Consider the following 108,804-nt stretch of genomic DNA (forward strand, 5'->3'; position numbering starts at 1 on the left):
TTTTCAAAGGCTTTACAGAAATATCTAAAATTGGGAACAAAGAGGAGGGGTGCTATTTAGAATTCTTCATCTGCTTTTGCATATGTTCAATCTCTGCTGGTAACCAACTTCATTAGGACAGAAGCAGTGCTGAACATAGAAATGTGGCAGGTGCAATTCATGATCACATAAATTGCGATCACTATGGCCATGGGCTGATAACCAGACACAGGCTGAGGTTGATCCTGGGCAAGGATTGAGTGTATATTGCTGGGGTTCAGGATCACTGGTTGAACTCCTGTTTGTCTGATCCCATTTCTGTAGGGTTATGACAAGGGTGAACATTTAGTGCAGACATTTGAATGACTAAAGTAAACTAATGGTCTGATCATCCAACAAAGTTATCAGAAAGATAAAGAATACTTGCTGTTCAATGTTGAGATTCCTTGAGATGTTCTTTCTTGCCTGAAACTATTCAGATCCATGGAAGTAGTTTTTTCAACTTTCTACTGACACTTTTTGTTTATTCTAGTGATAAAAACACATCTTTGTTTATTTACTCTAGTAAGAACTGGAAATACAACTCTGTTCCAATGAGGCAGGGAACTTACAAAGTAGAGAGAAAATACACAGCAATACATAGGACACTTGCTTCATATCTGTTGAAGAAATGATCCCATTATTCTGTATGGGAAGAAAGGATTTGAAAGCAAGAAGCGAGACATCTAAATGTATTTTCAGTGGAACCTTTAAGAACATAAGCAGCCCTTGTATTTAAATAAACTAGGAATTTTAGCTGTTTTGAACTGTGAAGTCACTATTTCTATGGGAAAATAGAGACTGAATTTAGGGGCACCTGGGTTTAAATCCCAGTTTAGGTTGAGTTAACGTCAACAAATTACTTAACTTCTCTGAGTATTAGGTTCCTTATTCTTAAATTGTAGATTATAATTGCTACCTGGAATCACTTTTGTCAAAATTCAGTTAGTGTATGTAAGTGCCTTTTAAAGAGTAGGTGTTCAGTAAAATGAAGTTAATGTCACTATATAAACATTCCTTTTCATCCCTGGAGATCATTTTTTATTTTTTCAATTACAGTTGACATACAATATATTCATTTCAGGTGTACACCCCAGTGAATAGACATTATATAACTTACTAAGTGATCATCCTGATAAATCTCATACCCATCTGACACTATACATATTTATTAGAATATTATTGGCTATATTCCCTATATTGTACTTTATATCCCCAATGACTATTCTGTAACAACCAATTTGTACTTCTTAATCCCTTCACCTTTTTCACCCAGTCCCCTACCTTGCTCCCATCTGGCAACTGTCAAAATGTTCTCTGTATCTATGAGTCTGTTTTTGTTCTGCTTGTTCATTTTTAGGTTCAATTGTTGATAGATATGTATTTATTGCCATTTTATTGCTCATATTTATTTATGTTTTTTTCTTAAAGAAGACCCTTTAACATTTCATGTAATATTGTTTTGGTGGTGATGAACTCCTTTAGCTTTTTCTTGTCTGAGAAGCTCTGTATATGTCCTTCAATTCTAAATGATAGCGTTTTGCTGGGTAGAGTAACCTTGGTTTTCATCGCTTTTTAAAAAATATACTTTATTGATTTCGGAGAGGAAGAGAGAAGGAGAGAGAGAGAAATAGAAACTTCAATGATAGCAAGAACCATTGATTGGCTGCCTCCTGCACACCCTATACTGGGGATGGAGCCTACAACTTGGGCATGTGCCCTGACCGGAATCCAACCATGATCTCCTGGTTCATAGGCCCACGCTCAACCACTGAGCCATACTGGCTGGGCGATTCTCACCACTTTTAATATTTCTTGCCTATCCCTTCTGGCCTGCAAAGTTTCTGTTGAGAAATCAGCTGATAGTCTTAGGGAAGCTCCCTTTTCGATAACTAACTGCTTTTCTTTTGCTGTTTTTAAGATCCTCTCTTTGTCTTTGCATTACAACTGCAATACTCCTGTAGTGTATTTCTCAAGTATCAGTGCTAAGGCAAATTTGACAGAACTAACTAGCCCACTATTTTGACGGGAAAGGAGTGAAGGTGAAACTATCCCAACAACTCAAGTATAACATGTAAAGGGAGGGAAAAGCATGTACCAAGTCCCTTCAAATAATCTACAGCATACTCCAGTTCTTCAAGGTAAAGTCCTTTACTGGCGAAATGGAAAATTACAATCAAAGGAGTTCAAAAAATTCTCCAGTAAAGGGTTGTACCCAGAATAATGAGGTACATGTGTCAGGGATTGTGGTTGGTGACCATCAGTCCAGGTTTTTCCCAGACGGTCCTGATGTTATCCCCGAAATTCCCTCATGCAGGCATACAGAGATGGTTGGTCACCTTAAACTTAGGGCACAGGACAAGTCCACAGTCATAGAACAGCAGCACCAGAAGGGACCACAGAAACCACCCCGTCCAACCTCTTTGTTTAACAGATGGAAAGTCGGATCGCAGGCATGGATAATGGCATCTGCTCAGGGTCAGAGCTAACCCCAAGGAGTGTTTCAATGACAAGTGAACTCCACTATTCTCATTCCAGATTTGCGAATGTCACTACAGGAGAAAAAAATCTGCAGTGGTGAAGGGCTAGACTTTGATCCCAGACTTCTTGGGCTTCTATCCTGCATCTGACCTCTTTAAGCTCCAGTACTCTTGACTGAAAATTGATATTTTTAGCATTAAACCAGACAGTGCAAATAAAGTATTGGGCTGAGTGCCTGGCATATAAAAAACACTAAATGGCTTTTATTATTTGGGGGAGTTTTCATCTATTTCTCTTCTATTATTATTATTATTATTATTATTATTATTATTATTGCTACTTACAGCAGGAGAGACACCACCAAGGATAATAAGAACCTTTCTTGGATTGTCACTAAAATCATGTGGACTTTAAGTACACCAAAGGTCAGTGTTTCACATTTGGAAATTTCTTAAAATAAGTTATTGTGAACTGTGTCATGCTGATCTGAACAATTTACAGACACTTTTTGAAAACATGCTTCTTTGACTACGACAGGTACACTCAAATTGCTTTAGTGATTTAGCTTCAAGTTATTCCATCTGGTTCTTCTAAAAGGCTCCTTTCAAAATGCTGGATCTTTATCACCGTTCTATGGGTCCTGAGCCACTTTCTATAGAAGCCAATTTATTAACAATTTCTATAGAAGCACTCACCAAAAGATGGGCATCTTAAAATGAATATATTTGAAAGGACTTCAAATCCAGTAACACAACAACAGGGTTTACAGAAGAGAATTTTGATTCCGAAGTAATGCTTCATGTATTTAGCATTCAGAAAGTTTGGCCTACTTTGGGATACAAGAAAATGAAATGCACATTTTCTCTTTCTTTGATTCTTTTTTTATTGTTCAGTATTGTAATCTGTTAAAATGCCAGCCCATACCCAGGAATGTAGAAAATGATGGATTCAACAGAATTTGAGAAAACCAGGACAGGTGCCTCTGAGGGCTACCAGTATCCTTTCTTGAATGAGCATTAGATGGGGTGTGCTTTGAGAGGAACAAAGGATAGCATTTCACCCTAATTTCATGGACTCTTGAAGATACTGCACAAATTTCCTGGTTTCACTGGTACCCTGGATTGCTTCATATTTTCCCTTTCTAAATTTTTCAATAAAACAGCTCCCCAAATAGAAAAATTTACAACAGGCCTAGGAGAAAATATTTATAACTATAGCATGGATAGGCTAGAATGAGAAACAATTTGGTGCTAAACAGGGTAATTCTTTTAGGAAAAACAACAACAACATTATCCCAGGAACATCACAAGTTTAAGAACAAGACTCCAGCTGTAGGAAGGGGGGTGGGGGAGGGTCAATTGGGGAAAAAGGAGACATATGTAAAACTTTAGACAATAAAAAAATTATTAAAAAAAAGAACAAGACTCCAGGACAAAAAAATACATTAATTCAATGAAACTTAATATTCATCCTAAACATGAAATAAACATATATATTTTAAAATATCTCCTTAGGCAATTAAAATTATAATTTTATCAGATGTATTCTCCATTGTCAGAGCACAAGTTCATGCCATTCCCTTCACTCTGGGTCATATATAAGGTCAACGCATTGCAAAGACATACATATAAAAGAAAAACACTAAGAGAAAGGAAGGAGAGGGGAAATGGTAGATGAGCACTTAATAGTTTGCTATGCTATTCAGGTAAGTATCTTCAGGTAAGTATCAAGTCTACTGCCTGATCCCTGTACATGATCCTGGATATGCTAATCTATCTATCTATATCTATATCTATATCTATATCTATATCTATATCTATATCTATATCTATATCTATATCTGCACACGCAAGTTAAATTGTTTATAGGGGATTAAGATCACGCCTTCCCCATTCGAGCTCTCATAAGAGTGAAGTATAAACTAATGGCATACAGAATAACCCAGGTGTGAGTATGTGATTTCTTTCTTTATAATATGCAGAACATGTTTAAGAAATTAAATTGTGTATTTTGAGCTGTCATTCATAGATCATTTCATCGAATAATATGAGGAGCTGACATCAGATAAGCCAGGTTTAAATCGGGCTTTAAAACAACTTTGTGGGAATGCTTTCTTTTTAAGGTTGTCTTTTAAATCATTATATTCATGATACAGAAGAAGGGATTAAAATCGAATCACACACACACACACACACACACACACACACACACACACACACACCCCCCATAAGAGGAGAAGCCTATAGTATAATGAAAAGGATATTGACTTTGTAGTAAACCAGAGCTGGGAGTTTGGGGAATTTACCTACACCATATGAGTTTCCATTTTCTGTTCTGAAAATGGAAGACAGCACCACATAATTTATGGGTTTATTGTGCAGATTAGATGAAGGGACATGAGTACCCATTGCCTCTGCCACATCCAGGATATTACACTTGCTGTTTTCCCTGTGTATAGTGCCTCCCTCCTCCACACCCTGGCCACACGAAAGCTCCATGGCGCCCTTGAACTCAACCTGCTCTCTTTTGACTACACACCTTTGCACATGCTGTTCCCTTGGCCTGGAACACTCTCTCCCCTTCCCTTTTCACAACCAACTTCTACTCTACCTTCAGGAGGAAGCTTGGATACTATTCTTCTGTGACACTTTTGCTGACACCCCTAGATCAGTCTGTGGACTTCCTGTATGTACTCACTAAACACCCTAACTTCCAGTATCAGGGCTCAGTCACCTTGTGTTGAAATTGCCAGCTAACTTGCCTGAATTTTCAGCAGCTAAAGAGCTCCTTAATATAGTCTCTGTCTCATTCAGTGTCATACCCGTGTCTCCTAGCAATGATCTTTGAGTCAATGCTGTTGAGGTTGCAGTGTGATGGGGATGCTCTCACACTTTTTGTTCAAAAGAGAGACATTTGGAATAATAATAATAATAATAATAATAATAATAATGCGATGATTAGGTACCCCTCTGCACCAGGCATTGCACTAAGTGCTTTCATGCATTATCTCATTTAATTCTCACAACACTCCTTCGTACTAGGTACTACCAGTATCCATACTGTACAGATCAAGAAATAAAGACTCAGAGTCGAAACGATGTGCACAAGACCATGAACTTCAGGTGGTGGGGTCAGGAAACAAACCCGGTCTGCCTGATGCTAACAATATTTTTTCTCAACAATAGTGCTCTAATGTGCAAGTTTTTTTTGAACCAAGATTACTCTCCCCGGAAACCTATCATTTAGAATTGGAGGTCAGCTAAAGAGCTTCACAGCTAAGAAAAAGCAAAAGGAGTTCATCACCACCAAAACCAGTATTATATGAAATGCTGAAGGGTATTCTTTAAGAAGAGGAAGAAGAAAAAGATAAAAAATATGAACAACGAAATGGCAACAAATACAAACCTATCAACAACTGAATATAAAAATCAAAATAAATGAATAGAAATCTAATGAACAGAATAAACTGGTGAATAAAATAGAATCAGAAACATGGAAATGGAACAGACTGATAATTGTCAGAGGGAAGAGGGGTAGGGGGATGGGAAGAGATTAAACAAAGATCTTATATGTATATACTAGTACCTATGGACACAGGCAATAGCACAGCGAAGGTCTGGGGCGGGGTGGGAACTGGGTGGAGGGCAGTCATGGGGAGAAAAAAGAGGGACATCTGTAATAACCTCAATAAAGATTGAAAAAAAAGAAATGAAAAGAATGATGGAAGTGGCAAATATTTAGTTATCTAATTAAGTATTGTCTATGTTCCAAACACTGGTTAAGCACTGGATATATAGAGGTGTCATTCCTGCCCTCCTGAGGTCTGCATTCAATGGTAGAAAACAGCAAAGAAGTGACATAAGCCAATTAATGATAGTTTATGATGAGTGGGAAGATGGGAGATGAGGGAGTGTTAATTGAGAATGGAGGAAGTGTTGGGGAAGTAACTTCAGATAAGGAGTTGAGGGAAGGTCTCTTAGAGCTGGAGAAATGTGAGCTGACAGCTGAGTGATGAAGACTCCAGAACTGGGTCCATCCATAAAGAAGAGACATTCAAATGTCCTGGGGGTGGGGACAAGGCCAGCATGATCTGCAAGGAGCAGAGAGCCAGTGTGGCTAGAGGGGAGTGAGCCCAGAAACATGATTGTCGATGGAGTTGGACACACTGGCCGGGAATAGATGGAAGAAGGCCTTGTCTGCCGGAGTGGAGAGTCACTTAGATCTAAACCCATTGGAACAGTGAACATCTTCAAGCCACGAGTGGGCATGGTTGGATTGGTGTGGCATTTATGTTTATGTTTTAAGACATGATTCTTTTCTAGTTAAGCTTTTATATGTTGCACTGGAAACAATGTTTCCTGGCAAATATTTCTTCCCATATTTATTAGTCCTGGACTTAACATAGAATTATTTACTCTTTGCGAAACAATTTACTTTTCATAATATTTATTTTTTAATTGAATTTATTGTGGTGGACATTGGTTAATAAAATTATATAGGTTTCAGGTATATAATTCTACAATACATCATCTGTATACTGTCCTGTGTGTTCACCACCCCAAGCCAAGTCTCCTTCCATCACCATTTATCCCTCTTTACCCTCTTCTACCTCTCCCTATGCCTCCTTCCTCTGGTAATCACCATATAAACAAAGTGGAGACAGATTCATGGATACAGAGAACAGACTGACAGCTGTCGGGGGGCGGGGGGGTTAGGGGCTTGGTGAGAAGGGTGAAAGGATTAAGAAAAAAAAGAGTCATAGAAACAGGCAACAATATGATTTTTTTTTTTTTAATTTTGGCTATCTGGGCAGGACTTTCTCACTGCTTTACTTTTCACTTCCCTCTCTTTTCCACTGGGGGGCACCAGAGATTGTCATAAGTGTCTAGCCTGGTTAGTCTCCCGAGCAATTTCTCTGTGATGGTCTCCTTAGAGTTCCTCCAAAAGCTATGTTTAAGATAGGGAATACTGACAAGACAGTATGAGCAACAGAATAGATAAAAGATTAAAACACAATCAGCTCTTTGAAACAGGTCTGCCTTTGATAGAGTGCATAAGATAGAGTAATAAGAATCACTATTTCTCCATAAAACTTATGGGATGCCAAGCCTTTACAAGGCTAAATTCACTAGGATTGATTAATAGTTTTTATTTTAAGTGAAAGTGATTGTACAAACAGCAGAAAGATTTATAGAACAAATCTGAAAATTACTAGGGCAGACCCTGGAAATCTGCTAATTAGTGACAACCTTAACCGTTGACAGTTTCTGAGTGTTTACCCTGTGCTGCCTAACACCACGCTACGTGCATTATTATTTACATCATCTCGTTCAGTCCTCCATCAATCACAGCTGGTAGGAATGACCATGGTCCCCTCTACCGAAGCTGGAAAGCTGAGGCTGCTCAGGGCCTCACAGTGACTTGGCCAACATCTCAGAGGTATTCAGTGGTGGACTGGCATTTGCACAAAGACGTCTGACTCCAAAGCCCTTCGTGCTAACCAGGACACTAAAACAAAGGGAATTCCAGAGACTTCCATTCTGGTCTCAGCCCGCTTTCTTGCCATTTCAGTTTTCTCAGTGATAACATGGATATCACTGTTTCCTGAGGGGAGCTGGGAGATAACACAGGTACAGCAGATTTGTAGAGCATCCCCAGTGCCAAAAAGGTAATCAAAATGTTTTATGAGCTGCCAGATGTTACACAAAAACAAAGTATTTTCAGCTAAGTGGCTGATGTTTGCCTTAAAAAGGACACCCCGTCCCCAATATGAATTCCTTAAAAATTATTTTTGTTTTCTGAACCTGGTTGCCCTCTCTTGCAACCTGACCCAAACCCCACATTAAATGTTCATTTCTATCATCTGCTCCTCCCTCAGACAAAAGTTGGCAACATAAGGTAAGTTTCTACTGAGCTCTGCCACGAACTCACTGGTGGCTTTGGGCAAATGCCTCTCTCTGAACCCCAAATGCAAAATGAAAGAGTGGGTTCATTGAAGTTCAAGGTTACTCCTGTTGTGAAGTACTGAGGCGGAATGTTGCCCATGCTGAGGAAAAGGGCCAGGTCATAACATCACAAGAGGATTACTCTGCAATATTTAACGAGTAAAGTGCGGGGCTCTTGACCCTCAGGTGGTCACTGATATTTGGGCGGCAGCAGACACCATTCTAGGAGCTGGTCCTGAGCATGTGGACAAAGCCCGCCTGGCTCCCGCCCCCTGTGCAACTAGACGGAAAAAGACTCCCAACCACAGACGCATCGTGTCCGACACACAGTTTCCAGCATTTGTTCAACTTGCCAATGTTTCAATATAATGGGAGATTTCGCACAGACCGTCCCGTTTCCAGCTACTCTTTTAAAATAGGAAGATTTGGCAACGCTGAGCTGGCAGGGAAATGCTGGAGTTGAATAGAAGCCGTCCCCACCCCACCCTCGCCACTGCCCACCCCACCCTTCAGCCGTCTCAGTAAGCAACCCAGGGCTAGTTCTCCGGTGGCTAAGCTGTGTGACTCGGGATAGAGAGAAACTGGAAGAAGTTACTTCAATTGTGTTGGTTTGTACAAAGGGGATGCGCAGGGTGCTCCATGGGACAGAACAGACACAGGTCCAGGGAGCTGCCCTCACCTCTGAGCCTCTGTCCCTGCCCTCGCCTCCACCCCCCCCGCCCCCCCGCAGAGGACGTGCGTGCCTCAGACGCACGGGGAAAACGGGGGCCAGGAGACCTGGGTCCACAAAAGATCCTCCCCATTAATTGTCAGGCTGCACCGGGCAAGTAGTTTCCTTCTCTGTGCCTCAGTTTCCCCAGCAGCAAACCGAGGAAGTCTGCTAGATCAGAACTGTTTAGAGACCCTTCTTGCCGGGACCTATACAATTTCTCAGTCCTGTCTCGAGCCTCCCCCCCCCCCACTCCGTCCCCCCCCCCCCCCCCCAGGAAGTCTGAAAGGGAAGCTTGCCTTTCTTCATCTCGGATCTGCAGGCTCCTACCTGCCACCCCCTGTATCCACCCAACCGCTGGGGCATCGCCCAGGTATCTTGGAGGGGAAGGGGGTCACTTCAGGGGAACTGGGCCTCGGTCCGGGAAGTTGGGGCGCGCTCTGCATCCCGGCAGCTGGGGACGTCGCCAGGGCGCCATGGGCTCCCCGCCGCCAGCTCCCAGCCCCGCCCGCAGGGACCCCAGGCGACTGCTCTCCGTTTCTGGGTGGGGCTCTGGTACGGGGCGTCCACTGGCTAGCTGCTCCCTGCTCCCCTCCGCACCCCACTCTCCAACCCGCCCCCTGGGCCAGCCCGGAGCCACCCTCCCCGGGGAACTGCGCACTGGGCAGCACTCGGACCCCTCGGCAGCCAGCAGGTGCCGCGCTCCCGCCCAGCCCAGCCCAGCCCAGCCCTCGCGGCAGCCCCGGCGGGCGCCCTGCTCTCTGCACGTTTCTGGGAGTTCCCCTGTTACCCCTGCTCCCCGGGCGGAAGCACCAGTCCGGGCTTCTTGGGAGGCGAGGAGGGAGAAGCCAGATCTAGGTGAGTGGTGACCTCGATTTTCCTTTTCTTTTTACTGAACTTGCATACTAAGGGCGCTGGTGGGAAGCTAGGAAGTTAAAAGGGAAGAGAGAAGACAAAGGCAGGCGGTCCAGACAACCCACCACCACCAGATAGGGCTGGGACCAATCCTAGCTCCCCGGCTATTCTGTACCCCACCTGGTCCCCCAGCCTCCCACTGACTCGGGTCCAGGCACACACAGACTTTAGCGAGTATTTGTTGGGTGGAGACAAGTGCTGGAAAGTATTTCTGCTTGTTTCTCTCACTCAGCTTCCAAACAAGCAGAAACTGCCTTTGATGGTTGGCTTCATCTCCACAAGGATTCCTCCCCCCAGAGCAGAAGGATTTGAACACAGACAATTAAAAATGTGGTGTGCTCACGCCATGGCCTGCTATGCAGCACGTAACAAGCAGCAGTCAGGGCTGTGGGGATCAGCATGCCTAGATGGCAGAGGTATAAAAGTAAATGAGCATCAGATGCAAAAATATACCTACTTTAGGATGTCATTTAGGTGACTTACTTTAAAACACACGTCACATTGTAAAATCGTAGAAAGTGGACTGTAAAATGTGTCCCAGATTCATGATTGTGGCTGTCTGGGCAGTATGAATGGGGACTGAATTTGGCATGAGGATGAAGGTAGAGATAATGTTTTACCTAGAATTCTGAATACATACAAATGACGAAGCAAAGATGATGAAATAGAAACAATATAACGGAGGGCAACGTTAACTTGAGTGGTTTTTTTAAAATGACACTTTCTTTCTTCCCTCTGGTTCCACATAATTCCCAGTTTAAGAAGTTCTGTTTTTCAAATGCAAAACACAATACGTTCTGCCTATGCGATGCCTTTGCAATGAGGCGTACAGTTTTGTCAGGCGTTGCAACTTTCTTGCATTACAACTTAGGTTCTTCAATTCCTGAAGATGACACCTCTGCACCTAGGGAGCCCTTACAAAAGCTCACCTATTGACAGCCCCCCCCAATATAGGCCCTAGGTCAAATGTTGGCATCAGAGAAGGAGTCTGCAGTTAATAGTCTGATGATAGGTCAAGGTAGAAGCTGCAAGTTTTCTGTGTTCTTATAAACCACATTGTTCTCTCTCTTGTATCTCCTATGTGGAGGAGGTTCATTTCCATGGGTGGTGACTGCCCTCTTGACATCTTGAAATGAAACTTATCTGACACTGCAGACTTAGTACCAGGAGGTGAGGAGGGTGTTAGGTTTGCAGAAGGGAGTCCTATAGCTCTTCTGGGCCCTACTTCAGCAGAATGGGGGGGAAAATGCGTCCCTATTTTCCTAGCAGAGAAAGGTTGATTTCTTTCTGGATGTGAGGGAAAGTTGCCTAATTTGATTATCCACATGGGGCGAAGAAGAGAAAGACAATTCTAAATTGGATTGGGTATGTGAAGTGCAATGGAGAAGCCACCACCTAATCATGCCATCCGCCTTTCCCTTCCCTGTTTACGTAGTTTCTTCCTGCTAAAAATCACTGCATCTTTGGTGAACAAAATTGTCTGCACATCAAAATGAACTTCTGAAATGTGGCAAGTTGCAGTAATATTCCTCTCTCCTTTGCTTTCTGATTTGACAACTTGCAAGGTCAATGCTTGGTTGCAAAAGATAGGCTACTTGAGAGAGGCCCGGGGTGTGAAGAAAGTATGTAAGAATGACAGGGGGGGGTTGTGGTGGGAAAACTTGAGGCTTCACATAAAAATATAAAAAGAGAGTGTAGCCGCCCCCCCCCAACCCCCGCTGTGTTAATAATCGAAATTCCTTAAAATCAATGTTCTCTTTAGGATTAATCTTCTCAAATGTCATCTATGTTTCAGCCCTGACACTAGTCCCCACTTATTCTGGACTCAAAATGCAGTAATAGAATGCACAGGGAACCCCCATCGCTTCTTCCTAGCTCACAAGGAAACACTAAGGCTTCTTCCTACTCCCTTTTCCAAGGGAATTAAAAGCCCGTTGTGTTTTCAGCCTGGAGAGACAGTTTAGTTCTTTCTATCTTCCTGAGCTCAATATCCCCCGGGCTTCCTCCAGCCACCTGTTACCACCTGCCCCTCCAGCCCCTCTCCCATGCCATTGAATGGGTTGCTTCCTAATTGCTGACTCTTTCTTTGCTCTTTGTTTACAGATTCTTTTTAAAGTTCAGAAGGCACTTTGCCAGCAGTTGGCTTTTAGTATGAAAAGTAGAATTTCTTTTATGAGTCTGCCTCCCAAATGAGGGCTTTGCTTACATTTTCCTAACAGGAAAATAAGCCTTTCTTCTAGGCTTGTTTAGGGGCTTCTCGAGTTCTTTTTCAATAATGTCCTTAGGGCAGGTTCCCTTGGGACACCTTCCTCAATGATGTCTCTAATTTGTATCTCCTTCATCTCAGAAAACCTCCAAGAGGAAATCAGTCCGCAGTAGTCAAATTAAATGAATGCATAAATATGTGGAACAACACACCCATGATTCTCTCTCTCTCTTTCCCTTTCCCTCTCTAAAAATCAATTTAAAAGATCATAGATGGAAAGGAAATACTGCTACGATTAAAACTATCTGTAGCTAACAATTGTTCTTTCCATGGGCCATTTGTGTCCCAGGCTTGTGAGTAGCTCAGGCCATATAGCTGAAAATGAATATTTAAATAATTTGTATAAAATCACTAGCGTCCCCCATTTATGGTGGCTCTGAAGGGCTAGCTCCTGGACCCATGTTTCCACGTGGCAGCACTCTCTTAGATTTGAGGGCAGTAACCTCTTTTCGGTGGAGCCTGGACTCTCCAGGTTGCCAGTGTTCCCACCAGTCACTGTGTCCTCTGCCTGGTCTGGTTAGCTCCTTTGCGTTTCTGCCTGGCTCTGGTAGGCATCTGAGCCTGTGATTCCTGAGGAAGGCGCTGTCCTTTCCCCCATTTTACAGGTGAGGTGTGACGTCACCGGCCCAGAGCCATTCTCAGTGTCAGTTTTAGAACCTGAACTCTGGATGCTGCCTCTTTTTACCAATTTCAGGGAAAGTAAAATTCTTTCTTTCCTCACCTGAGGATATGTTTATTGATTTGAGAGAGAGAGAGGAAGACACAGAGAGAAACATCTATATGAGATAAAAACATCCATCGGTTGCTTTCTGTACACACCCCGACCGGGGATGGAACCCGCAACCTAGGTACATTGCCCTAATCAGGAATCGAGCCCATGAACTTGGTGTACAGGACAGTGCTCCAACCGAGTCACCTGGTCAGGGCAGGAAAATGAAATTCTTTGCGATTGGGTTTAGTAATGAAACAAAGAAAGCCATAAGTGTATATGTTTTCCAGGGCTTTTTAGCTCTCACATACATTACTTAATTTGAGCTTTAGAATAGCTAATAATTACTGAGCACTTATGCAGTGAAAACACTTTACATATTATCTCATTAAACATTTAATCTCCCTTGGCAGTAAGGACCATGATCAAGTTCAGGGAAGGGAAAAAAGAAACATGTTTAGCAAAATTTAGCAACCTCCTGGTGTGGTAAAGCCCAAACTCAGCCCTTGTTCCTTTTATATTGTAGTACCTCCCAGGGTCAGAGAAAAGAGAGAGGGAATGTATTATTTACAATTAAAAAAGAAATTAAAGTTGTTGATCACACATCAAAAAAATGTTTAAATCAACATATTTTCTCAAACATATGGAGAGTCATAATAAAATACTATTTTTATTTTATAGTTGTTAAAGTACTGCTGACCTCATTTTAAACTTGTCTTCATACTTCAAACGTATTTCGCTTTGCTCCTTCTTTGTAAGTCTAGGTCCACTACTAATGAGGCTGTGAAGTGGCTTCTCCCAGATGCTTAATGTTCTCTGTTATTGCTGAAATTATTTTCAAGTACAAAAAATTTCACCAGAGTGGTACAAATGAACATTTTGGCCACCGTCTGCACTCAGGGTACTAGAATGTGCCATTTGTACGGTATTACAAGGCCATCATTTCTTGTTCTCTCCTTGATATCTAGCTAAGGCATCCAGACCCCATTTGAGCGAGGATGAATGTTTCTGCCGGAATTATGTAACTGGAGGATCCAGGTCTGAGCAGACAACCATGGGAGCCAATACGTCAAGCAAACCCCCAGTTTTTGATGAAAATGAGGACGGTAAGCAATGTGTGCTACTTGTGCATCATGGGTAGAATCTTGCACAATTCAAAATAAGCGCTTAGTTTCTTAGGTATATTTTAATGTACTGCAAGGGTAAGCCCAAGAACCTTGTATGCTCACAGTTAGATTTTACCGCCCACTTTCCATGGGACTTCAGGCAGCTGTCTTAATCGTGACTGTACCAATGCCCTATGTCCAAAGGGGGCTGTTGGGCACTTGGTCAGTAGAAGACCTTGAAGTGAAATGATTTGTTTGTTCTCTGTGCTGTTCCTTTGACAGTTGAAGTTACTACTACCCACTGCTAGTTATTATAGAACATTTCTTATATTATCAAATTACATGTGAACAATAATGCATACTCAGAGTATAGAATGAAGTCATTAAGTAGGTGTTCTCTGAGCCTCTAACTGCCAAAATCCAGGGTCCTAGACAAATTCCACAAGGCTAGGTCACAGGAAAAAGAATCGCTGGAAAACTTTCAAGGCCAGACTCAGCAAGAAAAGAAGTAAAAGCATGGAACCTGATTCTCCCATCATCCCACCATGAGGGGTGCCGAAACCAGGCTTGGGCCTGGTAATTCTTCCTTCCCTTAGTGGGAGTCAGAGCAGCCTCTCAGTGCATGCAGGGTAGCGCTGTTTATGTGTTGTCTGGGAAAAATAAGTCCCCAGCTCGTAAGTTGTCCGGGCTTCCCAGAGGGAGCCCCCAGAGTCATTTCCAGGGAGTTCTGCTAATGGACCTTAAAGGAAAAGAACAATGAACTGAAATTCAGGAGATCTGAGCACCAGGCCTATTACAAGCTACCTGTGAGGCTCGAGAATTATTCCCTTTTCAATTTCCTCATCAATTAAGTGAAAGATAGGCTGATCTTGAAGGTCTTTTTTAAGGTCTTTTTTAACTCAAAAAGTTTACCATTTTGAGATCTTCAAACCAATTTGAAAACATGATGATGCAGTGTCACAATCAAAAAGGAAAGTTGTGTTAAAATGGACATTTGATTGCTAGAACGGAAACTGAATGCCAGTGGCTTAGACAAGACGGACATATTTTCTTTATTATGTAACAATCTAGGCATAAGTAATGGGTGATATGCGGCTCTAGAAGGTTAAGAATGGTGACTCTGAAAAGCTGATTTCTCTTTCCACACCTAGAGTCTTACTCTCCCCCTGGTGCCTCTGGATGGCTCACCACCACCTCCAAATGCCAGCAATGGAAGGGGGAGAGGGGGCTGTGCCCACTGTTTTGAAGCACATGATCTGGCTTAGCTGGTCACTTTCATTCACATGCACATATCTAGTTACAAGGGACATGGAAATTTATTTATCTTGTATGGCCATGAACCTTCTCAAAATAAGGTGTTCTGTTTAGTTCCCCAGGAAGAATTAGCAGTTTGCCATGGTTGTAGGGCATACCATAAGCCTGCTACTATCTTAGTTTTTGAGACTTTGGATTGACCCTCTTAAAAACAAAATATCTGACTGATCAGTTTTCTTTGATCCCAGCTATTCACTATTAATTTAGAGGCACAAAATATTGTATAGGAACCCTGAAATTATAGAGTTAGAAATGGTCTTAAGACATTTTTTTCCACTCTTAATTTCTATTGCCTTGCTTTGCTTTATCAGGTGGTAAAGGCAAAGATCTAGAGACCAGTGATGGTACTTGATTTTTCCATCTCTAAAATGGGAAGACAAGTTAGCTTGGATTTTATTCATTTGGTTCACTATCCTCCCTATGGATTCAGAGCTAATGTTGTTCATGGGGCTGGTCCTCAGAGAACCAAGTAGGAAAGAGAGGCGAGCTTCATACTTGTAAGTTGCTAAGGATATGTGTCATATCAAGGTATTAGAATAGCATTAGAAAGAGCAAACACAGAAATGACTAAATACTCTTTAACTCAGCTAGCCCTTCTTCTCATGGGGTGCCCAAGAAAGTTACAGAGCCAAGGAAGTGTGGCCAATGGGAAATGAGGCACCACTTCATAAACTCTGCAAAAAACTCTGGAAGAGTTAGGCTTAGGGTAGAGTCAGGTTTAAGGAGCAAGCAATTCTTTCTCAAAACCCTCTAGGTTGTCATTTTTTGTTGTCCAACCTCCCCAGCCAATGAGATGATCCCACTGTAGCACCCATAAAGAGAAGAGCTGAGCAGAGCAGACATCTGTGCTTCCCAGGGGACAAGGCTCTGAGCCCACTTATATACATGGCTGCAAGGCAGAACCGGAAGGGCAACTCCACCTACTATGAGCCTGTCACTCGGTTAGGATGAGGAATAGAATAGAAAACAAGATGGCCATGCCCTGCCCTTGTGGAACTCATGTTCTACTGGTGGAAGGCAAACAATAGACAGGTAAAAAAAATCCAGATAACTTCAGAGAATGGTAAAGTGACTCCAAGGAAATAAGTCAGAGTGATCTTATGAAGAGTGACAGGGTGATGGTGGAGACCATGATAGATAGAGTATGGTCGGGTGTGGCCTCTCTGAGAAGGTGACATTTGAGTTGGAAAAGGTGAAAAGGAACCACTCATGCAATGGCACAAGAAGAATAGTTCAAGCACAGGAAAAAAGCAAATCCAAAGTCCAATCAATGAAAAAGTTGGGATTGAATAGTTGGCCATCTGATGACCATGAGTTTGCATATATAAAACTAATTTTTAAATCAGTACATCTTATAGAGTTGATTTGGCTCCTTTTATAGCTCTGGATTGAGCACAAGGTAAATTTTATTTGATTACTTTGAAGCTTCTGACCAAGAAAAACAATAAATAAAAAAGTACTAATCAATTAACATTAATGCTTATATTATTTTGATGTCCATTTTTTTAATGTAAATAATCAAATTGGGCCAGAATCTAGAGCACCAAATGAGCCAATTTAATTATTTTAAAAATATTGCTGAAGAGAATACTAATATGTGATGATGAAAAATTATGTAATATTTCCTTCAAAGTGTTTACTATTCCCAACATTGGTTTGAAGAAAATTCAAACCGATTTTCCCTGGTAATATTTCAAGATTTCTTTCTCATGGAAAATGTTTTGGTTCACATGGAAGGTAATTAAGGAATAAGATAAGATGTTATTGGATGTCCCTTGAGATAAGCTGTTCTTGCTAGAATTCATCCAGACACTTTGTATTTCGTGTTGTTCCATCTGATAGTGATACTGAAAGAATTTTTCTCTTTGCTACTTATGTAGATCTTTATTTAATGAAAATAAAGTGTAAGCTTTACAGTACTGTTGGACATAATAAGGTTTGCTTATTTGGTTAATGTTAAGTCAACTTTTACAAAGTAGATCTCAAATTATACTATTGTTTTGTTCTGTGGCTCTTACTTTTCTATTTTAGCACAAACCTAAGTCCTAATTACTTTTTTTATTATGATAAAATATATATCACACAATGTACCATCTTAACCATTTTTAAGTGCACAGTTGAGTGGCATTGAGTATATTCCCATTTGGGGGCAACCATCACCACCATCTAGAACTTTTTCACCTTTCCAAACTAAAACTGTCCCCACTAAACAATAACACCCCATTCCCTCTTTTCCCCAAACCCTGGCAACCACCATTCAACTTTCTGTCCCTATGAATTTGACTATTCTAGGTCCCTCATAATATTTGTCTGGCTTATTTCACTTATCCAATGTTTTCAAGGTTTATTCATGTTGTACCATGTATCAGAATTTAATTCCTTTTTAAGGCTGAATAATATTCCATTGTGTGTATATACAACATTTTGTTTATTCTTTCATCCATTCGTGGACATTTGATGGTTCCCATCTTTTGACTACTGTGAATTTGACTGCTATGAACATTGGTGAACAAATACTTGTTTGAGTCCCTATTCTCAATTATTTTAGTTATATGTACTTAGAAGTGGAATTTTTAGATCCTATGGTAATTCTTTAATTTTTTGAGGAACTACCTGACAGTGTTCCACCTAATTATGTTTAGTGTTTTAGTAATGGGAAACCACCTGGCATAATGGGCTAAAAGCATGGGCTTTGATATTGGACAGATATGCACAGGTTCAAATCTCAGCTGTGCCACAGACTAGCAATGTGGAAAATAAAGGGGACATAGCTTGATCAAGCATCATGAAACATTGAAGTCAATTTGACTCATTATAAGTGTTCTAGAGAGACTTGCAATATCATGAAAAAGTCCCCAGCCTAAACAATTACTAGTGAATTTATTTGGAAAAAACAAACAACAACTTATATACGTAAGCAATGGGTATACTTCATTGGGTCATTGTGAGAATTAAATAAAATAATGCAAGTAAAACACTTAGCAAGCTGTCTTACATAAAGTGGTCATCCAATTAATGCCAATGATAGTATTATTTATTAGCATCAGAGTCTCTTAGCATGAACTCTTTAAACTACTTCAACTTTGGAAAGAAACAAAATTGATTCACTGCAACTCTGTTGATGCCATAGTCAATATGACCTATTCACAGTTCTATCAATGGAATTGGATCAATGGAAGGGCAGAAAACCTATATAAAAGCCCTCTAAATAGAGGCCAAGTTATTGACTGTGCAAAACAGTCTCATCTGGTTTCCCTTTATACCCCCGAGTTCATTGTGATTTAATTTAAGGCAAAATTGAGAACTCATTGAGTTGCAAATCAATTAACTTTTTCTTTTCTTTATATATATATGTGTGTGTGTGTGTGTGTGTGTGTGTGTGTATATATATATATATATATATATATAATTTCAGAGAGGAAGGAAGAGGGAGAGAGAGACAGAAACATCAATGATGAGAGAGAACCTTAGATCCGCTGCCTCCTTCATGCCCCTCACTGGAGATTGTGCCGCAACCCAGGCATGTGCCCTTGACCAGAATCCAACTCAGGACCCTTCAGTCCTCAGGCCAATGCTCTATCCACTGAGCAAAACTGGCTAGGCCTCAATAAACTTCTTCTGACTTCAACCTAAAGCTGCCTATTTAAGTAATCCATTGGATCAACAGACACAGTGACAATTGCATTCCCTCCCCATCCCCCATACCCAACTACCATCTGGATACTCTGAGAAATGAATGAATGAATGATACAGAGAGACATTTTAAGTTTTCTGAAAGAAAAGGAGTGCAAGTGATACTTGTTATTAATGTTTATAATTCTTTTCCTTTAATCTGTTTTATTTCCTCTTTCTGAATGCAGTGGTTTTGTTTGTTCTGTGTAGTTTGAGCTTCTTCTTCTCCTCCTCCTCCTCCTCCTCCACCTCCTCCTCCTCCTCCTCCTCCTCTTCCTCCTCCTCCTCCTCCTCTTCCTCCTCCTCCTCCTCCTCCTCCTTCTTCTGGCTTGTTTTATTATTTTTTAAACCAACATTTAACAAGTCCAATAATTGAGGTCTTTGTGCTAATTTAGAATTATTTAATAACAGGAGAAAGTAGACCTGTTGATAATTCAGGATCTAGGTAACAGAAGAGGGTCTTGCAATCATTATAAGCTGCATGTGTTTCCAACTATATACAAAAAATATAGAGGTGAGTGGGTTTGGTTCAACCAAGAGACAACTTTCTTCTGGAGCGCTGTAGCTAAGAAAAGTTGGCCTTAGGTTAAAAAGCTGCTACAAAGAGTTCATCCATGTCCTGAGTTTGCAGAGAGAACTCAATTACTGCATTATTCTTTGGACTTGCTGAAAACTCAATGTTCTTCTTTCATTTGGCAACACTGGTCTCCTAGGATATGTGACTGTTTCCAGTTTTCCTCCATCTTCAGTGACAGAGGCAATGGGACCTTCAAAATGTTGGGCCAATAAAATTGGTCACAGATTTGCAATCCAAAAGAAACAGGAGGTTACTGAATTGATTCCAGCAAGGAAGGACTTTGAGAACCTCCTTTGTTAGTTTAATGTCTATGCATTGCATATTTGTACCCACTTTCCCCTCTCAAACTTGAGCAATGCTGTCTTATGTTATTCACTATCTTGCATTAAAATGGTTAAGAAAGTAAAAGCAAAACGTGTCTAGCAAAAATTAGCTTCATAAAAAATTAAGTCATCTTGAAACGTCTAACCTTTAGGTATGACGTTTGTCATAAATAACTTCAGATCCAACAATTTATTACAACACTTTGTGAGGGCTTTATTTGCCCCAGCCCTAGGGATTGCAAGATTCAGAGAGACAAAGTAAGAAACAACCCACGAGACTGAGCTAGTACTTCTGAACTGCACGTTCCCTGAGCAGTGAGTTATGAGCACGTGTGTAGGAGAATCTACTCAAGTATATTAAGAATTTACATCCTGCCTTTGGAGATTCACAGTGCTCCTGAACATATTAAAGGCTCTGAAATGTTCTACAGTATTAAAATCTCAGATTTCTGATGTTTTCCAAACTTATTTCAAAATGAAACCATTTTTTATGGAAAACATTTTAATACCTGGTGTCATATAATATTCTGTGGATCTCAATTTGGGAAAATACTCTAGATTAAGAAACTAAATCTGTAAGCCAGTTTCAACTTCAGACAATGTGATTGGTACTCCAAGTCTACTGTCTTTTATTGTTTTTTTAATCCCTACCTGAGGGTATATTTTTCCATTGATTTTTAGAAAGAGTGAAAGGGAGTGACATGTGACCTGTCCAGGGCGGGGATCGAACCTGCAACTGAGGTACATGCCCTTGACAGGTACATGCCCATGCCCCAAACCCTTAGATCTGCTCTAACCACTGAGTAAAACTGGCCAGGGCTGCCTTTTTTGTTTTTAATCCTCATCTGAGAATATGTTTGTTTTGTCTGTTTATTGATTTGAGAGAGAGAGAAAGAAAGAGGGAGAGAGAAAGAAAAAGAGAAACAGATGTGAGAGAGAAACATCCTTTGGTTGCCTCCTCTACAGCCCCAACCGAGGATCAATCCCACAACCTAGATATGTGCCCTGATCTGGAATGGAACCTGCCACCTGAGTGTACAGGACATGCTCCAACTATATGAGTCACTGGCTAGGGCCAAGCCTACTGATTTAAATGAGATTGGGGGCCCTAACCGTTTGGCTCAGTGGATAGAGGGTTGGCCTGCGGACTCAAGGGTCCCAGGTTCAATTCTGATCAAGGGCATGTACCTTGGTTATGGGCACATCCCCAGTAAGGGGTGTGCAGGAGGCAGCTGATCGATGTTTCTAACTCTCTATTCCTCTCCCTACCCCTCTGTAAAAAATCAATAAAATATATTTTAAAAAATAAAATAAAATAAATGAGAATGGGGATGAAGGCCTTCAGGAGATCCAACTTCTCTTGTATGGCCTTTCCCTGGCAAACTTAATTACAGTAACTCCTGTTCACCATCATTTCTGCAATTCAAGTCTTATGAAATATAAATACACAGTGATTTCAACTATGCCTTGCTATGTGACAACCAATGGCAATTTCACTTGGAAACACACACAGAAAGCCAGTCATGCAATAATATTCTTGTCAAACTAGGACACTGAGCCAGTTTACGTGGTAAAAAAAAAAATGCACAACTGATGGTTATAGATTTTTGAAAATTAAATAGTGTCACAGGCTATATTTTTTCCTCCTGAATGATTTCTTCTTTCATTTCTGGAGGCATTTTTTAGTAAAATAAGTAATATTAACCTTGTTTTATACTTGAGTAGCCTATATTTTTTGTTGTTTCTGAGAATGATTTAAAGTGGGGTTGGAACACTTTTTCTATACTGGCACAAATAGTAAATATTTTATGCCTAGCAGTTCATACAATTTCTGTCACAACTAGTCAACTCTGCCATTGTAACCTGAAAGCAGTCAGATAATGAAGAAACAGAGAGATGAATGTGGCTATGTGCCAATATCATTTTATTTGTAGACACTGAAATTGGAATTTCACATCATTTTCACTTGTCACAAAATATTCTTTTTATTTCTCTCCAAGCATTTAAAATATATAAAAGCCATTCTTCGCTTATGAGCCCCATGTAAAAGTAGATGGAGGTTGGACTTGGCCTATGGGCTGTATTGTGCTGACTCCTGCTGTAAGCATCCTGCTGACATTTATATCCATGGGTTGGGGCTGTCTCGTACCCATCCCATTCATAACCCTCTAGCCTTAACTCAGAGACTAGGCAAGGAGACTGACTCTGCTGTAGATTCTTAACAAATTCACTCTTTTCTCTTTTTTTGGTATTCAAATCTTTTTCTAATCTGATCTTCTTTAAAATTTTTCAAGCGACATTCAACACCATTCTACATCAGTTTCAGGTGTGCAGCATAGTGGCCAGACATCTATACAATCTAGGAAGTGATTCTCCAACCCCACCCCGAGCATTCCAGCACCCACCCCGCGCCATACACAGCTATGACAATACTACAAATTCACTCCTCACTGACCATCATTTGGTTGATCATTGTGAGCCAGTGGAAATACTTGGACCAATAAATCTAATGTATTAGAGGACAAAATATATTATTTGATAGCCCTACAGACTGGGTTTGATTAAGCGGGTACAACCTGTAATTCATTTGCAATATAACTAGGTAGAATTCATTTCCTACTAGGAGCATGGATTCAACTGAGGGGCATCACCAATTGGGGGTGTTGATCCCCGCACCCTGCCCTACTGTTCTACTTTGCAACTTGTTCTAAAGAAATAGCCAGTGTATTTCTGACTTCTGGGCAAATTCACGAATTGGGGTCCAGGCAGCAGGAAGAGAAGTTGTTGGTGCCCATTGCTTGGTCTTGGCACCGGTAATGGGTGTCAATAAACCCCAGACTCCCTGGGGCACCGTGTTTCATAAAAGGGAAGCGCTGGCTATGCAAACTGATGCCACCAACTGGCTCTGGAAGCTGCTTTTCTGGAGAAATTCCAAATATATTCTTAAAAGACCTGCCAAGCCCACATGCATTACGGGCAACCATTTGCTGCCAACCACTGGGATAATAAAGGGCTTGTGAGCCAGCTAAATAATTTTTCACCAGTAGATCATAAGTGATATAGCTGACCTCCAACCTTAACTAGTACCATAGTATCACAGAGGTTAAATCAATGGTACCCTCAGTAGACAAATACCAAACAATGGCTATTTCACTTAGTCTGTGGTGAAAAGAGAAAAAGGCAGACAATGTACCAGGTAATAAGCTTCTCATAAAGCTAAAGATTATGTCCTTTCTTGGTATGAGTGTTTCATATTTAAGGATTATGGAAATAAAATTGTTTTTCATAGTGAGAACGTAGACATGTGATTTGTTTCTCTGATTCCCAGTTTTCTCATCTGTAACAAGGGGGCTCATAATAGTATCTGTCTCAAATATTTTTTGTGGGAATAAAAGAGATTATCCATGAAAAAAAGTTTGGCATACACTTGGCACATAGGAATTGCTCAATAAACGTTAGCTGTTATTACTACCATTATCATAATTATAGATTTTAATGTCCTTACATGGCAAATAAAAAAAATAAAAGCTATCCAATGTTGGTTTTCCTTTTCTCTCCCTGTTTTATTTTTTGGGGGAGTGGGATTTTCTGATTGGTGAAATTTAGGTCAATAATTATAATTTTCAATACGTGCTATGTAGATCACTTAAATAGCTGAAATTGGGGAGGGCGGGACCCAAAGGTGACCTGTTTTAATGAGGACAGTCATTCATTTATGTGAATGATGCTTGGGCCAATCGAATAGCAATGTGGATGGAGAGTTTATTCAACATTTATTTTTAATATACAATAATTGGAAGTTACTAATGGTTTGATTATGGGGTAAGAGGAAAAAAACAAAATCAGGAGTGAATCAGATTTTTGCTTGAGTAGTCAGGTAGATGGATGGCTGTGATATTTTCTGAGATGGAGAAAAGAGGGTGCTGAAGGGCTGGGACATGTTTGGGTTTAGTCAAGAGTCCTAGTTTGGATGCATAAAATGATTGTGCAGCATCTAAATGGTGATGTCAAGTCAGAATCTGGAGTTGAATGGCCAGAGATGACAGGAAGAGTATGATATTAAGGCATGGGGATTGGTGAGTCTTCCTTGGGAGAGAATGTGGAAACAAAAGAGGAGAGGAACCCTAGTATTTAGAAGTCAAGCAGAGGAGAGCAATTCATCTAAGGAAATTGAGAAGGAACAGCCAGTGAGGAAGGAAGAACATCTGTCCTGAAATTTAAAAGTGAGGGGTGTTTTAAGAATGAGGGAGCAGTCCCTTACATTGAATGCTCCTGTGTGGTTGCATAAGGTGAGACCTATCTATGGGTTTAGGCAACCTACAGGATGTTGGTAACATTGACAAAAACAGCTCAGGGGGGTTGTGAAAGCATGAGCCAGATGTTGGGGATTTAGGAATGTTTGGGAGCTGAGGACATAGACACAGCAGATGTAGTCAACTCTTTCAAAACATTTAATCTAAAGAGAAGCAGAGAAATGAGCCAATAGCTAAAGCTGAAAATGATGTTAAGGGAGGAATTTTTCTATTAAAGAGCAGATACTAGAGAAAGTGGAATTAATCAATATAAAGGAAAGAAACTAATAATTCATGTAGCCAGGAACCAGGACTGGCTTCCTCCCTGTAGGGCCAATGTAGTCAGGCAGGACAGTGCGTTCAGAAGGGCCTTACATTTTGCTTTATGACCTGCAGGTACTGTCTCTAAATTCTTACCAATTTTATCTTTGAATTAGTTTGTGAGGTCTGATGGGACAATGGCTCATGGCCCAGAGGCTGGAGCCGGGCTCACACACTGCTGCCTCTCCAGGAAGGGGTCTAAGTTGGTTGTTCCTGCTGCCACCCTGGCCCATCCCACCCTCTGTCTATGGCATGAGCCTGGGTGTCAATGGAGGGATGGTTGGGGATGAGCACCCCCATGACATCCTCAGATGGTCACCCACCAGGCTGGAGTTTGTCTGTTGGGTGGCCAGATAGAGACTATCTTTTGAATTAGGAAAAAAGATATAGAAAAATAAGCTCATGTATAAACAAGACAATTATTGACTCCAGGGAAACTAAAACATTGTGCAAGAAGAGGAATCTAATCATGCTGAGCGACTTAGCTGCACATACCATTTCCATACTCATAATAATTAGAATATTGATCTAATTGAAACTATTATATCAGATACCGATATTTTGGAAAGATAGGAGCATGTTGGGATAAGCCCAAACGACCAGGAAAGTGAGCTAAATCCTTGCCTGCTATCATGGAAATTCAATAAGTAATAACTAAAGCTGAAAAGAAACAACAGTAAAATTATATTATTTAGAAGATATGGTGGAAACTACCGAATTTATTACCAAAAGAAGTAAAGGTGTTCATTTCTTGGAGAGATTGGAAAGCGAGACAAATGATTCATAGAACTAATATCAGTGTTTTATAATAGACTTTTAAAAACTATTTGATTCCAAGCTGTATATAAACATTGATAGATATATAGAACTTTGGTAAAAATAAGAACATTAAAAAGACAGAAAATTTAATCAAAATATTAACTATTGTTATCTTTCAATAATTTTGTTTTTCTTCTTATTTTTCTGTATTTTTTGTCTACCAAAAGTATATTAGTTTTATATAAAAATAATCTTCATTGAGAACAAGAAATTGAAGCTAAGAAAGGTCAGGTAAAGTTCTAATTTTATTTATCTTGTAAACAGCAGAGCTAGGATTCTAATGCAATTCTCTCTGACCCAAATAATATTTATCTTTCATCAAAGCTTTCAATCTCCATCAAAAACCAAGAAGCAAAATGTTCATGGCGCAATATTCTTTCCCATCTCTGAAGGTCCAGAGAGCCTCTTTCTATACCAAATAGTAATAGTCTGTGGCTGTTATTTGTCTGCTTTATTTGCCCATGTACCTATTTACTTATACTTATCTAATTCTCTACTTCCAGAAAAAGGAAAGATTGATTCCAAAGATACATACACTACACACTATAGCAAAATAAAATAAGTTAAAATGAGGTATGGTGTATTTGATTAGCTAGTTCTCACAAATACTGCTGAATGAGTCACACTCAGTTTTCTGAGGATGTGACTTAGTCCCAAGCTCCTTTTGTTTTCTTTTTTTAAAAATATATTTTATTGATTTTTTACAGAGAGGAAGGAAGAGGGATAGAGAGTTAAAAACATCGATGAGAGAGAAACATCGATCAGCTGCCTCCTGTACACCCCCTACTGGGGATGTGCCCGCAACCAAGGTACATGCCCTTGATCAAAATCGAACCTGGGACCCTTGAGTCCGCAGGCCAACCCTCTATCCACTGAGCCAAACTGGTTAGGGCTCCTTTTGTTTTCTTATTTATTTTTTATTTATTTACTTAATTTTGAGAGAGAAAGATAGAGAGATAGAGAGAGAGAGAGAGAGAGAGAGAGAGAGAGAGAGAGAGAGAGAGAGATATGTGAGAGCAAAGCATCAATTGGTTGCTTCCTGCATGCCCCCTTCCAGGGATCAAGCCCACAGCCTGAGCATGTGCCCTGACTGGGAATGGAACAGGCAATCTTTCAGTGCACGGGATGACGCCCAACCAACTGAGCCACACCAGCCAGGGCTCCTTTTGTTTTATCATCAGTGCCTAGCAGAGTCCTGGGCACACAGATGCTCAATGAATATTTGTTGATTTGACTCACTAGCAAAGCTGTGGCTTCTGGAGAAGTGACTAGCTTCTTCCCCCTCTTACTGTGACTGTCTTAAAAGGGCATAAGCGGGCCTTTCCTTGTAAAGGCCTCCATTGGGAATGCAGCATGATGACCAAACATTCATTCATTCATCTAATTAATGGAAAACTATAAAATTCACCGGAAGGATTATATTTGTAAGGAAAGCCTTACTTTATTTCTGTCCTTTTCCTTAAAAATGGGCAAAATGACGGGACATAGCAGAGTCACTGATTCCCTCTTCATTTGGACAAGGTGTAGGGAAGACTGTCATTTAATGTCGGTTCCTTTGTGTTGCTTAGGATGATACAGTGATTTTTGTTCAAAGACGATGCAGTGCTGACAAAGCAAATGCCCTCTGACTCCTGCTGTTAATTACCTGCAGTTCCTGGGGTTTTTCATCCATGTCCTCCCTTAGGACCGTTGGTCACTGTGAAGTTGGTGGGGTGGAGAATGGCAGCCCTCCATGCTTCTGAGCTCAGAAAGTCAGTCAGTCCTTGAGGTTTATAAGGTATAAATCCATTTTCTCCAGATGAATCTGAAGTTGTAGTATCATAATAACATTCCAATGGAAGCCCACTTTATTGCGTAGCACATTAAGAAGCCCTTTGATAGTAAGTTGTTGGTACGAGCTTTCTTAGGAAGTACCTGTTATAAATGATGATATGCTAGGAAGTCAACGTGGAAAAAACTTTCTTTAAATTTTTTCTCCAAAGCTTTATATTCTGTGAAACTTTGCTGATGGTACTTTATTGCCTCCTTCTTCCACGTAACAAGGGTTTACCACCTGCTACTTGCCCAAGGGGTTCCAGGAAATGTAGATATAGAGATAAACATGGCCGGCCAGTGAATGTCTTCAGGGAAGTGACATTCTTGGCAATCTGTCCTGTGTGAAGTCCCAACATCATTTAGCCTAATGTTTTGGCAAATGATATTCTGGGCTGATATTACGATGACTCACATAGTAACGATTACAAAAAATTCCAGCAATAATAGTGGCACATTTATTGAGTTCTTATTCTCTCCCAAAAATACCTAATTAAGAACCTTTGATATGTCTTATTTCACCTAGTCCTCATAATAACCTTAGGAGGGATACTATATATGACCAACATTTTTCATAGGAAGAAACTGAAACTCAGAAAGCTTAAATAATTTACTTCAAGTTCATAGCTAGTAGGTAGTCTGGCCAGAACCCAAACCCAGAGTTTCATGCTCTTAACCACCATATTGTATCTGCTTTATCTTCTAGAATGCTCTTCTTCCAAATTTCAAGTGTCTGAGTGTTACAATAAACTGTAAGGAGGGTTTCCCCTTTTCTTTCCTTCAACCCTGTTTATTGTGCAGAATGTTGAGACTGGGGAGATGGTATGAGAAGTAAAGCAAAGGAAATCAAAACATCAGCCCTGGATTCCACAATCAGCATGTTTGTGTTAGAGAAAGACTCAGAAAAACCTGACCTGGCTCATCTGATTCTAAAAGGAGAGGTGAAGAAATTCCACCTTGTTCCCCCTGATTCCGTCTCTGGGATAGGTAGATGTGCGATGATAATAACATTAAAACAACTATAAAAATAGTGGTTAAGAGCCTGGGTCCAGCATCAAAAAGGTGTATATTGAATTTATATGAATGCTACTGAGCAGACTCAGGTGGGTTGATTCTGCCCACTTTTCCACTGAAGTGTTGAGTGTGGCTTTGCGACAGGGAGGGATGGAGGGAGGATGAGAGGGATAGAGAGGAGGGGGAAACATCGATGTGAGAGAGAAACGTTGATCAGTTGCCTCCCATACAAACCCTGACTGGGGATCGAACCCCCAACCTAGGTATGTGCCCTGACCAAGAGTTGAACCCATAACCTTTAGGTGCACAGGATGATGCTCCAACCAACTGAGCCACATTATCCAGATCAAGTCACTTCACTATTTTGAGTCTAAAACCAGAATTATTTGCAATGTACATGCTGCCTCACATGATTAAATGGCTTTAGTGGTAGAAATGAATTCATTTGGGAGTTTAGAGGAGAAAGTGATGATCAAGTCTATTGATGTAAGGAATGTTCAAACCTGTAGTGAAATTTTATGAGTTTACTTAAGCCAAACTGATGACAGTTGCTGGGAAGCAAAATCTCAATGGACTGACAAAATGCTCCAGAAAAATGGCAGTTTTACCAGTTATTTTGTACATCAGAATCAAAGGGGAAGATGTAAGGAGGTTACATGAAATCCATTGGTGGTAGATTAGGGAGAAAGCAAAGTGGGGAAATCTCTGAGATTGGATAAAAAGTAAAACAGATAGACACATACTTCTTTTACATTGGTGGTTATAGGATAATTAACAACATTTACAGCATATAGAGAGAGTATGCAGGAGAAGATAACAATGAGGGATACTGGGGTCTATACTCTGGTGTGAGGCTGTACCCTGAGTGACCTGGAAAAATGGGGATTACTCTGACATTACAAAGTTACGTTATTACAGATGCAAAAATGACAATAGACAGGCTCATATAAGGTAAAGATCGACTTTTGTCAAAGAAAATACCTGCCTAGGATATTATTTCCCACAATGACTCCTTTTAGTTAGGAAGTTTTTTGTTTGTTTGAATATATTGTTATTGATTTCAGAAAGGAAGGGAGAGGAGGAGAGAGAAACATCAATGATGAGAGAGAATCATCAATCAGCTGCCTCCCGAATTCCCCCTACCTGGGATTGGGAGATTGAGCCTGAAACCCAGGCATGTGCCCTAACCAGGAATCAAATCATGACCTCCTGGTTTACAAGTCGACATTCAACCATTGAGCTACATGAGCTGGGCTAGAAAGTCTTACTTTCAGACCATCCTATGTGGTTACTTTAGGTCTGTGAGTTTGTAAGACCCGCCATACAGCCCCCGCCCCCCCCCCCCCCAGCTTGTCAGTTCTAGTATGTGGCCCCTTTTTCACCCATAAGTTATATTATAGAAATGTTTTGACCCTCAGAAAGCTTGGAAAAACCTTTAGAGGTCCCCTTACTTATTTCTCTTTCTTTAAGAGATAATGTAATTATTTTTAAAAAGAGAGAGAGAGAAATACATCTTTTAAAAAGAAGAGTGGTACCTTTTAGTGTTTCCCAACCCTTTCCAAATAAGCTCTTATAATTCCTCATTTGGAATTTTACTCATCTAAATCCTTATTTCAAAAATCAGGAAACAAGTGGAATGTTTCCTCAAAATCATCAAGGCAAGAAACCAAAAATTGTCACCTAAGAGAATCTATACTTGGCTTTTCTCATCACCAAGCATTTCATGAGCACTGCCCCAAGAGACCACACCACCTATACAATAGCTACTGCTTTTAACTTCTCGGCGCTGAAGTGTTAAAATGGCAGGTGTAAAAGATCATCTGCACTTCATAGCACCATTCAGTAGACTGTCCACATGTTCATGCTAATCTCTTAGATATGTCCTTTGGGGATCGGCTCATTCTATGAACTTAAGAGTGTAATAGTTTTCTACTTGGGAAAACAAAAATTATTAAGATACAAAAGAGTGGTTGGTTGTGGGGGTAATAGGCAGGGAGAAGAAGATATTTGAAGTGCTGATCCTTAGCAGGGCCAGATCCACAGGGGACCAGATCTCCCCATAAACGTCTGTGGGCAGAGATGCTCCCCCTGACCTTGTCGCCTGTGTGAAATCCCAGTACATGCTCTTAGAGCCCCACAACTTTATCCTGCTTAACATTAAGCAGCAGTTTTAATTGTCCACTTAATTTTATGACTGTTTAATCATTAAGGGTTTCTTTCTGTGTGGAGCCTTTACAGGACCACAAGCTCCATATGGGTAGAGATTAGATTTCTACTCTATTATTACTGTATCCTCCAGTACTAAGCACTGTGATTACAGCATAATATAACTAGAGGCATGTGTATGAAATTCATGCATGGGTAAAGTCCCTAGGCCTGGCCAGTGATCAGGGCCAATGGGGGCCTTCCGGCTGCAGGCCAGGGCCTTCCTTCTGGCTGCTGCCTGGGGCCTTCCTTGGTTCCGTGCTGCCCCCTGGTGATCAGCGCATGTCATAGCGAGCAATTAAACTCCCAGTCTCCTGGTCGAATTCCTGAGGGGACACTTTGCATATTAGGCTTTTATATATATAGATGTTCAAGAGATATTTATTGAATAAATGAATGGGCATTTTAAGCTAGCCTGGAATCTTGTTTTAAACAAGGTACTTTGGTTTAGCCCAATCTTTATTTATTAGCTACTAAAAGACAACTGATAATCACTTACAACGTTCTTCTGTTTGTCTTGCAGTCAACTTTGACCACTTTGAAATTCTGCGAGCCATTGGGAAAGGCAGTTTTGGGAAGGTGAGAATCCAAATGATTAATAGGGTTATGCAGCTCAGGGAACAGAATCCAAGAATGTTCAGATTACCGAGTTACTGGGACCACCAGGAATAATTCAGAGATGTCAATGTAAGCTTTAAATCTTTTCATGTGGGAAAGATGCCACCTGATTTCTTTTTTTTCCCAAGTTGTACCATGTTTTTTATTTTTTAAAAATCCTATCATGAAAAATATACATATACCGTTTAATTTTTTGGAAGAAACTTCTAGATTCAAACCCTGATTATTAACTTCTTAGTGGAGATGTATCTTGAGAATATTTCATATTGAACTTGTATTTTAAAAGTATTTATGTCTACATTATCAGGCATTATATGAACCTCTAAAAATACGTCAAAAATATGGACATTGTGTTTAGTGTTAGCCCTTTTTGAAAAGTCTTTTTTGGTTAGTTATACCACTTATGGGTACAAACAGAAATTCTTTGCACAATGTCATTTAGCTTGACAGCTTTGCCCATTCATTTAAGTCACTCAAGCAGAATGAGTATGTCATTTGCTATGGGAAGTTTCCTGACAAGGAGGCAGCTATTTTCTCCAAAATGCTGTTTTTTAAAAAAAAGTCCCCAAAGCAAAAACAGGCAAATTCATTTGAGAAAGCAAAGATTTAGGAATTGATCTTGTACATGGGAAGAAAATGAAGATTTTTTACTCTGAAATCAGAACTAAGTAGCAACTTTAGCAACAGAGAATTTGCAAGTGATAAGGCCTCCAAGCCATGCTGAAGAACGCATCTTGTTCTGTCGCTCATCACTATGATCCGTCATCTCCCTGATCACTTTCTCACTCTGGTTTGCCCCCAAATAGGTCTGCATCGTTCAGAAGAACGATACCAAGAAGATGTATGCAATGAAATACATGAACAAACAGAAGTGTGTTGAGCGCAATGAAGTGAGAAATGTCTTCAAGGAACTGCAGATCATGCAGGGTCTGGAGCACCCTTTCCTGGTTAATTTGTGGTAAGTGGTTTTTTTAAAATATACATTTTAATTGATTTTTAAAGAGAGAGAATGGAAGAGGGAGGGAGAGAGAGAAACATTGATGTGAGAGTGAAGCATCGATCTCCTGCCTCCTGCACACCTCCCACCCCGGCAAAGGGGATAGAGCCTGAAACTCAGGCATATGCCCTGACAGAGAATCCAGCTAGCAACCTTTGGGTGAACAGGATGATGCCAACCAACTGAGCCACATGAGCCAGGACTGTGGTGAGTGGTTTTATTGCACCTCTGAATGGAGATACTCCTGTCTTCATCCCCAATACTGTGGTATGAGAGTACCTTGATTTCTAGGTGTGCTATTGCAAAGTCCTTATTAGGATCTTCCTCAAGGACTTTTGTTCTCCTGGGTGTCTTTGACTTGATAATGAAACAAAATAATTGTTTTTATTATCTCTTGCCCTTGAGATCAAGTTTTATTTTTTAAAAGCATTGTAATTAAATAGGTTGAAGGAATGAATACTAAGAGCTTTCCCCTTAAAATGATTGGCAATAACAGAGAGGTCGCTGTTTGATCCCCAGTCAAGGCACATGCCCAGTTGCAGGCTCAATCCCCAGGAGAGGGGCATGCAGGAGGCAGCTGATTGATGTTTCTCTCTCATAGATAGATGTTTCTATCTCCCTCTCCCTCACCCTTCTGCTCTCTCTAAAATCAATAAAAACATATTTTCAAAGGATTGGCAATAAAGCTGGTTTCCTTGAAGCAAGGATAGGTGCCGTGTTTCTCACCATATAGGTTTTAACAGAGTTGGAGCTACCTTAAGTGATCTGTTTTCAAAGCCATTATTACAACCCCACGCTTAGAAAATGGCGAGGCTTCCTGCTCTTTTCTTATGTGCGGAGGTCTCTCTGTGGCCATCTCATCTTGCTCTACATTTGAAGGCAGCCATTATGTTCAGAGCCAATTCTTAAAGCTAATTCCGTAGGACTGTCATTTAAATATGCATGCCAAGCAGTGCTTACTTGCCGGCAAAGGCAAGAAAAAGGTCTTTATTCAGCAAATACTAATGGAAAAGTAATTGACATGTCACTGTGTATTTAGGGGCATTCCTCTGGAGGAACCAGTGCATAAAACCTATCTCTCTCCATCTTTAATTAACATACTTCACTTAATATGCACTTTGCTCAAATGCTATCCGCTGCCATTGAATAGAAGATGGTTCCGGGTGGCTTGGAAACAGGTCTATTATAGCTTCTGCACGACTGAGACATGGGAGAGTCTAATTTTGGCTCAGGCTCATGCATTCAGGCAGTATTTTAGAGTGGCCCATGGAAAACGCTGCCGTGGAAAGAGTTAAACGGAGGCTGCTCTTTCTTCCCCATCCACAGCAATCATCAAATTGCCTTTTTTCCGTCTCTCTCCACCCCGAGAATAAGGAAGTGCGCTCACTTCACAGGCTCTTTTTGTCCAAAGTCACATTTTCCTTCTTCAAAAGTTCACTCAACTAATTTTCTCTTTTTAAGACCAGGAGCCCTTCATAAAGACAGACTTAGCCTTTTCCCCTTTCCTGCTTGTCTCTCATCACTGAGTAGGTAAGGCTGATTTCATTCTAATCCTGTTTTTTTTCCTACCACATGGGTGGGTGTTATGAGACTTGAAGCTAGCCAAAGTTTGCAGAATTGCTATCTGCTGACATGGTGTCATTCCAGATGACTTTCTGTTCTCCGTGGGTGCTGACTTGGTGATGACATGACATCTACCCTGTCCTTCCGTCTTCTCACACTGAATCTCACAGTGGAACATTGGGCACCATTAACATTGAGAGGAGAGAGAAGAGACACCCCACCTCTCATCCCATGATTCTAGCCCCACGTTCAGAACTGAAAACTGGGAGGGGTACCATTCCTCAAGGTACAGCAGAAAACCATTGTCTCTCAAACCCTGAACTAAAGATCTTCTAATAAATGCTGTCTGGCCCTAGCCTGTTTGTCTCAGTGGGCAGAGTGTCAGCCTGCTGACTGAAGGGTCCCAGGTTCGATATCGGTCAAGGGCACATGCCTGGATTGTGGGCTCGATCCCCAGTGTGGGGCATGCAGGAGGCAGCCAATCAATGATTCCCTCTCATCATTGATATTTCTATCTCTCTCTTCATCTCCCTTCCTCTCTTAAATCAATAAAAATGTATTTTTTTAAAAAAATGCTATCTGCCTTAGTAAGTACAGCATAGTAAATGTAACTCACTCATTCCACAACTATTAAGGGCCTTGCAATACTTCTGGAGGTGTGATTGTGAGCAATCTTTATCATTAAGTCACGTTGTTCTAAGGCAGGGTTAATGGGTATGACTTGGGTTGTTTTTATGAATGAAACGAGACAAAGTGCTATGCTCAGTGCCCAGCACATAGTAAGCATCTTACAAATCCTAGTTCCTTTCCTTGCCCCGTTAAGGTGACGCATTCTGAACATGCCCATCATTAAACACCCAAAGTATATTTGAATGATGCTTGGAACAAGGCATCATGGGAAGTTGGGGGGGGGGAGCGGAGGGGTTTTCAACTCATTCTCTATGAGAGCTTATGTTTGTCTTACTTGGTTTTCCACCCTCATTCTGCAAATCAAACAAAAATAATTAAAGCACCCCCAGTATATTATGTCAAGATTTGTGTCTTGGGTTTAACTGGACTTACTTTTACATTTCCAAAGCTTCAGGAGCCAATTTTCTTAAGAAGTACTGTACGGTTAATAAAATAGCAGCAACATTTTTGAACTCCTTATACCCCTTTGTGTGTTCTGGTTTACTGATAAGCAGAATATGCTTCTCAATATTGCTTTCAATAATCTCATGTAGTCCCAAAATGTCCCTTACCACAGGGACATGTTCAGAAAATTCTGGGTTTCAGGCTGAGGGAAACACAAATTGTTTCTCTTATAAGCAGGTTTATTTTGTTTAAGATAGTGCGTGCTTATATAGGTATAAATACATACATATATGGTATTTGAAACCTTTTCTGCTCATGTCAGTCAAATTGAAAAGTACACAAATCACATCGAAAAACAGAAATTTTGCAATAATCCTATCACCTTGAAATAATCACCCCTAAGGTGTTCCTGTGTACTTCCCAGTAAAATATCTGCATTCAGTTTTCTGTTTTTGATCATGCATTAGCTCTGTTCACTTCTTCATTCATGTATGTATTTACTGAGCATCACAGACAAGCTGTAATTAGGGTTGCCAGGTAAAATATAGGATGTACGGTTATATCTGAACTTCAGATAAATAACCAATAATTCATAGTATATGTCCCAAGGATTGCACGGAACATATTTTAACTGGAGATCATTCATTATTCATATTTCTAATTTAAGTGGGCATCTTGTGGTTTTATTTGCTAAATCCAACAACCTAATTGTAAGAGGGACCCACACCATGGGGAAGCCATGTCAGCAGGAGTGAACAGAGTGCCTGACCTGATTGACATCGCCAATACCCAGGAGAGGCTGACATGGTCAAATGGCACATGGCCCAGTCCAGTGTGGCTCAGTTGGTTGAGTGTCCTTCCATGCAATGAGAGGTCACAGATTCGATTCCCAGTCAGGGCACATGCCCAGGTTGCCCACAACCTGGGCATGTGCCCTGACTGGGAATCGGGGTGTGTGCAGGAGTCAGCTGACTAATGTTTCTCTCTCACATCAATGTTTCTCTCTCTCTCTCTCTCCCTCTCTCTTCCTCTCTCATATTTATAAAACCATATTTCAAGCAAATGTCACATAAATACATGAACTTTGAAAAGGGCATGAAAAGTATAAAAAGGAGTGTGTGTGTATGTGTGGGTTGAAGAGTTTTAGGGAAGGAAATTCACTAGCCTAGGAGCAGCAGTGTTAAGGGTGAAAGAGCATTCTGATTAAAATTCAAATCTTCCCAGCCTCCACGAACCTGGCCCCACTCTGAACACAGTGGTCAGATGTAGGCCAGGTTATACATTGAGGGCTGCCCGACAGGGCTGGCATACAGGAAAAGCAAATAAAATCTTCCTGCGAGGCCCTCGCTGAGGGCTGCTAACAAAGCCCTGGCAACCCACAGCCTGCAAACAAACGGGCCCCAGTCATGCCCGGCACAGCCGGTTCCCCAGGTGGCTTTTGCTAATTGTGATTGAATCTGCAGCTGCACACAGCTCCTTGGGCTCCACTTTCTCCTAAACCCAGCTCCCTCCTTACCCGCTTCTCTTGCTCCTGTGAGCGGAAAGGGTCCATGTGTCATTTCAGGAAATTGGGAGATGAGATGGCCTGTTTTCAATGGAAGGGACCACTTGTCCTGGGATTGTGAAAAGGGGGTCCTGCCAGATGGCTGAACAGAGCTGAGTAAAAGGGTTCCCGGGAAAACACCTCCATCATCTGTGACTCAGAAACCAGTGTTTCTTCAGGGAATCACAGACTATGAGAACTCGGTAGCCTCAGGGCACCAGCATCAATAATAATAATAATAATAATAATAATAATAATAATGGCAATAGTAATAGTGTTCCTATCCATGGCATTCTACTACTTTTTGGGTTTTACATAGATTATCTCATGTATTCATCCTAACAATCTAGGTTGATAGGGATCATTATTCCTGTTTTACACTTGAAGAAATGGAAGCTCAGAGAGGCTGAGTAATTTCCCCAGAGTCGCACAGCTAGGAAGTGGCAGAGCCAGGACTTAAACCTAGGAATCCTGACATCAAAGCCTATGCTCTTCTGGCTACACTATACCATCCTCTATAGACATCTTGTGACTCCTTTACATAATCTTGTGGAAAGAAACCGAGTTTATTTTGTTTATTGTCTTTCACACCCCATAAGAATACAAACTCCATGAAGCAGGTATGTTTGCATGATTTGTTCACTGCCTCATTCCCCAGCTCTCATAATAGTGCTTAGCACACAGTAGTGTTCAATACATATGTTGAATGAATGACGTGATTTAGTGGTGGGACCAGGTTTCTGGCTCCTGCTTGTTTGCTCTTTTCCCATCATACCACTGCCACCTCTGGCACACTCACAAACATCCCTTCCTTTAATCACACCCATTCCAGGATCTTTGCAGGCCCTGACGTCAGAGAGACCCACATTTGAATCCCTGTGTCATCACTTGGTTTCTACTAGTATGTGAATTGAACAAGATACCTTATGTCTTCTGCTTGGTTTCCTCATTTATCATTTGGAATAAAAGCAATACCCGTGGCAGAAGGTACTGCTATGAATATGTATATAAAGCAGCCCACACATAGTAGGTGCTTAATAAATGGCTTTAAACAAACAACTCAGTGAAGCCCCTTCCAGAATGGAATGTCCCCTCAGTTGCCATAGCCAGAGAAGATTCTTAAGTGAGAAAGTTCACTTGAGCTGGAGCTGGCCTGGGCATTAGAAAGTCTTTTGTTTTGTTCTCAACTATTAAAAATATAAATCATTCTTTTGAACGTAAATAATACATATATAAATATGCAAATGCATGGAGTTCTAATGAAAATAGAAATTTTATCACTCAGAAGTAACTATATTACTTTTCTATTGCTGCTGTAATAAATGATCACAAACTCAGTGACTTAACACAAACTGGAGTACTTGAGGTTAAAGCTATTTTCTTTCTTTCTTTTCTTTTTTTTTTTTTTTGTTAATCTTCACCTAAGGATTCTTTTCCATTGATTTTTAGAAAGAGTGGAAGAGAAGGGGAGAGATAGTGAGAGAGAAACATTGATGTGAGAGAGCCACATCAATTGGTTGGCTCCTGCATGCACCCTGACCAGGACCAAGGATTGAGCCTGCAACCAAGGCCGAGGACTGAGCCTGCCTTGACTGGAACCGAACCCGGGGCCCTTCAGTCTGCGGGTCCAGGCTCCATCCACTGAGCCAAACCAGCTAGGGCAAAGCTATTTTCATAATATGCTTAAGACTATTTTCCCTTCTGCCCTGCATTGTTATTTGCACTAATGTTCACAAACAGACATCATGCAATCAACCAATCCTATCTAATAATAGACAAATATGCAAACTGACCATACCTCCAACACACCACAAGCCATGCCCAAAAGCCACGCCCACCATCCAATCAGAGCGAGTATGCAAATTAACCCAAACCAAGATGGCTACAGCCACAGAGAGCAAGGTTTCCTAGGTAACAGAGGAAGCCAAGCTTTCCGCCTGCCCTTGCCAGGCCTAAGCCTCCACTCAAGCTACAAAGTTTCAAATATAGAAGGTAAACAAATTCAAACAGAATGGCAGCAGAATGGAGCTTGAGAGAGCAGGCCAGGGTTGCCGCCGGCAATAGGGGAAGCAAAGCTTTCTGCACACCCTGGCCGGGCCCACCCGCTTAAGGCAACAAAGTTTCAATTATAACCCCAGCACAAATGGCTGCGGGCCTCGGACTGAGCCCCAGGCTTGGCTCTGCTCCAGGCTACAAAGTTTCAATTGTAGAATGTAAATAAATTCCAGATACCAGGGCCTCTGCTTGCGTGGCCAGGGGGCGTGGCCCGCCTGCAAACCACCACAGGCCCCTCGCTCAGGCCGCCCCACACCCCAAGGGAACCGCCACCTGATCCAGGACGCCCTTCAGGGCAAACCAGTTGGCCCCCACCCCTGTACCAGGCCTCTATCCTATCTAATAAAAGAGTAATATGCAGATTGATCATCACTGCAACACACAATATAGCTGCCCCCATGTGGTCAAAGATCCTGCCCCCATGTGGACACAAGATGGCCATCACAAGATGGCCAGCAGGAGAGGGCAGTTGGGAGGCACCCTGCCTGCAAGGGAGGGCAGTTGAGAGAGACCAGGCCTGCAAGGGAGGGCAGTTGGAGGTGATCAACCCTGCAGGAGAGGGCAGTTAGGGGTAACCAGGATGGCAGAGGAGGGAAGTTGGGGGCAAACAGGCTGGCAGCAGAGTGGTTAGGGGGTGATCAGGCTGGCAGGCAGAAGCGGTTAGGGGCAATCAGGAAGGCAGGCAGGCAAGCAGTTGGGAGCCAGCAGTCCTGGATTGTGAGAGGGATGTCCGACTGCCCGTTTAAACGGGCAGTCGGACATCCCTCGAGGGGTCCCAGATTGGAGAGGGTACTGGCTGGGCTGAGGGACAACCCCCCTCCATGCACGAATTTCATGCACAGGGCCTCTAGTGAATACATAACTAATCAGAACAATGATTACCTATGGGTTGTAGAGCTTAACTAAAAGGTATGTGGCAAACTTTTGGAGTGGCTGAAATACTCTGCTACCTTTACTGTAATGCCAATTACATGAAGGTATATATTTGTAAAAATCCAGTATGTTGTACACTTAATACCTGTGCACTTTACTGTAAATGAATTGTACCTCATTAAAAGAATATGAAAAAAAATTAAACCCATAAATTTATTATCATACAGTTCTGAAGGTCAGAAGTGTAAAATCACACGGGGCTGAAATCACGCTGTCAGCAGGACTGTGTTCCTCTGGAGGTCCTAAGGAGAGTCTATTTCTTTACCTTTTCCAGCTTCCTGAGGCTGCCTGCATTTCTTGGCTCACAGTGCCTCTCTCCGTCTTGAAAGCCAGCAGCAAAGCATAGTCAAAATCCTCCTGCCTCTGACTTTGGGTCCACCTGGTGACCAAACTGTAGCCAGGTTCCTCTGAGCCAGGGGTCCTCAAACGTTTTTTTTTTTTTTTTAGAACATAGGTGAAGTTTCTTTTCTTTTTTTAAAAAAATATATTTCTTTATTGATTTCAGAGAGGAAGGGAGAAGGAGAGAGATAGAAACATCAATGATGAGAAAGAATCATCGATCAGCTGCCTCCTGCACGCCCCCTACTGGGGACCGAGCCCGCAACCCAGGCATGTGCCCTTGGCCGGAATCGAACCTAGGACCCCTCAGTCCGCAGGCTGACGCTCTATCCACTGAGCCAAGCCGGCTAGGGCAGTCCTCAAACTTTTTAAACAGGGGGCCAGTTCACTGTCCCTCAGACCATTGGAGGGCCTGACTATAGTTAAAAAAAACTAGGAACAAATTCCTATGCACACTGCACATATCTTATTTTGAAGTAAAAAAACAAAACGGCAAAAACACCTGCATGTGGCCCGCGGACTGTAGTTTGAGGACGCCTGCTATGAGCCCTCTTCTGTAAAGAACTGAACAAAACAGTTTCTAAAAGCTCAAGGCTGCATCCCTAGGATGACCTTAGCTCCCCCTTAAAGTGCTTGCCTGAGAAAACTCAGTGCTGCCCAAAGAACGTACTGTCTGTTCCAGCCAACACCAGCCAAAACCTACTTTTGCCCCATGATTTATTGCCTCTGTGTCCAGTGACCTTGCTAAAATTATATTCTTAATTCTACTAGTTTGCCTGTAGGTTCTTTGGGTTTTCAGTAGTTACAGTTATGCCATTAACTAATAATGCCAGTTTTAGCTCTTCCTATTCGATCGTCTTATTTGTTATTTTCATGCCTCTTGCACTTGCATTGAGAACAATATTGAGTACATGTATGGTGGACATCTTGTCTATTTGTCCAGATTTCATAAGGAAGGTCTTCAGTATTTTAAGAGTTCATCTGTACATTGGCTGAAGAATTAGATTGTTAGGGGGAATTATACATATGTAAAATCACTCTTTAAGACAGCTAATATTTTTGAGGATTTATACCTTTGAGGTACTATGCTAAGATATTACATGCATTATCTCATAGATTGTCATATCTTTGTTTCATATATCTTCAGATATCGTATGTCCCCTTACAAAGATGAGTAAGCCAACGATGAGAGGTTTGATTCCATGCCCAAATCACAAACCCAGAAAGTGATAGCAAATCTGGATTCCAAATCCCACCCTCCGAATTCCCTAAGATCCTCAGTGTTAACTTATGTTTTAATTTCAATATGTATCATTACTTCCAAATCTCTAAAACCAAATTTTTAAAAATTAAATTCAACTGCAAAGTCAATAAGAAAAAGTTTAAAGAGCCATTTAAAATAAATGGATAGTGTTTCAGTGAAACAAAATCAACACGTGTAACTTACTACACTCCAATTTGAGAAAAATTATACCTATTCTTGCTTCCCTGGTAAGAGTTCCAACCACTGGACATCAGAAATAGAGATGGATAGAAGGACCACATGAGATGAGAGAAAAGGCAGGAAAGATCCCAACCTTTCTGAAGATGCACTTGGTCTGGTTTGACTATAAACACTAGGCAGGTGAAGGGAAGTGGGGTGCATTACAAATGGAGAGGCTAGGAGGAGGGCATGAAGGGCAAAATAAGAATTTCTGTTGCCCTGACTGGGTAGCTCAGTTGGTTAGAGTGTCATCCCAATACACCAAGGTTGCAGGTTTGATCCCCAGTCAGGGCACACAAGAATCAACCAATGAGTGCATAAATAACTGGAACAACAAATTGGTGTGTATGTCTCTCTTTAGCTCTCTCTCAAATCAATAAAAAAAAAAGGAAAGAAAAAAAAGAAAGCACTGTTGCCCTCTCCCCATCCCTGGGAAGACATTATTAATCAATCTTGGCAAGCTTTTCATTGAGCCCGGACCCAACCTCAGAATCTTGGCCCTTACTGTCATGCCTGAACTAGTAGCTCAGTGAAGATATGTGTGTGTGTGTGTGTGTGTGTGTGTGTGTGTGTGTGTGTGTGTGTGTAGGTGTGTGTGTGGAGGGGGGGCAGTCTGTAATTGGTAGCAGTGCTGGGAAATCCTCTCTCTGCCCTAAAATTCTGAGACTGGGCTGGCAACTTCATCAGTCAGGAAGTAAATTGCCTCCCTGGCTACAGAGATAGAGGCTAGACAACACCCTGAGCCAGATGAACATTTTGTCTCTCCACTTCATCTACACTGGAGAAAGAGCCTATCAAAGTGTGACTCAGCCCGGCCGGTGTGGTGCAGTGGTTGAGCATCGACCTATGAACCAGGAGGTCACCCGTTCAATTCCTAGTCAGGGCACATGCCTGGGTTGTGGGCTCGATCCCCAATAGGGGGTGTGCAGGAGGCAGCCAATCATTGTTTCTCTCTCATCATTGATGTTTCTATCTCTCTATCCCTTTCCCTTCCTCTCTGAAATCAATAAAAACATTTTTTTAAATTGTGACTCAGCACGTCCTGGACCTCTCTACTCTCAGAATCACCAGTGGCCATTTGCCAACCAATCAATGACCCCCCTTAGATCGTCTCTCTCCAATCAGCCTATGAGTCTCATGAAGCACAAAAAATGTCAACATCAAAATGTACTTTTCCAAATCCCTGATAAACACCATGGGTAAGAGTCTGATTTAATTGTTCCTTGTTATCATCTGAGCTTGTGTCTTGGGTTTTCATTTTATATGGTTAGCAACATCTTTTATTCCCCTTGGCCTGTTGACTGACTGTCCTAGTCTCTGAAGTAATGGTCTCCAGAGATTCTGTAGAAAATAATCAGTCAAATTTTCCCCAGACAGGCTTCATAAATAACATCTCCGGAGCCAGTGTCGATGAGCCCACAGATCACAAAATATCACTCAGAGCTCTGCCCAGAGAAAGGTCAGGGCTGAAGGAAAGCCAACTACTACATCAGAACATCAGGAAAATAATTGGCAACCTGTTATGTGTGATTTTTAAAAAATCACCCACAAATTTTTTCATTGTATAAATCATGGATGTTTGCTCATTTTATTTGAGGCTATAGTTTATGGTTTGAATCAGGTAAGTATGTGTATTACTTTCTCTGAGGATTTCATGAGCCCCTATAATCAAACTTAGGTCCTTCTGAAAAATAAAAATGAGCAAAAAAATTATTAGGTTCTTCTGTTGGTCTTTTTAAAAATGTTTTTATTGACTTCAGAGAGGAAGGGAGAGGGAGAGAGAGATAGAAACATAAATGATGAGAGAGAATCATTGATCAGCTGCCTCCTGCACACCTCCTACTGGGGATTGAGCCTGCAACCTGGGCATGTGCCCTGACTGAGAATATAACCACGACCTCCTGGTTCATGGGTCAATGTTCAACCACTGAGCTACACCGGCCAGGCTTTTCTGTTAGTCTTCAACATGGTTTTCTGCACTTCTCTCTCACAGCCCTTAGCACACACTATAACCACATATTTGCTCATGTAAATATTTCTTTATCTGTTATAAATGACTAGAGGCCCAGTGCATGATTGAATCATGCATGTGTAGGGTCCCCTACACACTTTCGCTTTTGATCCCGGTGGAGCTGGGTGCCTGTCCGCTGGTGCACCAGGCCTTTCAGAAGCCTCTGGCTTGGCGGAGGCTTCTGAAAGGCCTGGTGCCGGAGCAGATAGGTACCCAGCTCCCCCGCCTTTGTTGGTCCGCAGTGGGACGTAAGCTCACTGCCCCTGAGGCCCCTTCTGTGCTGCAGCACAGCCATGGCGCAGATGCTGAGCTCGCGCCGCCGCTGGCGACGTGAGCTCAGCATCCCGCTGGCCCAATCGGCTACCCCGGCCATCCTGAGTCCCGCCCCCTGCGCCTCCCACTGGCCCAATTGTGGGCGTAGCGGAGTGATGGTAATTTACATATTACCCTTTTATTAGGTAGGATTAGCTTCAAGAAGGGGAAACCATGTTCCTTGGTTTACTCCTTTATCTCCAATAACTGTACAAGTAAATAAATATACAATAAATATTTGTAAAATAGCCATTGAATAAACAAGTGCTCATCATAGACCAAGCTGTTGGGGGGCACGGGGGTGGCTGCTGATGGATGCGAGGTGAGCAAAGCACAAATTCATCACATTGCTCGGTCAAATGAGGAATTTAGGTAAAAAATATTAATTTTCCTGATACAATATAATATAATGTAACCATCTATATAGATAGGTTTCTGGAGTGTTCTATACCAGAGAAATGGCTGGGTGCTAGGGGAGTGCACAGAGAGAGGTAACATGTAATTTGTGTTTGGCAAGAATAGGTTAGGAAAGACTAAAGTAGAGGAAAGATGAACTTTGATCAAGGGTGTTAATGCACAAAACGTTTCTTTTGCTTGAAATGTACCCAAAAGTTTATTTTGCCAAAAAATGTATTTTTAATGTATTTTAATTTTTCCATCACCATTTATCCCTTCTATGCCCTATTCCACCTCCCCACCCTCTCCCTGCTGCAATCACCGCACTGTTGTCCATGTCCATGAGTTCTCTCTTTTTAGCTCAATCCTCCCACCCCTCAACACCCTCCCCACCAGAGCTGTCTGCCTGCTTTCTATCTATGAGTAGGTCTCTATTTTACTTGACATTTCTTATAACTCTTACATGGTAGTACCCTCACATCCATTCTACTCACTGTCCAAAGGATCTATGTAAACCCTAAATGATCTGTGTTTATGAATTTTAGCTATATGGGTGTTTAACCTATACATACACGTGATACACAAGAGTGAGTGAGGTCATTAGTGTGTTTTCATGGGGGCATTTAAGGTGTGCTTTTTTTCCTCGGAGAACTTTATAAGGCTACTTATGAGACAGAGAAAAAGTACTATATACATTTCAAATGTTCTTGCTCCACTGGGTGGGTTTTTCTGAAGTTAAAAACTTCTGGAAATTTGACAACATACTCTAGAGAGAGGATGTGGGGATATGGGAACTCCCAGATGTTGCTGTTGGGAATACAAAATCATACACCCTCTATGGAGATTAATTTGGCAATAATGGGCAAGAATTGCATGTGCCTTTACCTTTTGTTTTAACAAGTCTTTATCTTAGGGAACCCACTTCTAGAAATCTACACCAAAGTCAGACTGGCCAGAATACAAAAAGACATATGCATAAAGATTTTCACTGTTACAGTGTCAGTAACAGCAGAAGACTAGAAACGACCTGAATGCCCTTCATAGGGATCAGGCTGAATGTCATTATGAACTTAGGATGTATTTATCTTAGCTTACATTTGTATATGCATATGTACACTATATCTTCACCCATATCAAATATCTTCATTTATTTCTATCTCTGTCCACTGAGAAAACCTAGTAACAGTAACAACCAGATTACAGCAAACATGTCTACCTCCCAGATAATCTGGAAGAGGACATGTGCAAGATAGCCAGGAATATCTTCACATCAGAAAGTTATAAAGTTATCAAAACCTCCTAAGGTCATTTCAAAATAACACATGATTAAACTTAAATATTTTCCTATTGGTCAAAGAACAGTCATGAACTGAGCATCAATAAGGATGATAGCATCAAACCCATGAATTCATTAGTTTAAATAAACTTACTGATTTTTTTGGGAGGATTCTAGGAAACCAACACATCATATTGAAAGTGACAAATAAAGCCTTAAGCTGTTCCATGCTTCTGTTCCTATTTTGTTTGTCAGTTCATTTTGCTCATTAGATTCAACATATTAGTAAGATCATATTGTATTTGTCTTTCCCTGTCTGGTTTATATCACTCAGCATAATAATCTCCAGGTCCATCCATGATGCCACAAAAGGTAAGATCCCCTTCTTTTTTATAGCTGCATAGTATTCCATTGTGTAAATGTACCACAGCTCTTTTATCCACTCATCTATGGATGGACACTTGGGCTGTTTCCAGATCTTGGCTATTGTAAACAATGCTGCTATGAACATAGGGGTGCATATAATCTTTCAAATTAGTGTTTTGAGATTCTTAGGATATATTCCCAGAAGTAGGATCACTAGGTCACAAGGCAGTTCCACTTTTAATTTTTTGAGGACACTCCATATTGTTTTCCACAGTGGCTGTACTAGTCTGCATTCCTACCAACAGTGTACTAGGGTTCCCTTTTCTCCACATCCTGGCCAGCACTTGTTGTTTGCTGGTTTATTGATGATAGCCATTTTGGCAGGTGTGAAGTGATGTTTCATTGTGTGTGTTCTTTAAATTTTTATCGTTGAAAGTATTACAGATGTCCCCCTTTTTCCCCCATTGGCCCCCTCCACCCTGCTCCCACTCCCCTCCCAAGCCTTCACCACACTGTTGTCTGTGTCCATGAGTTATGCATAAGTGCATATAAGTTCTTTGGTTAATTTCTCCCCACCCCCAACCCCCTGCCTTCCCTCTGAGATTCCTTAGCCTGTTCCATGCTTCTATGTTTTTGGATCTATTATGCTCATGTTTATTTTTTGTTCATTAGATTCCATATATGAGTGAGTCATGTGATACTTGTTTTCTCTGACTGGCTTATTTCACTTAGCATAATACTCTCCAGGTCCCTCCAATGCTATCTCAAAGGGTAAGAGACCCTTCTTTTTATAGCTGCATAGTATTCCACTATGTAAATATATCACACATCTTTTTTTATCCACTCATCTACTGATGGGCACTTGGGCTATATTTATAATAGCTAAGATCTGGAAACAGCCCAAGTGCTCATTGTGGTTTTAATTTGCATCTCTCTGATGATTAGTGACTTTGAGCATTTTTTCATATGTTTATTGGCCATCTGTATATCCTCTTTAGAGAAGTGTCTATTCAGGCCCTTTACCCATTTTTTCATTGGATTGTTTGTCTTCCTGGTGTTGAGTTGTATAAGTTCTTTATGTATTTTTGAGATTAGCTCCTTATCAGATGTATCATTAGCAAATATGTTCTCCATTCAATAGGTTCCCTTTTCATTTTGTTGATAGTTACTGTGCAAAAGCTTTTTAGTGTGATGTTGATAGACACAGACAACCATGTGGTGATAGCCACAGGGAAAAGGGTGGTGGGAGGTAGGTAGAGGTGGGCAAAGGGAGAAAAATGGGGATGGAAAGAGACTTTGCTTGGGGTGATGGGTGCATGATGCAGGTGTAGATGATGTTTTATTGAGTTGTACACTTGAAATCTGTATGGTTTTTCAAACCAATGTCACCCCAATAAATTCAATTAAAAATTTTAAGCAATTGTTTTACCTACTTTACTTTTCCTAATAGGAACTGTACCTAAGAGTAAGCAAAGAATTGATGAAAGCCAATTTTTCTTTATAAAAGTCCTCCAGCTAAAATATAAAGGAGAAATGAGAGAATTGAAATATCACATCCCCAAGGAATTTTTGGATCTAGACATTCAGATGATTAATGGCTGATAACACCATGAAAAGATACTCTTATTAATTATATGCCTCCTGATCAAAGATTACACGCTATCTGTGAACTAGTCTTTCCACCAAAAAATCAAATCTGAATCCGAGCAAGCCTCCAGATCTAACCAATTTTCACAAAATACAGAGCTGTGGAACACTTAGAAAGATGTGATGTGAACGCAATCAGTAAAATTCAGATTGCGGAAATGCTACTGAAAAAGTAATTTGGTTTCTTCAACAAAAGATTACTAGGAATAAAAGAAGAGTTGTCAGGTAAGCTATAGAATTAAAAAAAAAAAAGATTTTAAAGGCGCATAAACCAAATGTAATATGTGAATCTTATTTGACTTCATTTAGAAGACCCAAATAGTCTATAATTTTTTAAAGGAACATTTAAAGAACAATCATAGAAATGTGAACATTCGGTATTTGATGAAAAGTACTAAATAATTCTTATAGATTAGAAGCTGACTTATCTGTGTTAATTCCTTTCCTGATGAGACAACATATATTACGTTATTCCTTTTTTAATGAAATACATTTGACACATAACATTGGGCAAATGTAAGGTGTACAACATGTTAATTTGACATATTTACATATTGTAATATGATTGAATTATAGTGATAATGAGCACCTCTATCATGTTACATAATGATCCTTTCTTTTTAGTGCTTAGAATCATTAAACTCTAGTCTCTTAGCAAGTTTGATTATTATAACACAATATGGTTGTCTACATTCACTGTACTGTGTATGACTCATGGCAAGGAGATAACATAGATATATCAGAGTAGAAAAAATATTTTTGTTATATTTTTGGGGTCTTTAAAAAATAAAAATATGAATAAAAATATAATCTTACCATTTAGATAACTGGTTATCTTATTTTCAAGAAAAAATTATGTCTATATTGACATATACACAGGGTGTTCCAAAAATATATATATATATATATATATACACACTTTAATAGCTGGGAGCTCAATTTTGAAAATGAAATGTAATTTCATAAACACTGCCTTTATAATTATTCAAAGTACGTGTATACATTTTTGGGACATCCTATATGTAATATATTTATTTTTCTTTCATGGTTGTGTGTATATCCTTTTAAAAATATATTCTAAGCATCAATATACTCTTATGCTAGTTATGGTATAAACATTGCATCTATATATTATACTGTAAATTATATACGCTAATGCATATTGTAGTATGAACATTGTTCTTTCCCTCACTTTGTCTTTATAATATAATATTATTAAATCTTTTCATATCAGAATATAGATCTGCCTCATTTTTCCTAAATGTGGTACAATCTGTAACATGAATTTACTATAATTTATTTGCAAGTTCTCCTATTGATGGACATGCAAATTGTTTTTTATTTTGTATGATGTAATGAATTGCCTTATAAGTACATCTTGGTATAATTTTTCAAGTGTGTCAATAGTGAACGTTCCTAGCAGTGAAATTACAGGCTCAAAATCCTGCATTTTAAAGAAATATTTCCAAATTTTATTCAAAAAAGGTTTCTCCAGATTAGCCTCTGTCCAGAGCATAGGAGAGGCCCACATCTCCACATCCTCACCCACAGTGTCTCATCAAGCCTCGCTGGAAATGTGCAACTTTATTGAGAAGTCATGACATGCTTGTTTAGATTGTAATTCCCCTCCCTCTAACTTTACAGTAGAGTTGTTGTCTCAGCTTGGTTCCAATGTTATCCAAGTCATTAACCCTTCTTTTACTTCAGCTGGTAATGGACGCCGTGGCATATCAGTTTCACACACACACACACACACACACACACACACACACACACACACACAACAATTGGATATAGTTTTGATAAACTGTTGCAATCTGACTTTTACAAACCTTGGTTTTTAAATGTTGTCATGGTAAATTAACTGGGTGAAGTAATACTAGTTTGGTTTTGCTTCTTTATTAATTTCATACTAGATACACTTAGAAAAATTATTCCAGAGACACAAGAGGAGAAATATGATGGGCCATTGCGCCAAAGACAGGTTTTTAAATTCAAATTTGTAATGAAAGAATGGAACGTTGTACCCTAACCTCGTCTTTGCCCATTCCTCAGGGATCTCTTCCTACAAGGCTAGTGCTTCTCCTAAACTGAAAAGCCTGCTGTGAGCACCCCTGTTCAGAGTCTGAAAATCACAGATAATTGTTCTATTGCTTTAGTGCACAGGACAATATTGGTTCTTAAAAACTTCTAGGAGGGTCCCTGGCTGAAGATACAAGTGTCCCAGCATTGGAATGAGACGTTCCAGGAAGCATCCAAATTGAATTTTGAGAGTTGACTTGAAAGGGCATTTTAATAATTATCCTGGCAGGATTTTATTATAAGTTTCAGATGTTTTTTCTCCCATGAACTTGATTGGTCATTGTGTGCAGAGCATGTGTGTTAACTGCTTAGGGTTAGATGCAGCCCTGCCTCCACAATTTCCTAACGTTGTGATTCTAGAGCAAATACTATTAAACCTCTCTCTACACACTATTTTTTTTTCCTACTCAACATCCTCTTTTTTATAACAACTTTATTGAGGTATATGTACATGTCATGAAATTTACCCATTCCCAATGATCTTTAGTAATTTTCTGAGTGGTGCAACCGTCACCATAAACCAATCTTAGAACCTTTTGTTCCTTCATCGAAGATCCCTTGTGCCCATTTAGAGTTAATCCCCATTCCCAACCTGAGCCCCAGGCAACTGCTAATCTATTTTCTGTATCTATAAATGTGCCTTTTCTGGCAATGAAATTTTATGTCAATGAAATAAACATATAAACATATACTTATAAGTTATAACTTTCAAACTTATAAACATACACTCTTGTGCTGCCTTCTTTTACTTTTAACATGTTTATGGGGTTCATCAATGTTGTAGTATGTGTTGCTAGCTTGTTCCTTTGTAGTGCCGCATAGTATTCCATGAATAGGGAATACTGTATAGATACCACATCTTGTCTGTCAGTTCACCACTTGACAGACATTTATCTTATCTCCAATTCTTTTGCCATTAGGCACATGTGCACAAATCTTTGCATGGAAATATATTTGTATTTCTTTGTTTCTTAATCCTCACCTGAGGATATGTTTATTGATTTTAGAGAGAGGAAAAGAGAGAAACGTTGACGTGAGGGAGAAACATCAAGTGGTTGCCTCTCTATGTTGCAACCTAGGTATGTGCTCTGACCGGGAATTGAACCCTCTACCTTTTTGTGTCAGGACAAGACTTCAACAAACTGAGCCACACTGGCCAGGGCTATACTTGTATTTCTTTTGAGAAGATGCTTAGGAGTGGAATTGAAGGGTAATGTGTTAGTTTATGTTTAACTTTTTGAAAGACTGACAAACTATTTTCCAAAGTGACTGTACCATTTACATTCCTACCAGTAATACATGAGTGTTCCCCTTTCTCTATATTTTGGGGGCAGTATTTGTTATTATCAGTCTTATTTCTTATAGTCATTCTGATGGGTGTGAAATTTGTGGTTTAATTTTTATTTCTCTACTGACTAATGATATTGAGCATCTTTTCATGTATATCTCCTTTAGTGAAATCTATGTTTGTCTCTACACATTTTTTATTGGGTTGAGTTTTGGGGTGTAATAGTCCTGTGTATAATTCTTTTACATAAAAAGAATTATACACAGGACTATTATTTTTTAGCTTATACATGTTATAAACATGTTTTCCTAGTATATTGCTTGCTTTTTCATTTTCTTTAATTGTGTCTTTTGAAGTGCAAAAGTTTTGAATTTTGATGAAGTCTAATTTATCAAATTTTTAATGGACCTTAATTTTGGTATTATATCTAGATGCTTTTGCCTATTCTGAGCAAAAGATTTTTATCTTACATTTTATTCTGAACGTTTTATTATTTTTGTACTTACATTTACATCTGGGATCTACTTGAGTTAACTGTTGTGTATGATGTGGAAATCTAAGTTCGTTGTTTTTGAATGTGGGTATCTCATTGTTCCAGCACCATTTGTTAAACTGATTGTCCTTTCCTGCATATTTGTCAAAAATCAATTGACTGTAAATGCAAAGATTTGTTTCTAAAGTCTTAATTCTATTCCATTGACATATAAGTCTATTCTTATGTCAATGCCACACTTCTTGGTTTCCCCAATTTTTTTTTCTTCAAAATTATTTTGGCTATTCTAGGTATTTGTAATTTTCTTATAAATTTTAGGAACTTCTTGTCAATTTATACAAAAGGGAAAAAAAGCCTGCTGGGATTTGATAGGGATTGCACTGACACTATAGATCAATTTGGACAGAAATGACATCTTAACAATATTTGAGTCTTCCAATCCATGACCATGGCATGTTTCTCCCATTATTTCAATCTTCTCTAACCAAGATTTATAATTTTTTGTGTACAAATCTTGCAATTCTTTCTTAAATTTACTCCTAAGTATTGTATTCTTTTTGAAACTTTTGTGAATGTAATTGCATTCTTAATTTCATTGTTGTATTGCTCACTGTTTGTATAGATAAAGACAATTGACTTTTGCATATTGACCTTATATGCTGCAAACTTGCTATCTTTTGTGTTAGTTCTAATAGGGTTGTTGCTTTTTGTTGTTGTTGTTTTGTGGTTCCCTTATGATTTTTTGTATACGGAATTATGTTGTCTGTGATTAAAGGCATTTTCACTTCTTTCTTTTCCCTGCCTTCCTCCCTCCCTCCCTCCTTCCTTCCTTCCTCACTAATTATACTGGCTAGAACCTCCAGTACTATATTGAATGGAGGTGAGAACGGATATTTTTGCTTTGTTTCAGATTTTAGGGGTAAAGCATTCAACCTTTCCCCATTAAGTGTGATGTTCACTATAGGTGTTATTGTGGATGCCTTTTATCAGATTCAGAAAGCTTCATTTTATTCCACATTTGTTAAGAGTGTTGTTGTTGTTTTTTATCACAAATGAGTGCTTTTCCTGTCCTAATGAGATGATCATATGTTTTGTCCTTCACTATTAATACACGATGTATTATATTGATTGATTTCAGATCCCTTTTGGTCATGGTATATAATTTTTTAATATGTTGATGTATTTGATTTGCTAATTTTTTGAGGATTAAACCTGAATTCTTATCCTGAATCCGGAAAAAGTGGGGATAATGATATTCCTTACCTCATAGGTTTGTAGTAACAATCAAATGCAATAAATACAAATAAAGTACCTAATATCATGTCTGAGACATAGTAAGCTCAATTAATGGGAACCGTGCTGATTATACCACTGACAATAACTATCTACATATAATTACCTCATATGCAAGAATAAGATACACTGGCATAAAACAAATTTATCTGCTTACTAGCAGAGCTATATTACATTTATGGGTGGAAAAAGGAAGGTAATTATAATAATAGCTAACATCTGTTACTTGCTATCTTCCAGACACTGTTGTAAGCCATTTATATGTTTGAACTCACTTAATCTTCCCAACAGTCATATGAGGTATGTACTATTATAAATGGGGAGGCTTAGGGCTTATTTCAATTATTACAAAGATGTTAAAGGGCAGACCTGAGATTTGAACGAAAATAGTCTGGCTTCAGGGCCAAGATTGTTACCATTATGCTATGTGCCATGCTTTGTGCTAATAACTTTACAAACATTCTATCTAATTTACTCTTTGCCATGTGATACATAAAACCATTCTCAATGTACAGGTATCCTTTCTGAGTTTCCTTTAAGAGACTTTCTCTAAATTCACGTGATATTTAACCCAGGCCTGCCTAAAGCCTGTGCATTTCTCATGTTTATTTTCCTTCAGTGTGATATATTGAAATCAATCAATGTCTTTTCTCCAAAATTGAATAGCTTTTAGAAGCAATAACTAATACCAGTCATGTGTCTCCCTTGCTTTGTTAGATGGATATATAAGAACTGACCCTTGCTTAGGTAGAGTCTAAATGAAGATTTGTTGCAATAGTTCTGCAGTAGGCAGTAGCTTCCCCCTGTGTCATCATTTTTCTTTTTATTTTTTAAATATATTTTTATTGATTTCAGAGAAACATTAATGTTGAGAGGCAATCGTTGATTGGCTGACTATTGCATGCCCCCTACTGGAGACCGAGCCCACAAAACGGCATGTGCCCTTGACCAGAATCGAACCCGGGACCCCCAGTCTGCAGGCTGACGCTCTATCCACTGAGCCAAACGGGCCAGGGCTCATCATTTTTCTTGACTGCCACCATAGAAAGATATTTTTCATCACAAGCCGGTAGCTACACACACAGTGACAAACAGTATTCGCAAGAACCAAAGTTTCATAAATAATATGTAGCCTTACATGTTAATAGCATTTATTCTATGTTATTCAACCTATTTTATTTCTTCAAAAAAACAGCCAAACTGATTTCACAACCCATTAATGGGTGGTGAGCATCAGTTCGAAAAACACTGCATTGGAGAATATTCTAGGTCTCTTTCAGTGCTTAGACTGAGGTTCACCTCAAGATGTGATTTGTCTGAACTTATTTGGTAACCATGCTAATTTCTAAAAATAGAGCCTAGGGAATGTGTCACAGACCCACCTGACACTTTTCTGTTAACCTTGCTTTTCCTTTCCCTTCTGTGTTTATTCGTTTATTATTTTTCTACATCTATTTGTAGAGCGTACACTTCAGACAGTGGACAAGTACTGAGAAGTCGAGGATGAGTAAAAGCAGGCATGCATTCTGATAGCACAGTGAGAGTGAAAACAGTTCGCCCAATTGCATACAGGAAAACATTTTCAAATCACCATAAGTTCTGTGAACAAGAATCCGGCATCACATAAAACAGGACGCCAGGATTTAACATGGACCGTGGGAAATGGCTCTGTGGGAAGTGGCACTGGGGCTGAGACTGGAGAGCAAATAGAAAACAAGCAGGCAGTGGACAGCACAGATCACACCATGTCACAAGCTTCTAGGACTGGAGGAAGGCATGGACTCCTAGTGGAGGAATGAAAGGAAAAGATCTTAAAGATAAGTCTAGAAAAGGAAACAGGGCCAGATTGTACAGCAAGCATGTCAAACTCAAAGGTTAACAGGGGCCAAATAAACAAGGCATGCGGCCCACAGGCCGCGAGTTTGACATGCTTGTCGTACAGGGTCCTGTCGACCATGGAAAAAGATGAAAGGGTTTTACAAGCCTGGAGAACATAAGACTCACATTTTTAACATGTAACTGTGCTGTGTGGAATGGATTGGAGATGTCTGAGGTTTTGCAGAGAGAGATCCAAATAGCCTAGACTCTCGATTCCAATAATTTCAGGCTATTGCTGTTCCTTGTGATTAAGCCCCTACCCCAGTGGTCGGCAAACTCATTAGTCAACAGAGCGGCAAACCGCAGTTTGCCGACCACTGGCCTAGTACAATGGTCTGAGTCAAACATGGTAGACTAGGGTGCGTTAGGGTGGTGGCCTTTTATTACTTATTTCCTCTTACTGAGCACGTTTTGCAATGTCTTTCACATGCACTGGGACCAGACTTGTTAATTTTGGAGCTGTCAACTAAGAAATAAATAAGCCGTGATGTAGCATTCCAAAAAAACAAAAGGTGTGGAAATGCAACAGTGAGTCCAGGTGCTAAATGGCCAAGATACAAAAAAAACTCTTACTCTTTTCTTAAAAAAAAAAAAAAAAAAAGATAATGATCTGAACTTGCATATTCCAGTTATCACCAAACTGTACTGTTTTACTAGGTACAGTTCTAGAAAATGAAATACTTAAACTCCCTCTGAGAGTTTAAAATCTGAGATAGAGAGTTTCAGATCTTACGTGCTGAAGGAAAAAGATGATTTTTAACAGCCAAACCTGGCTCCAGGATTAAATAAATTTAGATTCAGACTGGGCAAAAGAAGCATGTTGCCTCTTGCCTTGACTTCTTTTTTCTTTGATTAATAATTCCCTGCATGGTCGAACATTGTTATCTTGCCATGATGGGCACCTTTTCCAGTGTGTTCTTAGAATAAAAATAGCTCAACCCAAGTCCCTATAAAAAAAGTTCGCTCCTGCAGGGTGAGTTTAATAAAACCACTGTCCCCCATTCCAGTTGAGGGGAGTCATGAGAGAGAGTCCTCTGGTCTGTCACTAATTTCTCCACCTGCCTGCCTCCAGTGGCGAGCTGAAGGCATTCACAGCTGCTCTGAATCCCACCCCTGTCTGCGTCGATTGTTTCCACTGGCATCTAGATCTGTTTGTAGTTGACACTCAGTTCTCATCCACCTCACCCTCTCTACCTCATTCATTGGCCATCTCAAAAGACTTGGCTCACCTCCTGAGCAACCATTGTTTCTGTTATGTTAGCTGAGAGGACCCTAAGGTACAACAGGCCCCAGGCATGGTTGCATATTAATTACTGTTGGTTACTGAAAGAACTGTAAAGCACAACAAACATAATTTTAGTGGTGCAGTTGGAAAGATTGTGAACCAAACAGCTCAGGTACAGGCACCTTTCCTGGTGCCCACAAAACCTATGGCAAAGACTACCAGCCAGTCATTGCACGGAGGTGAAGAATGTCATTTCCTAACAGGCAATACCGAAGTTGTGTTTCTCAGATTTTTACAAAGCACTTCCTGTGTTTCTGTCTAAATTGCCCCCATGAGCTTAATTTCCGACATCTTCTGTGTGACTCAGTCTTCCGTGGTAAACACGATTTTATCTATTGAACAAGTAAACATCAGGACAGTTACTCCTCGTTAGAATCTTAATGCCTCAGATTAATGCTTCATGGAATTTCTCCTTTTTCTTTTGTTTTCAAGTCCCTTCCTTATCCTTCAGCACAATGATCATTATAAAGAACAAAATGTACTAAGTACAGTTCACCCATCATGGATATTCTACATTTGTTTCCTAAGCAGGGAATTGGTCACAAGGAATTGGTTTGCATCCCCGGACTCTGCTTGCAGGCACTTAATTCTTGGATTCAAGTAAAACTTGAACATGTGATTTCAGTGACATCATGTCAAAAGAAACATGTCAAAACAGCGTTGATACAAAGAGCTCTATGGTGATGCCAAGTCTTTGAGGGAAACAATACCCATCAAAGCAATAGGAAAGCATTTTAGCATTTTTTTTTAAACAGGGAGTTCTTTGCAAACAGCAGAGGCCAGATCTGCTCTCCTGTGGCTCATTTCCTCTTCCCATCCCTCTATCCCATCCTGCTCCATCAAGTGTGAAGCCTGCACCTGATCATTCATCCTGCCTAAAACCCTTCGGTGTCTCCCCAGCATCTATAGATTCTGAATGAGCTTCCATCCTGGGATCTACCCTCTGCCTTCCTCTCCAGGCTCAAGCTTCCCCATCCTCCCTGTGATTCCAGAAAACCCAAACTGTTTCCTTTCCCCATGCACACTCTGTTTTCTCCCATGTCTGTGCTTAGTATGTGCTACTTTTCTCTTTCGAATGTGACTTTTGGACCTGGAGAACTCTTCAAATCAGCCATTTATTGGGTGCTTGATTTTTGTGCATTACTTGAACTTCAGTGAGCCTTGATTTCCTCATTTGTAAAATGGGAGCATAGAAGCAGCATTCTGGGACTGATAGGTGTATTAATGTTGGATGTTTCTGAGTCTACCCCAGTGAAGAAGTTGCTCAGTAGAAATGTCAGCGATATTAGCTTTATTTTTTAGTTATTTTTCTTGTCACCATCCTTTAGAATATAGCTCAGGTTTTACCTCTGGTGAGAAGCTTTCCCTCACGTCCTCTTCTCAAACCCTAGGTAAATCATTTCCTTGTACTGTGCACTTTCTTCTTTATTGCACCTTTTAAATTCTTTTCCTGTCATTAGTGTTGGTACATGCTTTTTCATAGTGTTGCTGGGCAATGAAGTGTGGCATGGAAAATGGGCACCAGAATGCTTCAAAGAGGTTTTGTAATCCACATTTTATGGGCCTCTTAAACAGTGTGGTTAGGATATGATCGTTAATGATAAGTGAATAAGTGAGGTTTTCTTTATTTCCTTGGCTTTATAACTTTGTAAGCTAACAGTTAATGAATGCCTACTATATTCCAGCGCATGGCTTAGCTATTATACTTCATTTTTTACTATGTTCAAATGTGGTAGATATTCTTATTATTCCCATCTTATGCGAGTGGAAACTGGGGGCCCAGAGCCATAGAGCAAGTGATAAATCATCTACTCCCAAAGCCTGACCTCTTAGCTCAAACACACTCTGCTCGGATCTGTAGAGTGTCTGTGTGTAACTGTTTCATACACATTTTCCTTTCTGACTCTACCCCAGGTACTCCTTCCAAGATGAGGAAGACATGTTCATGGTGGTGGACCTGCTGCTGGGCGGGGACCTACGGTATCACCTACAGCAGAACGTCCATTTCCAGGAAGACACCGTGAAGCTCTTCATCTGTGAGCTGGCCATGGCCCTGGACTACCTGCAGAGCCAGCGCATCATTCACAGGTCAGTCAAGTCCAAGAGGACAGCCTTGGACTGAGCGCACAGGAGAGAATTCAGTACCTGCTGCGTTCAACTGGTCCTTGTTGAACATGACATTTAACCCTCACCTGATTCTTACATCTATTCCTTGAGGTAGGTTTTTGGCCTTATTTTGAAGATTAAAAAACAAGACAACTAAGCACATTGTGCCCCAAGACCAGAACCAATGAATATTGGTGCTATATTCTATCTAAGCTTAGAAGAAGAGGAGAAAGGTGACACACAGGAACTTAATAAATATTAAATGAATTAATTGAAATACTAATAAAGAAGTTCATAGGAAGGAAAGTGTCTGGGGAGAATATTTGAGTCCTAACTATCTGCCAGCAGTGAAACGACCTGTTTCACTCACTTGGAACATTTATGTTAAATAAAGACAAATACAGTTGATCCTTGAACAAGAGGGGAAGGGGTTAGAGATGCTGAGTCCCCTATCAATGAAAACCTGCATATCACTTTGACTCCCCCAAAAGTTAACAAAAGTGGTCCTTCAGTATCCTCAGTATCTTGGGGGTGGGGGTAGAGGGTAGGGGGGGGGGGCGTTGCTTCCAAGACCGTCCTGAGATACCAAAATTCACAGATGCTCAAGTCCCTTAAATAAAATGGCCTACAGTCTGCTCTCTGCATCTGAGGATTCCCAACTGTAGATAGAAAATACTGTTTTCGATCCATGGTTGGTTGAACGTGCAGGTGCAGACCCTGGGATGAGAACAGCCGACTGTGTATTTATGGGGGGAATCGACATGTAAATGGACCCGTACAGTTCAAACCTGTGTTGTTTAAGGGTGAACTATAACAAGGCAGCTATAAACCCAAAGAGACAATAGAGGGGAAAGATAATACTTTACATTTATAAAGAAATTGGTAGTTTTAATGATGATTTCCTATGTGACATATCACTTGATCGCTGTAATAATTTGTGGTAAGTGAACAGAGCAGACACAGTTAGATCAGTCTAAATATGAGAAAACCATGATTAGGAGACATTACATTTTTACCTAGGTTACTGGTGAGAATTTTGAACCCAATCACCATCAAAGCAGCTACTATTTCCTGATGATATGCCAGGCACTGCTAAGTACTTTCACGTGGTATCTTATTAAATTCTCAAAACTAAAGATGGAATCCTCATGTCATTATAATATCCCCATTACACAGATGAGGAAACCATGGCTCAAAGATTTGCCAAGGACAGACAGGTGACAAATGGCATTGCCAGGATTTAAACTTAGGCTTATTGATCCCAGAGGGAGAGTTGTGTCTGCTACCTCAACTTGCATTCATTACACACCATTAAATGAAAAATCAACACATGTGACCGCCAGTGTCATCTCTAATCCTTGAAGAATTTGCTAAGTTTTTAATTATAATCATGTCTCATTTAGTAAACATTTGGCTAGATAAAACATTTGCCCAACAATAGTTAACATTTATGTGGAACTTATCTGGATTAGTGAAGAAGCAGCATAATAATTTACAGATTCTCTGTGCAGGCACCATGAACCAATTTTTTTTTCTTTTTCTTTTGGCCTTGGCCCGGTACACTTACATAGTTATTATTTAATTTCCTGTCTTTGGAAGGGCCTATTTGTACTGTAAATGTGCTCTTCGGAAAAACAGATAAGTGGGAAGCAGACCAGTGAGTCATGATGTGGGAAGTAAATTTACACACCTGGCGCTTTGTCAATAACTAGAATCCTGTTCCCAGCGGTCTTTCTCACACAGGCTCCCACATTGTTTTCTGCTCTCCCACAGAACGTTGCTTATTCGTAGCCTATGGAGTCCCTCCCAGAGCCTCCATGCTCACTCATCCTCCCCGCCAATAGCCAACCACTGTCTGTTTTGGTTGCTGACATTATAGATCTCAGAAAGGAGACAGGAACTGTGGGAAACCAAGCCTTTTAACCTTCTCCTTTCTCTGTTTGAATGTGGGTTCCATGCCTTCTTTCTCTGAGCTTCATTTTCCCTGTCATCATGAGTCAAGATGCTCTGGGCCCTTTTGCTGTATGCTTAGAACTGGGCTCCTAAAGGAACGCCGGAGCGGAAAACCCAACCCAAAACAAAACAGAAAACTTGATACCATTGGTACCCAAATCCCAAATATCAAATATCATTGTTCTGCCCTCTCTCTGTTTATTGCTCCCACATCATTTTGCCACTTTAGTAAGAAACCAAGATTAACTTTCTGTTCACTGCCCTTTACACACCCATGATTATGACTTTGTGCGTGACTTCAGAAAGGCCTCTTTGTACTGAAATGTCTCTACATCGTAGCAAATGAATGGAAGGCAAACTCAGTGACATTTTGAACACTGTGTTAAGATAAAATGACATGCTCCTGGATGAAGCAAACAATGCAGGGGCATTTCTATTGCCTCCAAGGCCCACCCACCTCCTCATGTCACAGTCAGAGCATCTTGCACCTCTCCCGAGGAGTTGTGACATTTATGATGTATAATTAATTAATAATGTCTGTTTGCTCTTCTAAGTTGTAAACTCCAGGTGTTAGGGCCATGTATGTTTTGCTTTTCATTGTATAATCAGTGTGCAGTAAAATATGAAGGAATGAAGACTGCCTGAACCACACAAATGACTAGTTGACTAGAAGCACAAGGTTACAAATAACAAAGACAAAATTAAAACATAGCACATGAAAACTAGAAATTTTGGCCCTACCTTGGTTTTCACGTTGGGTAATCTTATTATCCATCGTCCAAACAAGAGTACGCCTGAGGATGAAAGGAATTGCTGTTAGTAATTATGCTGGGACAATAGGCAAAATTAAAAAAATATTCTGGGAAAATCAGGACATATATTAATATCATGAAGACTTTCCAAGACAGGCATTTTAATTGTGAGAGAGCTCTAATAACAATTACTTTCTGTGCTCAGAGTACCAGGGATCAGTTTGAAGTGGTATCAATTTGAAATGCTGTCAAATGGCTTAGAAAACATGGCCATGGTAAAAATGAGCAGTGTCTCTTTGTCTATGACAAGGATGGTGGCACTCTAAGAGTGGGGCTTATGGGGCAGAGTTAAAAGCATGAAGAGCAACATAGAAGGAGAGATAGAAGCTTCAGAATATAATTTTCCAAACTCTCTTTCAAAAGAATCAATAATTTTGTGCTGGATTTGATTGACTCTAAGAAAACAAAACATCTCTCAGCTAGTTGGAAGACTGGATTGTAAGACACTTCCTGAGTTCCAAGACACTGAAGTGTGTGTGTGTGTGTGTGTGTGTGTGTGTGTGTGTGTGGCGGGGGGGGGGGGGGGGGTGGAGAATCGCCAAAATACAGTAAGATTCCCCAGACAAGGAAAGACCATCTGCGTAAACCTGCAGCTGTACAATATGTGACTTCCTAATTTCAGCTGAGAAACGTTTTGTCTCTGGACATGGTAGAAGATTCAGGATTATCCATAAGAGTCAGCAAATATGTGTGGAGCAGAAGACTGCCATTTTCTGGGGGCTTCCTGGGTACCAGGCACTCTGCTAAGCAATAGTGAGTTATTTCACCCAATCTGCCCACAGCCCAGGAGGTTGGTGGTGTGACTGTCCCTATTTTATAGTTGACGAAACTCTGGTTCAGAAAATAACTTAGCTAACAAGTAGGTGAGGCATCACTTGATGGAAATGCAGAGGTCTTGGCTACTCTCCACCCTGCAGATGTTGAGCAGAGTCAAGGATATAGTTTGTAAGGTTCATGACCAACCGCCTGGGGATCCCAAGGTCTGGCTGTACAGTGAAGATGATACGTGTGGAACCAACAGATGACAGAACAGCCTAAAACTGGAAGCTGAATTGTGCAAGAAAGACCAAAGTATTTCAGAGAAGAAAATGGTTGGGGTAACAAAACCAAGTTTCTTGAGAGCTCAGAGGTTTTAAAAAGGATTTTAATAGCCAAAGCGGGAAGAAGAATCTAGTCCTTGTAAAGGAAGCTGAGTGAGTAAAAATACTTATTCGCCTCTGGGTGGTAACCTTGGATGGGCTGTTTTAATTTTTTGTCCGTATTCACTTTCTTGCCAGCAATGTCTAGCCTAGTTTATTTTTTAAAAATACAATAGGTCCTGCTTCTGACATAATTTCCAAGTGAGACATGGAGTTTTATTTTGTTTGTGGATTTTCTAAAAATCCACAGACTTGAATTTTTTTCTGTACTTTCCTAAGTTTGTAGAACATTTAGCTAATGTCCCTTAATTTTAGAATTGTTCTTTTCTGTGCTTGTTATGAAAGACACGGATTGCATAGTAACCATGAATTTGCAAATGTACAATTAGGCAGTTTTCTTTTTTAGTCAAGAAGTCAAATGTTTATCTATGAGGACAGCTTTAAAAATCAACTTTAGTTTCCAAATTATGGGCAGTTTCTAATTCAGTATTCCTCTTTACTTACATTAAATTGGTAAGTGAAGATTTTAAAATATGGACAAAGTGATTATTTGCTTTTGTTTATTAAAAAAAGGCAGGAAAATAAAAGTCATTACAATCCTTCCTATGGGATAATACTATTTAATTCGTTGGTTGTCACAGTCTCTTGGATATAGAATAATGGGATGAAAAGTAATTATTACAGCCCAGAGATAAATGTGTACTCACTCCCCTGTCAGGTGTCAAAGAAGACCCAAGTATGAATTTAAGCTAATGAGATTAATTGTATGGGACACTTAAACAGTAAATCATCTTGGATCAAAATACCAGTTGAGTGGATGTGTGATTGCCTCTTCCTCTTTCTAGGAATTACCCCTACTCTAATGAAGATATAACTCACTGATTTCTAAATTCCTATAGGAATGGGATAAAACTATAATTAGGAAATATGTATAAATAATTATGGTACAGCAGAGAGAGTTGCAAAAATTTCATTTCTAATTGATTACAGATATGCTGAAGTAGGAATAAGAAAATTGATGATTGTCAAAAAACAGACAGATGAAATTTTTATTCATCACCTTTGTCTTCTTTGCTGTAATCACAGGAACCAATAACTGACACCCGGGTTCATCTCAGAGCTTCTGTTAGATGCACAACCCCTCTTGGATTGCAGTAGCTACTTGTGAGAAGTTTCTATCATTTTTCTAGAAATCATCATCTTGATTGTGAAAGAAAGAGCTTAGGAATAATGCTTCGGTCATAAATATTCATTCAAAAACTGATTCTTGAGCTCCTTCGCCAGGCAGTGTTCTCAGTGCTGACCTCCAATGGTGAAAGGACAGACAGCTCCCCTGTCGTCCAGAATTGACAATATTACAGTGAAAGGGAGTCAAGTAAACCCTTCAATACTGACATCAGAAAGGTGTATAATTCGGTGGCACTTCTATAAAGAAAACCATGTCCTGAGCTACACACACAAACACACACACATCACTCACACAGTTGCATCTTCACAATGCTCAAGATCATACTTGTAATTGTTGCCCCTGGAACACATTGCTTTTTTTTATAAAAAGCTTTATCTTCCTCCCAAGCTTAAGCCCTATGGGTGCAGACTACACCTCACTCATGTTTGCAATCTAATCCAGAGTGGTTGCTGAATAAATCAACAACTGAATCAATGAATGAGGGCAGTATATACAATAATCCTTGGGTGAACATAGATGGTAAAGGTTGCTGTGGAAAACACTGTTTTCAGCAATTTTTCATTTATTCCACACATACCTATTGCATACCCCTGGTGTGTGTGGCTTTCCCCCATTAGTTTTAGTTATTATTTTTTTATGCTGTGTGACAAATGACCACAAATGTAATGACTTAATACACATTGATTATCTCATAGTTTCCTTGCATCAGGAGTCTGGGCACATCTGAGCTTGCAAAGCTCCAAGCAAGGCATTGGCCAGACCTGGGCTCTTTTCTGGAGGCTGGACTGGACAGTAGTGCACTTCCATGTTCAGTTAGGAAGTTGGCAGAATTCATTTCTCTGGGGCTATAGAACTCATGGCAGCTTGTGTTTTTTCAAATTCAGTGAGGAGGGCAAGACTCTGGAGTGAGTCTGCGAGCAAGACAGAGTATATATCATTGAATAACATGACATAATATATCACAATCACAAGAGTGACCTCCTATCAACCTTTGCCATATAATGTTGGTTAGAAGCAAGCCATACAACCAGCCCACACTCAGGGGCTTGAGATTATACAAGACCTGAACACCAAGAGGTGAGAATCATGGGGTCACCATAAAGTCTGTCCACCATACTTCTTCTAAAGAAGTTGTACTAAACAAGACTCTGACACCAGTTGTCTCTGTGAGCTTAAACATAGCTTTGAACTCCTCTATTAACCCTTTGCACTTGCTTGCTTTTTTCTCGATTCCTTTATTCTACTCGGGATTTAATTTTTTAAATACCCCAGATTTTACAAAGTGCGGCAGTAGAATAAAAAACTGGAATTTCTTTTCATACAAACTTATTTATTTGGATTTTTTTATATTTCAAATTATTGATACATTCAAAGAGTATAAAAAGAGCTGCTACCAATGCTAACCATGTTGAGTCACACTCGACATCTGAGTGCAAAAGGTTAAAAAGGGTCAAATGATCAAGAATGCTTCTTTCATACCAAAGAGTCTAGGGTGATTTCTTCTCAGCACTGGTAGGATGCTCTTCAAAGTATGGTCTCATTTGTCCTTCTATTCTCTACCACACTCCCACTTCTCCCCAAGAAGGCCGCATGAGGGAAATGGACTGTCTACAGAGCATGTGACAGTGAGGTGTGATAAACAGCTTCTAGCACATTTACTAATCAAGGTTTTATTTGCAATTCAGTTGTGAACCAACAGTATTTGTTTGAACCCAGGTCTTTTACAGGCAGAGATCTCCTAGGCCAGTGGTCGGCAAACTCATTAGACAACAGAGCCAAATATCCATAGTACAACGATTAAAATTTCTTTTGAGAGCCAAATTTTTTAAACTTAAACTTCTTCTAATGCCACTTCTTCAAAATAGACTCGCCCAGGCCGTGGTATTTTGTGGAAGAGCCACACTCAAGGGGCCAAAGAGCCGCATGTGGCTCGCGAGCCGCAGTTTGCCGACCACGGTCCTAGACCGAGTTTCACTTTTTTGTCTGACTCACACACACTGTAGTAGCCCGGAAGTCACATTTTATTTTCCTGAGATGGTAACTGAGAGGAAAAAATAAGATATTTCTGCCGCTAATCATTTCTGTCAATGATCATTAGGTGACAGATGAGCTCCTGAGAAATGAACTTGCCAACACAGTGACACCCCAGCTCTCTGAAGCCCATGGGAATGAGTCATCTGGAGAGATGTTTTGCTAATTCCAGAAGGTGTTTACTCCTTTCTGCTCGCCAACATTTAACCATTTAATTTATACTACAAAGTACATACATCATTTTCTTAATGACTGAAGAAGAGCTATCACTTATGTACATATCAAGAATTAGGCACCACGCTCATAAGCATTTTGCACATACTGCCTATTTTGATAGTCAACAATACCACGATGGGGTTAAGTAACTTGCTCAATATCATACAGTTAGTATACTAAGCCCAGATTCAAAAGTAGGATTATCTGATTTCAAGACCCTGCTTTTCATATTAGGCTCCTTTAGTTTCACTCCTATTAAATAATAGACATCCTCAAGGTCAAACAAGCTCTTTAGTGCTATCTACCCAATAGCAATGAACATTCGTTTATAGACATATTTTTAGTTGGTGTTATAGATTAAATTGTGTGTCCCCTCCAAAAAAAATAAAAGATATATTGAAGTCCTAGCCCTCAGTATCTCAGAATGTGGCTTTAATAGGAAATAGGGTCTTGATAGAGGTAATCAAGTGAAAATTAGTTCATTAGGGAGGGCCCTAATCCAATGTAACTGGTGTCCTTATCAAAGCAGGGAATTTGGACACAGGGAGAAACATATTCAGAGGGGAGGTGAAATGAAGGGTCACAGGAAAAACTCCATGTGAAAATGAAGGGTTGGGAAAAAGGTCAAAGATTGCCAGCAAACCAACAGAGGCTAGGAAGAAGCAAGGAAGGACCCTCCCCTGCGGTTTCCAGAGGGAGCAGAGCCCTGCTGACACCTTGATTTTGAACTTCTAGCCTCCAGAATTTCGAGACAATAAATCTCTGGTTTATTTTTAAAGCCACTAAGTTTGTGGTACTTAGTTGCAGCAGCCCTAGCAAACTAATACAGTATGATTTAGTCATTTTCTTAGCTGCTAAGATTTCAATCTTTGCTTCTTTAGCTGGTGTTACTCAGATCAGCTTCTGTCTTCAAATATATTATGGGATGGGAGACCAGATAACAAAACCTGTTAGAATTGCTTGTAAAATTATGGTAGTCCAATCCACTAGCTTTGGGATATGGTAACCTATTTTATGTTGCCCGGAAACTATCTTTGCTTACTTCTGCATTTTAGATTTGGTGAGATATTTCAGCTACTTGTGGGGTTTTTTAAATAACATTTTGTTTTGCATTTAAATATCTTGAAGGAAAGTTAAATCTTTTCCAAATGATCAAATCAGCAATTCCAGCATGAGAAAATTAAAAGCCCCCAAGGAGTGATAGATTATCTGATTACTTATATTGTGCCTGTTTCACTTGATGCTGGCTTTCTTCCTTCCATATATTGATCATGTTTTCTGTTTATTGCAGTGGGGTAATAGGTTTTGGGTTCAGGCTATTATTTTCTATGGGGTGGTTAAGAAAATGCCCTTTCTTTCTGGTTGGATAAGTCTTCGCTTCAGCAGCTCACAAGCCCTTGCCCAGGTTCTGTTTCTAACTCCCAGAGCAGAAAGGCAACTGAGCCTCAAGAACAAAACGGCAGTGCAGTAATGAGGGTATTAGGTTGACATGTTCTATTGAGCACCTGCTCCCAAGCCACGGAATAATGAATGAGCATGAATTACGCATTGTGAAAACAGGAGAATCTGCCTTCTTTGTATCATGTATCAGGCAGTTTTGAAAGGAACTTTGGAACTGTGCTTTTCACACAAGGCCACCCATTCGTAAAAACCCAGGTGAAAAAGGTAAAGGACTGCTCACTTCCAGGTTAACATTTAACTAGCCTGCGCTGAGCTTTTAATAAATTCTAAGTCATGTACAGAGCTCCTGACTGGTGGCCCCAGGATCTGAGTGTAGACTGTGTGAATCCAGACCCTGGCTCTAAGGCCGGGGAAGGAGGCACAGCGGTGGGACTGCAGGTGAATAAGTATGTGGATTTCACTTATATGTGGAATCTAAAAAACATAATAAACAAAAAATAGAAACAAACTTAGAAATATAGAGAACAAAATAAACAAACAAAAAAAAAACAGAAACAAACTTAGAAATATAGAGAACAATTTCATGGTTGGCGGATGGGAGCGGGATTGGAGGAATTGGTTAAAAAAGGGGAAGGAATTGAGATGTGCAAATTGGTGGTTACAAAATAGTCACGGGGATGTAAAGTACAACATAGGGAATATAGTCAATAATATTGTAATAACTATGGAAGATGAGACCTGGTCTGTAATAATCCAATCCTGGCAATTTTTACCTCTACCTCCCATTCCAAACTATGTGTTTCTGCTTACAATTTCTCCTGACTCCCACCCCAAACAACTCTTTTCTTAACATAGATTTGTTTATGTGACCAATAGCCTTTAGGTGACACCCTAAATAATATACTATAGAACTATATGTATGATATTTTCCCCTCTCAAGAACTTGAAGAAGACCCAACCTAGGAGACTATTATGTAACAGAGAATTAAACCCGAACTGTGGACCCATCAGAAAGCTGGGGGACAGGGAGGGAGTTGATTTTGGTTTGGATACACTGATTTTCTTGTTCCCTGTTCCCACACCTCGTATTGGATTGCAGGGTGAGTGACTTGATCCCAGGGTAGGTGCAGTGAAGGGATGTAATTAGCCTATTAAGTTCTGCTAATGTCCTGGAAAGGCATTCAGGTGAGAATGGCAGGTATATCAATTCCCACCTTGGACCCCGCCATGGGGAGCATTACATTTGCACATGCTGTGTCTGGTTCCCACAGTAGGAGTCATCTGAGAAAGCAGGTTGTGGCCTGCTGTTTCTTCCAATCAAGATGCCATGAAGAGTTTCTGGAGTGTGTGTGCCTAGGATTGCACTTTACCACTCCCCACATTCTAGAGCCTCCCCTCTGCACTCAGGGGCTCAGACTGCAGAAATCATGGCTTTATCACTCTTACTCTAGTTTATGCTCATCCACTTACTAAAATGATCAATTGTTTAGTTGACTAACAGTAAATATAGTGCATCTGGCATAGAGAGTTGTGTTTGTGTTTTTTTGGGGGGGGGAGGAGAGAGAGTTGTTCTTTTCTTTTTCTTTTTGTTTTGTTTTTTTCTTTTTTTAAGGGAAAAAAGAATGCATGGCTTATTTTTCCAGAAGTCTGAGAAACCAAGGAACCAGATTCACCCATTTTTATGACCGATATTTACTTAAGCACTTCCTTTGTTCTGGGCACTTTGGGGAGCCTGCAGAAAAGATGTCCTTTCTCTGAGAAGTTGATGGTCTCAGTGTGTCCGACGTGCCAGTTTGGGAATTGTATTGGATGGGAGGTCATGCTGGGCAGGGGGTAGGCTAGAATAAAGACAAAGGAATGATTAAGGAAATAGGGATAAGGAAACAATTGGGTGGGGTAGATGAAAAGATTGGAGGAAAGTCAAGGAATTGAGAGGCTAAGGTATTAGATGGAATACCCCACACAGACATTGTCATCACTAGCTCCCTGCTAATGGTATGTAGGCTGTAAGAGACCTCCATGTACATTTTAACCAAAGAATTTGTCCAGAGTGGTAGGTGTTGTACTTTTCTAACACTTTCACATTCATAGATAAGCTTGTAAGTGGTTCACGTTTTAAAATCAGATTGCTATTTTTGGACTTGAACCGTGCCTGAGTGGTATTTCTGAACATGACTGTACATAAGGAGGTCTGGAAGAGTCTGTTTTGGACATATGCTTGGGCCTATCCACAGAGAGTCCAGTTGCTACAGGACTGAGCTAGGTAGGTCACAGAATCCACATTTAAAGTGTGCCCGTCTGGTGATTCTGAACATATCCAGGTTTGGTAGCCATCAGGTTAAATCATATTATAGAGCTTTAAGTGAAACCATATCATAAGTCACCTTAAGTGAAACTATATTACAGATTGTCTTAAATGAAAGAAACGTATTAGCATAAGCTATTTCATATTTAGGATTATTTGAAAAGATAACAAAGTGGTGCTAAATTTCAGAATGAGAAAAATCTCAACTTGTTCTAGCAGGAATTTTTATATGGCACACTGGGTTTCTTTTCATTTTCTTTCTCCTGGTGTATGAATAAACAATGTTATCATTCTGCAGCTGACCCTGTAGTGACTTAGAAGTCACCTCATCACATTTTGGGAAAACTATGTATTTAGAATCTATGCCTACTTTATTTTTAGGTGGAAAGTCCACTTTTTCTTTTTAAATAGTCTTTTTTTCTTCTGAATTTAGTAGTAAATACATGCCTTTGCCACGTTAAGCCTTTTTTTTTGCATGGTTCTTTATGAATCTGTCTTATCCTCTTCATCCCTAGAGGAACTATATCTCAGTTATCTTTATATTTCTGAAGTCCTAGCATAGTGACTTATTAAAATAGATAAATATTTCATGAATAAGTGAATATGAGATTGAAGTTAGAAGTGACACATTAAACTAATTGTTTCCTCTCTGATCTCTGTATTATTCTTTAAGCGTCATCTTTAGTTTCTGGGGCAAATAGTGGGTATAATGATATGTAGCATTAATAAAAAATAAAACGACGCTCAGAGATTTATAGAAGCTCATAAAGTGTCAAATCCAGAGCAATTCATTTTTCCCAGCAAGCCCGCATAAATCCAGGCCACGGAATCAGTCTGCTGATCTTGCCACATCCAGGTCTCTTCCTTCCCGGCTGGGCTCCTGGGGCCTCCTCCTCGCTTGGCAAACACTAACTGGCGCTCACTGGATGCAGGTCTGAAGGAGGTAGTAAGAGCCTAGCACCTGGTCTACCCAAGCTTTCAACTGCAGCGTGTTTGGAGGTGTACTGTAGTGCTCTGGTAGATACTGTTAGGATTAACCTTGAGTGCACTAGACATTTTCCTAGTACCATACAGTCATTCATATACTGGCCACTAGACACTGTGAGCCTATGTGATGGAGCATGACATTAATTTAGAAACCTGACATCAAGGAGTTCATGATCCAGTTGGAGAACAAATATAAATGATAAATGTTATGATGAAAGAAGTGTACTCTGCAGAGCACATAGAAGGGGCCATTGACTAAGAACTGGGAAATCAGGAAAGGCTTCCTGCAGGAAGTGGCGTCTGAGCTATGAGGTGAAGGATGAATCTGCACTGTCTGGTTGCAGTGGGAGAGGACTCTGATTCTGGTGAAGGAACAGCAGAAGGTGGGGGGATGCAGGGAGCATTTAGGGGACTGGCGTGTGCTTCCATGTGGCTGGAGGATAGGAGCCAGGTGAGAAAAGAGACTTTATTCCATATACTAGTGAGTTTGAACTTGATAATTCTTGAAATAATGGGATCCATCAAAGGATGTGGGGCAGAATATGCAATATTGAGAGATTAGCCATAGAAGCCTGCAGTTGGAAACCCCCTACACTCTCTCTTTTTGGAAAATTGCACCCGGCACCAGAGAAAAATTTGTCATGGCTACAGATGATCACTTATGAATCCAGAATGAATGTTAAGATCCTAACAAACTAAATGAGAAGATGCTCAAAGTTCCTGAAACTATCCATGCATCTGCATATTGGGGGTGGCATATACTTGGTTCTGTTTGTAGGTAAGGGGCTTGTTTTTCAATAATATTTTTAAGAAAAGAGGACCCTGACAATCTTGGTCTGTCAAAGACCAAGGTCACCTTATTCAAGTGACATAAAAGCCACTTGACTAGGCTGAAAGTGTTTTCCCAAAACCGATTTCAGAGTTTCTTCCCTAATGGCTTCTGTGAATTTAGGCTGAAGTGCTCTAATGGTACATTAGGGAAGGGCAGTAAAACCCGAGAGTGGAGGACCAGGGTAGTAGGCACAGCATCGCTGTTCTCTGATCGAGCAGCACTGCTAACAATATTTGTTTCAGGAGAATTTTGAAAATTCTATAAGCTATTCCTCTAAGTAGTCATCATGAAACTACTTCCTTTATTGGAAGAGGGTGGGTTTTGTTCCCTTCTAGGGATTTAAGGATCTCACCAAAGCACCGAAGACTGGTCCAAATCTTTTAATCAACCACCTTCACCCCTGGAATAATATTTATTAAGTAACTAGAGAATTATAGCATCATCCTAAGGAAAATTCTAATCTCTGCACATTTAAAATAAACTCGCATTATAGACCTTTTTTGTTTCTTATTTTATAGAGTCTTTACAGTCATCCCAGATTTACACAGATGAAAATTAGTGTAAATGATAATTAGTACTACTACCTTAAGACAATTTAAATGCCCCGTATGACCCTATGGAGCAATACTTACATGCTTAGATATCATATGCTATAGAAATTAAGAGTCTGAGCTTTTGAATGAGAGAGACCCAGGCTCAGAGCCCAGTTCTTCCATTTCCTATCTCTGATCCTGGGCTAAGTTACTTAACTTCTTTAAGCCTTGGCTTTCTGATCTAGAAATTGAGGTGTTCATGGTCATTGTCTCATAGATTCACTCTGAGAATTTAATAAGATTGTGAGCAATGAGGGGCCAGTACATTATTCCAACCCTACTTAGCATTCTTGAGCACTTTCTCCTTTAGTTATGTTTGTTTTATTATAAGCAACTTTCTCTTTTCTTTTTACTCCCCTAGGGATATGAAGCCTGACAATATTTTGCTTGATGAACATGGTAAGTGAATGATTTGTTTGCAACCAACTAGACTTGTATATAGAAAATAATGATTATCCCCAGCTAAGGAGTGTTACACATAGAAAAGGTGTGTTGCTTGATTGACTTGAGTTACATGTACAAACTCCATTTTATTTTATTTCTTTTTAATCCTTGCCCAAGGATATATTTTTATTGCTATTGAGAGAGAGAGAGAGAGAGAGAGAGAGAGAGAGAGAGAGAGAGAAAGAAACATTGATGTGAGAGGGAAATATCTATCGGTTGCCTCTCACACACACACATGCCCCCAGTAGGAATGGAACCTGCAAGTCTTTGGTGCACAGGATGATGCTTCAACCAACGGAGCCACACTGTCCTGGGTACATACTCCATTTTATAAGGGGAGGGATAATCTGAAGAAACTTTAGTATTGGTGTACTATACCACTACACAGAAGTGGTAAAATACACCGATATACCCTAAATAACACTGAATTTACATAATGAGAAAGTAACTCTCTTTTCCATGTCCTTCCACTCCAACTCATTTCTTCAAGAAAACCATTACAGTTTTTTGGTGCTGGTTTACCTTAATATCTTTATGACCACCGTATCCTTTTTTTAATAAAGATGAACAGGCCTCAAACTTAGTGCATTAGGCAGGCAAAGTATTTCCCTATAAATCTGGAACACTGTTTTGTTGGCATTGCACCCACTTTTATGCTTTCCTTCTTAGGAGGGCAAATTGGTCTTACATTTGCGGAAGAGATATCAAGTTTTCTGTTCAAAAATTCAACCAGGGTTCTGGCCAGTTATCTCAATTGGTTAGAGCATCATCCCAATATACCAAAGTTGCAGGTTCGATCCCTGGTCAGGGTACATACAAGAATCAACCAATGAGTGCATAAATAAGTGGAACAACAAAAATAGATCTCTCTCTCTCTCTCTCTCTCTCTCTCTCTCTCTCTCTCTCTCTTCCTCCCTCCCTCCCTCCCTTTCTCCCTCCTCTCCTCTTTCTGAAAAAAAATCAGTCACTTTAAAGAAAAATATAAAGTAGATGACAATATGTGGTACCCAGATAGAAATGTGATATAGGGATATGGGGATATGGGAAGAACCATGAAGGTGAAAAAAATGAATGCCAGAAGTTCAAAAAACACTGATTAAAGATACCCTGTAGAACAAGCTTTTGCCAACAATGATTAAATGTGTCTATTCTCTTTCTAATATTTATTTGAATGTACATTTGGATTTATTGGTCCATCAGAGCAGACTATAAGTTATCAATGTTAAAGTGGCAATAAGATCCTCGTTCTTTTCAGAAAGTTGCTAGATGAGTCATGAATCTGCAAAGCTCCTTACTCATGTGACTTTAACAGAAAGGATTTGCAAGTGGGACTGAAACTCCAAGTACCATCCATGGCTCATTATTTATTTACCTAGTTGCATTTGAACCTGATTTGCCAGACCCCACCTGTGCTCAGAGAGCTAAGAAACACTTCTGCGTATGACCTCTAATTTCAAGGCTCGGGGTCATTATTTATTTACAGACTGTCGAAAAAGATTTTTCCACTTTCAACGCCTTATTTCTTCCTTCCCTTCACTGCTTCTGACATTTGGGAACAGATTCTCTGGATTTCAGAAATGTGAGCAGTGGTGAGACTCAGCATGAAGGTGACTTTTGTTAACACACCAGCTCTCCCTGGTGCACATAAACTCTACGGAGCTTCACGGATATGGAGAGGGCCTCCCCTAGCCTAGAGAGGCCACCTTTGCACAATTTAGAAAAAGGTGCTTCGTTTGCCCACCACAGTCTCATGAAAGTGCATGGCTGGCTGGTCAAGCAGGACCCAGGTTGGGGTTCTGTTCCCACCTGTCCTGGTTGTCCTTGTTTACAATATATTGCTCTGCCATTCGTTGGGGCTCTGAATGGAGACATACAGGTCCTGTCAACCAAAACTTGTTCAAGATTTACCTTCCATTTCACAGAACAGTGTTTTAATCTTAGCTTTCAAACATGTTTTCATCCCAATTTTACCATGAGGTCGTTCTGTCCTCTCGCATTCAACTTCTTTTACCTCCTCATGGTTTCTTGCCAGCTTGGTGGTCATAGGTTGGGAGAAAGGTCCAGAAATAAAACAATGTGTAAGTGTAACCACTCTTAGAGACTATCCTTGTGAAAGATTAATTGTGGATTCTGGAACCAGATCGCTGAAGTTCAAAACCAAAGATGTGATACATATATACAATGGAATGCTATTGAGTCCTAAGGAAAGATGAAATACTGTCACTTGTGCCAACATGGATGGATCTTGAGAATATCATGCTAAGCAAAATAAGTCAGATGGGAAAAGTCAAGAACCATATGATTTCACTCATATGTGGGATATAAAACTGAAAGCAACAAACAGACAAGACAAAAAACACACACAAATTCATAGACACAGACAACCATATGGTGGTTACCAGAGGGAAAGGGGGGCAGTGGGGGTGGAAGAGGGTAAAGGGGTCCAAATATATGGTGACGGAAGGAGACTTGACTTTGGGTGGTTAACACACAATGAAATATATGGATGATGTATTATAGCATTGTATACTTGAAACCTATATCATTTTATTCATCCATGTCATCCTGGTAAATTTAATAAAATAAAAACAATTCACTCACTCACTTGCTCAGAGAGGGCCAACATGTCGCCTAAACTTCCTTTGCTACCTTAGTTTCTCCAGGGATAAAAAGAATATTTATTTCTTAGGCTCATTGTAAAAACAGACTGACATCTATACTAATAAAAAGGTAATATGCTAATTACACTGGGAGACCTTCAGGACATCCTTCTGGACAAAGCCATGGTGGGGTCGAGGCAGAGGCGGTTAAGGGTGATCAGGCCAGGAGGGGAGGGCAGTTGGGGGCAAGAAGGCCAGCAGGCAGAGTGGTTAGGGGTTTTCTGTATTATATTTCATTCTGAACTCCATTTGAGAATCTTTGCAGTTAATAAGAGAAACATTGCTTAAGAATTAGATATGTAAATGGATAAAAGCAAACAAACAAAGAATATTGAGACCTCTTCTCTAAATATTGTTTTGGGGTCCCTTTCTGGGGGAAAATTTTAAGGTTATTTACTTTCTATTTATTCAAATTCTGAAAAACTAAGGCTTTCAGGCATTTCCCAGGGACCATAATGAACCACTTTTAAATAAACCAATTCCTGGTAATCCCCCACCCTGAGCTCAGCATGTAGAGTTTGCTCTTGGGAGAACCAACTGAACTACAAATCAATGCCTGCCTTTTGGAGGGTCTTCTGGTGTGATTTTCCATGTTTCATTTATCCTCTGTTCACATGTATATTTCGCCCCAGACAGGCCATTACATGCACCTCTTACCCGGGGATTTTAGCAATTGGGAAGGATAATTGCCTATTTCTGATCTGCCTCCTACGTCCATTCCTCTAAGTGAGCTGTGTATGATACTGCATTGCTTATATATATTCATTCAGCACCAAGCAGAAACTGTTTTATTCTTACTGATTCGTCTTGGTTCATAATCATCTGAAAAGATTGATATTTAAAGGAGCAAAATCCTTTCATAGAGTAGAAAACCTTTCCATGGTGTGAATAAACATTCCTTGCACATCAGAATTTGACTTTAAATATGTTTTAATTTAGAGGATACCTGCTGCTGTTCTCCCCCAATGTCATACTCACTAGTTCAGAGCCCAAGAAGGCATTAGACATTGGATGGCCCCTAACCAGTTGTCCTGATATATATTTTTTAATATCCTGCCAATTTAAGCACCCCATCCAATTCCATCAATTTCATAGTGTCTAAAATTCTCGTGTTTTTAAGTTATTTGGGAAATAAATGCTCTGTCGGGAAGAACAATACTGTCTGCCTGGTATATCTGACAAAATAAAATTATGGCATCATCCATAATGTAGGTTTCTTAATATCGTCCCTAGTCCTGGGGAACAGAGAAAGGCAAAAACTTAGTTTGTGGATGTGAAAAAGAACTAACTTGCTATCTTAATAGCTCCCCCCTTGCAGATCCCCAAAATGTGCTTAAAATCAAGTGGGCATCATATTAACACACACACACACACACACACACACACACACACACACACACACACACACATAGTACTTTATGTAACTCTGGAGTTTCTGATGATGACAAACAGCAACAATTGAACACTTACTTCCTGCCAAATGCTGAGCTGTCTCCCACAGACATCATTTCATTTGATCTTCCCAACCATCTCATGAGAAGACTATTACCATCATCCCACCTTTACAGAGAGATCAGCCACCTTTCTAAGATAACACACCCTATCAGTGATAGAACCTGGACTTAAAGCCAAATAGTCTGACCCCAGAAAACAGGCTCTTAACCACAGCATCTCAAACCTTGTGAACCACTGATGCAGTGCTCTGAGCATGAGCCCTAGGGAAACAGTGAGAGAGAGAACAGAGACCACCTACACTATGACAGGGTGAGTTATCGAAATCACCCACTGGTACCACTCAGGCAAGAAAACCTTCACTTTTAGCTAGATCCGTGGTTGGCAAACTGCGGCTCGCAAGCCACATGCGGCTCTTTGGCCCCTTGAGTGTGGCTCTTCCACAAAATACCACGGCCTGGGCGAGTCTATTTTGAAGAAGTGGCATTAGAAGAAGTTTAAGTTTAAAAAATTTGGCTCTCAAAAGAAATTCCAATCGTTGTACTGTTGATATTTGGCTCTGTTGACTAATGAGTTTGCCGACCACTGAGCTAGCTGAGTGCAACTTTGTCTTGAAATGGAATCACATAGGCAAACACAAACACTGTGGGCATAAAACAAACCTTGGCAATAAAGGCAGTGACATTCATCTTTAGCAGCAGGCTGGATGCCATCAAAGAGTAGATAGTCAAGTTTGGCAGGAGGAGTAAGGACGGAGAGACCTGGACGAAGAGTCAGATGACATCGCCTCCAATTAGAGCCACAGCTCCTTGAAACCACGGACGCACGGAAATGGAAATGCCAACACCTCCAGATCCTCTGACAGCTCATGGCTTTCATGCCAACAGCTAACATAACGAGCTTATCTGCCGGAGCTCCTGGGGCTGCCCCTTTCTTCCTTCTCGCTGTCGGTGCAAAGACTCCAGTGCACTTTGCAGATGCGCTCCCTGCTGGATTTAAGTGTTAGACCCACACAGCAATGGCACGGATGGTAGAGCTGAGAGAGACCCAGGTGATCATCTAGTCCACCCACTCCATTTTTTTATGAAGGGAAACGTAGGTTCAATACAGGAATGGGACTTAAAGTTGCACTGTGTTAGGGGCAGAGGTCAAGGTAGGACCCAAGTCTCCTGGGTCCCAGTCTAGAACGCTTTATACAGCCTCTTTGTAAATAAAGCTGAACTGTTCCCCCTGCTTTCCTGTGGTGAGTTATTTTGTTGGGCACCATTAGGGGCCATTCTGACTTAACAGACAAAAAAACTACTAATGTTGTTTCAGAAAAAAATAAAAAGGAGTTCTTTCCTAGCAAAGAAATAGATATACCAAGTCCTATGCCACCAGGAGATTCTTGGAAACTGTGACTTTAAGCAAAATGACATATAAAGAACCCATTTTCCCATCTGCTAATTGACATAAAGAAGAGTTAAGTTCCTATAGCATGTTCTGGTCATAAAAGCATCACCAAGCCTAACCAGTTTGGCTCAGTGGATAGAGCATGGGCCTGCGGACTGAAAGGTCCCAGGTTCGATTCCAGTCAAGGGCATGTACCTTGGTTGCGGGCACATCCCCAGTAGAAGGTGTGCAGGAGGCAGCTAATCGATGTTTCGCTCTCATCGATGTTTCTAACTCTCTATCCCTCTCGCTTCCTCTCTGCAAAAAATCAATAAAATATATTTTTAAAAGAAAGCATCACCAAATTTTTAAATAAAGACCCAAACACTTCTAATATTAAACACTGAAGTAAAGGTGAGCTACATATATATATTTAGGAAAAATGAATAAAAATAAGAGAATTTTTCAACCCACTTATTTTAGTTTAGGGAACAGGGTGGCCAAAACCTGTCCATTCAGCTCAAGGACAAGGTGGGAACCAACCCTGGACAGGGCCACACACACACACACACACACACACACACACACTTATGCTGGGACAATGTAAACATGCCAATTCACCTCATGTGCACATCTTTAGGATGCAGACATGGGGAGAACATGCAAACTCCACGCAGACAGTAGCTCCTGCTGGCAATCAATCTTATAACAAAACAACCTTGAACAAAGCAGCACTATTTGAAGATCTGCTGTATTTCCATTCATTTGTGCTTTATAGTAACAATGTTTCTCTTTTAAAAAGATCCCATAAGAGACCATTGGCAATTTGATATTTTTGCATAGCTCTTGGTTCCCTGTTGATACTCACAGGTTATACCAACTTAAAATGTTGTGGACAAAAATTGCTCAAGTAGAATTATTAGAGCATGTGCTATTAACCCCCCACCCCTCCCCAAGTTAACACTTTCTGAAGCTGAACTGCAGACTTACAATCAGATACTCATCTTTGTGGACCAGATCTTACAATCAGATACTCATCCCAGTTTGCTAGAGGGTTTGCTGGTTGAAGAGCGTATTGATTTGAGGACAGACTGATTGAGCTTTTACTGCTGGTACCCAAAGCACAGAAGAATTTACAGACTAAGCTTCCAGTTAGAAGCATGCGTGTGCCACCGGGTTGAATGGACTTAACGCTCTCTGTGGTCCTTCTCTCCCGCCAGGGCACGTGCACATCACAGACTTCAACATCGCCGCCATGCTGCCCAGGGAGACGCAGATCACCACCATGGCCGGCACCAAGCCTTACATGGGTATGGGCTTCGGGGGCAGCTATCTGGACTCAGAGCAAGGCATTTGTTTTCCATTCCTGTAGAAACCATTTATTACGCCCCAATAGGGACTTGCAGCTGGAAGTGACAAGCCCCCCTCTGACTACCTGGGGAGCTTCTGATTTCATGGGTCTCAGGTGAGCCTCGGGATTCTCCATTTTAGGACGCATCTCAGTAGAGGTTGATTCAGGAGGGCCACTGATTACCTTTGGAAAACACTATTTTATAGCGTTATTTAGGATTGCGTCTGCCCACTCCCTAACAAAGAATAGTAATCCATTAATTTCTACTAATTACCTCTGGGTGCTTGGTGCTGTATCAGGTGCTGGGGACCCTGGAGTGAGCAACACAGACCAAGCTCCAGCCCATGGAGCTTACTTTCTGGTGAGAGGAGTTTAAACATAGAAGCAATCAGAGAAGTCGACCTAAGTAGGATGCTAATAAGTGACAAGTGTTATTATAACCACTGTTTACATAATACGGCATTACATGCAGAGGGCTGTAAAGTTTAGAGTGCCTTCCAGTTATAACTTTAGTTTTCACTTTATCACAATGCCATGAGTCCTCCTTTTTGAAAGATGAGGATCTGGTTTTTTTCTGAATATTTAAAATTTACCCAGAGTGAACGGATGAGAAAAAAAATTAAAATGACATGCTTTTACCCTAATTAGTTTGATGATTACAGTGGATGAGGTCACTGGTTAAACTGGTGGCATTAAATTAAGTCGGGGGTGGAATGAATTGTACTGGCTAGATGCCGTCGGAGGAATTCACAGGCCAGATATCTGTACTTGCAATCAAGGGCAAGGACAATGCCACTTTCTTTTGATAGTTCATTCTTTTCCTCATGCAGCTGAAGAGAGAAAGGGAAAGAGATCCCCCACGTGCAGGACTGCATCACTTTCTAAGAGAAAGAAATCTATGGCAGAAAATGAGCTTCATTTTATCCGATACTTGAATTGCAAATGTTCTGGCTTCCAATGATCAGTGGAGGGAATAATTCTATTTTGTCATTTCTGAAGTAATGGACACATATAATTCAGCCTATTTTCTGCCTAAAGCCCATGGTACTCAAATGATATAAAGGACTATCCACGCCTGCTGGTCTGATGGGTTTAATTCTGCAGGTTCCCTGGGTTTCCTTCCATATCAAGGACTATTTTCTTGGAGCCAAGCCAGAAAATGTGCATCTGGGTTTTCTAGGCCTGGTTTCCATGGTGAGAGGAGGACAGGGAGGCCACCTTTATTTTCTCTCCCCAGTAATTTTCAATACAAGATCCATATAATTTAATTCTCCTCAAAATTGGCATGTCTAGTTTTTTCACCACATGGAGCTTAGAAATTGGAATCTGGACAAGGTTCTCTGTGCCTCTCCATCTTCACGCTTATAATTAACAATTACTAACATTTACTGAAAGCCTTCTGTGGGCCAGATGATGTGTTAAATGTTTTGCATTCATTTACTCATTCACTTTTTTCCTCAACAATTGTATACGACAGGTTATAATTATCTGCATTTTACAATGAGGAAAACAAGAAGCTAAGTGATTTGCCCAAGATCACATGGCTAGTAATTGAAAATGGCCTAGATTAAATCAAGCTCTGTCTGACTTTAGACAATCAAGTTTCTTCCTGAAAGAGAAAAATTGTTAATGTTATTTGTGGTTCTTAAATGGTTGTAAGCCAATTTAAGTAGGCCAAATGGTTAGAATGGCTTCTTGTTTCTCTGTCCAGAAGTTGCCCTTGGCTTTAATTTTTGGATGGGAGTCTCTCTTAAGAAGTACTGTGGGTGGAAATCATCTTTCTTTAAGAAAAAAATGTGTTACCAAAACTTGGCAAAATCTACTTAATAGACCCTCACCAGCACTCATTTTATAGCAATCCTATAGGATATTAGTTAGCAATTAACCAGAAAAAAAAATCTGAAAAGAAAGAAAACTTGGATTCAATACTGAATGAAGATTATAGGAATATACAGCAGCTCTTAATATGAGATGCGGAGCATATAATGAAGCAATTCATTGGCTCTGGAAATGAGAAGATAAGCAGTCTGCCAGTTCTTAACCATTTTTCATTCATAATCTTCTAAGTCCATGCTTTCTCCCATCACTCCAATCCTTCCTTCTCCCTACTCCTAGGTCTGGGCAACTATAATCCAGATCACTTAGAGTTTAAATTAAAACATTCTTCCCCTCCAAAAACAAACAAACAAATTCACTATGGAAACTGTGTACCTTGCAGATAAGCAAAGGGGACATTAAATTAATCCCTCTACTTACAGATACTTATGGTTTCCTTCCAGATCTTTTGTCTATGTGCACACAAAGACATCCCTTTTTACAGTTGATTATACTGAATTTCTGTAACCTAAATTTTCACTGTATAATGTAATCACAATAATAACAGATATCATAAACTGAGCATTTATTATGTCCCATGCAGTTTGCTAAGTTTTTAACATTTTGTGTCATTAAATTCTCAAAGCAACCCTATAGAATAGGTTTCACCATTATTCTGATTTCACAGATTTACAAAACAACAACAACAACAACAACAACAAAAAACAGGCCTAGAGAGAAACTGACCTGGTCATAATCACACAGCAAGGACTGGTGGAGCACCAGGTTAAACCCAAGTCTAAATACATCTCGAGCATTGATGGCAATGGTGGTGTAATGGCTCACAGTTACTGAGCTCTTCCTACGTGCCCAACACTGTTCTAAGTATGTATATCATGTCATTTAAACTACCGTATTTTCCGGAGTATAAGACGATTTTTTAACCCAGGAAAATCTTCTATATGCCCAGTTGTCTTATATGCCGGAAAATACGGTAGATGAGGCAGGCACTACTGCTGTTCCCACTTGAGACTTGCAGACTGAGAAGTTAAGCTCTGCCCAAGAGGAGCTGTAGATATAGCCCTCAGGGTCTGATGTCAGAATCTACTCTCCAGTTGGCTTAAAATCTGAAAACCAAATGATGGAAATCCAAATAGCTAATAAACACATTAAAATATGGCCAAGCTTATTAGTAGTCAGGAGAATGTCCATTTTAACCACAATGAAAGACAACTAGACATTCACAAGATTGGCAAAACTCAAAAGCTTAGTTAATACCAAGTGTGGTTAAGGAGGTTGACTAAAGGAAGTCTGACTCCTTGCTGGTCATCGTGATAATTGGTACAACCACTTTGGTAAATAGTTCCATGTGATCTAGTGTATGTGAAGACATACATTCCATGCCCAGCGGCTCTCCTTGCAGGAATGTACTTACAGAAATCTTCCATGTACAGGAGAGTCATGAAAGGGTTGTTCACAATACTCCCAAATTGAAAATAATCCAAATAGCTGTCAACTATAGAATAGGCAGGTAAATTATAGTAGGTGAGCAGACTGTGAGCAAACTGACACCATGTGCAGCAATTTTGATAACATGTAATCTTGAGCAAGTAAAGCAAGACACTAAAGAAAGCAAGGAGTGGGATTTAACATACATGAGATGTATATACCCACCTACATATATGTTATATACACATACATGCTATATATACACACATATACTTACGTTATATAGACAGGGAAGGGCAAAGTATATTTACAGTTATAATACAAATAAATAATGCAATAATTAATAAGTAATAATACAAGAATAAGCTGTTGTGTTTAGTGTACTCACAACTGTAGACCTACTTTTGCGCACGCGCACACACACACACACACACACACACATAACATATAGGCAAAACTGAAGTATTGCTTAGAAATGCATGTAAAGATAGTAAATCTATGTTAGTAACAAAATTACTAACATAAATTCAAGAAAGTGGTTACTTCCAGGGTTGTGAACAGGACAGGAATGAAGGTGGGCTCAAGATTCTATTACGTGACCTGTGTAATGGTCCCCTGGCTATTTTCTTATAACTACTTGTTAAGTTGCTCTTGTGTGTTTTAATTCCTTTTCTGAATGTAGGTTGAAATACTTTAAAAACCAAACAAAATACCCAGTGGCTGTTTGAGGGAAGTTTTGTCCCTCTCCACTTCTATCTGTACCCTCTCAGGGGCAGGGGATCCTCTGGCAGGGTTGACAAGAGCTCCTCATTATCTCTTTGTCTGGCTTTTCAACTTTTTGGGGCTCAAAGCATTGCCCATCCATTGTGCTTTTACATGTTGGTCTGATGTGTTTTTCATCATGTTCTACCAAAATTCTTCAGTGCCTTGAATATTTGTTAAATGAATGAACACATATTCAAATGTCCTCATGCTGGAAAACAGAATAAGTAGAAAAGGAAAAAAATATGCTCATATAAACTCCAAAGATGATCCAAGATGACAGGATTCACAGCTTTTATCGAGTAATGCCATTCTGATGGGTATTTTCTTAGCACGATGGTCTGTTTATCCCTCCAAGTTCTCTGCAGCATCTCTAAGGGAGATGTCAGTCACCCTGGGCACTATCTGAGATGACTTGTGAGACACTGAGAAAGGAAAGCGGAACTATAGGCCATTCCATCCCGTCTGTGGGGTACCGTGGGGTCAGGGCCATTACCTCCCAAATCGCACAGGGACCTGTGACTTATAGAAAGAATGCAGTGATGCATGAACCGTGAATCCCGTGGGAAGGAGGCCTGCTCAGTCCTGCTATGGCGGGCTCGTGCAGTCAGGCTCAGTCCTGGGATGTCAGCATTCTACCTCTAACTGCATGCTGTCCAGAAGATTTTACTTAGAACTGAGGGCACTGGGCAGGGCAAGTCAGACCCACAACCCAACAATATTCTTTGTCCAGAGTCAGCACCTCACTACAGAGAATGGGTCCAGTGTGTGTAGCTCTTGGTTAGGTAAAATTCCCATTATTATAGATGTTTGCCTCTCTAAAAGTGTGCCTAATTTTTTACATCCTCACCCGAGGATATGTTTATTGATTTTAGAGAGAGGGAGGGGTGTGAGAGGGGATGTTGAGAAGAGGGAGAGAGAAAGGGAGGGAGGGAGGGAGGGAGGGAGGGAGGGAGGGAGAGAGAGAGAGAGAGAGAGAGAGAGAGAGAGAGAGAGAGAGAGAGAAGAGAAGAGAAACATCAATGTGAGAGAGAAACATGGATATGAGAAACATCAATCTGTCACTTCCCTTATGAGCCTAACTGGGGATCAAACCCACAACTTAGGTGTGTTCCCTGACTGGTAATCAAACCCACAACCTTTTGGTGTATGGGATAACGCTCCAAGCAACTAAGCCACCCGGCCAGGGCAAGAAGAGTACCTAATTTTGTGAGCACCGTCTAGGTGCCAAACACTGAGCTGAGATTTTGGCATGTACTACCTCATTTAATTTCTCACCTCTGGAAAGATTGCCTTCTTATTCTGACTTTGCTGGTGAGGATTCTCAAGCTCAGCCAACAGACTTGTTCAAGGTCACAATAAGCGATGAAGGCGAGTTTTGAACTCGGCACAGCTCCGGGGCTAATAATTGCAACCATTGCTTGATTAATTGATTCAGCAGCATTCATTCATTCAATGTCTCTTGAGTGACTTTAAATGCCAGGCTCAATACTGGGCACTAGGAATGTAGTGGTGAGCAAGCAGATAAGATACCTTCCTTTGCTTTGTGTTTCATTCTCCCTACTCCACCCCTTAGGAGTGAGGGCTATTCTTGGAAGAGTATGTAGAATGTAGAAGGTTCACCTTGGTCAAAGTGCTTAGAGCATGGGCAATGGGGGCCTTAAAATAAACTGTAGCTCTGCCTTCCACTGCAGTCCATTCAAAGAATGATGTTACAAAGTGTAAGTGACTCACAGTTTATGTAAAACATTATATTTCTCAGAGTGCCCACTCCCTCCCTCACCCCCAAGAGCAAGGTGCAAATGCTGCCCTTGCCTCTTCACGATGACGGAGATGGAGAGCCAACACGTTTCAGCCCTTTAGCCCTAACCTGCCAAGTCAAGACAACACACATATCATCTCAGCCTTCTTGGTTTCAGGGTCAGCCACACATCTGAGTCCTGATGGGATCTAATTTATCACAGTTGCATGTTCTAAATAAGAGAAGAATGTGTCCACAAAGGCCTGAGGCTACCTGTTGTGTTGGTTGATGAATGAGGCTCCTGAGAGAGACCAGAAAATTAGAAATGTTGCCTGCTGTGAGCAATCGAGCCATGGATGATAGACATCTACACAAGTGTGTCTCCCCTCTGCCCTGGTGTCTCACCTTTGGAGGACCCTGTTGGGAAAGTAGATTTGTGAGTGTCTCAGGGAATAGAACAGACCTAACTTTCCTGTGTTTTCAGCACCCGAGATGTTCAGCTCGAGGAGAGAAGCCGGCTATTCCTTTGCTGTGGACTGGTGGTCCCTGGGAGTGACAGCCTACGAGCTTCTGAGAGGCCGGGTACAGTAGGACTGCATTTCTTTGCACTCTTCCAGCTATTTCCATTTTTAGACGGAAAAGATGGATGTTTGTGTGTGCTAAAATTCCAGCAGTTTGTTTGAGAGGTGAAAATGGCTATGCCATGTGAAGCTGTTAGCAACCCTTGGGATTTCTGTATTCATTCATTCTCCCAGCTATGGGGACCAAGCATGAGAGTTCACATCAAATCATAGGTGGTGGGCACACGGTGCAGTATACAGATCTTGTAACATAGAAACCCACACCTGAAACCTAGATGTTCATGTTAGCCAATTCACCCCAATCAATTCAATAAATAAAAACATGAAAATAAAGAAATCAATGAATAATGTCGAGATTATAAGCTCCCAGGGAGGGGAAATCCATATGCCTCATTAAATATCTTGTATAAATATATTTGTTTGTTTAAAGAAAAGCATTTTGCAGTCACGGTACAAAAGTCTAATTCAGACACACTTCCCCAAGGGGAGTGTGAATTATTAATTCAACACGATCCATGCCGTGTCTTGTTGGATTTCTGTCTGTCATTAAGTTCCTGGGTTCTGGGTTCAGTGGCAAATTACAGGAGTTTCCTTCTAAAATAAATATTTCTTAAACTAAGAAAATGCCTAGGAAGAATTTTTCTAAGAAAATACTTTTTTCTTCCTCCCATATGTTATTTTTCTCCCTCTATGGTAGTTCCCTGTTACCTATCTGATGTATCAATATCATCAGGTTCTTTTTTCTGCTTTAGAAAGGTGAAGAAAAGTTATGATTAGGTTGCTGTATGTGTATACACACACACACACACACACACACACACACACACACATATATATATATATATACACATACATATATATATATATATATATATATATATATATATATATATATATATATATATGAGAAAGAGACATTTAAGTTCTATTCTCTAAGCAAAGTTCAATGTTATACAATGTACAGTGTATTCTTGTATTTTATTATTGTATTATTTTCCATAAGAATAACTGTAAACTTACTTTTGCCCCACCCCATGTCTATACACATCTGCATCTATTCTTCTGTTGATAGACACTTAGGTAGTTTCCATATCTTGGCTTTTGTGAATATGCTGCAGTGAACGTCGGGGTGCAGTTTATTTTTCTAAGCACAGGTGTGAACTTCAACGAGAAAAAATACTGCTGCTTCCAAAGCTTCACATAGACACACACACACACACACACACACACACACACACACAAACACCCACACACACCCTTCACAGGACTTACCCCACCCAACAAACACAAACAATCTTCAGATGTCTTTGTGTGGCTTGGCATTCTCTGGCCCTTAGAACCAGGCTAACTTTTCAGATTTTGCTTCAACTTGATAAGACCCTGACTCTTGATAAACTCACTTTGGCCTCTGGATGTCCTTCTCTCAGGCATCTTGGGCTTCTTTTCTTTTCTTCCCCCTTTTCTTCCCCCTTTTCTTCCTCCCTCCCTCCCTTCCTCCCTCTTTTCACCTCCTGTTCCTTTGCCTATAAAGATATTTGGCAAGGTAAACCCTGGTCTTCTTAAAGAATCCCTTTCAAAGTACTTGGGAATTGCTAAATTGAATTTGAATAAAGTTAAGGATGTGTCTTAAGTGCAGGACCATTCAGCATCTTTATATTCAATGTCTATGGGTCGTTTCTGGGAAAAGCCGTGCCATGAGACTGTCCCCGATGTCTCTGTGGGGAAGGCCTTTCTGCAGGTCTTTCTTACTCAAACCCTACCCATTCCAGGGCCCCTTCTCCACAGAAGCATTCTCTGATCTCCAGCTGAAGTCATCTCCCAAATATTTATGCACTTTACTTCTCTTACAACCTGAATTTTAAAATCTTGGAAAATATAGAGAAGCAGAAAAATAAAGGTAAAATCAACCATATCCACTAAGGCAAAGAATATTCCCAATTAAAAATGCAACCCCCCTTTGACCTCCCAGTCCCACCTTTCAGAATTAGCAGTCGCCGTACTCAGTTTCAAACTTTTCCTGTTTTTATAAGGTTAATCTATTTTCACATACACATATATGCATTGTTGTTGTTTTAACAAAAGTAAAATATGCTTTGTCTTTCTGTTGAGACTTTTTCCCACTTAAGATAAAATGTAGCACTTTCTACATCAAAACATCTAAATCCACTTTATTTTTTTAGGGTTAAATCCATTTTGTAAATATATTGCCCTTGTAAATTTTTCCAGGTATATCGTTGTAGATGTTTGTATCTCTTCTATATTATGAGATGGTAAATTCATTAAAGGCTAAGCATGACTCTTACATACTTTAGTGATAACTCTAACTAGGTACCTATGTGTGTAGTGAATGACTGGGGGAACAAGTCTCCACAAATCAATTCTCATACATTCCAGGAAAGGATCACCAAGCAGGCTGCATGGAATTATGTTTCCAAATAGAGCTAATCAGAAGAAATGAAACACAGCATTTAATAATGACTATCAACACGACTCCCCCACAGAGAGAGTGTGCCAAACAATGATGTCTCCACATTTACAAATGTACTTGAAAACATCCCCGTTGTTTCTGAGCTTGATCACAGCTTTGATGAATGGGTCCCACAGCTAATGACCTGCATTGTCTCCCAGCTGTCATTGTGAAGGCAAGGCCAGTAGCTTTCCTAGTTTTGTATTTTCCCTAAGCATTAGCTTCATAGGCACATAAGGAATTTTGCACTAAATGTACATTCCTAGCTACAATTCTTGCTGTGTACTCCAAAAATCCTAACTAATAAAGATGAAATATGCTAATTGACCCTCACACCATCACAAAGATGGCAGCGCACACAGCCAATAAGGAGGGAATATGCTAATTGACTGCCCCGCCCTCAAAGATGGCGCACCCACAGCCACAAGATGGCGGTGCCCAGTCCCATCAGCCCCGCCAGGGCAGCAGGCACACAGCAAGGCTGGGCCAGCCCCCAGGCAGGCCCAGCCACTCCACACTCCTACCTCCAGAGTCCCCCAGTCCCCTCAACCCCCCAGCTGCCTAGGGCCAGCCCGAGGCACAGGCAAGCCTCAGATGGCAGCTGCCCAGCTGCCCAGGGCTGGCCCGAGGCACAGGCAAGCCTTGGATGGCGACTGCCCAGCTGCCCAGGGCTGCCCGAGGCTCAGGTAACCAGGGGCAGCTTGCGCTGCCGGCAGTGGCAGCAGCAGAGGTGTGATGGGGGCGTCGCCTTCCCCTGATCGCTGGGTTGCCTCCTGCCCCTGAGGGCTCCTGGACTGTGAGAGAAGGCAGGCTGGGCTGAGGGACCCCCCTTTCCAGTGCATGAATTTTCATGCACCGGGCCTCTAGTATTATATAATCATAAAACATCACTTTCTCCCATCTACATGTTTACCTTTTCCACTTTCATCCATTCTTTATATTCTCATTCTTATTAATATGCTGCCTTAGAATTGTTTGATGTATCCTATCATGTACACTGTAATTTTTCTTTAGAGCATGAATTACATTTACTGAAGCATGTGTGTGCAGTCTATATAACTATTTGTGGTTTCCCTAGGGAGATGTTAAGCTCCACCAACATAGAAATTATGCCTGTCTCATTATTCTTCTTTATCCACAATGCCCAATAGAGGTGCTGCAACATACCGGGCATTCAATAAATATTTGGTAAATGAGGAAATATATAATTCTAGTAGTTAATGAATTAACAAAGATTTTTAAATTTAGAACTAGAAAAATGTCATAGAAGAGAAAGGCAGTTTGATTGTTTTTAACAAGTTGATAGGCCATGAGGATTTTTTTTAATATTAAAAATCAGTTGTATGGCCTTCTAAGTAAATAAAAACACTCTTAAGCCAGTTGCTTGTGGCATTCATCAGTTAATTATTCACTTATCAAATCATTTGTGATTTCAGATGGTTAAGAAACAGTAGGTTGAGAAGCAGCAATTAGTCAAAGAAGGAAATTAGAAAAAATATTGACATTGCACACGTATGTAACCCTGGACCCTACTATGCCAAACATGCCCCGACTCTTAATGGTATACATGGAATGAACCCAGTAGTGACCCACAGTGCCCTTCACCTAGTCAGCAGTCATTAAACACTGATAATAGCAATAAGGTACCTACTACTCATTTTCTGATATTGGGTTGCATGGGTTATTTCAGTTATATGGTTATTGAGACCAGAATTAGCATTGGTCCTCTATTCCATCTTGAGGGAAGAAAATATATGACAGGTGTGTTTAGACCTTGCATACAAAAATAACGTTTGGCCAGTCATCTTTTTGGGAGGTCAACTCCTAGCATTTCATGGTTCCTTGAGAATGGACATTGACATGCCGAGTATGTTAAGCCTTTCTCCACCTTTAGTCACTGTTCACATTTATATCCACCTTTTTACCGTGTCAGTAATAATAAAATATTTCTCCTATATCATGTCTAATATATACTAGCCACTCTACTGAGAACTTTACATGTATTATGCCATTCAATTTTCCCAACAATCTCATGAGGTGGTTCCTTTTACAGATGAAAGACTTGAAATCCAAATTGAGTGGCTCCGTTTAGCCCTCACATTCTTTTGCCTTCAGAGCTCAAACTATTATATTACCTTTTAATACTGAGTTACAACAGGGAAAAAAATAAACTCCTCCACTTCTTCCAATTTGGTTCATCCATCCACAATCATTTGCTAAGTATCTCGAAAGGGCAGACCCTTGATACATGTACATATCCATATTAGCTGTCATACTGTTGGATAGACCAACATGGAAATTTTGTTCATTCAACAGGCATGTAATAAGCACCTACTAGGTGCTAGGACCCATGGGGAAAATGTGAGTATGGTATAATCTCTCATTTTATGTGAACTGGGGTTTAGTAGCTCCCAGTTCACATAAAAGAGAAAATGTCAGCATGGATTTCTTTATGAAATAGAATTACTATAGGTAAAGGCTGCCCTCTTATGGACATTTATGAAAACTGTAATAAAACTACTCCCCCCGCCCCAGCCCCCAACAGAAGTTAAAACTATAGAAGAACCTGGTTCTCTCAGAAGTAAAAGTACTTTTGCCTCATCATAAAATTTGCCACTCCTCTTCATAGGACCAAGGACTCATGACTTTTGGGAGAGGGTTGAAGTCTTCTGGGTAACTTTCCATTCTGAACGTATTCATTATGATTCAAACAATTGAAAAGAGGCGTATGGTAAACTCTGAATCTCTTTAGAATCAAACAAAATAAGAGGAGTTTAAAATTTCAACTTACTGAGCACATGTACAGTGTTTTATGAAAATGCATCTATAAGTTACCTTACAAAACTATTCCAAATTAGTATCTCAGAGGTAGATTTAGCCCACAGAAAAGTTTTGTTTGACCCAGAATGATTACCAACTTTTAAAAAATCTGAGATTTCAAAAGAAACCATAGGTTTGTCTGGTGCCCTTTTTAAACAAAGTAGATCTGGCAACACAGGACGGACCATATATGTATATGCCAACAAGGCAACAGCTAGAAGGGATAAGAAAATGATACTGAGATTTTCCTGGTTGAAAATTTAACTTGAAACATTTGCAAAGGAATGTGTGTGTGGTTTTTTCTTTTACCCTGTAAACATGAAGACTTTTCCCTCCTCTCTCCCTTAAGAGACCGTACCATATTCGCTCCAGTACTTCCAGCAAGGAAATTGCACACATGTTTGAGACGGCTATTGTGCCTTACCCTTCTGCCTGGTCACAGGAAATGGTGTCACTTCTTAGAAAGGTGAGGAGGAGGATTGCATGACAACAAGAAACGCTAAAAAGCAGCATGCTCTCTGGTTAGAGTCAGTGAACGATATTGGAGGCGGCCGTGATAGGGTACATTCCCGGAGTGGGCTTTGCAGCTAACAGCTTTCAAACGCATGGCTTCATTAAGGCAATGCACATGTCCTGTATGTGCCAAAACCACCTCAAACTCAGCGGGCCCGCAATGGGTTCTTGGTCTCTGTATTTCCTGGACTTTCTCCAAGCTTCCCAACTCAGTGACTGGCCTCTCCATCCTATCACTTATGCAAGACAGAAACCAGAAATCATTCATCACCCCCATATCCAATCCATCACCAAGTTCTGTAATTTGACCTTTTAAATATTCTTTGAATCTGTCACTTCCCTCCATCTCCATTACTGTCTTCCCAACCGTACTGCCATCAAGCATTATAATTGGTTTGCCCTGTGCACTTTTACACACTCCATTCTGTCCTATAATGATCTGTTCAAAGCAGACTTTGTTGTCTTCCCATTGTTCATGGAATAAAGATCAAAGTAATTTGTATGATATATAAGTTCTAACTACCTCTCAAGCCTTATTTTGGACTTTTGCCCCCTTTTGATTACACATAAGCCACTTTAGTCTTTTTCTCTTCTGTTTCCCCTCCTCCATCTCACTCTCACATATCAGTCTCTCACATATCAGGCCCTTTGCACATGCTAGTCCCTCTGCCTAGAACACTGCCCCCTCCCCAACTCTTCCAGCTCCCTCCCTTAGACCAGGACCATTCAGTGTGATTCACTGGTTAGTTCAAATCCGTGAATTGTTTCTTCAGGTTCATGACAAGTACAGAAATTGAAAGAAACATTCAGAAATATTTTTAGCATTTGCTATTGCTACTGCCTCTAAGCACATGGTCAGTGGACTCATCTCATTTGTAGCAGGAGCTCAATAGTGTGTCGAATGATAGTGTGTGAAGAATATGGACCCCAAGAGGATGGGTGTGGTTTTTTTCAGGAAAGAAAATTGCACAGGTCATGGCAGGTCAAGGAAAAGGGCCCAAGAGTCAAACCTGTGTCTCTTGCCTTTGGGGTCAAGTTCATTTGTTTTGGAATAGGGACATTGCCATTGGTTATGTCAAAGATGAACAGGTGGTAATTTCCCCTAAGCAAATTTTCTTCAGTTTCAAGATAGCCTCTTCCCCCCAAATTTCTACCCTGGTCATCCCAGGTTATCCCCTGCGGAACAATTCTCAGGTGGAATTGCCACTTTCCATTAGAACCACAGGGTTGATGTGGTGTCGTTGGCTCTGGAGTGGTTAAGGGGGAAAAAATCTTTAATCCCAGTTTATTAAACCCAGAACTATAACAGTTACCTTAGTTACATCTTCTCTGTGTCACCCCCAATATATTTTGGTTAGTTGTAAAAACAGCTAAAATTTTTAATGAGAAATAAATTTCATTTGTGAAAATGTGCACATATTCCCCTCCCCTAATAAGAACAGACCTTCTCTTAAGCACTTTATATACATGGTCTTATTTCATCCTAGCTGCAACCTTATGAAATAGGTTATGATCCCCTTTTAACAGATGGGTGAACTGAGATTTAGAGAATAAACTTGCCCATAGTTAATAAAGTAGGGGAATCAACCATCAGAGAGATGTTTGACTGCACAGGACAAGCTATTTTCACTCTCCACCTTGCAAAAAAACAACCTACAATTCATTCTAACAGGGCATTATCTGTATTATTTGTTTAGGGGGTCAGGGAAGGGAAGTGATGCCTTATTTCCTTCAATCTTACACTTGAAAACATTTAGAGGGAATTTGTGTGTGGTTTTGGCCCCATTTTGACCTTCCTCGTGATCTTAATGTTTCTGTTCCTTTGGCAGCTACTTGAACCTAACCCAGACCAACGGTTTTCTCACTTGTCTGACCTTCAGAACTTCCCATATATGAGTGATGTGAACTGGGATGCGGTTTTACAGAAGAGGCTCATTCCAGGTTTCATTCCTAACGTGAGTCAATCCCAACAAACCCATAATAACTCACATGCAGTGCATATCGCCCTGGGTGCCAGAGACGCACCCGGTCTGGTTAGATAACCACATCAGTGTTGTAAGACAGCCTAAATTCCCATTTTACAGATGAGAACACTGAGGCGCACACAGGTAACTTGGCCATCAAAGAGTCCTGTGGCTACCAAGTAGCCGAGTGGGAATTCCAATCCAGCTCTATCTGTGTCTGGAGTTCCAGCTTCTCACCACTTTTTGTGGCATGCTTTTGTTTTTCCCCAAAGATCTAATTCTCCTAATACACAGTCCTCACTTAACGTCATAAATAGGCTCTGTGACTTTAAGAGAAGTGGCATAGAATGAAACCAGATTTACCATTGGCTGGCTGATATAAACAAGGGTTAAGTTCCTACATATCTCCTCAACGTTATAATGAAACAAAACCTCAAAGACCTGCTGTTGTCCTTTCTAGGAATCTGCCAATTGAAAAAATGATGCTTTCTCTGATTCCAAAGATGTAGGAATTTGTATGCCTGGGGTTCTGTGAGTCAAAGGATTGAAACCTGTTGGGGTTGGGGTGAGGCATTTATTTTTACCATTCATACCTCTTATATCCGTAATGACTAAGGGCCAAAGGGAAATGATTCCCACTGGATGAGTCCCTGGTTAGTTGTAAAAACAGCTACTATGGCCTACTGCAGACCGTTGAATCCAGGTCAAAGTGCTCAGTGAGACAGTGGTGTGCTGGAATTAGGGGGGTGGAGAATCACGACCTTATGGAGAGACCAGGGGATGAGGTCAAGGACTTACCTGGTCACTTTGCCGAGTCCAGGAGGGGTAGCTGGTACCAGGTTGACAGGTGACAGTGGACCCTCCTGCTGCTTCCACAACCCGCACCTCGACATATAACCATCAGCTCTGCATCCAGAGGCCCTCCACCTACAGCTGTGACTTAATTGTGAATCAGAATCACGTGGGGAGCTTGTGAAACGTGCAATTTTCTCGCGTGCAGTTGGGGAACTGGGAAGCTGAGCAAACAACTCAAGTGATTCTAATTGTCTACATGATCGTTAGAGCATAACGTTGAGACCCAGAACCCAAAAGGTAAAACTTTAGAAAAATAATTGTCATTGGTTTCCTCTCAACTCAACCCACGGGAGGCTCATTGAGAGTTTAGAAAAATAAACAAAATATAAAATTAATGAATGTGCAAAACAATGCTGGCAATACATTATCCAAAATTAGCGTGGGAATCCTAGCTCCTTTAGGACCACGTGTCTGTCTCCACATTCGCTCAGGTGTAGTTTGGAATGATACAGGGATCTAGGGAGTGAGCCAACCTGTGTTCCTTGCAGAAAGGCAGGCTGAATTGCGACCCCACCTTTGAACTCGAAGAAATGATTTTGGAGTCCAAACCTCTTCATAAGAAAAAGAAGCGTCTGGCAAAGAAGGAGAAGGAGATGAGGAAATGTGATTCCTCTCAGGTGAGCAGGTCCCTGCCCAACCCGTGGGAACCTTCAGGATGGCTGCAATTCCTTTGAGAGCTTCTGCTGGGAGGTTATCTCAGCTCCTGGCTTTTGCTGCCTTGTGAATGCGCCGAGAATCTGAACAGCTAGGCAGCCCTGGGCATCCTAGCAGCAACATTTCCCTGTGGGCTTTCTAGCTCTGTCGTGAACTTGATTCAGTTAGTACCTTCTCCCAGTTCTCAGTTCAAAATTGTCAATTTTCTGGGAGAGACTCTGATCGGCCAAGCTCAGGCCAGGTGATTAGGTTTCAAAGCACAGGCATGCCTCATTTTATTTGCCCTTTGCTTTGATGTTGTTGTTTTTTTACAAATTGAAGGCAAGACTCTCCACTGGCAAACAAATTACGACTTGCTTTATTGCAATACTCGCTTCATTGTGGTGCTCTGAAACTGAACCCACAATATCTCTGAGGTACTAATAGGTCTGTATACACATGGCTGTTTGGGGCCTCAGTTCTGCTGGGAGCAGCCAGCCCTAGAGGTGGTGTCTGTTCTTTGCTATAAGCAAAATTTCATGCTACCAGAGCTAACAGAATAGAGAGCAGAGATGATGGAATTCTTATATGGTCGAGTACTATTTTGGGATTTTTAGACTGAGTTGATTTTTTAACCATATTATTCTGTCAGAGTTAGAGCTCAGATCTCAATATAGCAACTTATAGGGACTCAGTAGGATTTTATACATGTGGTTATATGCATTATAATGGTGGAGAAGAAATAAACATTCAATTTGCCTCTAATGATTACCCATTCATCCACTCATTCACCCATCCTTCCATCCATCCACCTACCCATTCAACTAATGGTCATCCATCCCTCCATCCATTTATTTAGGCTACTTTTATTGAGAGCCTATTAACTTCCAGGTCGTATGTTAAATACCAGAGGTAGTTATGAATATCATTCTTGCATTCAATAACATTCCTCTTCTCAAGGATTGTATAGTTTTGTTAGCTCTGCAAACAAATCCTTCATTTCTCTAGTCCTCAGGAACCACTAGACCCTTTAAAGGCCAACCGAAGTCCACATCCTGTTTGTTCACAGGCTGGCCTCTGGCCAGATCCCCAGCCTTAAGTGTTTTCTAGGGCCCTGCAAAGAGCACTTAGCTGTGCTACAACCTATCTTGCTTATTGCTCTGCACTTTGACCATTTTCCTCCTAATGATCTGTTCTTCACATCATCACCAACTGGCTTCTCCAGACTTACCCCTCTCTATGTCCCTATATAGTTTGACTCAAGCTGGATAGAGGCCTCAAATGTAGCAAATACAAGATATCATCTTTATTATACATACAGTTCCTAAAATTTTAGAGACAGCAACGATTTGCAAATAACAGTTTACCATGCCTACTGAGCTCTCCATGATCGCCTGGAACTCACCATCCTTGCCCTCCAACCACATAGGGCCTGAAGTGTCTGACCCTCAAGCACTATAGGTTTTGTTCTTCTTCAAGACCCTTGCTCCTCCTTTTTCCTGAATGTCCTCCTGGATCTTCACATAGGAGGCTTCGTCTCATTCTTTCCGCCCTTAATGCCACCTTGTCAAAGATGAAGTCCGGCCACCATCACTGTCTTAGCTCCTATTTTTAATTCCTTCACGACATTAACATAGTTTATAAATGTTTGATGTATATGTTTGTGTGGGGTTTTTCGGTCCCACTAAAATGAAGGCTTCCTATGGTGAAGACCAGGTCAGTCTTACCCATCATTCTCTTCGTGGCACCCCAACCTCAGTAAGTGATTCAATACATTCAAAAAAGGAAAGAAAATGTTATGACTGAACAGCAGAAACTGAACATTTCTGTTCTTAGAGTCACAAGGTCAAGTTCCACCCATGAGAAATCTTCCTGTGGTCCCCTCTTGTCCTAGTCCTTACCTTCCAGCCACCAGGTTGAAGCAGCAAGCCTGCCTGCCGCCCCTGATGGGAAAGGCTATGAGCACTTACCCACAGCACAGACCCTAAAACTTTCTAATAACAAAAAAAAAAGCAGTTTTCTCCTTCCCCCAAGTCTCATATCAACCTTAGAATCACTTACCAAGAAGTGGCTCTGCCCATAATGAAAAACAGACCATTACATTACTAATCAGAGAAGTTCACATCCTTTTCATCTTCGTTTTGTTTTTAACTGTTTTATATTGGTAAAATGTGTATAACATAAATTTGCCATTTTTTTAAGTGTACAATTCAATGGCATTAAGTACATTTATAATGTTGTACAGCCACTACCACTATTTTCAAAATTGTTACTACTCCAAGCCCCATTGCTTTTTTTCTTCAATTTCAGCAGTGTTTTTTACTTTTCAGAGTACAACTCTTTCACCTCCTTATTTAAACTTTTCCTAGGACATTTTATTTTTTTGGATACTCTGGAAATAGAATTGTTTCCTTAATTTCCTTTTTGTATAATTAATTACTAGTATATAGAAACAACTGATTTTTCTATGTTAATTTTGTGCACAGCAACTTTGCTGGACTCATTTGTTAGCTTTAGTAGTTTCTTGTGAGTTCTTTGGGATATATATCTATATATATATATTTCCATGTCATCTGCAGATAGAGATACTTTTCCTTTCTAATTTGGATGCCTTTATTTTTTTTCTTGCCTAATCACAATGTTGAATAGCAGTGGTGAAAGTGAGCATCTTAGTCTTTTTCCCCATCTCAGGGAGAAAGATTTTAACTTTTAACATTGAGCACTATGTTAGCTGTAGGTTTTTTATAAATGCCTTTTATCATATTACATTTTATATAAGTTTATATATATATATATATTTTTTTTTACTTTTTTATTGAGGTATTATATGTGTACATATCTTACCATTCACCCCCCACCCCACACCCATACATGCCCTCACCCCCCAGAGTTTTGCGTCCATTGTTTATGCTTATATGCATGCATACAAGTCCTTCGTTTGATTTTTTATCTCCCCCACCTCTCCCTAAGTTTTTATATTTGTATATGTTTATATAAATGTGTTTTTTTACATATATAAAAATATTTTATATATGTACTTAATGTGTAAGTACATATATATGTATATAAATATATAAACATATACATATATAAAATAGATAAAATATTATGTAAATATACTTTTAAATATTATGTAATATTTTGTTTATATATTTATGTAATATTTTAGTGCTAAAATTGTACTTGAAGTATAGCTTTTTCTAATTCCTAGATTTTTTTTTAAAAAAGGAAGGAATGGCATTTTTTTCTTAGAGAATAATATTTTTCATCAGAAGTAATTTGGAAGTACTTTGTTGCAGACTTTTAAAATATTGGATCTGGAGCTGACACTGTCCTGAGCCCGATGAGTATTATTTTTTTGAGGTTCAATTTTCTCATGATGATGGCCAAGTCATTGGTTGGTGTTGAAAGATAGACAATGAAACAGCAAAGCAAATGGTTTGCATGTCTGTGAGAGGTCACAGATATGGACAGCTCTGTTTGCTGCACCTGAAGTCTAGTTCATGAACCCCAGCACAGTTGTTGAGGGGAACATTCGATAGGAATTCAGTGTGAAGCGATGTTTCTAGGTTGTTCATTAAATTCAAGTAGAACCTCCAAACCTTTCACATGAGGACCAGGAGACAAGAGGTGAGCAGGTAACTAGCTCAATAAGCCCTTGTCCCCACCCTGCTTGCAGCCATGGTTTCTTCTTGGGCTGCTTGGCTGAAAGACATCAAGGTCATGCACCATAACTTAAATCTTCCCTGCTGGCTCATTGTGGAAAGCAATGTGTTGATGTATTGTATCCTCTTGCTCTTTCTTCCCTATTTGCTGCCCTATTGTTCTGGTTGGGGTCTCACTCCTGCTACAAACTTTGAGATAGCATCTGTTTTGAGGATGCATTCTTTGATTGGGCCATTCAGTGAACAGACACTCAATAGGTGTTGGCTGTTTGAGGACCCTCATTGATCTACTAACTATATCTCTACTCTTTTTTTCAATGTTCACCTGGAAGATGTGCCTTCTTCAAGAGCACCTTGATTCTGTGCAAAAGGAATTCATCATTTTCAACAGGGAAAAGTAAGTCGGTAGCTCCTGCAAGAACAGCAGCCCAGCAAATGATAGAGTGTTTCAAGCCAGACTTTACATGCAAAGCCTTAATATATTTTTAACATTTTTTATTATTTCTCATTACAAAAATGATGCCTATCCATAATAGAACATTTGGGAATTTCAGAAACCTTTTTATTTTTTGGAAGAAATTGCAAATATTGTAGTGGGTAAATGAGCTTCAAGTTTCTGTTGATGGGAAGGGCAGAGAAATTGGGACTTAAACATTTCAAATCTGTGATGTTTTTAAGGTTTCCCTGACCTCTTTATAAATTGTTGGGCTTAATGCTATCATTTCAAAGGTTTACCTCTCTTTATTTTCAGTGAATAAATCCTTCTTTCTTTTTTTTCCCCTTTTAAGAGTAAAACGGGACTTTAATAAAAGACAAGCAAATCTAGCCTTCGAACAGACCAAAGACCCACAAGAAGAAAACGGTCAGAATAACAACCTCTGAGTCATCAACATCTTCTTCTTGGGACATTTCCTGCCATTGAGGTCAGCAAGTTCTGACTTCCACAGCAGGATGAGCTGATGGTAGTTCCCTCCGCACACCGCACACACCTTAGAAAACGTGAATGCCTACTTTTGAGGGAGGCAGCACAAAACAATGAGGAGCTCCCTGGGCTCCTGGGAACTGGTTATACCACTAACAAACCATGTGACCATGAGCAAGTCACTTAACCACTTTCTCTGCTTCGGTTTATTTTTAATGAGAGGGCTCTACTAGATGAACTCTCCTCTGCCTTTTTATTGCAACCACTGTTGTCCTAAACAGCCTTTATTTTTATTTCTAAAGGACTATTTGGATGTAGATTTATTTTTCCACTTCTTCTAGTTACACTGTGACAGATGGACAAATGGACATAGGTGGGTGATTGAGGTGTTTGGGGGGATAGGAAACTTAATAAAGAGGTCACAATCCCCCAGTCTGATTGAATAGGAATAAGGAATCCAACCAGGAAGAAATGAATGGGACTGGATTAAAGTGAAACAGACTTACCTGGGCCTCCCAGTGCTATGCCAAAGTGACACACCACATCAGCTTATCCCAGCTAGCAATAGCCTGCTATGCACATCTGTCCCAACACCCTGTACAGTGACGTGAAGTTGGGAAGTTGAAATTGGTGATGATGAGGCATTTACACCATGGAAATTGGCCAATGCTAAAAATCAAGACTCCCCCCGACCCCCAACACACATACACACATACACACAGCAAGCCATTGTTAGATATTTATGAGCACACCACTTGCCTTCTTTCATTAATCACAATCTTTGAGAGCTCATGGTCCTCTTAAGATAATCAGAGACCTATATCTGGAGGGGATCAGGAAAGAATTGTCACATAGATAGCATGTCCACCTTGCAGTACAGTGGCGTGTCTTACTTGGGAGTTACAGTCTCAGAATGTGCAGTGAATTTGAACAGTAAAATTTACCCTTGAAAATTCCCTGAGATTACCCATAATGTATGGTGGGTATCTTGTCTTTGTGAAGCCAGGATAGTGAGCCACCTGTCAACAATGAAACAAGTCCCCGTTTTTTGTTCATTTTGATTTTGCTGTTTACCTTTGTTTTTGGCTGATATCAGATGAATAAAAACATTGAACAAATTACACATGTATTTATAGAGTAGAATTACACTAAGAACCGTGGATGTGTGAGGTTAGGGGTCATGGAACTAAGGGAATCCCTTGTGCTCACTGAAGAATGGCAGGTAGGATCACCTAATTACTTAAAAGTATGATTGATGGCTCACTGTTTTCCTTTATATTTTCTTTATGTATTTGTAAATCGCCAAGTTAATTCAGCTACATGAGATGTGCATGTAATGTATCTCCACTCTCCTGAAGATCTTTGCAGAGGAACTATTTTGGGCCACCTACAGATGCCACTGCCTAGAGAGTCAAGAAGTGAATAGTCTTGACGGGGGACTGTTTTAACCTCTTGGCCACCCTTGTCCTTCTTTATGGAGAGTGTGGGCATCACCAAGGTGGTGTTAAGCACTAGGGGAGACCAGACTGGCCCATTTGAGAAACCAGACATGTGGACATAGGCAGAAGTCCCAGCTGCGGCCACCTGCTACACCAGACTTTTCCAGGAGGGGTTTGCACTAGGGCATCTCGGCATGGGTAGGAGCCAGTGCTGAATTTTAACTCGGCGTTTACAGTAGTCTCCTCACTAAGCTGATAGGCCCAGCATTTCTGGAGGAGCTGTGAAACAGTGCCTACCTACTTTAACAGCAGCCATCCTTTTGTTAAAAATTAAAACCAGCTCCTTTGTTCTGTGTGCTGGATTCCTTTTCTCTACATTTTCCACACCGTGTCTATGCTATTTTGTTTTCCTCTGAACACTATAAATTCTAAGTGCTTGCCCTGACTCAATTTCACAAGGAGAGGGATGGGTTGACAAGATGACCAGATTCTGCTCCAGGAGGTCAGGGGCCACCTGCACATTTACCAACTTTCATATTTTCATTTGTCTTGATTCAAGCCCTGATGTGCTTGGACTTACTCCCTAGTCACTGCTTCCTCCTCTTGCTATGACCCTGTATGCATCAACCCAAAGGGGAGGCTTTGGGAAACACTTAGCAGAGGGCAAGGGGGTTGGTAGGGTCTCCACTAGGATGAGAGCTCATCATTCGTACCATTTCACGTCTGCACAATGGAAAATGGGATAGGAACCCAATGCACTCGCTATGCTTGTGCCTGAAGCACCTTGATGGGCGTTCAGGAACCAAGGACCCGCTGAGCAGAGAACACTGCCTCAGAGAGGTGGCATGGATTTCCAGTCTTAATCAGGTTACAGCCCCGCAATGTGTTTCCAGCTAGAAAAGAAAGAGCTTTGCATCCATCAGTGTAGATAACGACTAATTATAAATACCTTCCACTGTTATATATTAGGACAAACCAGTTTTCCAAAAATTAAAGGATGCCTAAGTCCTTACCATGATTGCTACTATTAACCCTTTGCACTCGCTTGCTTTTTTCTCGATTCCTTTATTCTACTCGGGATTTAATTTTTTAAATACCCCAGATTTTACAAAGCGCAGCAGTAGAATAAAAAAACTGGAGTTTCTTTTCATACAAACTTATTTATTTGGATTTTTTTTATATTTCAAATTATTGATACATTCAAAGAGTAATTTTAATCTCGACATCCGAGTACAAAAGGTTAAAATCAGACCTTCTGCTTTTTGCCATTAAAAAAAGCTGAAAGTTACTATCCTACATTGTGGAACATGTCTCATTGGGATTTGTGACAACCAGGGCTCAGGGCTAAGAATTTTAGAAAACACTGACTTGCGTTTTTCTGTCTCATATCCCTGGAATCCTTTCCTACTAACAGCCTCCTCCCTTATCTGGTGGAGCATCTAGTCTGAGCAGGTTTTGAAGACAGAACCTCCTGCTTATAACACTCTAGCGCTGCAGCTGGCCACCATCCCGGTGCATGCAGTGACCTCTAGTGGATGAGTGGGGCATTGGAGCTCTGTGACCCAGGCTACAGCCCTAACTGTCCCTGAATACTGTTAATGGCTAACACACCTGGATGGCAGCACTAGCTTGGGCTGAGATCAATGCTAGGGAAGGAAGAGATGTCAAACAGCACAGAGCATGGTTAAATTAATTTGGATAATTAAATTAATTAATGATTAGGCTTCTTCTTATAGGAAAATTTTAACCAGAAGTGACTAGACATTAGACCATCATAGGCTGTCTAGTTTGAATGGACCGATAAATAACTACCGAGAAAGAATGGTACTACAGCTGGCGGGGCCAGTGTTGCTGCTTTGGGCTGACACAGTAACGCTAAAGCTTCAATTCTTCCAAAGCTGAATGAAAAGAAGCACAGCGAGTTTGTTTCAACACCCAGTTATCCTTGCATTGTGTCTACACAAAATCCTGTTTCCCACTCCGCCTGCCTGTGATTACTGCTTCTGGCAAGCTCCGTGTGTCTGTGTCTGATAGTAAATATTGCTGTGAAACCTCCAAACTTCAGTTGTCTGTGCTGTTGTGAACAGGCAGTCCTTGGATGGGAAACGCACGGTTCTGTTCAGCTGTAGCATCTATAATGTAAATGTGCCTGCGTGATTAAAATGTCTTCTGTATACAGTCAGCCACTGACCCTTCTTTGTCAGGTGTGTGTGTGTGTGTGTGTGTGTGTGTGTGTGAGAGAGAGAGAGAGAGAGAGAGATGATGGTTTTCTCTAGAGCAGTGTTCGGCAAACTCATTAGTCAACAGAGCCAAATATCAATAGGACGATTGAAATTTCCTTTGAGAGCCAAATTTTTTAAACTTAAACTTCTTCTGATGCCACTTCTTCAAAATAGACTTGCCCAGGCCGTGGTATTTTGTGGAAGAGCCACACTCAAGGGGCCAAAGAGCCGCATGTGGCTCGCGAGCCGCAGTTTGCCAACCACTGCTCTAGAGGAAGGGTTGGTGCCCAACATCACCTGTTCTTACTTCCATTTCCTGCTATGAGGAAAGTCCTTTCCCAGGCAAACTGGTGACAGAGATGATATTCTATAAACCAGGGTTCCTCAAACTTTTTAAACAAGGGGCCAGTTCACTGTCCCTCAGACTGTTGGAGGGCCGGACTATAGTTTTAAAAAAACTATGAACAAATTCTTATGCACACTACACATATCTTATTTTGAAGTAAAAAACCAAAACGGCAAAAACACCCGCATGTGGCCCGCGGGCCGTAGTTTGAGGACGCCTGCTATAAACTATCAGATGCAACACAATTTAATCCCCATGTGTGAAACCTAAAAACCTGGCCCCTTTAGCATTCACACCTTAGGGAACACAAGCCAGAATTCCAGATGTTGCCTTTCACCAGGACCATAATCCTATATAATAAAAGCCTAATATGCTAAGTGTCTGGTCAACCGTTCAACCCAAGTGTAATATGCTAATGATATGCTAAGGCCACTGAACCACTCGCTATGATGTGCACTGACCACCAGGGGGCAGATGCTCCAACTGGGAGGTTAGCTTGCTGCTGGGGTCCCGCCGATCAGGACTGAGCGAGATGGGTCAGACATGCCCTGGAGCCCTCCTGCAGTCCCTCCCCGGCCCTGGTCATGCACCGGTGGGGTCCCTCAACCTAGCCTGTGCCCTCTCACAATCCAGGACCCCTTGGAGGATGTCAGAGAGTCGGTTTCGGCCCGATCTTGCTGGCCAGGCCAAGGGACACCACTGGTGCACAAATTTGTGCACCAGGCCTCTAGTCCATGAATACTAGCCTGTGCACCTTTGCCAGCACACTGCTTTCCTTCCCCTCAACATCATTTTCCTGCTCCATTCCGTCCACCAAAGAAGCAGGTGGGTGTTTCAAGACGAAGGGAGTAGCAGCTCTGAATTCCTGCAGCTAGAAGCAACTTCTGCCTTAGGAGGAAATACAGGGACCTTCACTACCTCTCAGACCCACATCTTAGCAGCCAGGCCAGCTGGTTCCCTGGGGTTGTCCTGAAAGAGAGGCTCCTGTAAGCCATGTGGGCTCTGACATCCTGCGTGCTGGGTGCCCTGCTGCCCAGGTCACATTCAATCGCCTGTCATGTTCTCAGCTGCCATTGGAGCGCAGGGCAGGATCCAGGCCTCTTCCGTTCTGAAGGGCGCCAGCCTTAAGTGACGTCATTTTTGCAGGTTGCTTTGGCCCTTTCATCCCCCACTTCCTGTTCATGGTTAGTATTCCCTTTGTGATGGCTTGAGGGTCCCAGAGCTGATTCCAGAAAGTTCTTTGAAACCAGGGGGATCCTGTTAGTCCTATGCAGTGTTCTCATTCCCCACCTGGTCAATGTGACTCCGCCTAGGATACCTCCAGCCCGCAGGCGCGTGGAAGTTAGTCAATGTGCGAATTGCAAGGACATTTTTTTAAAAATTGCTCCATCTCTTTTGGAGCCCTGTAACTTGAGTTCACCGTGAGCACTGACCGTGCCCTTTAACCCACGCTAGTCCTAGACAGAGCTCGGCTGCTGCCTCGTCAGGAGCAGGGAGAGGTGTGTCCCCAATCCTGAGTTTGAGTCAGAAAATGGGACTATGGCCTAAAGCTTGATATTTCTTTTAATCCTCAAAGGTTTGTTTTAATGATTTTAGAGAAAGGAATGGAGGGGGGAAGGAGGGAGAGAGAGAGGGGGAGATAGGAGATAGAGATTTGAGAAACGTTGATCAGTTGCATCCTGTACATGCCCCCACTGGGGATCAAACCCACAACCTAGGTATGTGCCCTGACTGGAATTGAACTGGTTACCTTTCTGTGCATGGGATGATGCTCCAACTGGCAAAGGCTGAGTCAAAGCTTATTAATCATCAGACCTTGAACCTCAAGCTGAAATAACTCTTTATGTGTTCAGAGTAGCTTTTAGTATGGTTTCTGAGCTTCTATGTTCCTGTACTGGCAGCATCGGTCTACCCAACCAAGAGGGGCTCCTCCTCATACATAAAAGCAATTCATCAGAAATTAGCACCCAGATCTCCTTCTCTCCCCTCCCCCCCCCCCACACACACACTCCCACCCCGCCCCTCCGTTCCCATCCTGGTCACAGACACTTTGCTGAGCAGAGCATCCATGCCCTTCAGGCTTTAGACTAGTGATGGACCATCTGCTGCTTTTGCCTGCCCAGCAGCCATCCCCTCGTCTTCTGATATCACAAATTAATATTCCTTGTGTTAGTGAGAGTCCACATGGTTCAGGTGGCTCAGGACTGGCCATGTGACCAGGTGTGACCCATCAGTGCCAGTCTCCCGGCCACAGTGACTAGTTTCCTGGTGAAAACACATGACTAGAGCCAGACCAATTAGAGTCAGTCTCTTTGGCTGGAACTATCCAGGGAATCTCTATCCTCCCCCTGAAATTACTAGGCAGGTAAAATGAAAACCTAGAAATGCCGATGGCCAGGTTTGCTCCCATTTGCTTTCCTATGAAGGCAAGCAGGACGAAGAGACAAAAACAAAACAAACAAACAAAATACCTGTGCTCGCTTGGGCAGCACAGATATTAAAATTGGAACCACGCAGAGATTAGCATGGCCCCCGTGTAAGGATGACATGCAAATGAGTGAAACATAGTTCTTATGTTTTTAAAAGAAAAGAAACAACATTCTAGATCCAGCTTTGCTTAAGTCTACCCAAATCTACCCCTGATGTTTTCAGTTATAAACTTTTCCAAAAAAAAAAAAAAAATCTTTGCATACTCTAGTCTAACATTTGCAATGAAAAATGTTCTATGTAAATTGTAATTAGGTCCAGAAGTGTTTCCCCAAAAGGGTTTGGTGGAATGTTAGAAGATGATAAGTAGATAAAAAATAGTTTGAGAGCCTTGAATTGGACAGATTTTTAAAGACAGGATTTCTAAGAGCTTTGAATTTGATGACATACACATAAGTCTCTCAAAGGAGTGGACATAGTTAATAATCCTTTCTAACACTCATGAGATTCCTTGAGACCAGCTTGCTAAAGAATATAGTTTGCAACATGCTTAGTTTGCATTTTCTCTAATTGCAGGCCTTTACAAAGAAGCAATGCTTTTAGGCAGTGGTCGGCAAACTGCGGCTCTCGAGCCACATGCGGCTCTTTGGCCCCTTGAGTGTGGCTCTTCCACAAAATACCACGTGCGGGTGCACAGGTATAGTGCGATTGAAACTTCGTGTTCCATGCGCAGAAGTCAGTTTTCGGCTCTCAAAAGAAATTTCAATCGTTGTACTGTTGATATTTGGCTCTGTTGACTAATGAGTTTGCCAACCACTGCTTTAAGGGAATGACACAACAAAGAACAAACAAAGAAATAAAAAAAAGGCATTTACACTAATACCAAATTTGATTATATATATATCAGAGGCCTGATGCATGAAAATTCATGCACTGGAGGGGGGGGGGGGTACCTCAGCCCGGCCTGCCCCCTCTCACAGTCCGGGAGCCCTCAGGGGCGGGAGGCAACCCAGCCATCAGGGGAAGGCGACACCCCATCACACCACTGCTGGCAGTGCAAGCCTTGGCTGGCCCTGGTTACCTGAGCCTCAGGCAGCCCTGGGCGACTGGGGGGGCTGAGCGCCGCCATCTTTGAGGGTGTGACAGTCAATTAGCATATTCCCTCTTTATTAGATAGAATATATATATATATATATATATATATATATATATATATATATATATTATAAACTTAGTAATTCCCCCAAGTTTTAACAATAGTCATCAAACTCTTTAGCCAAATAAAAGCTCAACCTCAACTGAAAAGATAGGAACTCCCCATGTTTTCTCTGGATAACTCTGTTTTCATCAGGTCTACCCCCCTTACCAACCATTTCAGTTTTACTGATTTTAATAATTTGGGTCAATATCATGTCACACACAGAAAAGACAGAACGACATCTGTGATTTTATAGTTATTTTAATAACCAGGTTTACATGAACAGTCACTTGATGAACTTTTTTTTTTTTCTTAATCTCAGCTAAACTCAAAACACAGTTTTCTTCACGGTTCAAACCAAACAGCTCTTCACATTCCAGAGCCGCCTCACAGCTACCACAGATCACAGGGAGGTCACTGTCCGTCCACAGTCACCAGACACAGAACTGAACACCCGCACACCACTTTCCAAAGAGGGGACCGACAACGGATGCTGGCTGCCGGGACAGCCCAGGTGTATGTCTGGGGCTCCAGCTAGACTTTTCCGGGAGAGAAGGCCTGGGGTTCTTGTGTAACTCGTCACCCTGTTGGGAAGGGCTACTCAGCGTGAGTGAAAGTCCAGGCTTAGGATGGAGGCCTTCAGAGCAGACGGTGACTCTCTGGGTGTCGTGACAAAGACAAAGGCCAAAGGATGACGGGACTTTGAAGAAAACCCATTTTCGAGATGGCTACAACCCCGCCAGTTTCAGAAAACTTAGAAACAGAAGTATCTCTGCTGGGGTGACTGAATGAACAGTTCCTCAAATACCTTTCAAGTACCCAAGATCGTAGCTCTCCCACACGGAACCCTAGCTGATTGCCATCTGGGTTTAGGGACAACGTGGGGAGGTTGGGGGTAGGGGAGCAGGCGGGGTATCTTTAGAGGGGGGCCAGGCCAAGATAGGAGACAGCAAAAGAAAGCCTGGGAGGAAGACAGAAGACCCAGCAAGCCCTCCCACAGCTGGAGGAGGTGCCAGTGAATTCTGAGAGGGCCTGACTCACTGTGGTGATCTCTTCCTAAACCCGCGGGTATGGGGCTCTTTGATGTGTCTTATGGAACAGGACAGATTGGAATATAAAATTTAACTTAAGTAACAAGGAACCAGAAATCAAAGTCAACAGTGGGAGTGTTCTTGGAATTCCCAGGAATTTCTACGCTTGGGAAGTTACTAATAGGCATGAAGAAAGGCGGGCTTTTCTAAGACTGTGTTGCCCAGCATCGAGGCATGAAGGGGAACAGCAGGGGAAGCTCGTGGAGAACGTAAGTCCTGTTTGAATGTTTCATTCAGAAGTCCCAAGTGCAGCCAACTGGGCCAGGAAATATTGATTTTCATGACAGAGAGAGGTCAGGAAGGATGAGCTGGACTCAGGGGCTGGTAACAGCAGCCGATGGTACAGAAGTGGATGATCCCACTAGTTATTTACGTGTCTTTTCCTCCATCTGGTGATTGTAGCTGGTACTGCAACATATCCTAAATCCCAGCCCAGCCAATGAGGTATACGGAATATGCTTCTGATATAACAAGCTAGCTGCCTGTCTGCGCAACTGCCACTCCCAGTTTGAAACAGGCTCCCACATCTTTTGAGTTATAAACCACGAGCAACACCCTCCCCTTCACTTACGCTTCCTTAAAATAAAGGCACCATGAAAAAGCCTTAAAGGTAGCAAGGTTCCTTCTTTTAAGAGGAAATCCTCTTTTTCATAACTGGAAGAGAAATGAGCTTACTTAGGGGAATCCTCTCCCTTGGCTATTTCCACACGCCTCTCCAGCCACGTATTCTCTCCCACTTAAAACCGGCAGTTAGGTTTCTCCCAAACACCTGGAAGGTGTTTGAGGCCTCTCTTCAAAGTACCTAGTACACAGGGTTACGAGTTCTACCAGCTGGATCCCAGCACAGAAGTCAGATCGCAGGTGAAATACATTTTTTTCCTGCACAGGGACTCCTTAGTTCTACAATCTCGTCTGGTTCAGAGAACTTGTTCTGAAGTTGAGTTTGGATGGGGAAGGACGCTCAGCTCTGGCGGACAAGGAAGGTGCCAGCGCTCCCTGCTAGCCTCCTTTACTTATGGGCCACATGTCACTGCCGCCCACCTGGGGAGACGTGGTACCGAACAAGAGCTCCCCCCAAGGCTGTGCTGATGGCAGGGGAGACGGCCGGCCTAGGACTGAGCCCCAGAACCACGGTCACACAACATGCTCTTGCTGCTCCAGGCTGGCTTTCCAAAGCCCTGCCTGACTCCCACACAAGCTCGGATGGAAGTTAAGGAACACCTAAGAAAATCAACTTTCAACAACAGCAGAAATCCGATGCGCCCAGGGCTGTGCCGGGATCTGGGGAGACCAAGAGAATCAAACACTCACCACTGGCAGGACCAGCCCTTCACACAAGATGCCAGGGGCAGGCTGCCCTCCTCAGTTTGAAAAGACCAGCGCGAAGGTGACCTCCAACTCCTGTTTACAGGGAGGTGCTGTGTAAGCGAGGCCGCCCCACCCCGAGGGCCTGTGCGTGCTCCCAGCTGTTGCCTCTTTGCAGCACCAAAGAGGCCGGTAGCGCAAGACCCGAGGAGTGTCTCTCCTCCCTCCTCTCCTCCTTCCCAGCCAGGAAAAGAGAAGCATTTGAAAGCAGCTCTGAGAAAGAGGCCCGGCCAAGCACTGGCACGACCAAGTGGAAG

The 108,804-nt window shown here is 40.9% G+C and overlaps 1 protein-coding gene across 1 annotated transcript; it reads left to right on the plus strand.

Moving 5' to 3' along the window:
• Positions 1-14,045: 14,045 nt before the first annotated feature.
• STK32A (serine/threonine kinase 32A) lies at positions 14,046-98,419 on the plus strand (the record flags this gene model as incomplete). Its single annotated transcript, XM_079773280.1, has 12 exons — positions 14,046-14,149; positions 31,022-31,077; positions 31,923-32,074; positions 57,345-57,518; positions 71,356-71,393; positions 78,142-78,231; positions 84,524-84,621; positions 90,257-90,373; positions 92,250-92,375; positions 93,728-93,856; positions 97,870-97,934; positions 98,326-98,419. The coding sequence occupies exons 1-12, from the start codon at positions 14,098-14,100 to the stop codon at positions 98,417-98,419; spliced, it is 1,191 nt and encodes a 396-aa protein (XP_079629406.1). The 5' UTR covers positions 14,046-14,097.
• Between the last annotated feature and the right edge of the window lie 10,385 nt (positions 98,420-108,804).

This window comes from Cnephaeus nilssonii (genome assembly GCF_951640355.1).
Source record: "Cnephaeus nilssonii genome assembly, chromosome: 5".
Classification (NCBI taxonomy): domain Eukaryota; kingdom Metazoa; phylum Chordata; class Mammalia; order Chiroptera; family Vespertilionidae; genus Cnephaeus; species Cnephaeus nilssonii.